The following is a 120059-nucleotide window of genomic DNA, read 5'->3' as shown; positions in this document are numbered from 1 at the left end:
CAACGGGCCGTCTTGGAGCAGGTGAGGCACCACAGGACTTTTTAACTCCCACTGTCTATACTTTTACGAAAAAATTCATAAAACTTTGTCAGCATGACCAGGAAGGATTCAGCATTCACACTCATAGCAGTGTAAGTTCAAAAACATAACAAAATTAATTTTGTTTTACATGTGAAAGTTCATCATTTTTTCACCTACTATTGGCTGCGTTTGTTGCTGTAGGTACACGTTTCTTCATAAGTAAGAGAGATTCTTCGATGAATTTTTCACAACATACAAACCATACTTACAGGTGTATGAAACTCTAGAAATTATTGAATTTATGAAAAAATGAAGGTGCCGTTACATTTTAAACTCCATGTTTAGAAAAAACTCAAATTTTATAGTTAATTATCTCAATTTTTATCACAGTTTTCAATAGATTTCTAAAATTCTAGTTTCATACACCTGTAAGTATGGTTTGTATGCTGTGCAAAATTCATCGAAGAATCTCCCTTACTTATGAAGCAAAGTGTACCTATAGCAACAAATGCAGCCAAAGGTAAGTGAAAAAAGGTCAAATTTCAAATGTAAAAAAAATATTTTCTTATATTTTTGAACTTCCACTGCTATGATTGTAAATCATGAATCCTTTCTGGTCATTTTGACATAATTTTATGAATTTATTCGTAAAAGTATAGACAGTGGAAATTAAAACGTCCTCTGGTGCCTCTCATGCTCCAAGTCATCCCGTTTGACGTCCTACCCCCCTTAATTTTTACTGTCGGTTGACTAAAGAGCGCGTTGGCTGTAACGCTAAAAGCTCACCCCCGCCCATATGGGGTGCGGGGGGATGAAAAAACAATAAAGAAATTAAAAACTTCCGTTAGTTGCAAGAGCTGTAGCGTAATCTAAATCGACCATTATGACGTTCCTGGAGGAAAATATGCCGCTCTCACAGAATCTTCACTGATTCAGGAAAAACTGCTCATCTGGGAACCAGCGTGCTTTTCACAGACAATAACTTGCAAATGGTGGATACTAGTGAACACGTGGGTTCCGTCTGCTAAGAGGCCCGTACACACGCACCAGTTTATCGGACGACCGACCGACCAATTTTGTGGCAGCCTAGGCGTATCCCGACCGACTGCACTCAGCAATTACAGCGCCCCCATGTTGTTGTGCGCTGTCTGTCTTAAGTTCGTTGTGTTTATATTCTACGAGAACCCGCTTGGTTTTACACAGAAACAAGCACTCGAGTTTGCGTTGGCTGTTTTAGAGGGGGGAAAAGGAAAAAAGCTGACAGGAAGCTGCGGGAAGAGAAGCGGCTAATGCAAAGAGAGGAATTCACTCTTTCTCTGTTACTTGAGAAGGCGGGAACAGAAGATTTCCGCAGTTATCTAAGAATGGATGAAACGTGTATTTTGGAGTTTCTGAATATTATCAAACAATTCTAAACGAAAGCTAACACTATCGTGAGGGTGGCTGTAAGGTGTGAGGAGAGACTGTTACCTACATTACAGTTTTTAGCCACTGGCAGGAGTTACAAGGACCTGAAATTCGGTGCAGTTAGAACCCAACAATTATTACCTTAAATGAAACACCTAAGGTGATTTATTGTTGCCTCAGGCAATACATGATGGTAAAGCAAAATACATGAAACGAAAGATATTCGTCCAAACTTTATTAATCTATTTTTATATCTAGCATAAAAATGCCTCCTTAAGTGTAAGAAACTCATTGAAAATTAGAATAACAAAGGCTAGATCGTGGTAGCGCGCATCCTCTAGGAAATACAATAAATGCGAGAGAAATGAAGAATCTAGCAACTGTTAGCACTGTGAAAAAACAATCCCACTCTTCGCTCGTCACAGTAGCAGGCTTGAATATAGGCTGGACTTTTCTTAGCAACTATATAAAGCAAGTACATTCGGTCGGAGAGCCGGTGGCGCTCTATAATAAAATAAACTGAGTAAAGGAGTTAACGATCTACTTGAATGGATGTCATGCGACGTAGGCACAGACCAAGCGCAATGAACAATGCCGAACAAAATGAAGAGAAGAAAAAAACAAAATAAATTAAAAAGTGGTTACGGTGTTGAACTGACAAAAGGGCGAGCTGTGTTCAAACCTTTCTGTGCCAATATATATATTCGCTCTTCGCTTTATTCTAATTTGCGCCTATGTCTTGGTGTAACGTCCGTTTGCAACAGCGAGGTATAACGAAGGGCAGGGACCTATAACCGCAGTTGATTCTGCACAACCATTCTGTTAGTAACCGAAATGAAGTGAATTTCGAGTGGGAAGCGCAAAAGGTTGATGACAAGACGACAAGTCAACCGAATCCTCCGCCGGAAAATACATCTGGTGTGTCATAGACGGCATTAGTGGAAATACGTGTGTCATATGATAGGAATGTCTTATCGATCCATCTAATCTGTACGCCTCTAATCTGTATGCCTCCTTTCCCGATTTAGGTGTTCGTATGAAAGTGAATGTGACCACTCCCAAGGAAATAATGAAAACGTAATAGTTTGTCGCATAAGCTGCAGTTTCACAGTCACACAGTTTCTCTGTGCTCTGTCAAAACAATCGTTGTGTCGTGGCCGGATGCGCTAGATTTCTTGGTTGAGGGAGGAGTCCAATCGAGATGGCCCCGCAGATGCTCGATAGCATTTAAATCCGGAGAGTTTGATGGCTAGGGGAGTACGGTGAACGCATCCTGGATTTCTTCGAACCACGCACACCTGGTATGAGCTGTTTGACACACTGCATATTCCTGCTGGTCGATGCGATCGTACCGAGTAAAAACAAACTGTGTGTGCATTGTAATGGAACTGCTCTTTGGGCATCCTTCGTCACCCCCTGAAGAGACTACAGACTACATTTTTATGCTTAATTAATTGTTTAATGTACAATGCTACAATGCACCTATACTAGTAATCAGTCCGTTTGAGTCAACTTACGAAAAATCTGAGTTTTGCAATTCTATTCTGCTCTCAATAACGAGTGTGTGAACATGCTAGAAATATTGTACTTTCGGCAGTTACTGAGTAATTTATGTAAACTTGCTACGCCGATGTGTACAAAGCGTATTTTGTAGCTTACAAATTTATTTTTTGCAAATAGGGAAGCTCTTTTTTGATAAAAATATTATTTGCATTCATACACATAATAGGAATGCTTTTCGTTTTTCCTTTCGACTTCTGGAAACTTTTAAATTACGTCGGAATTCTCAACGAAATTACGTCCGCGCCCACACAAAATTATAAAACAGTACTTTCGACGTTTTTCTATACATGTCAATTAATTTTGTTACACACTTTTAAATTATCATTTCTTAAAATCTGTCAATTCCGATTGTCACTGACTGTCGTAAATAGTATAAATACCAGCGGTTTGCGTAGAGCATAAGCTCCGCCACGCATCGACTCACTCTGCGGACGTGGCTGCGGCTAAGCACGAACAGAGAGGCGACGGTAGCGCCTCGGATGTACCTGATGGCTTCCCAGAGCGTGCTTCCCCTCGATTGCCAGCGTCAGACGCTGTAGCAGCCTCTGCAAAAGGCGGCGGTATCACCTGTTATGTGTCGAGCGACTTCCCCAGCGGTGTGCCACTCAAGCAGATGCTCCAAGCGCGGACGGGTCCAGGGAATCGTATGGACGTAAAGCAGTTCAGAAGCGGACTGTGTTGACGGCAATGACATCGTATGCAGTCGCTAGAACACTGGACTTGGGGACCGGCAGAAGGATCGCCCCAACCAAGAAGATGGTGCAGCGGACGGGACCACGATCTCGCTCGCTCTTGCACCTGTACAACAGTCTGACGTTGAGCTTGCTTCGCCAGTTGTTGCTCACAGCAGCGCAAATACACCATCTGCGCACACTACAAACGTGAGCGCTGACAACTCGCATATCGTAGAAGCAAACCTGGCCATTGTGATGGGAATCACTCCCGATACCAGGCCAACCGATGTAAAAAAATCCTCTCTTCCCAAACAGGCCATGAAGGCCCAACGGTAATGACATCCTCACTCAAAGGCGTCACTGGATGCGGATATGGAGAGGCATACTGCTCTCCCGGCCGTAAGTCAGTTTCCGAGACTGGAGCCGCTACTTCTCAATCAAGTAGCTCCTCAGTTTGCCTCACAAGGGATGTGTGCACCTAGTTTGCCAACAGCGCTCGGCAGACCGGATGGTCACCCATCCAAGTGCTAGCCCAGCCCGACAGCGCTTAACTTCGGTGATCTGACAGGAGTTGGTGTTACCACTGCGGCGAGGCCGTTGCAAACCGATGTAGACACGGGAACAAGCTCACGGAAGCGGCGTGCCGACGTGAGTGAGGTTTCCAAACCGACTAGACCCTCTGCTGCAACGTAGCAATACGTCCGGAAAAGGCACTAGGGCACAGCAAGCGCGATAAATGCCTAATGAAGACGGTTTTGTCACACCAAACTGCAAACATACCGTGAGGGCAGTAACACTTAACGCGCCAACGCAACAAGTGGAAACCGACAATCGCTTTTCTGGCCTAAATGACAGTGCCAATGTAGCTACAACCGACATGGATGTATCCGTGCCAGGAAAAAGATTACCACCTCCACCAACGGTAGTTATTAATAAAGCCTTACAGATCCCTCCAACTCAAAATCAAATCGGTCGTGCGAAGTAATTTCACCGTTCGTCTTACCGGATGCAATCTGTACACAGTTACAACGCTCTCCAAAGATGACTGCGAATCAGTGATGAAAACGGTCAGGGACGAAAAAACTACGTAGCTTTACGTACGCCTCAGAAACAGTGAAACTGAGTAAGGCAGTGTTTCGAAGCCAGATCACTATGTTTCGACGCACGCAATGTAAGCAAAATGAAGTCTCCTACGACCCACAAAGAACAGCTTCTGCTCTGCGTGGTGCTCCGGGACAACATCGCGAACAGGGAAGTGTTCCAAGTCGAGTTCGTCGCGAATATTTTAAGTAGAGGCGTAGAAATTGAGACGGAAGCACCTGAGGGTACAGGGCTTTAACTGCCAACGCCCGACCTCGTGGCTTGATTGCGCATAATGCCGACCCGCTGCCTTAAATGAGCGGGAAGCCACGCAAATAGTGAATGTCCCTTACCACGGACTGATAAACCTAAATATCGTAATTGCCCCTAAAAGCATGTTACCGCGGTTGCGCTGAACTTAGACGAGGCGGCGCATTCGCAAATGCCGCGGGAAAAGTCTGGTAAGGCAGTGTTCCCCAGGCGAGTCGTATTTCCCCTAGCGAAAGCGTAACTAGCGTCGGTGTTCAGTTCAAATGGCTCTGAGCACTATGGGACTTAACATCTATGGTCATCAGTCCCCTAGAACTGAGAACTACTTAAACCTAACTAACCAAAGGACAGCACACAACACCCAGCCATCACGAGGCAGAGAAAATCCCTGACGCCGCCGGAAATCGAACCCGGGAACCCGGGCGCGGGAAGCGAGAACGCTACCGCACGACCACGAGATGCGGGCCCACGTCGGTGTTCAGAATACAGATAGTATCCCTCATCCCAAGACAGTCAATCAGTGTTGGAAGTGGAGGTGGCCGTTCCAGGGCGCGGACCGAAAAGGGAACGCCCAGCGCCTTCCGTAGTTGCTTACGGGAGCGGACGGAAGAGAGAGCACTTTCCACAGCTGCCGCAATGACAGCACCGTGTTGTCCAAGATTTTCAGCAATCTGAGGCAAAGAGCACTGAAAACTCTTCTCCGGTCGGTCTCCTCGGGAAAATCACAAAAATGGCTCTGAGCACTATGGGACTTAACTGCTGGGGTCATCAGTCCCCTTGGAACTTAGAACTACTTAAACCTAACTAACCTAAGAACATCACACAAATCCATGCCCGAGGCAGGATTCGAACCTGCGACCGTAGCGGTCGCGAGGATCTAGACTGTAGCGCCTAGAACCGCAGGGCCATCCAGGCAGGCCGGAAAATCACAGAACTAAATACACCGATACGTGGTTTAACCGTGTGTGTTTCGAATGCCAATGGCATTCGTACATAGGGCGGCGAATTTTGTCAGTTCCTACGAGAAGAAGCAATAGATATCTGCTCGATGAGTGAAACACACCTCAAACCCGGAGTACATGTGGGGGCCGCTAAGTACTGCTGCTACCGCTATGATCGCGAAACGGTGGGAGGCGGCACTGGCGCCTATGTCAAAGCAAAACTGAGACACCATCTATTTCAGCTTCCTGAGCTCGAAGGTAGCTAAGCAGCAGGTGTCTCAGTCAGCACGTCGATGGGACAAGTCATGTTTATAGCAGCATATCGCCCACTTAAGGGGAACTTAATACCATGAGATGTCGATAAACTCCTCTCTGTGCACGGCAAAATAGTCATAGCGATGATCTGAATGCGAAAAATGCCGAGTGGTATTCGTGCATTACCTATCTCGGCGGACGTCGCCTCTTCCGCGTAGCTGAGGCACATGATGCGATAACATTGGGGAGTCACGACCGAGCTCTTTATCCACACCGTGGCCGTCCTAATGTCCTAGACATTGCGATTTTAAAACGCCCTGGATACCAGACATATGCATCCTCTAGGTGTGCATTTTCGTCGATCATGCGCCGGTTGTCTTTTACCTTGGCCTGGACGGAAATTCCCCAGTGAATGACCGACGGCATTACAGAACGTCGAGTGGGATCACTTTAAAGTGCACCTAGAAAGCACCCTTCCTCTCATTCATAACCCTGACGAAGCCGGTGTGGAGAAGGCACTCGTAATACTAATGCACCTCACGCTGCCAGCCGTTGATGCAACCACTCCCCAGCGACCTGAACAACAGCAAGATTTCTGCCAACAGATTCTTGCAAACGTATTGGAAATGATCACGGATAAAAACCGCATCTCTCGTGAATGGCAGTTGACAGTTTTGTGTTAGCTGAAGAGCCAACACCGTGTTACGAGTGGAGGCCGAAATGTACGCGTTATAGCTCACGCAGGCTGGCGTGAAGAGGGAAGAACTATACTGACGTGAGGTCTGGAACATGACAAGGAATGAGAATTCAGAAAGCGGACGTAATTAGTTTGATACTTAACTTTAATCCATCAATGATGAACGTCGCTCTTGACGGTGCAGACACGTGAAGGATGAGCGCCTCCTTTCGGATGAGCAGTTCAGTTTCCGGAGCAGGCACTAAACACAACAAGAGCTCCTTAGGTTGGTTGTACAGGCAATGGGAGTGCTGGACCGTAGAGAGTACCTCGAGGCGGTACTCCTCGACGTGTCCAAGGCGTTCGACAGTGCGTGGCATAGCGGCCTGCTGTACGAGCTCCTTGTAATGGGACTACCGGTGCCACACGTCCGCTCGCTGAAATGCTACCTAAGTGACGGTTTCAAATCCACAGCAAGACGAATGCGGGCGCGCTTGCGACAGGGGTCCGTTCTTGGCCCCCTGCTGTACACACTGTATATCTCTGATACGCCGAAAACTCCCAGAGTCGAGCTTCGATCTACGCAGACGACACGGCGCGCTTTGCGCGCAGTCTCAGTGCCCACATTATGAGGCGTCGTCTGCAAGAAGCCTGCGACAATCTTGATTCTTGGGCAGCCAAATGACGATTCAAGATGAATGTGGCTACAAGCCAAGCTCTTGTCATGACCAGGAAAAAGCTTCCTGCGGGTTTAGTACCGCTTCGTATCCTGGGAAGCCCCATCACATGGTCACGAACCGGGAAATACCTTGGTGTGAGCCTAGATGAACTGGGGGCCTCACATCCGCGAAGTAAGAGGAAAAGCATTGGGTAGCAGATACACGCTTTACTCAAAGCCAACAACGACGCTAACCACCCAGTGTGGATTAACACTATATCTGACACTTATTAGGCCAGTTATAGAGTACGCGTATGTGGTATGCTGCAGTCTTACCAACATCCACACTGAGAAACTACAGAAAGGGCAGAACAAATCTCTACGCCTTGCTCTGCACTTCCAAGATGCTCCCCCGCTAGGGAGCTTCACGAGCAGACTGGCGTTCCAATGAAACGACCGCGTCAAACAGACCGCCCGCCGATTCTATGAAGAGGCGCGGCGGTCTGAAAACCCATTAACAGCCAATGTGGGCAACCCGATACATTGTCGTCCGATCACAAGGTGGCCGAAACTACCGCGTGAATAAAGCACGGAATAAGAGTAATAGGTTCATAAGACAAGAATGACACCTAGGGAAGACACACCATAAAGAGTTGAATTAAAAAGATAAATGAACAGGGCAGTCAAGTAGGCAAGGCATTACCAGAGCGAAAACTACAAAGGAAACGAGATCAAGAGATCTCCTAAAGTCGAGTGAGTCTGAGTGTGCCAGCACGGAGAGCAGCTTGTTAATCAACAGCACAGGGGGTAGAACTTCGTTTAAATATTTCGCCGTCGTACATCTTGCGTGCGAATAAGCAAATTTATGCACAATATGTACCTATGACTTATTTAACACATTACACGATGCTTTTTGCACAGCAGCACAAAAGAAGAGCTCAGGAGTATTTGTAGCGAAGTTACACCTCAAGAATGAAGACCTACAAGTTATGTAGATTACACGAACATTTTAGTAACAATATTTCATGTCTAAATTAAGGAACATTTCTGAATTTCACAGTTCAATCAATTTGTTGAAGTAGTTGCGTCTCAGCTGGTGGAGAACTATTTTTTTAAATTATTGCGGTTCACGTTGTTACTGTGGCCGCGAAACTTTTGCCATATACTTTCAACTTTTGTAAGTCTCATCTGTTAATTATCACCAATTCGTACTATACATATCCCACACCACGGTGATTTCTTCGCCACCAGCAGATCCGTTTTAGCATCTACACTCCTGGAAATTGAAATAAGAACACCGTGAATTCATTGTCCCAGGAAGGGGAAACTTTATTGACACATTCCTGGGGTCAGATACATCACATGATCACACTGACGGAACCACAGGCACATAGACACAGGCAACAGAGCATGCACAATGTCGGCACTAGTACAGTGTATATCCACCTTTCGCAGCAATGCAGGCTCCTATTCTCCCATGGAGACGATCGTAGAGATGCTGGATGTAGTCCTGTGGAACGACTTGCCATGTCATTTCCACCTGGCGCCTCAGCTCGACCAGCGTTCGTGCTGGACGTGCAGACCGCGTGAGACAACGCTTCATCCAGTACCAAACATGCTCAATGGGGGACAGATCCGGAGATCTTGCTGGCCAGGGTAGTTGACTTACACCTTCTAGAGCACGTTGGGTGGCACGGGATACATGCGGACGTGCATTGTCCTGTTGGAACAGCAAGTTCCCTTGCCGGTCGAGGAATGGTAGAACGATGGGTTCGATGACGGTTTGGATGTACCTTGCACTATTCAGTGTCCCCTCGACGATCACCAGAGGTGTACGGCCAGTGTAGGAGATCGCTCCCCACACCATGATGCCGGGTGTTGGCCCTGTGTGCCTCGGTCGTATGCAGTCCTGATTGTGGCGTTCATCTGCACGGCGCCAAACACGCGTACGACCATCATTGGTACCAAGGCAGAAGCGACTCTCATCGCTGAAGACGACACGTCTCCATTCGTCCCTCCATTCACGCCTGTCGCGACACCACTGGAGGCGGGCTGCACGATGTTGGGGCGTGAGCGGAAGACGGCCTAACGGTGTGCGGGACCGTAGCCCAGCTTCATGGAGACGGTTGCGAATGGTCCTCGCCGATACCCCAGGAGCAACAGTGTACCTAATTTGCTGGGAAGTGGCGGTGCGGTCCCCTACGGCACTGCGTAGGATCCTACGGTCTTGGCGTGCATCCGTGCGTCGCTGCGGTCCGGTCTCAGGTCGACGGGCACGTGCACCTTCCGCCGACCACTGGCAACAACATCGATGTACTTTGGAGACCTCACGCCCCACGTGTTGAGCAATTCGGCGGTACGTCCACCCGGCCTCCCGCATGCCCACTATACGCCCTCGTTCAAAGTCCGTCAACTGCACATACGGTTCACGTCCACGCTGTCGCGGCATGCTACCAGTGTTAAAGACTGCGATGGAGCTCCGTATGCCACGGCAAACTGGCTGACAGTGACGGCGGCGGTGCACAAATGCTGCGCAGCTAGCGCCATTCGACGGCCAACACCGCGGTTCCTGGTGTGTCCGCTGTGCCGTGCGTGTGATCATTGCTTGTACAGCCCTCTCGCAGTGTCCGGAGCCAGTATGGTGGGTCTGACACATCGGTGTCAATGTGTTCTTTTTTCCATTTCCAGAAGTGTACATCTAAATCTGTATGGATACTCTGCAAATCACATGTGAGTGACTGACAGAGGGTTGATCGAACCACAATCGCAATAATTCTCAATTCTTCCACTCTAGAAGAGTGCGGGGAAAAAACGGACTTATATCTTTGCGTGCAAGCTCTGATTCCCTTATTTTATTATGATGGTCGTTTCTCCCTACTTTGGTCTGTGCCAACAAAATATTTTCGCATTCGGAGAAGGAAGTCGGTAATTGAAATTTCGTGAGAAGATCCCATGGCAACGAGAAACGCCTTTGTTTCAACGATGCCCACCCCAAACTCTGCATCATGTCCACGATACTCTCGCCTATTTCTCGACAGTACAAAATGTGCTAATCTTCTTTGAACTTCCTGGATGTACTCCTTTAATTCTACCTGGTACGGACCCAACACCGCGAAGCAGTACTCCAAAACAGAACAGACTAGCGTAGTGTAGGCAGTCTCTTTATCAGATTGTCATTGGCGAAGCTGTTGTCTTCGGTAAAGTATCGTCGCGTGGATGCAGAAGGACGTGAACAAAATTTTAAATTCCTATGCAGATTACGGATGCATGATCTACCAGCACACTGATCAAAATACGTGACACTGGTGGACAGACGGCAGTACAAGAGCCTACTCATCTGCCATGGAGTTATGCTTTCCTCCTGCATTAACGCCCTTCTCCTGGGAGTAACGGATATGGCTCTACACATTCACAGAACAATGTTGTGTGATGGTTATACTTTACCAACAACTGATAGAAGAATATCAAACGCTCTCTCAAATTGGGAACCACAGAAATACGAGAAAAAAGCACTTCCATGTTTACTAAAGGTACGAACACTGGGAATATCTATAAAATACAATACGCCGAAGAGAACTGCTTCTAATATTGCTATATAACTATAACGGTATCTATCACATTATTCGTGTATCATATGGCAATTGTTCCAGCAAACCGAGCGAGGTGGCGCAGTGGTTAGCACACTGGACTCGCATTCGGGAGGACGACGGTTCAATCCCGCGTCCGGCCATTGTGACTTAGGTTTTCTGTGATTTCCCTAAATCGCTCCAGGCAAATGCCGGGATGGTTCCTTTGAAAGGGCACGGCCGACTACCTTCCCCAATCCAATGAGACCGATGACCTCGCTGTTTGGTCTCTTCCCACAAAACAATCCAATAATCCAAATGTTCCAGCAAAGGAATAGGATATGCGCAGTTTTCACGTCTATCATGCCTGGAGGAAAACATGACAAGTTATAGTGAAATATTTATAGACGGGTCAAAAACTGGCACGGAAAATCACCCTGGAGGAGCTTTCGTCTGCCCACAGTATACGGAAGAAAGAGAGTTTTCAACGACCAGCTGATGCTTTCACATTTCTAACTGAAACATTCGCTGGTATGGAGACAGTAAAATAAACAATACTTCTCAAAATCTCAAAAACAGTAATAACTACCGTCTACCAAAGCTTTCTGAAATCAGTTAAAACTGGAACAAAAGAACGAGTAAATACATCCAGGACCTAGCAGATCGCTATTATCAAGTAAAGAAGACTTGTAAAATTATAGATAAATCTCATTTCGCCATTAAATACATTGATAAAGCAGATCGACTAGCCAGATATGCAATTAAGCAGCGAAAGGCACATGGATATGATACTCCTAGATACCGATTGTAGTCGGCCGTTGTGGCTGACTGGTTCTAGGCGCTTCAGTCCGGAACCACGCTGCTGCTACGGTCGCAGATTCGAATCCTGCCTCAGGTGAGGATGTGTGTGCTGTCCTTAGGTTAGTTAGGTTTAAGTAGTTCTAAGTTCTAGGGGACTGATGGCCTCAGATTTTAAGTCCCAAAGTGCTTCTGGATGTTTTTTTTTTGTTTTTTTTTTTTTTTAACGGCGATTGTCTCCTGAAAATTAGACAAGAAGCGGTTCCTCATGGCAGGAAGCGTAGAACGGAAGTCGAAATACAAGAGACAAAACCTATGTAAGAATACATCAATTCACAGCAAGACTCTCATAGTTTGTTTAGTCCAGAAAATCAAAGAAAATAATCCATTGTTAGAATGTTTCTCAGTCATGGAATTTCCCTTGCAAACATAAATAAAATCGTCTTTTTGAACACACACTACTGTCAATGTGATAGCAAAGAATATGGTGTAAGTCACATCTCATTTTGGTGAAAATTCTACAAGAGTCGGCTTTTTGAAGGATATCTCAAGACTTTAAATAAACTAATTAAAATAACAAAAATAACAAATAAATAAAATAATAAAAATTATTATAATTAAAATTACAATCAAAATACTGTAGAGTAACGAAATTTCGGGAATGCATTTGTCTAGGTAACATATGTAAGTGAGTGGTGGTGGTGGTTAGTGTTTAACGTCCTGTCGACAACGAGGTCATTAGAGACGGAGCGCAAGCTCGGGTTAGGGAAGGATTGGGAAGGAAATCGGCCATGCCCTTTCAAAGGAACCATCCCGGCATTTGCCTGAAACGATTTAGGGAAATCACGGAAAACCTAAATCAGGATGGCCGGAGACGGGATTGAACCGTCGTCCTCCCGAATGCGAGTCCAGTGTGCTAACTACTGCGCAACCTCGCTCGGTGTAAGTGAGTAACACTGCAAGATCTCAGGTTACAAGCGTGAGATAAGCAATTGCAAAAGTGAAATGCCCACTCATTAAAAACCGGTGTAACCGCTAAAATGTTGAATGCAACCATGTAAACGTGCTTGCACTGTGCTGTACAGGCGTCGAATGTCAGTTTGTGGGATGGAGTTCCATGCCTGTTACACTTGATGGGTCGGTAGAGGGACGGTTAATGCTGTTTCTGAATGACGCTGGAGTTGTCGTCCGATGATGTTCCATATGTGCTCGATTGGAAACAGATCTGGTGATCGAGCAGGCCAAAACAACATGTCGACACTCTGTAGAGCATATTGTGTTACAACATCGGCATGCGGGCGAGTGATATCCTGTTGAAAAACTCCAGGTGTAGGTCCAGTGTGTCCAGCACACACATAGGCTGGTTGCAGACCCTCAACTGACCTCCTCCTAACCAACACACGGCCATCAAGTGGCATCGAGGCAGAACCAGCTTTCATCGAAAATCACAACCGACATCGGCCCTTCCCTCCAATGAGCTCTCGCTTGATACCACTGAAGTCGCTAATGGCGGTGGTTTGGGGTCAGTGGAATGCATGCTACGGGTCGTCTGTCTCGGAGTTATCCTCGAAGTAACCGTTTTTTTTTTTTTTTTTTGAGCTCGTTGTGTCACTGTGGTGCCAACTGCCGCTTAAATTGCTGCTGTAGATGCAGTACAATGCGCCAGAGCCATACGTCGAACACGATGGTCTTCCCTGTTTGTAGCGCCACGTGGCCGTTCGGAGCCCTGTCTTCTTGTGACTGTATATCCTCGTGACCACCGCTGCCAGCAGTAATGTGCTCTGGCTGGATTCCCGCCAAGTCTTGCCGCAATATCGCAGAAGGAACACCCAGCTTCTGGTAGACCTATTCATCCAGCTTTTCGTAGACCTATTCACGACTGAGCCGTGGTAAAAAAATGGCTGTTTTGAAGAGCGCGCCGCAGCGTGCGGTGTGAAGCAGTTCCCCACCATTTCTGGCGGTTGCGCCGCTGTGGCAATCGCAGCTTTGGTGTCTCCCTCTGGTGGGAAAGGGGAAAGGTTGCCTGTTCACTTGCATTTAAGGGGCGCTGTGAGCTCGCCAGAGGGTCACGACGCAAGGAGTGACGCGGTCGCTGAGATGTGCAGCCGCGAGGACATACCTGCGCTTGCTAGCGACGCGAAGGGTGTGGCAAATCGCAGTGCGGCCGCGCTTGCGCCGTCGGCGGCCCCATCTGGCCCCCCCACTTATGACAACCAGTGCTATCGCTATGGATTTGATGGACACAGCTCAGGAAACTTTGAAGACAGCGCTGTCTGCTCGGCTCCCCCATTCTGAAGATGAGAGCTCCACCGCCCCTCAGCCACGCGGACGAAGCGGGAAACAGAAGAGGAGGGCAACAGCCGCGACGTCCGCTGTTCGCAGCTCGCCGATCGAGAAGAGGGCCAAGCAAGATTTCGCCCCTGCCGCTAATGGTTTTGTCCCGGCCCGGCGCACTGCAAGACGCATGCAGTCATCGACGACGCTTCCAACTGCCGTCGACAACTCATTCGACGCGCTCGCTGACGCGCCGGACCAGCTCCGGCGAGATCCTGCGCCGAAGAAAGACTCCCATATCCCGCCGGTGGTCCTCCAGTTTCGGCCACCCTATGGGGAACTGCAGAAGTTGTTGCGCAACAGGACAACGGCCGTGTATACTGTGAAGCCTGCCGGACGAGACCTGTACAGGGTCACACTCCGAACTGCTGACGACTATCGCCGGGTCACTCAGGAGGCGTCTGAGCGTGGTATCCCGTTCTATACCCACGCTTCCGCACCTGACAAAGTCTTGAAGATTGTCATCCGGGACCTCCCATTCAACATGGAAGCCGATCACCTGCACCGCGAACTCGCTGACCTGGGCTTCTACATACGGGCAGTCGTGAAGATGAAGTCGCCTAAATCACGCGATGATATGCCGCTCTTCCTGGTCGTCTGCTCCGACACCGTGGAAAACCGCAAACTCTACCAATTGACGCGGGTCGCCGACGTTCCGGTTCAGACCGAAGATCTTCGCTCCCGGAGAGGCCCTGCGCAGTGCTTTCGCTGCCAGGGGATCAATCACGTCGCGCGCCACTGCTCTATGCTGGACAGACGTATTAAATGCGCCGGCGCCCGCGCAGGAAGTGCGTGCCCCCGTCCGCCCACCGAGAAGCCGACATGTGCACTCTGTGGCGGTGCTCACGTGGCCAGCTATCGTGAGTGTGAGGTGTGGAAGCGTGCTATCGCTCGCCAACGTGGCCAAACACCAGCGCCGCGTCCGAAGAAGCCAGCAACGAGACGGCCCGGCGTCTCTTTCGCGGCGGTAACGTCAGGGGCGCCCTCCGCCGTCCCGGCTGCGTCGGCTGCTCCTGCTCCTGCCGCATCTGAGGCCGTGCCGACACCCGAGGCTCCTGCGCCTCCACCACAGCTGCTAGTGGCGGACCCGGGTACTGCCTCTGCCGGGACGTCGGCCGGACCGCGCCCCGCCAATCGCCGGCGCGGTGGTCGGGGCCCCGTGGGTACCCAGCGCTCAGCACCGTCAGTCGAGCAGCCCCAGGTGGACTCTCACAGTGAGTCAGCCACGCCTCCCCCTTCCAGCGACGGGGCCGCGCCGGCTGCCTCCACCACTGACCTGGCCAACCTCGTCGCGCAGCTCACTGCCTTGGTGACCAGTGCTACGAAGTTGATTGAAGTCCTGTCGCAGCAACTCACCGCTGCAGCTGCACCGTGGGCAGCGTTAGAGGGCTCATGGTCGTCGTGTGGAATCCCAACAGCGTCCGCACTCAAGTTGGCGAACTTCGCCAATTTCTTCGAGATGAAGCCGTCGACAGTCTGCCTTATCAAGGAAACCCACCTGAAGACAGGGGTTGATGCCAGGGCGGCCAACTACTCCAGCTATCGCACCGATCGCCTGACGGCGGGTGGTGGGACAGCCGTTTACTTCTGCAATGGCATTCGTCATCACCTGATACGACTTCCACCACAGGCAACCCTGGAGGCCACTGATGTCGTCGTTCACGCCTCGGCGGGCGCCATCACGTTCGTCGCTGCCTATCGACCGCCGTCTCGTCCACTGGACCCTGCTGACATCCATGCTCTGCTCTCCTCGAGGGGGCAGGTGTTCGTCGCCAGGGACTTCAGTAGTAAACATGTCTCTTGGAACTCCAGGATCACCAATGCCGCTGGCCGCTGCCTGCTCCGGGCAGCGGAACGTCACCATGCACTTGTGGTGGAGCCGTACGACCTGACAATCTTCCCTGCCCGTGGCCTCCCAGATATAATCGACATCGCGGTCGTCAAGGGCATCCCTCATCACATCACCGCCATGAGGAGGACGGCACTGTCTTCTGATCATGTCCCAGTGGTTTTTGATATCGACGCCCAGGCGAGGCATCTCTTGCTGGCATCGACTGGGGCAGGTTTCAAGCAGCCGTGACGGACTCGCTCGCCGCCGCGCCGCCCCCTGCGGAAGCTGGAGCGGACGCAGCACTTCTGCACTTTGCGGCAACCACGATCGACGCTGCCACTATAGCAACGCCGCCCCGACCTTGCACTCCTCCTGACTACTACCACCAGCTGCCGCCGGACATCCTTGCGGTCATCACTGAGAAGAACCGGGTCTACCGGGAGTGGCAGCGGACAAGAAATGCCGCCACCAAGCGCCTCCTCAACAGGATGCGGCGGGACATCCGGGCCGCCATTGACAACCATCGCAATCGCGACTGGAATAACAAGGTCGCCACCCTCTGTCTTGACGACGGCACGGCCTGGCAGACGGCGAAGCGTTTCCTACGCTGCACGCAACGTATCCCTCCACTGCTGGTCCACGGTCAGCCTGTCTGCGAACCAGCTGCAAAGGCTGATGCCTTCGCAGACGTCTTTGAGGCTGCGTTTACGCCGATCGAAGACCCGACCGACGCTGTCCACGACGACCTGGTTGCTGACCGGCTCCCACGCTACTTGGAGGCACACGACGACGATGACGTCATTGAAGAGACGACGGCGGAGGAGGTGTCGTCCGTCCTGCGTGCCCTGAACACCAGGAAAGTTGCGGACCCAGACGAAGTTTCCAACGCCATACTCCAGAAGTTGCCGCCGGTGGCTGTCACTCATCTCGCCGACGTCTTTAATGTAATCCTCCGGTCCTGCAGTTTCCCTCCGTCCTGGAAGCATGCAGAGATCGTGGCGATTCCGAAGATGGGGAAGGATCTGCGTCAGCCCGCGAACTACAGACCTATTAGTTTACTGCCGGCCGTCTCCAAGGTCTTTGAAAGGGTGTACATCAGGCGGCTGCAGCGCCACATTGACGGGAAGGCCTCCTGCCAGAAGAGCAGTTCGGATTTCGCAGGGGCCACTCGGCAGTTCACCAACTCTTATGGCTAGTGGAAGATGCGTTCGTCGCCCTCGAGCAGCGCGAGTTCTTCGGCGCGGTGTTCCTGGACGTGTCGCGTGCTTTCGACAGTGTGTGGCACTCTTGTTCAAACTTTTTGAAGTTGGGGTCCCGACGTCGCACGTCCGTCTCATCCATTCCTATCTTGCCGATAGGACCTTCCATGCGCGGGCCGCGCACGGCTTGTCCTCCGTCCGCCGCATCAACGCCGGTGTGCCACAGGGCTCGGTCTTGGGACCACACCTGTACTCGCTGTACACTTCTGATGCGCCGAAGATCGACCGTGTGCGGCTCGCCCTGTACGCGGATGACACGGCTCTATATACGAGGAGGCTCAATGCCGCCGTCATGCGCCGCCGTCTGCAGCTCGCCGTTTACACCCTGGCGGCCTGGGCCTTGAAGTGGCGTCTACAATTCAATGGGGCCAAGACGCTGTTCCTGATCGTCACCAGGCGACTCGTTCCTGCAGGTCTGCAACCGCTCACCGTCGGTGGCAGCCCTGTCCCGTGGCGTCCCACGGCGCATTACCTCGGCGTCACCATCGACCGCCGACTCACGTGGGTTCCGCACATCCGCGAAGTGAAGGCCAAAGTGCGGAACCGGCTCCGCATCCTGTACCCGGTGCTGAATACCGGCTCCCGACTACCACCGCGTCTGGGCATCACTCTCTACAAGGCGCTGCTCCGCCCTGTAATCCAATACGCCGCCGTCGTCTGGGGGAACGCCGGCGAAACGAACCTGAAGAAGCTGGAGACATTGCAGAATCGCATCCTTCGGCTGGCCTTGCACCTGCCTTACGATTTCCCCACCGCTCGTCTTCACGACATCGCGGAAGTACCTCTGCTCCGTGACCTCTTCCAGGCGACCGCCCGCACCTTTTACGAACGTGCTGGCCGGTGACACAACGCCCAAATCCGGACGCTGGGCCGCAAACTGCCGCGCAGCGTCACCACCCGCTGGCCACACCTGCTCGCTGCATAGCTAGCACTGCAGAACTGCGCTGAGTAGACACCCAAGAAGACAATCTACATGTGAAGACGCATTACATCGGCATGCATGGGAGGCAAAGCACTAACTGCTGCGAACTCCATCTCACGTCGGAGGACAAGTTATCTCCGTGCAGATCCACGCGAGGCGCCAGTCGGTCAGTCTGGGTCAGTCTCTCGTCCCCAGTTTGCTAGTCTGTCTCTCGTCCGCATCTGTTAGGCAGTTAGCGTCTGTCTGTCGTTCGGAGCGCTAGTAATTCTGTCGTTCGGATCAAACTTTAAGGCCACCAAATTAGAGTCTTTTCACTACACCAATAAGAGAACTCAGCGAGTGGTCGCCCGGCCGAGGCTTAGTTCCTGCATCTTAGTCTGCACGTTAGGCCACCAGTCTGATTGAGTTTTCTCAGGCCATTGGCGGTTGGATCGATCGGTCGGTCAGTCGCGCACTGAGACACATGATGACTGGTCCGTCTTGAGCGTCGGCGCATGAGAGGTCGCCACGTGAGTCCAGTGGGCCGCGGCATATAGCGATGGGTAGTGACTTCGCGGTAGACACGAGAGCAACAGGAGTCAACCAACGACATCAGTCTGGCCGGTGCGAGCTGCGACACCGCTAGACGGGAGATCGGCGCGCCTTCCTGCGTCCGTTGAAGCGACTGGCAGCGGACAGTTCGCGGGACGATTTGGGGGTGCTGCGCCAGGTCTTCTACAGAAATCGCAGTTTATTAGAAGTCAAGTGATTGGTGATATGTTGTTTGATTTACTCTTGTTAAATTCTACTTGTTTTCTTGATCAGGTTACCAGCCATTTTGCTTTGGGGTCGTCCCACCATTCTTCTCCGTTTGCCCAACCGCGGGAAGGTGGTTGTTTATGAATTGGGTGGTCCATTTTTCCCTTATGGAGTAGGGGCGGGTTAGAGCAACCTGCGGTTCAGGATGTTCGGTAATCTCCCCATCAATCTACCGAACGTTAGTAGCTGCCTCTGTCATGTTTATCGGATTTGCTGTGTAAACGAAGTTGTTGCTTGGAGTGTAACGGCCTAATACCTGAAATATGTTTTTATCTTTGGAAACTTTCATATTACTGCCTATGATCTTGAGAGGCGGTATCTGTGTATTGTAGAGCATCTTAACTATTGTTTGGCCAACCTTGTAGATTTTTATATAAGATTGCATTTCATGGGCTTTTATTTAAATGATCATTTTAGTATATAAAGTTGCCACCCTTACATGGTAAGACTTTTCTTAGAAGTTAAAATCAAGTTGCACCTTCGGTGGCAAGGTTAATATTTTAATTATTAGTGTTTTGTACCATCCCTCCTACGAGGGAGGGGGGGGGGGGGGGTTGCACAGTTTGTGTGCTTGTGTAAATTGTTAAAACACGTAGTTAAAAGTGATCTGGCGTGTTGCAGATTTGCAGCAGTGTAGTCTTTCAGAGGCTGTTGTGAGCGGTTGTAACTACGACCTCGTCAAAATGGAGCGACAAGGTTCTCTGCCCGAAAGCTCATACAGTCAAAACTTGTTTCTTTCTGCCTCTGAATAAATTGTAGCTCTGATATTTAGAGGGTGCTTTCTGATTATAATTTTAAATCTGTTTCTTTAAAAAATGCTATTAAAGTGAATAAAATTCCCATTTGTTAAAAGGAACTTGATTATGATTTCATCAGTTACTCCCTGGCAACTACTTCCATGCTTACATACTGTGATTATAGGGTGTTTCAAAAATGACCGGTATATTTGAAACGGCAATAAAAACTAAACGAGCAGCGATAGAAATACATCGTTTGTTGCAATATGCTTGGGACAACAGTACATTTTCAGGCGGACAAACTTTCGAAATTACAGTAGTTACAATTTTCAACAACAGATGGCGCTGCAAGTGATGTGAAAGATATAGAAGACAACGCAGTCTGTGGGTGCGCCATTCTGTACGTCGTCTTTCTGCTGTAAACGTGTGCTGTTCACAACGTGCAAGTGTGCTGTGGACAACATGGTTTATTCCTTAGAACAGAGGATTTTTCTGGTGTTGGAATTCCACCGCCTAGGACACAGTGTTGTTGCAACAAGACGAAGTTTTCAACGGAGGTTTAATGTAACCAAAGGACCGAAAAGCGATACAATAAAGGATCTGTTTGAAAAATTTCAACGGACTGGGAACGTGACGGATGAACGTGCTGGAAAGGTAGGGCGACCGCGTACGGCAACCACAGAGGGCAACGCGCAGCTAGTGCAGCAGGTGATCCAACAGCGGCCTCGGGTTTCCGTTCGCCGTGTTGCAGCTGCGGTCCAAATGACGCCAACGTCCACGTATCGTCTCATGCGCCAGAGTTTACACCTCTATCCATACAAAATTCAAACGCGGCAATCCCTCAGCGCCGCTACCATTGCTGCATGAGAGACATTCGCTAACGATATAATGCACAGGATTGATGACGGCGATATGCATGTGGGCAGCATTTGGTTTACTGACGAAGCTTATTTTTACCTGGATGGCTTCGTCAATAAACAGAACTGGCGCATATGGGGAACCGAAAAGCCCCATGTTGCAGTCCCATCGTCCCTGCATCCTCAAAAAGTACTGGTCTGGGCCGCCATTTCTTCCAAAGGAATCATTGGCCCATTTTTCAGATCCGAAACGATTACTGCATCACGCTATCTGGACATTCTTCGTGAATTTGTGGCGGTACAAACTGCCTTAGACGACACTGCGGACACCTCGTGGTTTATGCAAGATGGTGCCCGGCCACATCGCACGGCCGACGTCTTTAATTTCCTGAATGAATATTTCGATGATCGTGTGATTGCTTTGGGCTATCCGAGACATACAAGAGGCGGCGTGGATTGGCCTCCCTATTCGCCAGACATGAACCCCTGTGACTTCTTTCTGTGGGGACACTTGAAAGACCAGGTGTACCGCCAGAATCCAGAAACAATTGAACAGCTGAAGCAGTACATCTCATCTGCATGTGAAGCCATTCCGCCAGACACGTTGTCAAAGGTTTCGGGTAATTTCATTCAGATACTACGCCCTATTATTGCTACGCATGGTGGATATGTGGAAAATATCGTACTATAGAGTTTCCCAGACCGCTGCGCCATCTGTTGTTGACAATTGTAACTACTGTTATTTCGAAAGTTTGTCTGCTTGAAAATGTACTGTTGTCCCAAGCATATTGCAACAAACCGTGTATTTCTATGACTGCTCGTTTAGTTTGTATTGCCGTTCAAATATACCGGTCATTTTTGAAACACCCTGTATATGTGTTAATGTTCTTGATGAATCACTAATAAATAAAATAATTCTTCAAAATATTCTTTGAAAATAAATTACAGTTCAACGACCTTGTTCAAGCTCAGTAGGATGTTGATAATGGCGTCTTGACTAACATGCAACCTGAAAGGTAACTAACGGTCACGACGCTTACAGCATTTATTTGGGGCAAACCTGATTTTCATCCTCATTGCGCCGCTACTAGCGCCTCCGTTATGCATCTGGTGCGAAAACTGAATAGACATCATCTTTCAGGTGTAGAAACACGCCTGCCAACTTTCGTTTGTGTCACATAACTCTTTGGTGTTTCCGTCAGTGTATAAGTGGCGATCAAAAAGTTTCCGTTCGGAGGCTGCACAGACCGAAACCGGTATTCTAATCAGGCAAGATCGCCCTGAGCATTTAGGGAATCATGCCCCAGTCCCACCATGTTGAAGATACCCGTTGCTAAAACACCATCAGAGAAAGTCCGTAACTTCCTGCTGCACGTCCTCACCCGACAGTGATCGTCGACCCCTCACCGCCTTTTCTAAGTGACCGAAGGCGTGATACTTGCATGGGGGAGACATCGGGATTATTGGTCGGCTGCTCGAGTGTCGTCCAATTGAGCTGCGTGACCTCCCAGATCGACCGGCGTTTATGTTGAATCGTGAGCAGCGCAGTACTATTCCACAATGGTGCTTTTCGACAGGCATGCTGCCCAAATACATTCTTCATTCTCCGATGGATGTCTACGAGTCTCCGTCTTTCAGCAACGTGAAAAAGGATAACAGAAGTTTTGTTCTGTTTGGATGCATTTTGTAATAACATCCCCTTAGTTTAGGTCTTCGCATTTACCACATGCTTGCGGGAAGGACAAGAACGCCACACTAATCCCTTGCTTGCATGTAGTTGCTTATATACAGGCCTCTGAGTCGCACTATGTTACATTATGCTGCAGCAACGCCCTCAAACGGAAACTTTCCGATTGACCCAAAAAAAAAAAAAAAGAATGGCGTTTGTTGCATCAGAATACATCAATTACATGCCAAGAGATTGCAAAGCAGAAGTTCACACTTGAAACATGCGAAAAGCGCCACTATTGCACATCCGTAGATATGTGATCCCCACTTATCAATATTTGTGACAGGTAGCCCTATTATTATTTTCTATCCTTGCAGTCACATCGCTCTTCTGACCAACGTGGCATTCATGCTTCTATCTCAGGATGTGCAGTAGCGACGCATTTCGTTTATTTCAAGTGTGAACTTCGCTTTTCAGTTTCTCGAGGTGTAATTGACGTATTGCGGTGCTACAAACGCCTACATTCTTGGTAATTTTTCATGTTATTGATTGCATAAGAAATAACACGCGATGTCCATTTAAAATCATAAGTTTTTGTTGAAGGTAATATTTTTTAACGTTTTAGAATGTCTCATATTATTTACTTTTATGAGCTCTTGCCTTACATTCATTCCCGTGAAAGTTGTTTTTCAGTATCTGTTATTATTTCAGAGATATTTGCGCTGAAACTCTTAAGTGGGCCACCCTGTATATTCATCCTCTTGTGCTTTAACATACGTTTGTAATTTCGTTTTTGTAGTGTTGAAAGGTCTCTATTGGATTCCTTTCATGTTAATTTCTTAAATCTGATGTCATTTACGGTATACATTCCACTTCTGAATTTACTGTGGTGTTTCTGACTCCATCTGGGAGGAGACTGAGCAGTGGAACGTGTTACTTTTACACATAAAGAAGAACGATCTGTCACACTACTACACTTTGAAACACAGTTTATATGTAATTCATGTCACACAGTCTCATATGGAACCTACGTGCGCTTCTTTTTATATAGTGTATATGATATGACACTGTCATCCCCCTTCCCTTCTGTGTGAAAGGATGAATGAGCAATTGCATTTCTAGTTGCATGCTTGATGGTAGCAGACAAGCCTGTCTGCTAGAGAACAGTAGGACCAACGTCGGAACAGGTAGCTACGCATTCTAAATACAAAGAGGTTTCTATTCTTAGTATGGTCATGTCCGTCCGTTGTCATGTTGGTATAGGAAGCTGCCTCTCTGGTCACTTCCGTTTGTATCTGTGAAGCACCCTCGGTAGGGTCCCACGACAGTCTGTCTGCGGCGAGCGTCTGAAGTGGTAAGATCTCCTGCTAAGCGTATCTCTGCTAAGTCTGTAGGACAATCGATTTCTTAAGTCCAGCCTAACTGGAAATTTAATCACCTTTGTTTCAGGTTTAGATCTAAAATAGCTTATGTTATCTTAAATTGCAACGCAGTGTAATTCGAGTGTGAAGTTCAGAATATCTTCCAGTAGTTGCTTAGTCACGACTTTGTGAGCAAAGTGGAACCATGTTTTGATGATCCGTAACTCTAAGATCATCAATGTTAAATGCGAATGTGCGTGAGATTATAACGTCTCATCTTGACAATATTTTTCAACATAGCAACTTTTCTTTATGTTCAACCCACGTGATGTCTACTTTGTGAGACCAGTACCACGTGCTTATACAATTGTTTGACCCACCAGGTTAATAGTAAGACGATAGTAACCATTTCGATGCAATTTATTTTAATTCTCAAAATTATTGTGGAGTTACACTCTTTGTGTAAACCAAGTTGACCACATGAAGCATGTAGTGTAATCATCAAAGTAGCCCTCAGCTATTCTTTTCGAGAAGATTTCACAGACAATTAGTATGAATTTAGTATACCAGTGTGTGTCAATTTCATGACGTATAGGATTGTGCTATGACCGTAACTTCTTTGGGTGAAAATTGAATCGGTTGGTTGTGGTTAATTTCCTCTTGTATATCTTTCAACGTTCTTAGTGTGTTATTTTATGAATGCAGAACTGTATACAGTCTCCCAATCTTGGCTCCATATTTGATGTGTTCCATAAGATTGCGAACTCACATTTTCACAATCCTAAATAAGGCACCAGTTTAGTTATGAATCAAGTTTAATATGCTGAAACTTTAATGATACAATGGTCAATGTTAAAATAAATATCTAAATATAAACTGATTTATTTCTTTTTATTTAAATTCTGTTTTTGTATATATGACCGGTTGTCGTAAGATGACTATTAAAATATTATAATTAATGTTAGTCTGGTTGGCAATTTGGTAAACTAGAATGGATACCTGGTGAAACAGTAGCTCAGTAATGCAAGGATAACTTTCCCAGATAGCTCACAGTTTTTAACCCGCTTTTATTTTCGTGAATATCAGCACCACTTTCAGAACAACTTAATGCATCAACATAACAGTGCTGTAATCAACACAAACAAATGATGCTTAACACGTCTTTCAATGCGCACTATACGCACTGTAGATTGAATAGTTTGGCACGAGCCCCCACACGCTATGGCACGAAAAAATACATATATATGTATTTGTTACAGTCAACATTCACCTTAATTGAGTGGTCCAGAGATGTGGCTGGTCTCTATGTTTGGCTACGTTTCTCGTCATATGGTGCCAGTTCACACCTGTCGTAAACGCAATTTTCAAGCTGAAATGAAATATAAAAAACAATGCAGGCAGGTGTTGCGGGAAAATTTAAATATATTAAGTCACGTTGATTTACAATTTGAACAAGTAGTTTTTTTTCTATTTTTGCACGAATAGTCTTCAATATATTGACTAAACACATAAAATGCAGTCTGAGGGGCTTTTACGTAAGAGCGGCCGTTAATAACTGATGCTACAACACTTCACTATAAAATACATATGTCGCGATCACGGAACTCGACAGTCTGTTCACAGTTCACATAATGCACGGTTGTCTGCTGTCCTAAACCACCATATTGCGCTCAACTTGATCGTTTTCGTACGTCGCTACAAACACACTTGTCCCCGATCGTGGCTACCAACCCAATACTGTCCCCAGATGGGCGGCACGTCCGGCTCTTAGCGTCGCTCAAACTCAGCTCTCCTCAAAGATGTCCGCCCCATGCATCCTCGAAATAACTGCCTAGCTCAAAACAATGTTTGACAAAAAAAAATACAAATATTCTAAAATTAAACACATACGACACATTGAAAAATATGGATATTTTCCTGGCAATAACAATCTTAAGTCCAATTTTTTTGTATCTGCCACCGTTTTTTCGCAAATAATGTTCTTGTGCCCTGATTTTCCTTTCCCCGGATTGTTGAAACTAAACATAATTAAACAAATAAAATTACGTACTTAATTACTCACCTACCTCTTTGAACATTAGAATACTGCCGCTAGTTTTTTTATTACCAAAAACACAGTTTCTCTCAGTCGAATCCCCTATTCCGACCCCTCATTCAAAAAATAGCACATATTCTGCTAAATTGGCTATGATTGCTTGATGCAGTTCTACTAGCCGCATCCTTAAACACTTAGTTCATATTAATCGGCCAAAGCATTGCCGAGATGTTAACTTTTGAGCTTTCATAAATTTACAATTTTTAAGACAGCAGTAACTTTTAAACGTTGTCGTCCTGGAGGGAGTCGGTCACCGTGCAATTGGCTGACCTCTTCTCTGTCGTTCCCGACTGGCATGCCGGCGCTGACGTTGTGACAGAAAGAGGTGATTCGTAAATATTCAGCTTGAAGGAAGACAACTTCTCAACCAAGATTGCATTTGTAAAACCTGTATTTACGACGAACAGTTTCGCTAAAAAAAAGAGTTGCGCTGCCATAATTAATCTTTACAATGATCAGACGATAATAACTGTTTTACCGAAGTTGGTCATCGTCAATAATGGTTTTACAAGTGCAATCTTCGCTGAGAAGTTGTCTTCCTTCGAGTTGATTAAGGTAAAGCAGCTGGTTAACGTTCTTGATAACCACTGATATTTCATTAGGTGCACATCCTGTCGTTTTCAAGCCACAAATGAGATGCGAGATCGCTGTGCATGGCACCTGATGACAGGGACATTTTACAATAATTTCTCGTTTTCAGTAAACAAACTGACGTAATTACATGATTCGCTAAATCTGTAGAACAAATTTCTGACAGGTAGTTTTAAGGGGAAAGTGGGCAGGTGCATTTTGGCAGCTCTGCCGAAGGCACAGGAGCACCTCGGTACGGTTTTGGATGCAATAAGTTTCGTGTATCGCTTCTGAAGTTCATGACGCCTTTCCGAACGCGCTGACCCAGTTATACAAACAATGGAAATTTCAGAATTTCGTCGCCCGCCTCTTTGGCTGAATTTCTGTGAGCGCCCATATAGATGCTTAGTAGTGCGAAAGGTCTCATATTTTCTTTTCTTTTTTCAAGTTTGGGACATTTCATCAAACGCTACATGAATTTGCGTCTAGCGCACAGTGACATAATTGACTGCGTTTTTCCACCGCTGTTACTCCTCAGAATGAGATGTAACATTATATAACGTACAGTGATAATATTTTTTGAAAATACGTATGAAAAATTTTGAGTAACAACGTATGGAGGTACGAAGTGTTACATTACTCTTTCTGAACCCGAGCTCCCAATGGCAAATATATCAACGCCTTATGAGATGCTGTGGTGATATATGCTGAGCTATAGATAAAGCACGTAATAGCTTTCGTTTCACTGATAGGATGCTAGGAAATCGTGGCTCGTCTATGCAAGAGCGGGAGAGTCTAACATGGCTCAATATTCAATAGACATGTAAGGGCCACCTTTCACGGCGAAAACCACAAACATGCCTCTCCCTGTTGTGTATCGCTCTCTAGGGGCCTCCAGGATAAAAGTATAAGTGTGTAAAGTGTCTGCCCCACTCCTTTCGTGAAAGCAATGCAAAGAAACATTAATATTTGCTGAAATATAACGGACACTCCGCCATACACAAAACGGTCGAAGAATATTAGATACAGCGAAAGAATTTCGCAGATCGTTCAGAAATTTCTTCTGAGTACTCTGGCATAAGAGATCCGTGGTGTTCGGTAGTTGAGTTTTTAAACCACTGGTTGTAAGCCATCTCCTTCTCGAGGAATAGGTGGTGAGAACCTCTGCTCTGTTCGCAGGGTTCTGTGTTTATATGATGCTTCTTATTCGAGGAAACCGTACGACGCGTACCAGGAAAGCAGACGTGCAGTCAGAAGTGACTCATTTCACAGTTACACATTTCCTCTTCCTGTAAGCTGTCAAGCGAAAAGGTCTGGGTTACTCACTAATGTTGGTTACAGTTGATATGGGGCCGCATTAAAGCAATAAAAATGTGCCTACCGCTGAATTGAGCGCAACATCTCATGGGGATACAGCGCAGCACCGTGTAGCAAACGATTAATATTTGTGTGAGCTCTAGATAACGTAGATATTGCTTATCTAGAATAGCGACCTAGTCGGTATCGAACCGTAGAACTGATTATATTGACACAAGAGGTGCCGTGTAAAGTTATCGGTCTCGGTCGCGTAATGATGGCACTGTGCCCGGCTCTGATGAGGGTTATACGGCTCGAATCGAGAAAAAGAAAGAGTTTCCCATTTTATTTTCGGTTGTCGAGGTAGGAAAATTGTCAGAGCAATATCAGTTAACAGTGTATGAAACATCGTCTTATATTTTAATAAAGGTCCCTGCGGCGTCGTGCAATCTGAGGCTACGACAAATATTGACATTAACACATCCATCAGTACGTGTGGAGGAGTCAAATGAAAACTGAACGCCCACCTAACGGGAGCATGGAATGGTTCCATTCAAAAATAATCACCGTACGCGTTAAGACAAGTATCCCTCTGGGAGACGAGAGGACCAATTCCCGCTTCAGAATGCTGTCGGTCGCTGAAGGATCCACAACCACACCCACTCTTGCACTTCCTCGTGCGACTATAACCGACGTCAAAGCATGTATTTCTTCAGGTCGCCAAAGATGTGAAAATCACACCGTAAAAGGTCCGGGCTGTCCGGTGGAAGTACCAGTGTTGTCCAATGAAGTCGCTTCGGCGGATTGTCAGTGTGGAGACGGGTGTTGTATAACAGGACGGTTCCGTCCAACAGCGTTTGTAGGCGCTTTGATTTTATGGTGCGTTGCAGTTCCCGCTAAGGGTTTTAATAGCGCTGCGCCTTTATTGTGGTTCCATGATCGAGGAATTCAACAAGCTGAGGGCCCCTGCAGTTAAAGAAGAAAGTCATCATGACCTAACCGGGTCTTGTGTGGACAGCTTGGGATTTCTTCAGTGTTGAATACTGTCTTTCGGGAACTTCATTTTTTTTTCTTTTTTTGTGAACGACCCACTGTCCCTATCGTCAGACGATACAGAGAACGTCGTTTTCTGAACAGACCACGCACCTCTCAGTAAGTAGATGTTTCATTGTACAAGTAACTGCGTTCTGGAAAAAAATAGAAGCTGTGGGCCAATCAACCAGGAAAAAGAGAAATAGTCAAAGTTCAATGGCGGCTGATTTTAGCCATCTAAGATGCGCACAGACTTGTCCAAATTTCCACTTTACGTTAATATGCATGGTTGGCTGTTTGCGATAAAAAAAAAAAAAAAACTCGCAAATTATTACTAAGTTCTGAGGCTTTGGTAACTATAGAATCACTCATCATAATACTGTAGTTGAGTTTTCTACGGAGGGCCTCTTTTACTGCACGCTGAACGCGTCTACTGCATATCGTATTTGCCATGTTTTATGTAGCTTTAATAGAGAGGGAGTGAAAGCAGGTAGACGGGTGAGGTGGAGAGCGTAGAGGAAAGAGCCCCTCCCCTCGCCCCCTTCCCTGTCAAGAAAGTCTGTGAACTCTGTCACTGGCCATCCAAAAAATGTTTGACCTTGCTAGTAGATTTGAATGTATGAATTGTGTCATTGTTCAGCGATTATGGTCTTAGACTTCCATTTTTTATGCACAGCTCCACCTACAATGGGGAAAATTCAAGCCCAACCTGAATGCAGACATCACACCCACATTAAAAGCAAAACTCATTCAAGGAAATCTTACCGTTGGCTACGTTTTAAGAGAATAAAACGAAACGTGTATCATAACGTAAATATCAAATACACATTTCATTACTTGCATTCACAATTTGGCCGACATCATCGCAGAAGTACGAGGGTCACCCCGAAAAAAATGCACACTATCTTTGTAAAAATACAGTTTTCATTCTGCATGTGTGAAAGTTTTACAGTGTGTAGATACATCCTTCCCACTTGTTTTCAAACTTAGTTCAACCCATTCCCGTGAGTGGCGCCGTCTCAGCATGTCTTCAAGATGGCTGCTACACTTGACGTTCGTCAGAAGCAACGTGGTGTTATAGAATTCCTGTACTGTGAAAACGAGACAGTGAGAAACATCCACTAGAGGCTGAAAAAAGGTGTATTCTTTACAGACGAATGGAAAAACTGGTAGATGCGGACCTCGGGGAGGATCAGTTTGGATTCCGTAGAAATGTTGGAACACGTGAGGCAATACTGACCTTACGACTTATCTTAGAAGAAAGATTAAGAAAAGGCAAACCTACATTTCTAGCATTTGTAGACTTGCAGAAAGCTTTTGACAATGTTGACTGGAATACTCTCTTTAAAATTCTGAAGGTGGCAAGGGTAAAATACAGGGAGCGAAAGGCTATTTACAATTTGTACAGAAACCAGATGGCAGTCATAAGAGTCGAGTGGCATGAAAGGGAAGCAGTGGTTGGGAAAGGAGTGAGACAGGGTTGTAGCTTCTCCCCAATGTTATTCAGTCTGTATATTGAGGAAGCAGTGAAGGAACTTTGAGCTTTGCCGATGACATTGTAATTCTGTCAGAGACAGCAAAGGACCTGGAAGAGCAGTTGAACGGAATGGACAGTGTCTTGAGAGGAGGATATAAGATGAACATCAACAAAAGCAAAACGAGGATAGTGGAATGTAGTCCAATTAAGTCGGGTGATGCTGAGGGAATTAGATTAGGAAATGAGACAAAGTAGTACAGGAGCTTTGCTATTTAGGAAGTAAAATAACTGATGATGGTCGAAGTAAAGAGGATATAAAATGTAGACTGGCAATGGCAAGGAAAGTGTTTCTGAAGAAGAGAAATTTGTTAACATCGAGTATAGATTTAAGTGTTAGGAAGACATTTATGAAAGTATTTGTATGGAGTGTAGCCATATATGGAAGTGAAACATGGACGATAAATAGTTTAGACAAGAAGAGAATAGAAGCTTTCGAAATGTGGTGCTACAGAAGAATGCTGAAGATAAGGTGGATAGATCACGTAACTAATGAGGAGGTATTGAATAGGATTGGGGAGAAGAGAAGTTTGTGTCACAACTTGACTAGAAGAAGGCATCTGTTGGTAGGACATGTTTTGAGGCATCAAGGGATCACAAATTTAGCATTGGAGGGCAGCGTGGAGGGTAAAAATCGTAGAGGGAGACCAAGAGATGAATACACTAAGCAGATTCAGAAGGATGTAGGTTTCAGTAGGTACTGGGAGATGAAGAAGCTTGCACAGGACAGAGTAGCATGGAGAGCTGCATCAAACCAGTCTCAGGACTGAAGACCACAACAACAACAACATGTATATTTTACACACAACTATATGGCTAGGGACCTTGCTCGTTGTGAGCGGACACAAGGAGAACTGGCTGTTGTCCATAAACACCAGGAAGCTGTGTTGGCTACTGTCGACATGCTTCTGGCTAATGCTCAATGTTGTGGTGACATCAGGCTGCTAAGGACGAGACCTGCGACATCGTTGGTGGCGTTGGAATCCCTGCTGGCCTGGGTGCCGCTGCTTCTTCTGATGCACAACATCTGACCGGTCCGTCCTCACTCGAGAGTGTGTGGCAGACAGTAGTGGGTTGAGGTACCACAGGGCGGCCGGCCGGGGTGGCCGAGCGGTTCTAAGCGCTTCAGTCTGGAACTGCGCGCCCGCTACAGTCGTAGGTTCGAATCCTGCCCTGGGCATGGATGTGTGTGATGTCCTTAGGTTAGTTAGGTTTAAGTAGTTCTAAGTTCTTGGGGACTGATGACCTCAGATGATAAGTCCCATAGTGCTCAGAGCCATTTGAACCATTTATCACAGGGCGGAAGGCGAAGGAGGGAGCAGATCGCGCGGCTGGCTTCCTACGCCTCAGCAACAGGTACGAGGTGGTGCCCAGGGTGCCTCTTCTGTATCTTTGCGCCACTGTGCCGATCGTTTCGGTACTCAGTAGCACCGAACGGTCTAGTACTCGATTTCAGTCCCTGCGTTATTCAGTATGCATTTCGGTAGCGATACCGTTCGGGTCTAGAGAACCGAAGTGCTGTTGTCGGCTCGTGACGCACAAGCCAATCAAAAGCAAGCGGCCGCAAGTCCGCGCATTGCGCACTGCAGCGCGCACAGCGCCACGAACACAAAGCGGGCAGCAGGCGACACAGGCGCGCTATTCTTCCAAGTACCGAAAATTGCGTTTACGTTGCCGAAACACAACATGTCGCATTCCATCGAGCTCACAAGCCTCCACCTTCATCGGCCTTGCCTCCTCCTTAACAGTATCAGGCGCAGTATATCCATTTCCATGATTCTCATAAAATTTTTTACTGTTTCTCTGCCCACATGTTTCCATGCATGCATAATAACGATAGCGTATTTGACTGTATTCTGTGCATTCACACTGACATCGTTTTTTGGATTTTATGTTTCGGAAAATGAGTTAGGAATAGTGTGTAGTATCACATTGTACTAATACACATATAAAAACATCCGAAAATTGATTATGAGAGTTTCAAAGAATAAGAAGATAAACAGAATGTCGTTATAACACGCTCCTAGAGATCCAAATGATTAAGTAGCCCACTTTCCTATATGATGCGTCAACGATTTGGGTCTTAAAAACAAAATTGAAAGTTCGTCGAAGTTTATAACATGCATCTCATGAATGAAAATGTTTCGTACATGGTGCCACAGTCTAAAAATATTACGGCAGAGATCTTTCATCTCTGTGTGCTACTGTGGTTGAGGATTCGATCGCAGATTAACACTTGTGACAAGCAGGACTACGAAGGTGACTGCTGTTAGTTACATTCCCAGTAATTTAAGTTGCGCTCTTAGATTCCTGTCTAACCGCATACTCGGAAATGGCTACATATTCAGAAAAAAATGATGAATTATTTCTGACAGGAAAAAATATAAATGTCACTGTCGGTTGTTTCACTCACAGCAATACCATCTCCAACGATTTCATATTTTGTATTTTAAACACACAGAAATACGAAATCATTACTGAGGAAGTGCGCTCTTACATGTAACTAATAATGAACATAGCAGAAAAATCTTAACTTACACGAATAACAATGTCTCAGAGGAAATAAATTTTTGCGTCCACCCGTGCGCTAACCCTTAAACCAACGTATCACATTTGCGCGCGCTAACCACTTTTTTTTATGAGGGAACTCGGAGCACCACGAGATTGCGCTGTCTTCCAGACTTTTTTGTTGTTTTCTCTTTTTGTGCTTTTTATTTGTTTTTTATTTTGTTTGTTTTTTTAATTTTTTAATTGTAAATTATTTTCCCTGCCAACGTTTTTTTTATATATGGAAAAAGGCGTCTTTTAGTTACGACAAACAAAATTAGAAAATTACATCTGTAGCAACAACAGAAACAAGAGTTCCTTCTAAACTATTAAATAGAATTCGAAACTAAAAGTGTGATGATAGATAATAAAGGAAGAAAAATGTAACCAAATCCCGCACGCCATTCCATGTGCATGATCCATCTGCGTACAGATTCCAAGTTCCAAATCGGTACAACATTTCGCAGCGTGTGGTGCCCCAGGTCGGCGGTCATCCTCTGCCCGGTACTCCCCAACTGAGAGGGAGGTTATCGAAGACACTGCGCAAATAGTTCGCAAATAGTTGTCGGTATTGGGGTGTACAGTCAACTGTGCTATGACTGTCCTGGAGAAATTGCCAGTATTCAAGCACCATCTTCTCATCATCTCGAATGAGGAAGTATATGGACATGCCTTTAAACCATGTGAGAGCGTGAGTCTTCGCAGGTGGGAAATAAGTATCCTCTGGACAAAGGAGGAGCCGTGGTTCAATTGTGTGATGCGCGATACGTAGGTAGCAGGCGAGGATCTTCTGCAGTAGCAGCCATACCTCTAACGCCGATCCACATGTTAAACGGTGTTCGTCAGTATCTACGAGGTGGCAACGTGGGCAAAGGGGGGAATCCGTCATCCCAACAGCGTGCAGCCTTTGTCGTGTTACAACCTTCCCGTTCACCACCTGGTACCACGCGGCTCGTACCCGTGTGGGGAGAAACGGCTTCTGGGCCGCTCTCCACACTGCAGGCCACAGGGTCGTAGGGCTCTTCCTCTCAATCACATTCCGAGGGATGGACCTTAGCAGCAGTCGGTAAACGTCTCTCGCCTTGGGAGTGCGTTGGGAAGGTCTGGTGAAACGTCCCCTTAGAAAAATTATACAAGACTGTGCTTAAACAGACACACAATATTTTTTTTAGCGCAACGCAATCTGACTTTCAGTAATCCCTACAAGAGAATGGCCCTGACTAACATTAACCTATATATTTCACAAATCACTTACCTCACAAAAATCCTTCGTTACTCGAACTACTGGAATACAGCGAGCGCCACTACTGCCAGCTAACTAAAAGATTCAAACTACGGAAGTCACTAACTACTGATAGGCACAGTTAGCAAGTGAAAGATTTTGATAGAGAACAAACAATGTATTTACCTTAATAGTCATAATATATATATATCAGTTCATGACACCAATTCTTACAATTTTCAAAACTCCGCCATCTCTCTCCCCACCTCCACCACTGCTGGCAGCTCACCTCCAACTGCGCAACGGTACGCGCTGTTAGCATCCAGCTGCCGCTGCCCAACACTACAGTGGCAGACAACAATGCAAACCAGCCACAGACTGCACACGGCACAGCCAGTGATTTTCACACAGAGCGCTACGTGGCGGCGGCATTACCAATAAAAAACCTAAACAGCCTACTTACACTGGGTGCACGTAACTATTCTCAAGAATAAATGCCGAGAGGTGCGAGAGTGAGGGTGTAATGTGCGCAACCGTGACAGGTGGCAGAAGAGACGCCGGCAGCAATTCCTCTAACAGACGTCCCGTAAGGGAAGCATCTTTGTGGGTTCACAATTTCAAAAAATGGCTCTGAGCACTATGGGACTCAACATCTTAGGTCATAAGTCCCCTAGAACTTAGAACTAATTAAACCTAACTAACCTAAGGACATCACACACCCATGCCCGAGGCAGGATTCGAACCTGCGACAGTAGCAGCCCCGCGGTTCCATACTGCAGCGCCAGAACAGCACGGCCACCGCGGCCGGCTCCACAATTTCATCATTGTGCACAAGTATAACGCTGTAGCTCTCGCTCGTACATCTATAAGTCCCAGTCCGCCATCACGTGGAGGGAGGGTGAGTGTTTCGTAGCAGACTTTGAATAGGTGTCCGGAGGTAAGGTAATATCCAAATGCTGCTTGCAGTCCGCGTGCCATCGCTGTCGATATCGGTAGGACCTGGGCCATGTGTATCATCTTAGTCACCACGTGAAGGTTGAGGTATTCCACACGCTGTAGGAGGTCCATCCATCGAAGTAAGTTCCGGCAAACTTCTGTGCATAATGCCTGTAGTAATCGTGCATAGTTGATGGCAGCCGTGCGGCGCACATCCCGTGTAAATGTTATGCCCAAGAACCGGATCTTGTTAACTAGTGGGAGTGGGGCTAAAGCGTCCTCCTGTAGACCTCTCCCAATGGGCATCGCTGCCGACTTGCCCACATTCATGAGGCTGCCCGCTGCCAGTCCATAGCGATTGATCCATTGTATCACCGAGCGTACCTCGTCACGAGATCGGACAAGTAATAGGCCATCTGCATATATCCTGCAGTGAAATATGAGATCCCTCAATGACACGCCCGAGAGCCTGTTTTTCAACCCTCCGACAAGTGGTTCGAGTGCGATCGCGTAAAGGATCATGGAGAGTGGGCATCCTTGGCGAACTGACCGTCGGATCGGAAAGGGACCCGCAATCCGTACATTCACCAGTACACGGGATGCAGCTCCGCGGAAAAGGCGCTGAAAGATGTCGAGAAAGTCAGGTGGGAAGCCCATGCGGGCCATAACGGACAAAAGGAACTTGTGATGAATTCTGTCGAAGGCGTGGTAGAAATCAATGGAGATCAGGGCAGCTCGAAGGCGACAGGATGTGGCGATGGATATTAAATCCCTGCATTCGCTGGTTGCCGTTTGCATGTTGGTCTCTCCGCCTTGTGTCGTTTGGTCTATTGAGAGTAGTAGGGGCAGAACCTTCTTTATGCGGCTGGCGAGTAGTCGGGAGTAGATTTTATAGTCGGAGTTGAACATTGTAATTGGCCTGTAGTCCTTGACTGTCCGACCTCTGGAAGGCTTGTGTATCGGTATAAGGAGACCTTCCACGAATGCAGGTGACACGTGGGAACCGGGGGTCATCAGTTCTTGGTACATGGTGATCCATCGGGGCATCATTAGATCGCGGAAAGTACGATAAAACTCGAGCGGCAGTCCGTCTGGCCCGGGCGATTTGTTGAGTGCTTCCTTGCTAAGCGCGTCCTCGATGTCGTCCAGTGTATGTCCAGCTAACAGCGTCGCCGCTGCTGCATTGTCGAGTGTGTGCGACACGTGATGCAGCATGTCGTGCCCATCCGCTTCCTCTGTATTCACCTCGTCGTAAAACCGGCGATAGTGATCTGCAAAGGCTTCTGTAACCGCCGCCTGAGTCATTACGACCCTACCACCTGGCAATACTAGGTCCGTGATCAGCTGCTGTCGGCGTCGGCGGCTGTCGAGCACGATATGATGCATAGACGGGTTTTCCCCTTCCGCTCGGTCTTCACGTCGCGATCGCACTAGGACTCCCTCCAAACGTTTCCTCGTAAGAGACAATATTTTACCTTCAATTCGGCGGCTTTCCATTTGTCGGTTTGGAGATGGTGGTTGGCTGTCGAGTTTGCGAAGCATCGTGTAATAAAAGTCCAATGTGTGACGATTCCAAGCTGCGATATCTTTTCCGAATTGTGTTAGAACACGCCGAAATACTGGTTTAGCACATTCCACCTGTAAGTAGGCTGTTTAGGTTTTCTTATTGGTAACGCCGCTTAGCGCTCGGTATGAAAAATCGCTGGCTGTGCTGTGCGCAGTCTGTGTTTAGTTTGCATTGTTGTCTGCCATTGTAGTGTTGAGCAGCGGCAGCTGGATGCTAACAGCGCGTAGCGTTGCGCAGTTGGAGGTGAGCCGCCAGCAGTGGTGGACGTGGGGAGAGAGATGGCGGAGTTTTGAAATTTGTAAGAATTGGTGTCATGAACTGCTATATATATTATGACTAGTGAGGTAAATACATTGTTTGTTCTCTATTAAAATCTTTCATTTGCTAACTATGCCTATCAGTAGTTAGTGCCTTCAGTAGTTTGAATCTTTTATTTAGCTGGCAGTAGTGGCGCTCGCTGTATTGCAGTAGCTTGAGTAACGAAGATTTTTGTGAGGTAAGTGATTTGTGAAACGTATAGCTTAATGCTAGTCAGGGCCATTCTTTCGTAGGGACAATCTCCTTTGTAGTTGAAGTCTTTCATTGTTGTACAGTAAAACAGTTGTGGCATGCATGTAGATTTGCAACAAGTATTTCGCAGCTGCGCTTGCAATTAACTAGATATTATTTTCAGTGCTATGTTAATGTGTTCTCTTATTTTTGCTCTTCAAATTGTGTTTTTTTCTGTGTTGTCGTGTGAAATATTGTGACAATAATGGCGTGTGAAAAACGTAATACTAGGCTCCAAAGTAAACTGAGAAATGACAGTGAAGACGAAAGCAGTGTGTTAGCGCCACCATGTAATGAATTAACTAATGTTCAAAGTAGTAATTTGGTAATTTTGCATAGGGAAATGGAGCGGGTTGCAAATAATGGTGTAGGCAGTGAAACAATTAGTGAACAGGGAAGCATTATCGATCGATCGGTTGGCAACAGCTCGCCTCAGGATTCCGAAATGACAGGACACAATATTGCAAATACTGTAGATTCAGGCTTTGCGTTCTCACCGTTTTCTCAAATAAGTCAAGACACATTTTCTGTTTTTCAAACTGCGAATATTGCCGGTGCAAATGCATTGCCGAATAGGACTAAGGAACATGTTTCAGACACCAGTGCATTGTTATTACAATTAATGCAACAAATGGTACAAAAGCTTCAAAAGTTAGACACAATGGAACAAAATCTTCAAAAGTTAGACACAATGGAACAAAATCTTCAAAAGTTAGACACAACGCTTGAACAAAATCAGAAACAAATGGGACAGAATCTTCAAAAGTTAGACATAATGGAACAAAATCTTCGGAAGTTAGACACCACACTTGAACAAACACGTGAAGATTTAACTACTGAGTTACATAACATTGAATCGAAATGTCAAAAAATCTGTAATGACGTAAAAACACAAATTTGTGAGCATTTCCAACCCATTTTTTCGCTGCATGAAAATGCATTACAGAATCACGAAGCAGCCATAAAAGAATTGCAAACTATTTTCGTGAAAATCACGACACCTTGCAAGCTAAAATGGACTCAGTTGCATCCACCGATTCGGTTACGCAACTTGAAAGAACTCAGGAAAACTTAAAGGACACAGTAGATTCGATTTCAACACAAATGGACACTCTGAAACTTGGTTGAGAAAAACACACTGAGGAAATGTGTTCACTATCGGAGAAAGTAGCCGAACTTTCGGATCAGTTCACTAATTTATCTACGAAGGTAGATGATAATCTGAATGACACAAAACCGGTAGTCTCTAATGACACAGAAGAGTACGAACAAATTAGGAAATTCAAACAAAGTCTGAATCAAATTAGTACGCAACACCAAAGAGAAATCCGGGAAGTACAAGATCAGCTGTCACAGGTAATACAACAATTACGTATTTCAGAGGACACTCGCGCTCCAATACGGGAAGAGGGACATAGAAATACGGAACAGCCACAAAATAATAACACAGGGCACTTCGAAAATTATGAAAGAAATTGGCAAGGTGCACCGAATTTTGAGATGGAACCGCCGATACGACGTAACAATGACCGATATGCTACCCGCCGACACGATGATTTTGACTATAAGCTGTTCATTACTACACGTAAATTCAAAACATTTAAGAATTCTGGCAACGACATTCATCCACAAGCGTGGCTCCATCAATTCTCTCATTGTTTTCCTCCTAACTGGTCATTAGAGCACAGATTAGAATTTATGTGTGGCTACTTAGAGAATGAACCAGCTGTAAGAATGCGATCGGTCATTCTCGATTGTCACAGTGAAGGAGAATTTTATCATGCCTTCCTCTCAGCATATTGGTCTCAAGCCACATAAGACCGAGTAAAACATGGCATCATTATGATGAAACATTTCGAACAATCTGAATTTTCCAGTCTTGTGAAATATTTTGAAGACATGTTACATAAGAATCAATATCTTTCAAACCCATACAGCCCCACAGAACTCATCCACATTTGCTTAATGAAATTGCCTGAACATTTACGGCATATTATTTTGGCAGGCCGTTGAAAAGACGACATTGAAGCTTTTCAGGGACTCTTACAAGAATTAGAAATTGACACTGACAATCGCGGAACGCGAAAACAGAAGCACAATAATTACAGGTCATATCCGTCGCAATTCCGCGATGAAAGAAATAACAACTGGACACGACAAGGCATTTCCCTCAACACAAATCGTGACCAAAACAGACACCACCCGTATGACAACCGTTGGCAGAGTAATAGTTACAGAGAAAGACCGCATTTCCATGAAATTGACTATTACAGAGACAACCATAGAAGCAGACAAAATGGTAACCAGAACTATTATTATCAAGGGAGACAGAATAATTTCAGACGCAACAGTTCAGCGCGCAGTTACGATACCGGGAGAAATTCTCCACCACATGACCGACAAACAAGAAACTATGTAAACTACCGACAAAACGACAGACCTGAATTGCATCAGAACTGGCGGGATTCAAACAGAGCAGGGCCCTCTCGGCAAGGTGAATTTGTAGAAGTTAGGTCTCCTAATCCCAATAACGACGCCCGCCAACAAAGAGACAGACAATGACCCGCACCGCAGGCAGCCACGTGCGCCGGCTGGCTCAGAGAAAGATAACATAGACGCTAACCTTGAGAAAAATTCCAGTATTCTTTACCGACGTATTCCGCATGATAATTGCATTCAAGTTCAAACTCTGAGTACTATAAAGCGTAAAAGGTTTACACCACATTTCACATGTAAAACCGTTTATTGAAATGTAATCTGCTTTTTAACTTTGTCTTTGCCATAAAACATTTCACTTCACATTTCTAGTATGCTTTGTCACACTGAGAAACTGTTAACATGCAACAATGTTTTGAAGTTAACTATACAGTCTAGAACCTACGGAACATATTTAGACAGTATTTACGAGTGCATTTTTATAGTGAACAGACATCACTGTGTTATTTCGTGTGTACATTCTTGCTTGTTAGTTGCACGATTACGTAACGACTATAAGGCTCACATGCTTAGAACATTTACCAGTATTGCTAATGAGATTTTAATGCAACATTTTGGTTTACTTGAAAATACATTCTGGATTTAAAGTACTTTCTGTGAGATACCAGATGATACAGTGGTTAGTTTATGTGACAGCTACACGATTTTATCATGACGCTACTAATGAGGGACAATTTACAATGTTGCTTTTGCAGTTTATCTGTTTTATATCTGCACAGTTTTTCTGGATTTTTCTGGAAAGTAAAACATGTTTTAGTAGTAACTTTTGTGGTATAGCTACAAGGAGACAGTCTTTTCCCTAGCACAACAATACGTTACAGCACAGTACTGTCTTCATCACGGCAATAAGCGTAATAACTAAGATATCTATACGCAAAGCATTTCAATTTCGTTTATCATGAGGTACGTACATTGACTTCTGCAGAACTTAGCTTTCGGAGGACGATAACTACGACACTTCCACTGAGATTGTCTTACAGTAAGACGCACATTTAGCGCTACAGGACACGCATTAAGCTATTTATTTTTCAACATATTTGAATTACAAAGAAAGTTTTCCGTGATACATTTCATTCCATTGCTGTAATCTGTAACACCTGAGGATATAATTACATTAATCCTCAGGGAGGTACACGCTTACTTTGTGTACTATGTGTATGGCAAGCACAAGGAGCCCTAGCTAATATGGTATTTGCTTATACAACTTTACACATTGGTACCATATTTCTCTAACACAGAATTACACAGCTATCTGATCATTTAACTGAGAGAGACAAACATTTTTTTATACTACGTCAGTGACAGATGTTTAAGTAATTACGCGGTTGGATAACTTCACACTTATGAAATTATGTTTACCTGTACTTTGTGAACTGTTCATATTTTTTTGGAACCATTGTGATACTATGAGAGCTTTGAATGACATATTTGGTATGGGATCACGATTTTTAAAGTACGTTTGAGGTAGATGACACTTTTGACATGAGCAGAGAATTTTTTTAGGTTTTGAAATTATTGGAGGAAGCTACGACGACTTTGAGATTTGGCTGAGGTTTTATGATGTTATGATGACGATGTGTATTTCGCTGTTGCGGTATGTTTATGATCAATAAGCTATTGCTATATGAGGAATTTGATTATGCTATGTATTTATTATGATGAAATATTGAAGTGTCGACGAATATATATATGTGTAATAAGGTAAGAAATAATGAGTAGTGGTTAGGGACTCTGATTTGTGAAAAAGGATGTTGGAAACCGAGAATCGTACTTTAAGAGTTATGAAATGAGTGTATATGTGTGAATGTATCACTATGTTGGCGAAAATTATTTGGACTCTATTCTATTTAAAGGATTTTGTTTCTACATATTTGTAACGCAAATCCTTGACCTGTGAATTTTTTTTATATGAGACTGCCACTGTAGCGGAAACTGGTGTCGTAAATATTTCGATAAGACAGTTAAGTGACAACCTGCATGTAATGCGTCGTGGGCACCCAGCTGTGCGACAACCACCTGACAAAAGAAAGCCATTAGTGTGTGCCTTTCAGAGGCACAGGTGGAGAAAAAAAAAAAGAGGTCATTATCCTCGCTATTGAGATTCCTTTGTAGAAAGCATCGCAAATACTACACGCCCAGACTTGAAAACATATGATTACACTGTGGAGCTCTTAATTTATGACATTTACTAAAATGCCTAATGAAACGACGAGAAACATTTCATGGCTATTGTCCTGCTAGTTGAGAGAAATGCCATGTGGCTTGCTTTATGCATTTATTTACTCATTTTGTTTAATATCTAGTTTCTAACTGCACTGAAGCATTGGTTAAAATAAATTTTATGGATGTACTAATATAAATATTTTATGCCTACAGATCCAGTAAATAATAACTTTATGATGTACTTAAAAAAAACGAAGTAGCACAAAAAGACATTTCCCTTCACAGAAATTGCATACAGAATTGTCTTTTCAAGTACATGGTAATATTTGTTTACAATAAATTTTTGTGGTGCACCACTTTAATTGCATAGACATTAAGATGTGAATAGACATTGTCCTTATCTGCATTGTTGTCTTTAGTGTAACATTTTTCCTGATTGAGCTTTGCCATGTTTAGGTATAAGTTATAGCACTTGCTGCAGCTGTTTGCCATTCATAGTGCTACTGAATGCCACTTTGTGTTACTATGTTAAGCCAATTTTATTACTGATTTATTTTTCTTGTTTGCTGCGCATTGCCTTATATTAGTTGTAATATTGCTGCCTTTTTTTTGCCAATTTCCATTTTTTAACATTGCTGTTTGTGTAAATTGTTTTGTGCTGCTGCATTGCCTCATCCCTTAGTTAAGCATCTGAGCTCAGTAGATTTAAGTTAGCTTAAGAGGGGGTAGCCTATATAAGAGAATGATTTGCGATGGATTGGAAGAAATGCATTGAGAAGTTATACGAAAACAGTACAGAAATCAGGTATAGATAGGACTTTTTGGAAATAATGAAGAACGAAGGGAGATCTCCGAGAAGTAAAGGAAGTTTTGTTTGCAAAATACTGCAGTAAAACAAACCCTGTCCTTTCCTTGTGTTATCCCACTATGTGTTTGTGTACCCATGTGTATTTATGTTCTTCCTGTCTTTATATGTTCATCTGATAAGACTTATGTTGTAGAATTTCCTAATATTCAGCTACATTCACTATGATGAGGAATACTGTTATCCTCAAATATAATTTGCATTAATAACATGTTATTTACTTTGTAAAGATGTTTAGACATTATTTATTCTATTTTGTTCTAATGCTCATGTGTGAAGTTGATGTTTCAAAAGTTATTCTGATCTTTTATGTATGTACTTATAATTTTTGTAACACTGATGTATTTGCTATTTCGATTCTTTTGTAAAGCCTGTCCTACTGCAAATGTTATCTGTATTGTTATGTTCTTTAAAGATGTATTTTGTACCTTTGTTATTGCGTTCTCATGTTATAAAATTGTAATTGACACCAGTTCATCAAATTAAGTAACTTGTAAATTACATTTCACTGCACACATTTCTGTTGGTCATAGTATATGGACAATATGTGAGAAGTAGGGACTGATAGTGTTTGCATGTGTGTTAATAATTCAGTAAGGGACTGGATAACAGCATTGCTGGTTGTAAGGACATTTCAAAAACAATTTTTGTGAGTGCACAATTGGTGGTTATGGACTTGCTATATTATCCGCAAGACTCTTCAATGGTGATTGTGCACCTGCACAGTCAAACAGATGGCTGCTGGCCATCTCTACAAGGACTACAGTGGGTCTACACCTTTGATGACCCACCAATACCATCATTTCTACAAGGACTGCAATGGGTCTGCACCTCTGGTGGCCCACCAATAGTAATCTCTACGAGGACTACAATGGGTCTGCTCTGTGATGACCTACCTACCGATAGTCTTCAACGTCGACTGACTCTGCTGTGGCCCATTACCTGTCTGCATGTCAAGAGTCAGCACAGTCTTTCCGTTGGAAGGACAACACTACTTCTTCAAACTGCTTAGAAATCCACTACTTCCAAGTGCAATTTCTTTTATTGCTCAGACTCTGAGAAAAACACTGCAGTTTTACTGTGATGAACGATCAGGACTGTCTTTATGGACTGTGAGAAAATTTTAGCTTTTGACCAACATTGTATCAATAAGTGTGTGCATTTGATATCTTTGTTATTGTAATTATGAAAAAATTTTTCAAATCTGTATTGGCCACTGCCCAAAACAATTTGTAATTTTTTTGTGGGGAGTATGGGGGCTATGTAAGTAGGCTGTTTAGGTTTTCTTATTGGTAACGCCGCTTAGCGCTCGGTATGAAAAATCGCTGGCTGTGCTGTGCGCAGTCTGTGTTAAGTTTGCATTGTTGTCTGCCATTGTAGTGTTGAGCAGCGGCAGCTGGACGCTAACAGCGCGTAGCGTTGCGCAGTTGGAGGTGAGCCGCCAGCAGTGGTGGACGTGGGGAGAGAGATGGCGGAGTTTTGAAATTTGTAAGAATTGGTGTCATGAACTGCTATATATATTATGACTAGTGAGGTAAATACATTGTTTGTTCTCTATTAAAATCTTTCATTTGCTAACTATGCCTATCAGCAGTTAGTGCCTTCAGTAGTTTGAATCTTTTATTTAGCTGGCAGTAGTGGCGCTCGCTGTATTGCAGTAGCTTGAGTAACGAAGATTTTTGTGAGGTAAGTGATTTGTGAAACGTATAGCTTAATGCTAGTCAGGGCCATTCTTTCGTAGGGACTTTTGGAAGTCAGATTGCGTTGCGCTAAAAATAATTGTGTGTCAGTTTAAGCACAGTCTTGTATAATTTTTCAAAGGGGACGTTTCACAGCCACCATGCTAGAGTCGAAGGGTATCGGGGAAGACGACGTTCGCAATCCAGCCATGTGTTGGCGATAATCTGACGGCGTTCCGGGGCTTGAAGATGTGCCACATTCAGCATCCAGGGTCCTCGGCTGCTGTTGTACAGTGAGTGTGCATATGAAAGCGCTATGATCGGAGAAGGCAAGCGGCCAACGTTCGGCGTCCATTACTCCCGGCGCTAGAGCTCGTGAGACATAAATGCGGTCTAGGCGACTGACTGAGTGACTAGTAAGGTATGTCGGCCCGGGACAGTCACCATGCACTGTCTCCCACGTGTCGGTGAGAAGCAGATCTCGAACCAGGAGCCAAAGTTCTTGACAAGTCGAGAAGTGTGGGATTTGGTCTTTGGGATGGAGCACACAGTTAAAGTCGCCGCCGAAGATATATTGACCGAAGCGGCTGATAAAGAGGGGGGCGATATCCTCCGAGTAGAACAGTGATCGTTCACGGCGTTGGTCAGTTCCAGATGGAGCGTAAATGTTAATGATGTGCGTGCCCAGTGCTGCCAGCTCCCTTCCTGACGAAAGGTAAGAGGTAAGTCACCTCTTCGATGGCGATTCCGTCGCGCACTAGTATTGCCGTACCGCTGCCATTCCGGTCCGCCGGTGACACATATGTCACATAACCGTAGAAAACGGGGAGGACGCTATATACACACCTTGCAACAGGGCAATGTCAACATCCGAAGAACGAAGCATCTCACTCAGTAACTGGATCTTCACTGCCGTTCGTATCGTGTTGAGGTTAAGCGTGGCGATACGATAAGCCTGTTGCCGAACCGCAGGTGTGAAGTTATCCATTAAGACTGGAATTACCTATGACGCTTCTGACTGTATTGACACCTCCGCATCCCCCCAAACCTCACCTGTAGTCCTTTCTAGAGAGCCGGCGCCAATCGCGTGGGGCCTGTTGGCGAAACTCGCGTGGTTCCGCCGTCGTCGTGGTCATCCGCCCACGTTGGGGAACTCAAAGCAAGATCGGCATCCCTAGCTTCCTCAGGACATGGCATGGGTGCTTGCACTCCAGAAGGTGGTGGGCAGCATCTGTCCTGCATATCGGCATCCGATTTTGCCATTGTAGATATATGTGGTTTGGCCTCAGTTCCGTTCGGTGATGCCACACTGCAGCAAATGGCGGCTGCCTCTGTGGTAGCGTCGCCATTCAAGGTGGAGTCGTCGTCCTCTGGAGGCTGTGTCGCATCCCGTTCGGAAGTTTGCTCTATGCCTCCGCTTCCGTCGCTTCGGAGAGCGTTGCTTCTTGGTGTGTCCTTCTGTGTCAAGACGATGGCAAAGATACACGACGTTCTGGCACAAAGGCAGCCGTAAGTATAATTAGCGAGTCTATGGCGACGCTATAATCATGTATGTTGTTATCAGTCGACGGGGGCGGCGGCATCGGAGTTGAATCCGTAGTTTGTGGAACGGGTGTGTCATCATCGCCCTGTATTGGAGGATAGAGCCGCGACCCAACAGTGGATGTCGGCTGTCATGGTGAAGTGGTATCTGTCGTGAGGGCTGCTGCATAGGTCACGGGAAGCAGCGTCGGCTGCGATGGCGGGTCCGCGTCAGCCGGCGGCAGTTGAGTGATTCGACGTTGGATACATTCTGATCTCAGGTGTCCCTCCTTCCCACAACCAGAGCAGGTCTTCGGTTGCCCATCGTAGATGACGATGACACGGCAGCCACCGATATTCAGATATGAAGGTACGTGTCTTTTAAGTTCTATTCGGACCTGGCGGACTCCGTTCAGCACAGGATATGTCTGGAATTGCGTCCATTTTTCCGCAATACGACTATGCACCGTGCCGCAAGGGGCGCAGCACTGTCACGGTAGTTCGAAAGGAAGTTCGAAAAGTCTGATCGAGCGAAGTCCCATCCCAGAATAATCGACGTGCACAGTCCCCACATTACCATCAGCATGGCAGAAACGGAGGCCCTGTTTCGTGTCCCGAAGGATCCGTTCACATGTTGCGTCGTTTATGATCTTGACATATCGATACTAGTCACAATGGACAAGAGAATGTCGGTCGCCGGAATTTTAACTTCTTCTCGTAGAAATCGTTCGACCGAGTGCTTTGGGCCGTGCAAATTCGTTGAGGAACGTCAATTTGAGCGTCGATTTTCTGTATTGGTGCGCCATAGTGATCTATATGCTAAGTACGGCACGCGCGAAACGGCCGAGTACGATGTAAACAACACGAGCGCTCGCTCCGCGGCAGGAACACAAACAGCGGGTCTTCACCGCAGCATAGCCAAAGGCCAACTACCACTTGGCCACACCAAACAATTGACTCACAGTAGTCAATACTTGTAGTATTGTGTAGAGTTACATAGGCTGACTTCGTTGCCAAAAGGTGCTGCGTAAGTCATAAATGCGTGATAGTTTGAAAGGTTTCCTATACCAGGCTTCACATAATTGATTTCCATTGTTACTTGAAAGTTTTAAACACGTTTCGATGATTACTAACTAATCCATTTGTGGGAAAAAGTACACAAAGCCACTAGTAACGTCAGTTCACGTTCATGTAATATACGTAATCAGAGCCGATGTCTTGATATTTAATGATTTTCAATCTCTTATTTGCGTAAAAATAACACGTATTTTGAGAGAATATTAACTGAAAACTTTTTTAATGTAATCATTCACAGTACCGACCTAACCTAACCATATTTCTAAGAAAGGAAAATAGTCTATTACGAACTCACTTTCCAACCGGATGCCTCCTCCGGTGATTCTTTAGTAACACAATCACTAAATCCAAAGCTAAAACCGCTAAATATGTTTAAAATAACAAATTATAAGTGTACATATACCACAGCTCACTGATCAACAGGACCAGACCAAAATCCAAAACCTCTCAGTACAGTTGTCGTAAAATCGGTGGGAGGACCGTTCGGTAACAAGTCTCAGAAGCTTACTGAAAAGGATAATTCGATAAAGAACCGAAAATGACGTCACTACCGAGACTAACCTGCTACACCGATCGGTATGAACGATACAGAATAGGGCCCCAGTGTTGACGATAACTCTGAGCCAGCACGGGACGCGTCTCCTGTTGGACAAGCGGCCGATTTTCCTGCTCAGTCCGGACACGTGCAGATGGTGAGTATGCATGTCATTAGGAGCTCCAGTGTTAGGAGGGTGATGGAGTCCCTCGGGGATATAGCAGCAACGGTGGGAATGAATATCAGTGTGCACCAACCGTGACGTGGAGGAGGTTCAAAAATGGTTCAAATGGCTATGCAACTTAACATCTATGGTCATCAGTCCCCTAGAACTTAGAACTACTTAAACCTTACTAACCTAAGGACGTCACACAACACCCAGTCATCACGAGGCAGAGAAAATCCCTGACCCCGCCGGGAATCGAACCCGGGAACCCAGGCGCGGGAAGCGGGAACGCTACCGTGGAGGAGGTCCTGCCAGTGGTTATCGAGCACGCTGGGTGCAACCAGCTGTATATAGTGGCGAATGACGCCTGCCGCTTGGGTTCTGGGGGCATCCTCGGCTCCATTCGGTGGATGGCTGATTTGGTCAACGCAACTGGTGTATTGCATGCGGAGTGCAGGCTAAGCTATGTATTTGTAACACCGTGCGCGGGGTTGATTGCGATCCTCTGGTTTGGAGCATTGTGGAATGTCTAAACCAGAGGCTCAGACGACTCAGCGACGGTATCGGGTGTGAATTTCTCGACCTTCACTTTCGGATGCAGAATTGTAGGGTTCACCTTAGCAGGCCACGGGTACACTACACGCAGGACACGACTACTAGGGTAGCGGAGTACGTGTGGCGCGCACATAGGACTTTTTCAGTTTAGAGAAACCGTTCTTGGGATCAAAGACGGTTGGCCTGATAAATAAGTCACAGTGTCCTCAGAGAATGTTCGTCGTTGCAGATCAGTCATAGGAAAGATTAATATGTTCTTAGTAAACTGCAGGAGCATCCAAGGAAAGATGTCAGAGTTTGTACCGCTTACTGGAGGTTATAACGGACGCGCACTATACGAGATTGGAATAACAGAGAACTGTGAAGGTGGTTCGATAATCCCTCTGCTAGGCACTTAAATGTGATTTGCAGAGTATCCATGTAGATGTAGATGTAGATGTAGATTGCATTATGAGCAAGAAGTTGGTTGAAACCGGACGTTAATAACAACGAAATCCTAAGTTCAGTTTAGATACTTTATTGTAAGGATAGGTTAGTCGCCAATGGTGACGGTGTGCTTATTGCAGTAAAGAATTCGATAAAATCTAGTGACGTTATCATGGATTCCGATTGTGAATTAATCTGGGTGAAGTTAAGTACCAAAGATCGGTCAAGAATGGTAATCGGGTGCTTTTACAGACCTCCTGGATCAGGAATTCTAGTGGTAATCGCTTCAGACAGAACTTGAAGCACATCGTTAATAATTTCCTGAAACTGCCGCTGAAATAGGGGGTGACTGCAACTTGCCAGGTATGCATTGGGTGTGTCATGCTATCAAAACTCGTGACAGAGACAGAGATTCGCGTGATATTGTCCTAGTTGTCTTGTCCGAAACTTGCTTTGAGTAAATAGTTAGAGTACCAACTCGTGAGGGTAACGTCTTAGATCTCCTGGCAACAAACAGGCTTGAACGTAAGGAATCAATTAACATAGAGGAAGGTATCAGTGATCATAAGGCCGTGATAGAACCTATGGCAACAGAGCTTGCAAAAATGTTAAGAAAGGTAGGAAGATCATATTCACACCTCAGTCGTCAATAATAACCAGTAGTGATTGAGCCTATGATTCGGTGTCAAATGCAAAACCATTTTCAATTTTTCGAGTCCTGAATAAGTTGGCTTAATTATACACTAATGAGCCAAAGCACTATGACCACCTACTCAGCAGCGTGCTTGTCCGTCTTTGGGACGAAATACGTCACTGATTCTGTGTAGTAGGGATACGATAGTTTGTTGCTAGGTTTGTGAGCGTATGTGGCGTTAGATGTCTATGCGCAGGTTATGTGATTCGCGTAAATAACGGGTCGCTGATTTGCGTGCGCGTCGATGGCACTCGATAGCGACCCAGATGGGTTCCATAGGATTTACATCAGGCGAATTTGGTCGCCGAGACATCAACGTCACTTCACTATAGTACTCCTCAAACCACTGTAGCACGGTTCTAGCTTCGAGACACGGACAATTATCCTGCTGAAAGATGAGCTCAGCGTCGTGGAAGACATCAAGCATAAGCGGATGCTGGTGGTTCACGGTTGTCGGCATGTCTTCGTTTACTACCACAGGTCCCATGCAAGCGCAGTAGAATGTGTGCCGTCGAGTAATACTGCTCCCATCAGCTTGCGTCCGTGGCGCGCTGCACGTTTTGAGCCCCCGTTCTCCTCGATGAAGGCGTATGAAGAGACGGGCATTGACCTACTGTAGCAAAAATGTGATTCACCCGAAGAGCCGACACGTTTCCATTGATCGACGATCGAATCCCGATGGTCCCGCGCCCACTGCAATCGTAATTGGCGATATCGTTGGGTCAACATGAGAACACGTAGGGGCGCAGGTACGATGAAGAATGCGCTCCGAAACTTTTGTGCTTGGACCAGCATTGTGCTCTTTCGGCAGAGATGCCAAAGGTCACCATCTATCCTACTTTACAGAGAAGACAAGCATCCGAACCGCTCGTTCTGTGAAGAGTCGTGGACGTCCAATCAATTAGCGCCTACCGGCAGTTTCATTGTCCTTCTACCTGTTTCCGTGGATGCTCACGACAGTAGCAAGTGAACATTCTATCAGATTCCCCGTTTTCGCGATACTCGTCCACATGGCCTGCATAATAATGATCTGCCCTTTGTCAAAGACCATTACTCAGAGGATTTCCCCATTTGCAACCCATATCTTCTCCAGGGTGATCGTCACTGCTCCGCTTACATTCTTTTGTCAACACGTCACACTCCCGCAACGCTAGCAGGCAGCCATCTAACGACGCGGTGGGCAGTGTTCATATTGTTTTAGCTTATCAGCGTACAGGGAATGGAGCAGTCAAATATATTGTTCATTCGCGTGATTTATTAATTGAAGACAACCCTTATCAATTTTTTTTCATTTTCGTGATTTCAACGCAGTCTTGCAGCCCGAGACTCACTGTTTGTTCTAATCAGATGTGGCAGCGACGACTCTTGTCCTGAGTCATTGCAGCTCAAAAATGAGATGGTTCTACAAAAATACTTTCTGACAAAAACAGCCTTTGTCATTAAACTAGGACTATTTTTGTGTGATAGCAAGCGACAATGCAACATGAGTGTCCATTGTCGCCTTCCAGCACGTGTTGGATTGTTTCAGTCTGCTCTTTGGCAAATGACGGTTCAGGGTCTGTGATTCTGTAAAGAATTCCGAAGACAGTTTTCAGTGGCCTAAAAAGGAAAAACGTCAGGGAGGAAAAGAAATAAAGAAGAAGATGTTGGACGGCGAGAAGCGCATAAATTAAGTCGGCAAAAGTATTCCCGCCAAAAGGCACAATGAAGCAACCTGTTTATTGTGTCAGTAATTGAAAAGTAAGCAGTATCTGGAGGGAGATCTACTTCTGACAGCAGACGGAAGGGCTGCTCAGAATAAAAATTTTGTCATTATGTAATTTCTGTGTATGCCAGTGCACAGCCTGAAAATGTTCAACATAATAACTTACATCTTTCCCATGACAGGTAATTCTTTTTTGCCCAATGAACAAAATTTCTCCTTAATTTTACGTAAGAAACAGAATCAGGTTGTTGAAGTACCTGATGATTGGGACATAGTCATTATCTCTTTCCAAAAACATACAGCACCTTTCCGCATCTGCAAACTAGACCAGTCAATGATCTTCAGCATGAAAGAAGCTGTTGACTCCTACTTCAGACCATCTACGAAAAAAGTAATTAACCTGAAAGTGATAAGGATGTCTCAAATTGAGGCGTCCATGAGCTACATTTTTGTGCGCGACTGTTATACAGGACCTTGGCATGCGGTTGCACTTCGTAATAATGTGTAATAATGTGCAGCTTCCACGTGAGTTAACTTTCAGTTAGATTTACAACAATGTACTCAAGATTAAGAAGCCAAAGGTTCAAGACACCAAGGTGCTTTTTCCTTATTTGACGAGTAACAGCCAAAACTTTTTCAAAACACTGATTGCGTTTGGAACTTGGATATGACTGAATCTGACGACAGTAGCGGAGAGGACCAGTGAACGTTCATTTGATCAGTTCTGTGTATCTTTAATATAGCTCAATATTTTCTTCTCTAAAAGTTAGTATATTAAGATGTTTAAAAAGTATAATTAATTCGCCTGAAGAGTCACTCCTTTATACTCCCATGTACATTCTCTGACAAAAACAGCCTATGTCACTGAGGACTGTAATTGAAAAAATTATAATATTACTAGCCACACTGAAAGGTAAGTTAGTACAGTGTCGTAAATGTGATTTTGATATTCGCAAGAAGCCATATAAAAACCATAATTGACGCCAAGACGGTTTACAACTATTTAGAATGTTTTTTTTCGCTCTCCTGAAAAACGTAAATTCTTCACAGGAGTCGTTTTCGTTATGAAGTCTTCAGTAACAAATATATAATATGGTTCATCATCAGTTTATACCAATAATCTCGTAGAATCTGATCAGTATGAACTATCTTTCGTTTTACTATACTTTTCTACAAGGAATTGTCGATTCTGCAATACATAAAGGTCATCTTTTTTTATATACGCAAAGCTAAAAAAATATACTCTGGTAGGGTAACGTCTGCCGACTTTCGTTGTAATATATAAAGCTGCTAAAGTGACAGACAAGGTATCGGAACATCTCGGATTCGATCCCCGATTTTTGTCTGTCACTTTCCATTTCTGTCCCCTGAGGAAGATTTGTTGGTGTGAAAAATACCAATTTGGACAGTGATTCGGGATACACATTAAATTATAGATCCCACTACAACTGATGGGTTACGGCCTTGCCGCAGTGGATACAGCGGTTCCCGCGAGATCACCGAAGATAAGCGCTGTCGGGCGTGGTCGGCGCTGGGATAGGTGATCATCCAGGCCGCCATGCCCTGTTGCCATTTTTCGGGGTGCACTCAGCCTCGTGATGCCACTTGAGGAGCTACTCGACCGAATAGTAGCGGCTTCGGTCAAGAATACAGTCATTATGACCGTGAGAGCGGTTTGCTCACCCCACGCCCCTCCTATCCGCATCCTCCTCGGAGGATGACACGGCGGTCGGATGGTCACGGTAGGTCACTCGTGGCCTTAAGACGGAGTGCACTACAACTGACAGAGTAAGTCACTTCAGAGTTAGAGGAAGGCAGCGGCATACCGCCTGCAGTTCCGCCATGTCTGCTAAAGAACTCTGCTTTTCAAACCAACCTTCGGGTTGATGACTGTTTCACTTTGTTATCTGATGACTTTGGCCTCTGCTTGAAATGGACAGTGTTCCACCATCAACACTTTGATCAAACACTATCAAACTGAAACTCCAGTATTTCAAAGTCTGTGGCATATTTATGCAGTGCAGAAAAAGCCATTCCTACAAATGAAAAATAACATCAATGCGGGATGGCTGTTGGCTATGTCTAACGATGGTAGGACTTTGCAGGTGGAAATCGCAACAAAACGTGCCCAGAGGACGTGCACATGCCGCTTATAGTCATCGTTTGTTTTCTGAGAGACATGGGAACATCATACCGACAGGTCACACTGACAGCTGGCTGGAATGTGATGGCTACAGACTAAGTGTTGAGTAGACGGCCCCAGAACAAGAATGTAGTGAGAAGAGTAGGCACGGATATTTCCAGAAGGACTACACCACGGAAATAAAGCAGGATTGTTCGGCTGGTTTTGACGAATAGACGGATGACAACAGATGAAATCAGGTAAGAGGTTACAAACAGAGTGCTATCACGAGGCCGGCAGCGGTGCACGAGCGGTTCTAGGCGCTTCAGTCCGGAACCGCGCGACTGCTACGGTCGCAGGTTCGAATTCTCTTGGGCATGGATGTGTGTGCTGTCTTTAGGTTAGTTACGTTTAATTAGTTCTAAATTCTAGGTGACTGATGACCTCAGAAGTTAAGTCCCATAGTGCTCAGAGCCATATGAACCATTTTTTTGCCATCACGAACAGTCGGCAGCAGTCGGAATTGCCATCCGCCGTTTAACGCTGACATCATACCACGGACAACAGAGACTTCCTCCACGTAGGGGCAGAGTCAACTGGGCCGTTGAGTGACATCTTGAGGTGTTCAGCGATGGGCCTCGCTTCTGTTTGTAGCGGCTAGGTCAACGCCACAGTGTCCATAGACGACCTGTGAAAACGTCACTAAAAGCAGCGATCCTCGAAACCCGCACTTCTCCAACATCTGGATCACGGAATTGCCAGCTCTTTGGTATGACAACAAGACTGATACCATAATTGTTCAATGGAGGTTGAACCACGCCCCCCCCCCCCCCCCCCCGCCCCCATAACATGTGGCAAGAACGGCAAACCCTCTCGTCATACCCTTCATTACCCTGGTACCAAATGGCCTATTCCAGCTGCATATTGAATGGCTCCACATTGGAATTCACACAAAAAACACCTTAATCCTTTGAGTGCCAGTGATTTCTGTCTGAAATCGCCACTTTTTAAATTTTGTACAAGCGCCTTTAGCATGAAGTCGGCAATGCTGTTGCAAGATAGAGACATGACCACCATTTGTATCTGAATGCAAAACCTGGAGAACCACTTTGAAAATGGGCGCAGGATTTAGGGTTAAAGCTTAAACCATCCAAAGCTCAAGAGGTACTGGTTGGTCATTCTAGGCTCATTAACCCGAAATATCTAAATCCCTACCATACTTAACCCTAAATGGGACAAATATCGACCTTTCTCCTTCGGCAAAGACTCTGGGTGTTATACTAGATGAAAATCTAAATTGGACAGAGCACGTAATTACATTGCGCAAGAAGGCATCAGCATCTCTCGATGCCCTATAAAAATATAAAAAGCTGTCTCTTCTTGACCTGAAAAAGGAATTTGTAGAAACACTAACAATTATTGTTTACAGCGGTATTATCCAGCAAGACCTTTCTCATGAAAGCTCACGGCGCCTGGACTGATTATGAATACTTATGTTCGTTATGTTTGTGTCGTTCGACTCTTTGATCATACGATTTCCATGTCTTCTGTCTTCTGTACTGCCTTGTCAACAAACACTGTGCCTCACATCTCTCCCCGAGCACGGGATTCCGGGTTCGATTCCCGGCGGGATCAGGGATTTTCACCAGCCTTGAGATGAGTGGGTGTTTATGTTGTCCTCATTATTTCATCATCAGTCATGAAAGTGGCGCCCCACAAACCGAACATCATCAGTATCATTACTACTACTGCTATCACTGTTAGTGGGAGGAGTGCAGTGTTACAGGTACTGCCAATATCAACTTTAGTAGATAATTCTAGTATTATTTACTCACAGTGCTGCTCAAGACACTCAGGTCATTTTAATAATATTTGTCATTTTAAAATTGTTATCTCTTAGGGAACTATGGTGTAGAAAAACTACTGTATGTGTGAAACCCTGGTCCGAGGTAATATCAGGTTAAATAAATAAATAAATATAGTGGTACACTAAGGTACTTCTACGGATGAAGTGCACCGTCGCAGTTACTTACAGCGTTCAAAGCAATAGTCGGGGTAGGAATTGTGCTGCTTCATTGCAGGAGATGCGACTTGCGGTTTTTTCCCTACAGTGGCCATACTGAGGAGACAGAGAAAGCAAGTATCTCTAAGTTCTTGTAACGTAAATTTGAATTTACACTACTGTTGAAATGAAGGCACTGCCGCAGTATGTGGTTTTGATATAAAATTTATTAAATTTTTGGCCCGTTTTTGGTTGTTATTTAGGACTATAACTTTCTTTCGATGTTATAAGTTCACAGAGGTTTTGAGATGTTAGATTTTGTCTAGGAAAAATGCGAATTTACTTTCAAATACTGTATGTCCCAGTGGTTGCAAAGTGAAACCACCTCCTTAAAACAATTCATTGTTTACTTTTCATCAATTTCTTCTTGTATTCGTTGCTTACTCTGATAATATTGTTTAATTTTGTGAACAGTTCCGAAGTGGAACCACCTCCTTAAAACGACTGAGAGTTAACTTTTTACCAATTTCAACAATATTGAAATTATAAATTTTTTCATTTTGTTGAGATTTGAACGGTTGAGGTATGTATGGACTTCCCAGCCCGCTCTTCTGACATCTCACCCACACACTATGTTTGGGACGCGATAGGAAAACGTATGGTTTCATACGAGTCCCAACCAGCACTATTCATGAACCCTCACAGCATGAGTTTCAAGCATGTTAATAAATTCCTCAAGGTGATATTCCGAAGCAGTTCGCTTACGTACGACAGTCCCATTGGGAATCTGATGCTGATAATGGAAATCATTTCCGACTGGAATGAAAGTATTGGATCGTTATATGATTAACATCTCGACAAAGTCTGAGAGATATCATTCTGGTGCTTCGTGCTACGACACGCTCCATTTCCGTCAGTGTCGGCCGCCCACTAAGAATATACTGTTCCGTGTTCTGACCTCGGTGTAGTAGGAAGTTTTCAATCCAGTCGTACATCCGTTCGGATATTCCGCAAGCACGAATTTTGTTTGCGAGACGACAATGCGAAACTGTATCACAGACTTCCTGGAAGTCACGAAACTTGCCAACAATCTGAGTTCCGCAAAACTAGGTTTCACACAATCGGAGCTTGCGGAAATCATGTTGTTCCTACGTCCAGCTCTTTGATCTGCATAAAAGTCTCCATAAATTTTCTATAATTGTGCAACAAATTTACACACAACTAACATAAACTTAGAAAACATCGTTCCTGTCGAACACAACCAGATGCTTACTCACACGTAGTGTTGAATGCTATTGACAAGGGATTTCAAATTGATTCCGTATTTCTAGATTTCCAGAAGGCTTCTCACACTGTACCTCACAAGCGGCTTGCAGTATTGTTCAGTTATGCGACTGGATTAGTGGTTTCCTGTCCGAGAGGTGGCAGTTCGTAGTAATCGACGGAAAGTCACCAAAAGTGATTTCTGGCGTCCCTCTAGTTAGTGTTATAGGCCCTTTGCTGTTCCTTAGCAATACAAACGATTTAGGAGACCATCTGAGCAGCTGTATTAGGTTGTTTGCATATGATTCTGTTGTTCATCGCCTAGTAAAGTCATCAAAAGATCCAAAAAAAATTACAAAACCATTTGGATGTGATATCTGTATGGTGCAAAAATTGACAACTGACCCGAAATAATGAAAAGTGAGAGGTCATCCACATGATTGCTAAAAAGAAACCGTTAAACTTTGGTTACACGATAAATAAATCAAATCTAAAGGCCGTAAATTCAACTAAATACCTAGGTACTACAATTACGAACTTAAACCGAAAAGAACACGTGGAAAATGTTGTGGGAAGGCGAACCTGAGACTGCGATCTGTTAACAGAACACTTAGAAGATGCAACGTATGTACCAGACTGCCTTCACTACACTTGACCGTCCTCCTTTGGAGTACTGCTACGCGGTGTGTGATCCTTACCTGATAGGATTAATGGAGTATATGAAGAAAGTTCAACGAAGAGCACCACGTTTTGTGTTATCGAAAAACAGGAGAGAGAGTGTCACGGACATCATACAGGATTTAGGGTGAACATCATTAAAATAAAGGCGTTTCTCGTTGCATTGGGATCTTCTCACGAAATTTCAATCACCAACATTATCCTCCGTGTGTGAAAATATTTTGGTGGCGCCGAACTACCTAGGGAGAAACGATCATTATAATAAAATAAGGAAAATCTCAGCTGGATCAGAAAGATTTAAGTGTTTGTTTTTTCCTCTAGCTGTTCGAGAGTGGAGTGGTAGAGAAATCGTTAGGTCGTTCGATGAACTCTCTGCCAGGCACTTACGTATGATTTGCAGACTATCCACGTAGATGAAGATTTAGGTGTAGATGGCAGTAGGTCTAGGTCTATCCTTCCACCATCTGCTTAAAAGTATCCAGATACCGATTAGTGAATATTACACTACTGGCCATTAAAATTGCTACACCAAGAAGAAATGCAGATGATAAACTGGTATTCATTGGACAAATATATTATACTAGAACTGACATGTGATTACATTTTCATGCAATTTGGGTGCATAGATCCTGAGAAATCAGTAGCCAGAACCACCACCTATGGCCTTAATAACGGCCTTGATACGCTTGGTCATTGAGTCAGACCTTGGATGGCGTGTACAGGTACAGCTGCCCATGCAGCTTCAACACGATACCACAGTTCTTCAAGAGTAGTGACTGGCGAATTGTGACGAGGCAGTTGCTCGGCCACCATTGACCAGACGTTTTCAATTGGTGAGAGATCTGGAGAATGTGCTGGCCAGGGCAGCAGTCGAACATTTTCTGTATACGGGAAGGACCGTACAGGACCTGCAACATGCGGTCGTGCATTATCCTCCTGAAATATAGGGTTTCGCAGGGATCGAATAAAGGGTAGAGCCACGGGTCGTAACTCATCTGAAATGTAACGTCCACTGTTCAAAGTGCCGTCAGTGCGAAGAATAGGTGACCGAGACGTGTAACCAATGGCACCCCTTAACATCAAGCCGGGTGATACGCCATTATGGCGATGACGAATACATGCTTCCAATGTGCGTTCACCGCGATGTCGGCAAACACGGATGCGACCATCATGATGCTGTAAACAGAACCTGCATTCATCCATTCGTTCACCCAGTTCGTAGCTGAGTACACCATCGCAGGCGCTCTTGTCTGTTATGCAGCGACAAGGGTAACCGCAGCCATGGTCTCCGAGCTGATAGTCCATGCTGCTGCAAACGTCGTCGAACTGTTCGTGCAGATGGTTATTGTCTTGCAAACGTCCCCAGCTGTTGACTCAGGGATCAAGACGTGGCTGCACGATCCGTTACAGCCATGCGGATAACATGCCTTTCATCTCGACTGCTACTGATATGAGGCCGTTGGGATCCAGCACGGCGTTCCGTATTACCTTCCTGAACCCACCGATTCCATATTCTACTAAAAGTCATTGGATCTCGACCAACGCGAGCAGCAATGTCGCGATACGATAAACCGCAATCGCGATGTTCTACAATCCGACCTTTATCAAAGTCGGAAACGTGATGGTACGCATTTCTCCTCCTTACACGAGGCATCACAACAACGTTCCACCAGGCAACGCTGGTCAACTGCTGTTTGTGTATGAGGAATCGGTTCGAAACTTTCCTCATGTCAGCACGTTGTAGGTGTCGCCACCGGCGCCAACCTTGTGTGAATGCTCTGAAAAGCTAATCATTTGCATATCGCAGCACCTTCTTCCTGTCGGTTTAATTTCGCGTCTGTAGCACGTCATCTTCGTGGTGCAGCAATTTTATTGGCCAGTAGTAGCTTTATGATGACTTGAACTCCGCGGAGGACAATTTCAATGAGGCTTCTGAATGTCTGTGCAGGAGCCAATTCTTCCATAAGAGCCGAAGCCAGTGAAGTAGTGAAGTTGTACAGTATGGCCTGGAGCGAAGTCCTCGTTCTGACTCATCTCAAACGTATTCTATTGGGTTCAGGTCGGGCCTCTGGGAAGACCACTCCATTTCAGGATGCAGTCATCGTCTCAGAACAAATCCTCTATTGGACGCAGTTCACAATGCTGTAAAATCTTTCCGCATCTAATGTTTTCTTAAGGCCTGGTTCTCACTGGAAATGATCAAAAATTTGATTTTTATTGCACTTTTTTTAAAGGTACGTGCGTCCAGAATGTTGGGACGAAAAGAGTTTCTAATCCGTGCGCTACAAGAGTCTCTAAAGCCCAGTGCTCGAAGCAGTGTCACGGCCGCCGTGGGATGCTCTCAGCCGCAGACGCACGGCTCATGTACAAAACGCACGTTCACAAAATGATTTATATTGCACAATGCATGCAAACATATTCACCCAAAAAAGCTGACGAACAACGTGTGCAGGCTGCCGAAGGCAGCATATCCAGCTCAGTCACATCGCCTTTTCTCGCCAATGGGAACGAGACAACTGTTCTCCAGAAACAGTTCGCCGCGCGGGTTTAGCCGAGCGGTGTGGGGCGTTACAGTCATGGACTGTGCGGCTGGTCCCGCCGGAGGTTAGAGTCCTCCCTCGGGCATGTGTGTGTGTGTGTGTGTGTGTGTGTTTGTCCTTAGGATAATTTAGGTTCAGTAGTGTATCAGCTTAGGGACTGATGACATTAGCAGTTAAGTCCCATAGGATTTCACACACATTTGAACATCTTTTGAAACAGAATGAAATTTTCACTCTACAACTTCCTGGCAGATTAAAACTGTGTGGCGGACCGAGACTCGAACTCGGGACTGTTGCCTTTCGCGGGCAAGTGCTCTACCAACTGAGCTACCCAAGCTACCCGTGCTTGGGTAGCTCAGTTGGTAGAGCACTTGCCCGCGAAAGGCAACGGTCCCGAGTTCGAGTCTCGGTCCGGCACACAGCTTTAATCTGCCAGGAAGTCTCACTTTTGAAACAGTTCGAGTTAGAGGAATAGTTGATATACTGTCGTAGAGTTGCAGACGAAACGTCAGTAACGAAAGCACTTTTCTTTGCTCAAATTTTGGTGAAAATTGGTCTGCACTTATTTTTCTGTACGCCGTATTGGATTGGCCATTTTGAAGTTTGAAAATCGAGCTTCCGATATGTGTTCAGCGACATCAAATATATATGATAACATAGTTTTTATGCAAATTGAACTAGTAATACGTATAAAAGTTTTCCCCGAGCTTTAAACAGGTTTTCCTCGAGAGATGATTTTTCAAAACTGTGTGCAGTATGAAAAAAAAAAAAAACGGTTCAATCTATTAACTTCTACCCTTGACCTCCGAGAAGTAAAGACTTTTCTTCGAAGCTTAGGTATAATATACGAAAATTCTCAATATTAACTATTTTTTGTAAAGCCATAAAGAGTGAATCAACCCCCCAAAACTGGAACTCAAAGTTCGAGTTAGCGCCATATCGTTAAATTTAGGCTTTTTCATTGTTATTAGGTATAAGCTCCCCTAAATGTATTGTAGTACGACTGATGTCATGCATTTTTTATTTCACATAACTCCCGAAGGGGTACACTGCACGCAGTCTTCGTACTTCCTTACTCGCAGGCCCTTTGACCAAACCATAATTACGTGCACCGCTTTGATTTTGTATTGAAAATCTGAAGTTCAATGTATGATCAATCATGAAACTTCCTGGCAGATTAAACCTGTGAGCCTGACCAAGTTTCAAACTCGGGACCTTTGCCTTTCCCGGGAAAGTGCTATACCGTCTGAGCTACCCAAGCACGACTCACGCCCCGTCCTCACAGCCTTACTTCCGCCAGTACCTCGTCTCCTACCTTCCAAACTTCACAGCAGCTCTGCTGCTACCCTTGCGGATCTAGCACTCCTGGAAGAAAGGATATTGCAGAGACATGGCTTTGCCACAGCCTGGGGGATGTTTCCAGAGTGAAATTTTCACTGTGCAGCGGAGTATGCGCCGATATGAAACTTCCTGCCAAACCAAGACTCGAACTCGGGACCTTTACCTTTTACGGGCAAGTGCTCTACCATCGGAGCCACCCAACCATGACTTATGCCTCGTTCTCAGAGCCTTACTTCCTCGTCTTCTACCTTCCAAACTTCACAGAGGTTCTCCTGGGAAACTTTGTGTAGCAAACCCACGTCTTCGCAGTATCTTTTCTTCCAGGATTGTTAGTTATGCAAGAAGAATTCAATTGTGTCTGTTGGATTTGTTAGTCAGGTGGCATCCAGTGATTATCCACGTGTGCAGCACTGACCTCTCCTGACCGCCCCAGCCTGCTGTTACTGCTTTGATGACAACACAATACTCCCCGCCTTGTTTTACACTGACCGATCTGCCTCTCGGGACGTCTAGTGTTCAGTTGCTAATTGCGTAGTGGTGTCCCAATACTTTTGATCAGATAGTGTGGTACGGAACGTTATTTCATGTAATACAGCTTCCCGCTTCACCACTTAGACTCATAGCAAACAAAAAATATCCACGAAAAGAATTATTTCAGCTGAGACTAGCCGATATGAGTTAGAGCAGCCTTGGAAATGCGGCCTTGCAAAGGTGTCTGAGAAAATAGCTATTTAGGGTTTGAGACTGGAGTGTCGGCAACATCTGTTCACAGGGCTGTGCCAAAGCCATACTGAAACCATAGGAGTAGCGATGGTGTGTTGATTGTCCAATTCACTTACTGTTGACCGACGTCCGTATTGCAACTGTTTATTACGGAGAGTTTCATCCCGTAATGCTCATTTTTTTCTGGCGAAGCATGGCTGCATACGGAAGGGACAAGTGAATTCACAGAATAAAATATGTTGGGGTGCTGAAAATTCTCACGATGTATATAATTAGCCTACTTGTGATCTGGTAACAGGAGTTTTGATTCCAGTTAGTTTAACACGAATATCTGGACCGATCATTTTCGAGCAAAGCATAACTTCTAACACGTATGTAAACAATATACAACCTGCAAGAACGACTCACTTGCATTAACCTTCAGAAATGTCTCAATTTAGCGAGTGAGTCCGCAGAGATTTGTATAAGAGGTGTATAGTACGATTGGCCGCGCATTTCAATCCGACTTTTGTGGAGATTAAGACAACGATTCTTTGGACGATCTTGGCGAGTCGTCGTGTAGGATTCTCTCTACTGGTTTTGCCAAGAAGCTCTCATAGTTTATCTTTCTCGCAGAAGCAGTATCACCGACGTCAGGTTCTAGGCAAATAGTAGTTCCACCTCCTGGGAAGCTATATTATTCGAAATAAGATTTAAAATTAATGCCACTGTGATATAAACTAAACGCCATAAAATTAATAATGATAATTTAACTGAAAACTAACAATATCCTACGACCAAAGCCTTACGACAGAATTAGATCGGCGAATGGCGACTTTGGCGCCGAGCTTGAACCTCGTGCTTACACCCATGGTAATTCACAGCCGTTCGTACATTGATGTTAACTGAAACAGTATTCTTTTATTTATTAAGATGATGGATTTTCGGTGTTTTAGTAGTCTTGTAAGAAACTACTTATGACCTATAGGCTTCTCCTAAAATCCGCATTGAAAAAAGCGACTTTTATTAGGAAATATTTACACTCCTGGAAATGGAAAAAAGAACACATTGACACCGGTGTGTCAGACCCACCATACTTGCTCCGGACACTGCGAGAGGGCTGTACAAGCAATGATCACACGCACGGCACAGCGGACACACCAGGAACCGCGGTGTTGGCCGTCGAATGGCGCTAGCTGCGCAGCGTTTGTGCACCGCCGCCATCAGTGTCAGCCAGTTTGCCGTGGCATACGGAGCTCCATCACAGTCTTTAACACTGGTAGCATGCCGCGACAGCGTGGACGTGAACCGTATGTGCAGTTAACGGACTTTGAGCGAGGGCGTATAGTGGGCATGCGGGAGGCCGGGTGGACGTACCGCCGAATTGCTCAACACGTGGGGCATGAGGTCTCCACAGTACATCGATGTTGCCGCCAGTGGTCGGCGGAAGGTGCACGTGCCCGTCGACCTGGGACCGGACCGCAGCGACGCACGGATGCACGCCAAGACCGTAGGATCCTACGCAGTGCCGTAGGGGACCGCACCGCCACTTCCCAGGAAATTAGGGACACTGTTGCTCCTGGGGTATCGGCGAGGACCATTCGCAACCGTCTCCATGAAGCTGGGCTACGGTCCCGCACACCGTTATGCCGTCTTCCGCTCACGCCCCAACATCGTGCAGCCCGCCTCCAGTGGTGTCGCGACAGGCGTGAATGGAGGGACGAATGGAGACGTGTCGTCTTCAGCGATGAGAGTCGCTTCTGCCTTGGTGCCAATGATGGTCGTATGCGTGTTTGGCGCCGTGCAGGTGAGCGCCACAATCAGGACTGCATACGACCGAGGCACACAAGGCCAACACCCGGCATCATGGTGTGGGGAGCGATCTCCTACACTGGCCGTACACCTCTGGTGATCGTCGAGGGGACACTGAATAGTGCACGGTACATCCAAACCGTCATCGAACCCATTGTTCTACCATTCCTAGACCGACAAGGGAACTTGCTGTTCCAACAGGACAATGCACGTCCGCATGTATCCCGTGCCACCCAACGTCCTCTAGAAGGTGTAAGTCTACTACCCTGGCCAGCAAGATCTCCGGATCTGTCCCCCATTGAGCATGTTTGGGACTGGATGAAGCGTCGTCTCACGCGGTCTGCACGTCCAGCACGAACGCTGGTCCAACTGAGGCGCCAGGTGGAAATGGCATGGCAAGCCGTTCCACAGGACTACATCCAGCATCTCTACGATCGTCTCCATGGGAGAATAGCAGCCTGCATTGCTGCGAAAGGTGGATATACACTGTACTAGTGCCGACATTGTGCATGCTCTATTGCCTGTGTCTATGGGCCTGTGGTTCTGTCAGTGTGATCATGTGATGTATCTGACCCCAGGAATGTGTCAATAAAGTTTCCCCTTCCTGGGACAATGAATTCACGGTATTCTTATTTCAATTTCCAGGAGTGTATTACGAAAGAACACTCCCGTCGCGCCAGAATAACTGTGCTTTCCCTACGTACCTTGCTCCTAACTTAACACACGTTCTCATGTCTAGCCACAGAACCTCACACCACCGTCCACTGGCCTTGCCATGTGATCCACCGCGTCCTTCAGCCAGTGTACCGAGCGAGGTGGCGCAGTGGTTAGCACACTGGACTCGCATTAGGGAGGACGACGGTTCAATTCCGTCTCCGGCCATCCTGATTTAGGTTTTCCGTGATTTCCCTAAATCTTTTTCAGGCAAATGCCGGGATGGTTCCTTTGAAAGGGCACGGCCGATTTCCTTCCCAATCCTTCCCTAACCCGAGCTTGCGCTCCGTCTCTAATGACCTCGTTGTCGACGGGACGTTAAACACTAACCACCACCACCACCACCACCACCATCAGCCAGTGTGGGAACTGAAATCTTGTTACTCCCCACTGTGTGCGTTCTGCAGTACCGCTTTACTCGTTGAATGTTATGTGATATATTGTAAAATAAGGAAGTAAACAGAAGACGTGCCTTATAAAATTAAATGTGGCTTGAACAGAAGGCGTACCTCACAAGCCTCTGTTCGGAAAACTAACAGCTAACGAAGTGGTGTTGGGTTATTTCATGCTGCACACAGCAACAGCACTCACCAGTAACACGTCTATGGTAGCATTACGAGATGTTTTTGATGGTAGAATAGTTGACTGGTCTCTTCGTTCCCCAGACCTAAAGCCTTGTGATCATTACCTTTAGGGGATGTTAAAAGATAATGTCTATGGAGAAACTCATCAAACGCTCGAAGAGCTAAAAGAAGTATTCGGCTTATGATTTCAACAATTTCGGTATATGAAGTTTGGTGAGTATTTCACAGCGTGTTCAGGGGGCGTCAGTCTGCTCATGGCGCGGAGAAGCATCACTCTGAGCACCTGCTTCAACAAAGGCAAACTTCCGTTAGAGTCGTTGAGTCACAGTATGGGCACCAATCAGGAAACGCGGGCCGAGTCGTTATGCAGATACCGAGGGAGCATCCGCTACACATACATATCGTGAGAACTGGGAGCCGGTGGTTCCGTTGTTCGCGAAACAACCAATAGAAGCTGCTACATGATGCTGATCCAGCCCATACGGATGCATCTCAATCGTATTTTTTCTGGTCAATGGATCAGACGAGGGGGGTCCAGTTGCGTGGACTGCTCCGTCACCGGATATCAATCCGTGCGATTTCTGGTTATGAGACCATTTCAAAAGCATCGCGTATGCAGAGCCCATTCAAGATATGGAGACGCTGAAGCAGCGTATTCATGCTGTCTTTGACACGGTTCGAATGCAGCCTGGTTGATGTGAACCTGTGAGACAGAACATGCTACGGCGGGTACACACGTGCTTTGAGGTACATGCAAACCATTTTCAACACGCACTGTGGCTGTGGCTGCATGGTACTGTGCGTATTAGGGCGCAGTCTGTCGCAAAGAGTGGTTGAATAAATAGTCTCTAGCATGGAAACCATGCATTTCCGGACATAACTTCATTAGACCTTTTCTGTTCCGTATCCTCTGATCAATCAGTTCCTAGAGTTTGTACACGGTGGAAAAAATCACCCTGTACTATGCGGGTGTTTTTCGTCGTTAGCGTGTGACTGCCTTATCGCGTTTAAGAAAACCCTAAATGGAAGGTTATGGACACATCTTACAAGATTGCGTACTGCGTACAACAGAAGAACAAATCGGAGACTATGATTGTATCAGCATGACCCCGTCGTAAAGCAGGTGCTGGTTTGTTGACAATAACGTCCGTGGAATAGACTGGCCTGCCAGACCTGAACCCAGTGGAACAGCTTTGGGATGAGTTAGAGCGGTGGCCCTCAAACAGCAGTGGGCGGCCAGCTTGCGACCAAAATCAAGTATTTGTGCGGTCCGCGGTTCACAGCCTGTTTAACAATAATGTGCATCTAGCAGCTAACAGCTGAATCAAATAACGCCTGTTAACAATAAGGATTTCTTAACTGTGTAGTTTTCTTGCTCAGCAACACACACAAATACTTACAGAGACAGTAATAATTTAAGATGTGCTTTACTTTAATTGACGTCGGTGAATTCGGACCTGTGCTGTGTAAAGCTGGCTGCTTACATGAGGGCCAGAGGAGTAAGTAGTAGGGCTGTTGATAAAATATCGCTATATCGATATTTCCCCAGAAAATGTAGATCCATATTGGCGATATCATCTTCACCAATATATCGATATGTCGATATCAAAACCGCAGTATCGAGTGCCGATGTATTTATTGTATATTATTTTTTCGGTTAATATTTGAAATTGTTCTTTTGAAATAGTAGCAGAACATAATTTTACTTTCACTGTGTGAAAGTAAAAGCTTTCACCACATCCAGTGTTTCTCATTGACTGTATGGAGGTGGCACAAAAGATGATGTCATATTGCACGGTGGGGGGAGGCGGGGGTTGGTGGGGGGGAGTGCGTGTGAATGGAATAACTAGATTTCCGATATGAAGAAGTAGCACACCAGTTGCATTAAAAGATTATTTTTAACGCAACTAGTGTGTTATTTTTTTTCACATCGGCATTCTTCAAAAACAATTGCTGAAAATGATGAAAAAATCTAAATGACAAGATTGGTCTTTACGGGGAGTGGAGACGTGTGAGGGAAAACGCTGATGTAATCGGCGCTCGACGCTGCCAACGGAAACTGCAACCTTTTGTTTCACCGCGCAATTTTCCTACATCGGCGTGAAAAAAAAAGGCTTATTTCGGCATGTAGCCAATGACAGATTACGAAAATAAGGTTTTAACAGTTAACATCTGCACAGACCCCCATTACTGACATACAAATTTTCAAATTAACTGTTTTTGTTTCAATTGTTTTTCTAAGGGGGATATGCAGGCTGCTGGCATGTTGATGTACAGAATATCTAACAATAAATCAACACTTAAATGTACAGCTCTGCAACCGGCAGCATATTTATTATGTGCAGCCAATATTTTTATAGGCCAGTGTGTCCATATATTCTCCTTCTCTACATCGATATATATTGCCGACATATTAGGGGCCGATAATAATAATTTTTTAAATATCGATATATCAGATTCTCGGTATTTTTAAAAATATCAACAATCCTTGTGAGTAGCGCGACCACTACGGGATTTGAGGATATGAGAGGGGGGATGTCTCTTTGTCTGTCTTCCATCTCTAAGAACCCTCGAGTGGGTGCGGCTAGTGTTGATCATCTGCTACGGTATAAATTTTGACACGTAAGCGACGTGGATTGGTAAATGTTCATCTCTTCGACCCTCTCAACTCACGATTGCAGACTGAACTACCATTGGAGATTACTACACGCACAGCTGACGACCAGTCTACATGCAGATGTATAAAAATAACAACAAAACGAGAACGAACCACCACCAGTGTGGGAGCGCTGATAGAGGGCACTCAGTTTCCATTATCCGCTACTGTACTTGTGGTACTATCATAAAGCTCTATACGTTATGTTTTCGGAAAGGTAACTGCACCAGAGAGGAAGTTCTAATGTCACACTTGATAGTGGAAGAATGGATCAAGAAAACTTAGACTCCTTGATAGGATATGTCTGCCTAGAAAAATCATTCGACTACATAAAGAAGTGCAGTAGCAGTATGTTTGAAATCCTCAGAAAAATTACGTATAAGTCGTAGATAAAGATGGGTAATATACAACATCTACAAGAACCTAAGGGGGTACAAGAGGAAACACCATAAGGCGAGGCTGCAGTCTTTCTTACCTACTGTTCAAACAGCAAATTGAAGAAGCAATGACAGAAATAAACAGGTTCAAGAAAGTAATGATAAAATTCATTGAGGATGTTGGTGATTCCTGTCAAAGTGAAGAAGAATTACAAGACATATTGAATGAATGAGTAATCCACTGAGAACAGATTATGGAATGAGAGTGAGCCGAAGACAGACGAAAGTATTGTGTAGGAGCAGAAATTATAGTAGGAACAAAGTTAGTATCAAACCTCAGACTGTGAAAATTGGTCTGAGAAAGTACATCTGAAGCACAACACTGTATGGTAGTGAAGACTCCTCATTTGCGGTTTCCCCACATTTCTGAAGCATGAAGAAGAGGAATGTTTCGATATGTGGTGTTAGACAGGAATTCTGAAAATGAAGTGAGAAACAAGGAGGTTTTCCGCTGATTCATCGAGAAAAGGATTATATTGAAAACACTAACTAGAAGACATTATGATAGGATATGTGCCAAAGCGATAGTTACCACATCCCATAGTTCCAGACGCAGCTGTAGATGGGGAAGACTGCAGAGAAATACGCAAAACATGAATATGTCCAACAAATAATTGAAAACATTGAGTTTCTTGTTCTGAGCTGAAGGGATTAGCGCAAGAGAGCCGTGATGGGCTGCGTCGAGCCTGTCAGGAGACTATGACTCACAGTACATAAATCATTCGTTCATCAGGGCTACGTGCAGAGATGTCACAGTGCGAAGTCACATCCGCAAGTCTTACATCACACGGGACGTGTTGACGTCGTATTCCATGGTATCACAAAGCAGCCTTCCTTATCAGCTCTGCTGTATCAGCTGGGGCATGCTTAACTTCAAGCAAGTACTCCTCTTCGATGCTTCCTGTTTGCTTGTTCAGGAAGCTCACGTGTAAGTGTATACATGCAAGGCTATAGTCTTAATAGTCTGCACAGACGACGTGCGTGCAGCAGTCGGTTGCGTGAAGTCTAGCGGGCAGGTGGTGGGGGTGCTTTGTTTTACAATATTGCAGTGCCTGTGTTGTTTTGAATTACGATTCAAAGTCCCTTTGGACACGCATGAATGTCCAAAGGAACAGGCACCGCGGTTAATCAGCCGTTATGAAATACATTAAATGTGTTAGAAATTGCAAATGTGGACAACCATGAGCTTTAGAATGGAACGACGACAATGACAATTTGTGCCCGACCGGGACTCAAACCCGGATTTCCTACTTATCTCGAGCGGCCGCCTTACCATTTGGCTATCCGTGGACAACTCAAAGCCAGACACAAACTTCCATGCATTGTCAACCATGCGTCTACGACGTTCGCAATAAGCGGGAAAATCTGGGTTCGAGTCCCGGTCCGGCATAAATTTTCTTTGTCATCATTCCATTCGACAGCGGACGGTAGTCCATAATTACCATCACATTTAATGACTTTCTTTAGTTCCTACTGCGTTACGGGTGGTACAGCAATTGTTAGCAGCTTCTTGCACCCATACTCTTACAGTCATTACAGCTGCAGCGCCATTAAGGCGCTATGTGGCAAACGTCAAATTGGCATAAAGCTTATAAAGTGGTTGGATATGTACGAGGGGGGACCCAAAAGTAACCGGAATCGTAATGCTGCACATCGAGTACTTGTAGTAGCAGGTTGCGCCCCCCAGAGGGTTGTAGCAGCAGCTCTGCTGAGTCATTCTGCCAAGTGGCGTCTCAGTGAGACGTTGTTTGGCAGTTCTTTGAGTGTGCGTACAGTACAGACGTGACACGAGGAAATTGCTGGTTCTTACGAACAACGTGCGGCAGTGAAGTTTTGTTTCTTGCTCGGCAAGAACGCAACAGAAACTGCTGCGATGATTAAGTCAGCATAGAAAGACCATGCTCTTAGTAAAACGCAAGTGTACGAATGATTTTCTCGGTTTAAAAAGGGAGAATTGGTGGTTGAAGACCTTCAGCTGCTCGAAGCGAAGACAACATCGAGAAAATCCGTGATTTCGTCAGTGAATATCGACACAAGACAATCGACCAACTCGAGAACTTGTCCGGGTTATCCTAGAGCTCAATTCAGCGCATCTTGACCATAGATTTGTGGATGCAAAGGGTGGCAGCAAAATTCGTTCCGAATCTTCTTATCGGAGATCGAAGGGATCATTGCGTTCAAGCCTGTCTCGAAATGAAGGACGCGTTCAAAGATGATCAACATTATTTCAACAAAATGATTATAGGTGATGAGTCATGGTGCTATGGGTACGATCCAGAAAGTAAACAACAGTCATCGCAATGGAAGTCACCTGGCTCACCTCGACCTAAAAAAGCTCGACAAGTAAAATCTCATGTGAAAACTATGTTAATCTGTTTTTTTATTATTATTATTATTTACATCAAAGGGATCGCGCACTCTGAATTTGTCCCTGACAACCAGACAGTAAACTAACAATTCTATTTGGAGGTTATGAAATGGCTTCGCAGAAGTTTGTCGCAAAAACGTCCGGCTTTGTGGGATTCTGTCATGCGGTTCCTGCATCACGACAACGCTCCCGCGCACACGGCTCTCAGCGTTCGCCAGTTTTTGTCTTCAACGAAGACGACTACATTCACCCACGCGCTCTATTCGCCGGATTTAGCACACTCGGACTTCTTCCTATTCCCGAGGATAAAAAGAGACTTGAGAGGGAAGTGTTTTGCGGGTGTGGAAGACGTAAAACGCAATGTCATGAAAGTGCTAGCAGGAATGAAAGAGGACGAATTTAGAAGGTGCTTAGAACACTGGAATGAACGTTTGGACAAGTGTATTGATGCTAATGGAGAGTATTTCGAAGGAGATTAGGGTTGTATTTGAAAACAATAAAGTACATGCTTTCTAGAAAGGAATTCCGGTTGTTTTTTGGTCCCCCCTCGTATATGATTACTGCAACTATGTCAAGCGATCTAAGTTGTGGGTTCACAATCTGCTCAGAAGTATCCGGACACTCCTATGTAATGTGGAATTGACCGCTAAATGTCACGAGAGGTGAAGTCACCAGTATAAAAGGGGATGGGGAGTATCGTGTTGTCAGTAAACAAGCAGTAACAGCAGAATGGGTCGGCCAGGAGTGCACAGAGACTTGGAACGTGGACTGGTCAACGGGTGTCACTTTAGTAACATATCCATCAGGGACGTTTCAACTATTCTAAACCCTCTCAAGTCTCCTGTCTCTGATGTGACTGTGAACAGGAAACGCGAAATAAAAACCACTGCTAAAGCAACACCAAACAGACCTCGTACACTGGCGGACAGGGACCATCGAGCACTGTGGAGGGTCGTTATAAGAACCGCATGAAATCAGCGGAAGGAACCACTCGTGGGTTCCAAAGTGCTGCAAGCAGTCCAACTAACAGAAGGACAGTGCGTAGGGAGGCAAGGAGAACAAACTTTTCTGCAGTCGTTGATAACCGAAGTTTGAGGAAGTGTAAGGAGTGATGCCAGTGGATAGTGGATGACACTGGACACGAATGATATGGAGCGATGAATCGTAGTATATGCTGTGACAATACGAGAGAAGGAACTGGGTTCGGCGAATGCCTGCAGAGCCAACGTGCCATCATGTGTAGTGTCAACAGTGGAATATGGAGGGGGTGTTGTTGTAAGGGTGACTGAGGTAAGGCTGTCTGCGTGCTGGCTAGGTTCTCTGTCGAAGATGGGAGATATGGACAGGAGGAGCGGAGGGTTCTGCTGGAGGCACAACTCTTTATCAGTTCTTTACTTACTCATTCAGGTCAAACATTCTTCTGATAGTCCTCCCCCATCGTAGCTGCAGGTGTTGACGTATGGTGGGCGGCTTTGCACGTGCTTCTCGGGAGACAGAGCGCTGCGCCGGCGTCTCCGGTATGCGAGGCGAGCTGAGACGGCAGGATGCGTCCGCGCTGCGGTCACGGGAGACCAGCAGGCCGTCGGCACACGGCCCGTGCTGTCGAACGTTAAAGTTGAGCGTGCCGAGTGCGACTTGAGCATTCGGTACGTGAGCCCCAACGTGGTATACGCGATCGCAACGCACTCCAGGTGCAGTTCAGGGGTGTTTCTAGTTCGTAAATCACACTATTTTCTCAACGGCCGCGCTTAAAATTCCCACGTCAGCTCTATTAAAACGCACATTTCCTCGATCGTCCACGAAAAAGAAAGTACCATGGTCAATCAATAAGGACACAGGCTTACAAAAGTTCCATTACAAACAGCGTGGTACAAATTTGGAATACTTCTCTGCATAAGATAAACATTACCGGTATTTCAGCATTCCCACATTTTAGTAAAACCCCAATGTCAGTCTTACTTGATCACTGTTCCTGCCCAGTAGCAGAATCTTTGCAACATGTGAATTACGATGTGTCAAAGAAAAAGGAGCAAAATATCTTTACACAAGTAGCGCAAACTGTCCTGTTGATCAAGCCAATCGAACAAAGTCACCCCTCAGAAAAAGGCGAACTTACATTTACATAACATCAAATATCATAGCATATACTTACATTAAACTAATAATATAAAGTATCAGAACATAATAAAAACACGAATGTTAAGAAAAAAAATTGGAAGTGTTAGGCCGCGAACCACCGCCCCAACAACATGTCCTTGAGGTTTCAAACGCTACTCATTACGCTTTTTTTATATATCTCTCATTTTGATCTATATTGGTCGATGAATTTGTTCGTGGTGGACGTCCGATGGCAGCCGTTCAGGTTCTTTGTTGATCCTGTCACTTACTTTTTTTTTATTGCAGAGGGTAGCTAACACTCCTTTTTTTTTCTTTGTACCCTCTCACCAAGCACGCTGAGCTACCGTGCCTGCACGCGAAACCAACAATCCCCTCCTTGTGCGTAACCATATCTGTTACCCCTTGCTAAATACGTTGATGTAGATAATTATGTTACTAATTGAAATTTAATTACAAAAAATTGTACCAAGAACAATGCGTTTTGGGTGGATCTTCAGTGTGTCACTGCCTTCAAATAGCCTACTCTCATAATACGCAAGTTACAATAATTCCTTTGCCACTAATATGATGTTTCACATTATTTTATTGGAACGAATCACACAACTAACAACGGGTTTTCCAGTGATTCTCAATTTGTTGGTGCTCAGAAACAGCATATATACATATAGGCTTGAAATGAAAGCCAATATGGCGCCTCACAACTCTGTACTGAAGGGAAACGGCGTGCGTGTGACGTAGGTGGCGTTGTGCCATCTCATTGGTCAACTCTGAGACGCACGCTCAGAATATCTGACATGCCAGATATTGCTCTCTACGTTCGGAAACACTCCCAGACGTGCTATTCCACGCTGTGACGTCAGAAACTCGGCACGCTCAGCGCTCAGCGTTCGGATGCACGGTCCGTGTGCCGACGGCTTATTGCGTAAGGTCGCGGCGTAGAACTGGAAGTGGCACGGGGATGGCGGTGCCGGCAGGCGGCGTCTGGCCGACGGCGTGGAGCAGGGGCGGGTGGATGGCGCGGTGCTGCATTCCCGGGCTGGGCAGACGGTCCTGTGGCGTCTGAGTTCACAGCGAGGATTGCCTGCTGACTCACGGCAGGCGCCGGGTGTGGCCCTGTCGTGCCCGAGTGTGACGTACTCGGCCGGTCCAGCGTTTAAATGCTGAATTCGAAAAGGGCTGTGTTCGTGGACCACTGCGAACCATCTGGGACAGGGCAATGACAGGGGTGCGGCATAATCGTCGATGACAGAGAAGTCAATCGAGCCGGAGCGGCTTCTCAAAGGCTGGACCCAGGAGGTTGACGCCCGGGGCGGTGTCACGGAAGTCTTGCTACTGATGAGGGGTGCTGATCAAGCAGGAGCGGCCGATATCCGCCTCTTGTCGCTTGATCTTGGTGCTCGTGGTCCAGCGACACGGGAGCATATCGCGCCGTTCAGAGACCAGCATGCGCTGTCTGGTTGCTGCCTCGTTTCAGTTCTGGGCCCTGACAGTTCTCCTCTACTTTTGTCCCGTTGACGGCATCGGGGTAGAGGGTGGTTTTTTTTTTTTTTTTTTTGTTAGTAAGTGATCGCCTTTAAGAAAACGCCAAATGCGTAAAGATATGAACACATTTTATAGCATTGTGTACTCCGTACAGTAGAGGGTCGGTTTGGAGACAATGGTCGATTGTCTGTTGTCATAAAGCAGCATATGTGAAACAATGGTTTGTGAAAAATACTCAGTATTGTAGAATCCTCACAAGGGAACCTCCCCATCGCACCCCGCTCAGATTTGGTTATCAGTTGGCACAGTGGATAGGCTTTGAAATTCTGAACACAGATCAATCGAGAAAACAGGAAGATGTTGTGTGAAACTATGAAAAAAATAAGCAAAATATACAAACTGAGTAGTCCACGGGCAATATAGGCAACATCAAGGAGAGAGTAAGATCAGGACGCCGTGGCCCCGTGGTTAGCGTGAGCAGATTCGGAATGAGAGGTCCTTGGTTCAAGTCTTCCCTCGAGTGATAAGTTTAATCTTTTATTTTCAGACAATTACTATCTACCCGTCCGTCCGATGCGATCACTTTTTTTGGGAGTGCTATCACTTCCACAAGAAAATCTAAATCGGGCAAGGTAGAAGAATCTCTTTACCCATTCGCCAAGTGTCCAAGTTAGGTGGGTCGACAAGATATTCCTGTCATGTGACGCACATGCCGTCACCAGTGTCGTATTGAATATATCAGACATGTTTTCCTGTGGAGGAATCGGCTGACCTGTGACCTTGCGATCAAATGTTTTCGGTTCCCATTGGAGAGGCACGTCCTTTCGTCTACTAATCGCACGGTTTTGCGGTGCGGTCGCAAAACACAGACACTAAACTTATTACAGTGGACAGAGACGTCAATGAACGAACGGATAGGTCATAACTTTGCGAAAATAAACTTTTCACTCTAGGGAAGACTTGAACCAAGGACTTCTCGTTCCGCAGCTGCTCACGCTAACCACGGGACCACGACGCTCCTGAGCTCACACAATCCTTGATGTTGCCTATCTTGCGCATGGACTACTCAGTTTGTATATTTTGCTTACTTTTTTTATAGTTCCACACAACTTCTTCCTGTTTTCTCGATTGATCTGTGTTCAGTTTCTCAAGGCCTATCCACTGTGCCAACTTATAACTAAATCTGAGGGGGGTGCGATGGGGAGGTTCCCTTGTCAGCATAATGTCGTTTATTGAAACTGAACTACACTTCTCGAACAATCACTATATACACACAAACAAAACAAATAATATGCAGACTACCATTCATCAAGAGCGTCAATGAGGTCCGTCGGAGCTGGTCCTAGCTCGGCGAGGGACTGGCTGTACTGCTGCTGCGCTGGCCTTATAAAGCCGGCGGAGGTCGGCGGAGTACTCCAACTTTGCCTATATCTGTGAGGCGACCTCTGCAGAAAAAGATTCGCATTAGTCTCTAGAGTCTAGCAAGTTCTGTTTGTTTTGAACAATTGGTTTCCTCTTGGTTGCGCCTGCAAGTGCTTGTGTATGTTATATGGTGCACAGGGGTGTCTTGAATGTAGTCTGCCTGGCAGAGGAAGTCTGTGGCAGACGTAACAGTTTGTCGACATTAACACCCCTGAAGTGGACTGGCCTGCCCAAATTCCTAATCTGAACATAATGTAACTGTTCCGGCCTAACGTCAAGCGCCGGCACGACGGCTAAGAATGTTAGAGCAGTGAGGGATGAGAGATGACGTCAGCCAATAGTGAGCCGACCGACCCCCCTCTAGGACGACAACGACACAGTAGCGCCATCTACAAGCATAGGTCATAAGCGCTGCGCCGACTAGCCGCGGCCCAGTTGAAGTCTAGCCCATCTACGAGCTCTACGGCAGTGACTTAGAAACTATATTCTTTCGCTTGTTTTAGGCATTTTCTATACTGGTGAATACTGATGAGACTTCTTATTTGTCTGGCGCCATTTGCTTGCCACTCATCATTGTAAATGCTCAAAGTTCAGTATTGTCAATTATTTTCTGTAATAAACTTCACTAATACGTTTAGCTTGAATTGTTGTCTAGCGATCCGAGAAAGCAGATTTCCTAGGCACCTTATATTAGACGAGTGGGCAGGACAGACACTACAGGAACACCTGTGGCATGAGTCAGAACGTCGACTTCACTCGAGATCACAGCGTCCATCACTACCTTCCCTGGTTTCGATTCTTAACGAAGAATGGGCTGCCGTTCCTCCACAGGCATTCAGAAACCTCATTGAAAGCGTCCAGAGTTCAAGCAGTCATAAAGGTAAAGGGTGGACACAGGCCATATTAACTTTCGCTAACAGGCGCCCGGACCCTTTTGATCAGATAGTGCACAAAAAAATATTACACAGTTGGCTGCTGGAATAGAAATTTCATTTGAATGTTGATTGTCGGTGAGAAGACAGAACTATACCTTGTGTGACAAGGAGAAACGTCCACAAGTAAGTTTTTAATATCTGGATCGTGGTCTATTGAAACACCAGTCTTTAATTCCATGAAATTCCTGCTTGCTTTAGTCATTCGAATATTGAATCGATGTCTTCTGGACTGCCATTCATAGCACCATGCAGTATCCCAAAGGCATCACACGATTTCTGCCTGAGAAGACAGAAGCATTCGCTCATGAGTGTAGGAGCGTACAACTAACTTAGGTACTTTGAGTCAGAAATTGAGCTTGTTTGCAGCAAGACCCGTATCTTCATGTACATCTATACTCTGCAAACCACCATAAGGTGCATGACAGATGTTACGTCCCATTATACCAGTTATTAGGGTTCCTTCCTGTTCCATTCACGTCTGAAGCGTGGGAAGAATGATTGTTTGAATGCCTCTGTGCATGCAGTAATTATTCTAATCTTATCCTCACGATCCCTGTGTGAGCGATACGTAGGGGGTTGCAGTATGTCCCTAAAGTAATCATCTAAACCCTGTTCTTCAAACTTTGTTAATAGACTTCCTCGGGATATCTTACGTCTGTCTTCAAGAGTCTGCCAGTTCATTTCCTTCAGTATCTCTACGACACTTTCCCGCGGATTAAACAAACCTGTGACCATTCGTGCTGCTCTTCTCTGTATACGTTCAGCACCCTTGTTAGTTTGGTACGGGTCCTCACCCTTGAGCAATATTCTAGAATCAGTCACATCAGTGATTTGTAAGCAATCTCTTTTGTAGACTGATTGCACTTCCCCAGTATCCTACCAATAAACCAAAGTCTACCAACTGATTTGCCCACGACTGTACCTATGTGATCATTCCACTCAAGTATTTGTGTGAGTTGGCCGAATTCAAGAGTGACTCATTGATATTATTGTCATAGGATACTACCTTTATTTTTGTTTTGTGAAGAGCACAAGTTTTTTCCCGTCCATTTAGAACAAGTTGCCAATCTCTGCAAATCTTATCAAGATCTGACTGAATATTTATACAGCCTCTCTGAGATAGTGCTTCATTAAATATAAATGCATCATCTGTAAAAAGCCTCATTTTGCTATTAATATTGTCTGGGAGGTTATTAATGCGGTTGCATCTGCCTCTTCCACTGCTTGTAGGTCCCCTGGCTGCAGAGGACCATCCCCCTGTTCCGAGGGAGCATCGTTGTTGCCGGTAACTAGCGCAGGCTTACGACAACTCACTTCACCTGGTTCTAGCTCTTTGAGTGGCAAGACGGCCCATGTCTGCGTTTTTCTCTTGCGTTGTTATGATAGTCGTGCATGTGGTGTTGGAAATTATTCTGCCACAACTTTCTTTGTGTTGCTTCTCGATCTTCTGTCGCAACCACTAACAGTGCAGTGATTGGTAGGATAACTCCTTACCCAAGCTTTTCTTTAAAGAGCGTCGTCAACGTTGTTCAGGATCTGCCATTCTGTCGCGCAACACGGTATTTCTTTGATTCCGAGTCTTCCGTGCCGATTCAGTTGCTGACGAGAAGTATCAGGAACAACGGTATACAGTGGAAATCCCCAGACAGTACGTTCTGCTATACATTCTTCACCACAGGCAGACTCGGAGGTCTGTCTTCTACCAATTCGGTGCCCGTAGGCGGCATGGGGCCCATGGCCAGTCAAGAAGTGTGTCAGGCCTCTTGAGGGATTCGGGTGCTTCATTCACAGTGTCTGTCCGCAGCTCGTGGCCTAATGGCTAGAGTTGCTACCTCTGGATCATGGCGTCCCGGGTTCGATTTCCGGCTTGGTTGGGGATTTTCTCTGCCCGGGGACGGGTGTTTGTGTTGTTCTCAGCATTCCAGCATCATTCGTGAAAAGTGGCTAGATTGTACTGTGTACAGATTAGGAATCTGCTGCTTGGATATCATTCCATCATTTCTGCCATAGGTGGAGGATCCGACTGTGAATTTGCTGCTTGCCTGTGGCCCATATTGCTATTAAATTCAGCGCTTCATGATACTGTTCTTTCAAAAATTCAAATGGCTCTGAGCACTATGGGACTCAACTGCTGTGGTCATCAGTCCCCTAGAACTTAGAACTAATTAAACCTAACTAACCTAAGGACATCACACACATCCATGCCCGAGGCAGGATTCGAACCTGCGACCGTAGCAGTCGTGCGGTTCCGGACTGAGCGCCTGAACCGCTAGACCACCGCGGCCGGCATACTGTTCTTTCTTCTGCAAGTGTCTCGACGCTTTTTCCTCCATCTGGATGTCGAGTGAACGTATTCCAAGTAGTACTTGCTGAAAGCTCCCGTTAACGGAAGAAGTATTCCACGTCGCATCCTGTAACTGTTCGCGCTGGTGTTATGAGCCTAAGTCTGTACTCGCACAGTATCCCATGATCGCAATTAAGATAGCGTTATGGTATGTTCTAACTGTTTGCATTGGCAGCCTATAATCGTAACTGGCGAAACAAATAATTTTGTTTATCATGCTCCCGACTCTCTTACTCAGTTATCCAATACATGCATTACAATTTGGACACTCGTCCAAGAAGATGACTAAGCATCCGGCGATGGACTTTCTCTGTATGGACCTGTGGCTTAACTTCCTGTTAGGGCCCCTTAAAATACTCCCTTTTAAAAAAAAGTAAGCGTTCATTTCAGGCACCACAGACAATTTGACTTCCTGGCACCACCAACGTAACTGTTGAACGACTGTGTTACATCCATCTCCCAAGTTGTTTCTGGTGTTTTCCTTCACAAGGATCATCGGGTCGTCTGCATGCCCCACTACTCATACGACCTCTCATTATCCTGCAGTTTCTCTAATACTGGCTCGAATACTAAATCCCAGTACATAGGCCCGCTTATGGATCCCTGTAGGCAGCCTTCTGAATTATTATTTTTTTAAGGGTCTCTTCGGGCACGGCAGTGTTACTTGTAGCTTCTTTGTTTTCACAATAGTTTTTAAAGTAGTTGTACAAAGCTTGTGGACAGTCCAAGTCGCTCAAGCTATCAAAAAGTGACGGCCACCGTAAGTGTCGAATGTCCCAGCGATGTCCACTGTTACGTACTTATGGAGACCGTTTTTCACAAGTCTTGTAGTCTCATTTACAGTGTCTTCTGTTGACTTCCAGCATGTGAAACCACCTATAGTCCACCGCATAGCAACTTCTGCAGAAGTTTCACTAATGTATTGAGAAGGTAAATCGATCTGTGGGTCTTTGAAGGTGGGGGACCCTTATCTTCACCTTTTTTCAAGATAATCACACTTCTTTTCTCCCGCGCATCTGGGACTTTTCCCCACAATAAACAGGTGCTATAGAATTGGTACACACTTGTCCAATGCGACAACATCTGGAGCACCAGGGACTGCTGTTTCGATAAGGAACTTTTCGCCACCATCTCTCCACCCCTTGCCGTACAAATATTGGGTGTGAAAATTTTCTCCACCAGCACTATTCGAGCCGGCCTGCCCCGGGTCGAGTGCCACCACACAAGGGTGCGTTAACCATCCTTTTCTTATTATGAAATTATGTGGAACTAACATCACTGACAGAGAAAAAATATAAATGCTGGGTAAAAAAAATAAGAAGAAAAGAAAAAATAAATAAAATCCGCGCAATCTACGACGCGCTCTCCCATCCACGGAGGTCGGAGGTAGAATTGATCATAGGCGGCTTAAACTGCGACTCCGCCCGGGGGGGAGGGGGTGGGGGGGGGGGGTGGAGGTGCCCTCAGCTCCAGGCAGCCCCCCCCCCCTCCTTCCTACAACTTAATAGAGGTCTAACAAACACCCCTCGAAGATAGCAAATAATGTTCGGTAACGTGCCGTGTTTTCGAGAGCAGCATGGGCTGTTCGTAAACAGGTCCAGAAGTCGAGGCGGGATTTAGGTCCCTCACGAAAGAAATAAGAGACCACCCACCCCTTGACCCACGTATTTGCTTGAAATTTGACAGCAGGAAAATGTTTGTCCTCCGGGTATAGAAACATTCGCGGTTCGATTGTGCCTGGTGGCACTCGGACACAGCAGGCAGTGATTTGCTGCACGAAGCGCCAGACATCTTGCAAAGAGGCGCATGTCAGATGGTGGTCATCAGTATCGAGTTGCTGGTAAAGGAGACAAAGAGGGGAATCTGACAAGTCAATGTTGTGCAGTCGATGTTTCGTGGCAAATTTCCTGTTGACTATGTGATACCACAGTGTCTGGACATCCACAAGGAGGAAGGGCTGGTGGATGGCAGTCCACTCTATGGGCCACTGGATGGAGGAATGTTTGGTCTCCATCACATTCTGGGGAACACTGCACAATAGTAGGCTGGAAAAATCCTCAGTCCTGGGAGGGCACGTATCTGGGAGACTGGTATGTGTATAACTGTAGTCAACGAAAAAGGTCGAAATGTGAGACAAATTAGTCACGATGTGGGCCACAGACACCGATGGTGAAGTGGAAATGGGCAAGAGGACCTCAAGCAAGCTGCGTGTTAGAAATGTGTCCCAGCCGGTCCACTGTCTTCTCATTGTACTCACATACAGGGCCGCAGCTCACATACAGATATTGATGAACCCGAGTCCACCTTCCCATGATGGCAGGATAAGTGACTCATAACGGACTTTAACATGGAGCCAGCCATGAGATAATAGCCAAAGGCCGCCTGAAGGTTGTGACCAGTCGCTATCAGCAGAGGGAGAACTTGAGCGATCTGGACCAATTTTGATGCCACATAACGATTAAGAAACTCAACACGATGAAGTGTGTCCTGGCCAGCGGCAGCCCCACAGCGTATGATCAATTCTAGGACTGCTCGGATCTCAGAGCTGGTGCGAATGAGGAGGAGGAGGTCATCAGCATGTGCCCGACAGCGAAAATCGTGTTGGCGAAGGCTGAGGCAGGAGAGCCCAATGATGGGCTCTAGAGCAATGGCATACAAGAGGGTAGAGTTGGGGCACCCTTGCCGTATGGAACATCAGATGGGTTTTGGCACTGCTAAATGTCCATTGAGAGGGACTTGTGAAATCTTATAATTGGTACTGAGTAGGGTGAATGATCTGTAACTCATGATCATCGAACCACAGGGTGGTTTGTAGACCAGAACGATGATGCCCTCAACAAACGCAGGTGGGATTGCTTGGTCAGATGTCATCAGTTCTTGGTACACAGTCGTCAACTGTGGTGCCATGAGGTCCCGGAAGGCACGGTAGAATTCAGTTGGTAAGCCGTCAATGCCAGACGATCTGTTGACTGCACCTTTGTTGATTGCGTTGTAGACTGTCAAAGTACCCGCTTCCGTGTGGGGGAAGGTGTATGTGATGTAATGCAAAATGGAGTCATCTGCTTCAGTATGAGCATCTTCTTCCCTATAAGTACGATGGCAGTGTTCAACGAATGAGTGAACGATGTCATTCTGATTCGTCATCTGCAGGCCATGAGGCGTGGTCAAGGTGTTGATGATCTGCAGACGACGCCGTCGTTCGTTGGACACTATATGATGCATGGACGGAATTTTCAAACCAGGATGATTGTGGCACCATATCTGCATCACCACCTCCTGCAATTTCCGGAGTGCCAGTGCCAATATCTTCGCCTTAGTTCTTTGCCTTGCCAACTGATTGTCTTGGGTTGATGGCTGAGTGTCCAGATCTTAGAGAATTACATAGTAAAAGTCAACAGTGTTGTGATGCCAGTCGGCCGAATCCTTCACATATCTCATCAGTGTCCTCCAGATCGCTGGTCTGGCGCAGTCCATCCACCATGTCAACGTCGAGCGGTAGAGGGTAAGGCATCTTCGCAGGCTGTCCATGTCTCAGTGACTTGCTGATGACAAGTCAGGTAATGCAGATGAGAAGTATTTAGTTTCCATGGCGCAGAGCTGCAGCATACAGACTGTGGCGGAAGGAGGACCATGGAGATGTAAGCACAATTGTTGGCAAAGGCCAGTGGCCAGCATTTGGCGCTCCGTGCTGCCGATCTAAGAGTTTGTCAGGCATGTACTCTGTCTAAACGGCTTGCTGAGTGATTGGTAAGAAAGGTATGGCCGGAACAGTCACCTTCTTGGACTTCCCAGATATCATGAGGCAGGAGGTCCTGCTGCACTATACGTCATTCCTGAAAAGTAGTATAGTGTGGAACCTGATCTTTGGGGTGCAGAATATAGTTAAAAATCACCTCCTAGTAGGCAGTGGTCGTATCTCCCTAAAAATGGGGGGGGGGGGACTTCCTCTGAATTAAACAGGGCCCGTTCATGTCGTTGGTCGATGCCTGAAGGAGTGTAGACATTAGTGAAGCGTGTCCCCATGACCGTGAGTGCCATGCCCCAAGCTGATGGAAGGAAGGTGATGTGGGTGACAGAAATTCCGTGGCGGACACAGATGACCAGTCCACAGCCCACTGGATCACTTGAGGAGGCGTGGGCAGTATAGCCATTAATATCAGGGAGACTTCCCGCAGACGGGCGAAATCAGCATCAGACTCCCAGAACATCTCTTGCATGAGGTGGATTTTCACCCTGGAATGGATGTTGTTGGTGTTGATGGTTGCTATCCGGTAGGCCTGGTGGTGGACTGCCGGAGGCTGTTTCACTCTGGCGTCGGTGCAAGGGCGTGAGCGTCGCAGTGGAACGTTATCCAGCTCTCCCGCAGGGGATTCTGGGGAGAGTATGATTAGTGGATCGGCCCCGACAGTGCAGGGTTCGTAATGGGTCCTGCTCCTCGACCTCCTCCTCGTGGCACGCTGTGGAGGCGGGCATGAGTGTATTGTCCATTTTGTCTTCAGAAGATGACACGGTGTAGTTTCGGCAGTGCTATATCCTTTAAATAGTTCCGAATGCAGCGTTGGGGACACGGGCACAGGCACTCTGGTGGATGTCTCCACGCTCACAACGCATTTGTCGGCAGTAGCGGATTCAGGGGTGTGTTGCGGATCGACAGCGGCGACGTCCTCGACTTGCAACGTCTCCTCTTGGCCAGAAACTGTGTGGCACCTTCTCTTGCGACGTTTCAGAGAACGTTGTTTCCTTATACGATCTTCCGTGTCCGACAACAGAAGGGAGTTATGTCACTCTGGCAGGAAGGCTGCTGTAGGGAGAATCAGCGAGTCGATCTCCATCATGTTGCCGAGGGTTGGGTCAGCGGCCAGTCGCATCGGCACTGTCGGACGGTCGATGGCCGGCCGAGGCGGCGGGCCGTCCAATGGACACTCTGTTGGGGTATGGTCGGGCGTTCGGATGGCAATCCGAGGTGGTAGGAGATGTGTAGGTCACCGATATCATAGTAGGTTGTGACGAGGGTGGTCCTTCGGCAGCTGGAATTTGCGTAATACGCCATTGTAGGCATTCAGATCTTAGGTGGCCTTCTTTGCTGTACTTGGAACAGGTCCATGGATGGCTGATCGGTAAGTAGGATGGAACGTGGCTTTGGAGATCAATGGTGACCTGTCGGACGCCGTTTAGGACAGGGTATGTCAGAAACTGTGTCCTCTTCTGCGCAGTATGGCTATGGACTGCGCCGTATGGTCGGAGTTCTGTGACGACTTCCTCTGCAGGAAGTTCGAATGGCAATTAGAAAATGCGTATCGTATGCATACCTAAGCCTGCGTGGTCGACAGCTACCATCCCCACATTGCCATCAGCGTGACAGAAGTGGAGCCCCTGTTTATCTCACGTAGGATGCGTTCGCATGCCGCGTCGTTAATGATTTTAACATAGAACGTGCTGCTCATGATTCGACAAATGTATTCTGATAATATCGGTCGCTGGGATCTTCACTTCCTCTCGCAGAAAACGTTCAGCCTCAAGTGCTTTGGGTCTGGCATACTATCGTTGCAGAAAGTAATTCGGAGCGTAGATTTACGGTAACGGTTTGACATGAATCGTAGACGGTAAGGCGGCACTTAAGCAGCGGCCGTCAGAATGTAAACAAGGCGAGCTCGCACTCCGCACACGGAAAACACGTCCGCTCTGTTACCCTGCTGAAGGCAGATTGCCGGCTACGGAGGCTTCTCTCGCCATTTTAAATTACTCCAGACAAAGGCCGCTAAGGTGCCTTTGCAAAGGCGCACCTCATGTCCAGCTTCGTCCTCGTCCAATTCTAGCTATTGCTCCGTCTCCAATAGCTATAACACTAGGTTTTGGACCTTAATCTTCTTGCTTGGAGAAGAGAAACTATGAAAGGCCAATATCTCAGCTGTAAAAGTTTTCTTAGCTAAAAGACAGAGCAGAGAGGTTATTCTACAAGCCTACTCACCTGAAGTATCCGCATTGATCCACTAAAAATTGATCAGTTTATAATACCAAAAACGTTTTCGGAATTCACTTCAAATTATCAAGAATGTCTGACTGTACTGATTGTCTAATAACTTTATGAGTGAGCTGTGGTGGTTCAACAGAGTAGGCGTAACTCGCAGGAGAAAGTTTTAGATACGTCTAGGTCTACTCTTCAAGTCACCTTACGGTACTCGACGTGTAACCCAAAGCTTTTAATGTAGGTTTTCCCTATGACTCATCAGTACCGGCCCTTTACGACATATGTGGGGGCTCAAGCTAACCACTGATAGAATATAAAAAATTAACACATTTGTAATATTGCTTAGGTGCACTTAGCTCCAGCGGTCCATCCACTCTTTACTGTATGATACGACTTAATCTTATGAAATGGAAACATAATTTACCGATAGAACTAGCTTAATGAAAAAGATACTGGACTAAAATTCGCATCGACAGCAATTTATCGGCCCATTCAGGCATCCAGATTTACATGTGCGCAATTTCCCTAAACCCCTCAAGGTAAATGTGGAGTGGACCAAACAGCGAGGTCATCGGCCCCATCGGATTAGCGAAGGATGGGGAAGGACGTCAGCTGTGCCCTTTCAATGAAACCATCCAGGCAATTGCCTGAAGCAATTTAGGGAAATCACGGAAAACCAAAATCAGGATGGCCGGAAGTGGGTTTGAACCACCGTCCTCCCAAATGGGAGTCCAGTGTGCTAACGACTGTACCATCTCTCTCGGTGCATGACAAATCCCATAGAACATTTATGGGACATAATCGAGAGGTCTGTTCGTGCACAAAATCTTGCACAGGCAATAACTTACAAGGTATTACTATTTGTATCAATTGTGTGGTCCTAGGAGATGTGAACTAATCTGAACATCGGTTTCTGGGGCAGTAGACGTTTGTAAAGATCCTAAAATCTTCACTAACTGAAACATATTCATGTGAACATAATATATCGTAAATAATTGTAATTCTCTTTTGTTAATAATCGTCTGAATATTTTTGTAAGTAAATTTTACTTCACAAATTGTTTAAGATTAAACGTTACATTTCAGTTAGTAGCAGTTGTCACTAAGGAATTATAATTTTCAAACAGTTGTGGAAAAATTTAAATTTAGAAATTCCTCGACAAAAGCATTTTAACTGAACATTTTGACTGACATAATGGACAAATGTGCAAACTTCTGCGGAATCAAAAGGAATGCCCATGAGTGAGAGGAATGACAGTGTTATTTGCATAACAGGATGTGACGATGTAATACAGAGTGCATGAGGACTAGTACTTGTCATTGATGGAGATGCAATGAATGTCTCTACTGTTACACAACAGTGGAAAAAGAGCACATTATCTTGAAACACTGAACTGACTTGACAGTAGCACAAGAAGAGTTAGTAAAGGTGCAGTAAGAACTAATAGGGTGAGAGCAGAAGACTAGATTACAGTGAAGCTTTCCAAACCAGTGGCATGTTTCAGGAGACATTGCAAGTATGATGGCTTGAGTCTAGTTGTTTTGAATAGTTTAAATGCTTTGGAGACAGGACAAAAGCAGTCAGATAACCCAAGAAGTTTACAGACAGTATAGGGCACAAAGCTTAAGCTAAGAGTGTGAAGAAAAGTTTTAAGAGGACTAAGGAGATCTTTCAGCTGGCTAATAGTTGTTGGAGAGGAATGTCACGACTGGTGCAGAACCCTTTGGCAAATGATTATCGCGATTATCCAGTAACCAATGTTTTCAAGCCAAGTGCAGAGGGCTCTGTGATATCACCTGCGAGTTATGCTTTTTGGTGAAGAATTTTGGCAGGTTTGGACTGTAACCTTAAATATGCAGTTGAGGCTAATATCAACATCATTGCTGGATATGTTCTTCACAGCATAGTGGTGTGCGTGTAAGAGGATTACCATGTAGTATATTCTGCACAAACAGGGAAGGAGACATCAGTGCACTATCTGTTCATTGCTTATCCAGGTATTCTCAGAAAATTATCGCTGTAGCTTTTAAATGTAATACTTGTCACATTTGCTTTATGCCAGCCATCATGAACACTACAGTGGATAAGCACCCTCACCATACCTCAACTAACATGAAAACTAATTTCAAATGTTCTAGATGCACCCCAAAGTGCACCCAAGAAGTAGATGCAGTTGTAGTGTCATGCTGTACACTGCTCCTTGCCATTGCACATCAGTCCACTACCCACCTTTTTATGTGCACTCCACTGTAGTTTGAAGATCATGTAACTCTTTGAATGATATGATAAGCCCTGGATGAAATTCTCCATGGAACATGTTACTGCATGGCCCAGAAGCAAAGCATGTTTGCACATAAATGTGTTTGATGTATCCCCGTCACTAGTTCACATGGCTTGTATCTGAGTACTTCAGTGAAGAGGTCATTTGCATGGCTAATTGTAAGAAGCAGTTATATTAGTCCTATACTAGTGATAACTAATGTGTTTCCTGTGTGTTTTCCAGGATAAATTCATCTAAAACACAGAGTTGGGCCAAAACATTACGATAAGTGCCCACCACAAGGTTAAATGACTCCTGGTAGTATTTTGGGCATATGACACAGTAAGGAAAGAATGTAGGCAGAAGAGAGATGAATAGGCAGTCATTATAGTGAAGACACAGGCTGCAGATGCAGAAATCCATTTATGTAAGCAGTTTTGACAAAGGGCATGTTGTTGTGGTGCTGCGGCTTGAAACAAGAATATCTGAAACGGTGAAGCTGGCCAGCTGTTTGTGTACTACTGTCATGAGCACCTATGGGAAGTGGTTGAAGAATGGTGGAATAATGCATAGGCCATATGGTACTGGACATCCGCATTCTCATCACAAAATGTAAAGCTTGGAGGATCCCCCCCGTGTAATACAGGTTAGGCAGTGATATGTGGCAAATTGGACATCAGAGTATCATGCTGGTATCGGCACAAGTGTTTGAGAGTACATCGCTCAAAGGCCAATGTTGAACATGGAGCTCCACATCACGTAATCCCTACATGTTCCTGTGTTGACCCAATGACATTGTCAGTTACAATTGCAGAGGGCACAGCATAACTGAGTTTTCACCATGGATCTGTAGAAATATGTCACCTGGGCAAATGAATCACATTTCCCATTACATCAGGTCAATGGTTGGGTCCTTACATGCCATCCAGGCAAACATCTGCATGAAATCTGCACCATCCCACTGATGTGGGCCAGTGAGGGCAGAATTATGCTATGGGGTAAAATGGTATCTGTTGTGGTAACTGAAGGCATCATGGCAGCACTGAACTATGTGAACAGTATTGCCAACCATCTGCATTGCTTCATGCTTGAAGTCTCCCCCTACGGTGATGGGTATTCCATATCTTCATATATGGCCATGACCAAGAGTAGTTGGTGATAAGTAAAGAAACTGATCAGACTAGCTGAGGCCCCAGTGTCTAATTGAAACTTCATCCAACACTCAGTTGTCTCCAAGACTGTTTCAATACATTGTGGCTGTAGGCTTGCTGATACACTTGTGGACTCAATTGAGAACAATTTGATATTCCATATCTGGGGCACCATATCTAACATACCTGAATTGATTATTCATCTTTTGCTGCCTCATTTCCTATAACCTTGAATAACTCGGCTGTTATTAAGTGAATCGACTGATATTCATCACAAAACATACACAGTACTGTAGTACATTTTTATTTTATGAAGCTCAAACTTTTAAGAGTCAGGATTCACAATATTTAAACGAGATAGGTTGGATGCACATACAAAAAAATAGTCTCACATTTTGCAGGTGGCAAATTATGTCACAATCCCATGTTGCATATCCATACTTCTTGTGCTGGCGTAAGCTGTCGCTAGCACACCGGTCAGCAAAAATGAGGAGCAAAGATGGATAAGTATGTGCAGGATTGAGCACGCCTATCATGAGAGATGCCAGAGACACACCAACAAGCAACACGCCGCCAACGCTCTCTCAACAGCATGTATTTAAGCTGTACCTGCTAGCCATAGGGCCTTGTTGACTCAATCTACTCACTATTCCAGTTTGGCATCTGTCAGTTCATGACAGAGCAGGCTCAGTTCATTTCACAGGCTACAACTGTACATGGTGACCATATTAGTGATGATTGCGAGACTTAAGTTTGTAATAGCAAGATTACTATTATTGTCTGCAAGATTATTACACATCAGTTCATATTTACATAATGCTCACATAAAATATAATGCTCAAGGCCATCAACAATGAACAACACTTTTTGCTTACCTTAACAAAGCTAATAAAATGATGCAGACACTTAAGTAAAGCTTCTCCGGTCATCCATCTACTATCTTGTTCTATACCTAGAGTTTCCACAGGTGCTCTTTCAATTAATTCCTCTTTCCAGTTTTCCTTGGGGCAGATTAGAGCTGGATTTTACTCATACCATTGTAATAAGCAACCCTCTTTCAGCACTTGTAAGTGCCCCCATTTGTTTTTTCTCACATTATAAATTTATGAAGGCAAAATTACTTCTTTATTGATCCGGAGAAGTAGCTTGTGTTTCCTTAAAGGTAAGTTGGGATTACATGACCAAAACCCTTTCAGCCAATCCCAACCAGCCATTTTCTTCTCCTTATGAAATCTGTGAGTACATTATTTTGTTCTAAAACTTGGTAAGCTTGTTTCATTAGGTTGGTACTTGTCATATCAAACAGATAAGACTCAAGCAGCATGACTGACTATTTCCTGCTCTAATCCCTGGTCAAATATGGATTGAAATCTGCCAAATCCTTTCTGAACATCGATAATTTGTTTGTTTTGATTTGTTGTGTGCCTTCTTAAAGTTCATCAAATTGTCTTGCTTCTCTTAACAAGTCCATTAACTACATTTTACTTCACTTTGATTTGTTTTAGGGCACAAAAACAACTAGGGTCATACACAATTTTACTGCATTGACAGCACATTGTGTGGCTTCTTTATTCTGTCATGTAACCTTTCTGATGCATATCCCACCTAGCTGCAAAAAAAAGTGCTTTTGATGAGAATGGAATGCCAGTCTTAAGTTGTTATGGTATCAGTAATGCAACTGAAATGCACTCATATGTATTACTAGTAATATAACATGTGCACTTTAAGATTCAGAACATCAGATATATGTCACGAAGCAGTATTGTATGGTATAGTTGGCTGGTTACATTTGTTTTCCTTAAGAGTTGACCTATTTTGTTACTTTACAACATGCAACATCAGGATGTGTCCTTTAGTGAAATGCATCTCTTGGAGAAATGGTGCACTCCATGGAATAGAGATGTCAGTGACATCACCAGTATCTGGATAGTCTTAAGTGTTAATTTTGTATCCGTCACTCAAGAGAGATGAATGTCAGTTAATATCAAATTAAATTGTACCAATAACAGTTTGTTTTCAGAAAGCGCTATATGAGGTGTTCAATTATTGTAACAAATTAGCCTCTACATAATTTATTGGAAGTTTAAGATTTGTGAAAGATCTTTTCAGCTTCCAGCACAGAAGGAGTTGCAAAAAGAGATGAAATCTATATCAGCAAAGACATACATTTTTATTTCGACTTCGCAGTTCAAATGTAGAAGGTCAGAATTATTAATTAACAGTGACCAGAAATTTATTCAAGAGTATAGTACACTACAGAGCATACAAATCACCTCATCTTGGTGACCTAGTGCAGAACCAGAACATTTTTAGAGGAAAGACAATCAGAATTTGATGAGAAGAGGAAATTAACACTTTTCCATTAGAAGAATTCTTCCATTAGAAGAATTCTCACTAAACAGATAGCTGTTGTCCTTAGCAATGGTGGTCAATTGCTGAGGCACTTCACAGCACTGCAACTTATGAATTTTCAAAAGATGTCAATGAACAATCATTAAATCTGTCAACTACAGTTACATCAAAACACAAGCCAATTAGTCCACGAGTCAGAAAATATTCATCAGTAACATTGGAGGGCTTCAGTTGTATTGTTAATTTCACAATAACTTCACAAAAGCCATCACAGTTTACAGTAATGACTCATCACCCTACAACATTGGTTCCTACTGTGCCCCAGTCTCCAGTCATGCAGTTCATTGTTTTGGTCCTGCTCTCCATTGGCATCACAGTGTCTGTGTTGAGCACTGCAAGAAATTTGGTGAGCTGTATTCTGTGTGAGATGAAGCAAGTTGAGTACACAATTTCATCTGCTATGTTTTTTGACCTTCCAAGATTTGTTAACTTTTTTCCTTAATTCTCATGATGACTATATAATAGGGTATCTAGTACCCAGTGCCTGCATAGTAATTTCAGGCTCATAAATAAACTTAGTCGCATTGAATTTCATTGTTCATTAGATACTAGTAGCCAATACAGCTGCAGTGATCTAATTAGTTAATTCAGAAACTTTATTGATTATGAAATATTGTTGATTGAAATGATTCATACAGCATGATCTGGCATATTTAGTGAGAGGTACGAAACATATTTTAGAATTTTAATGCCTGTCATTTGAAAGTATGTACCTCCAACTTTTCCATAAGGTATCAAAAATTATCTGAAACCAATTATCTTCCAAATTTGTATTGCATACAGTTTGCTTTCTTCACTCATGGGTTTAATTCATGATTTCTGTGACAGTAATTACTAATCAATTCTGAATGAGAACTTATTAGAGGAACGCAATGATTATTGACCCCTATGAACAATGACTAGTTAGCAGGGCAGTGTTGATGGATTTATTGATTATTCTTGTGCACTATTTTAATTACTTTGTGTTCCTTAAAAATGTTTGAGGACAGTGATATCGTGAACTGGTACGTTAAATTTTTGCCGTATGTGAATGGTTTTGAACCACTGGACTGTACCATGTGATTACTCTGCTAGGACAATTTAACAATCTATGGGCTAGTGTAGTAGCTAACAATATGCTTTTCTTTAATTCAAAATGTATATGAGATCAGAAATTGGCCATATTAGTGAATACTTTTCACCAAGTGTGTAATTAAAGTGTTTCAAATCTACACTCCTGGAAATGGAAAAAAGAACACATTGACACCGGTGTGTCAGACCCACCATACTTGCTCCGGACACTGCGAGAGGGCTGTACAAGCAATGATCACACGCACGGCACAGCAGACACACCAGGAACCGCGGTGTTGGCCGTCGAATGGCGCTAGCTGCGCAGCATTTGTGCACCGCCGCCGTCAGTGTCAGCCAGCTTGCCGTGGCATACAGAGCTCCATCGCAGTCTTTAACACTGGTAGCATGCCGCGACAGCGTGGACGTGAACCGTATATGCAGTTGACGGACTTTGAGCGAGGACGTATAGTGGGCATGTGGGAGGCCGGGTGGACGTACCGCCGAATTGCTCAACACGTGGGGCGTGAGGTCTCCACAGTACATCGATGTTGTCGCCAGTGGTCGACGTAAGGTGCACGTGACCGTCGACCTGGGACCGGACCGCAGCTACGCACGGATGCACGCCAAGACAGTAGGATCCTACGCAGTGCCGTAGGGGACCGCACCGCCACTTCCCAGCAAATTAGGGACACTGTTGCTCCTGGGGTATCGGCGAGGACCATTCGCAACCGTCTCCATGAAGCTGGGCTACGGTCCCGCACATCGTTAGGCCGTCTTCCGCTCACGCCCCAACATCGTGCAGCCCGCCTCCAGTGGTATCGCGACAGGCGTGAATGGAGGGACGAATGGAGACGTGTCATCTTCAGCGATGAGAGTCGCTTCTGCCTTGGTGCCAATGATGGTCGTATGCGTGTTTGGCGCCATGCAGGTGAGCGCCACAATCAGGACTGCATACGACCGAGGCACACAGGGCCAACACCCGGCATCATGGTGTGGGGAGTGATCTCCTACACTGGCCGTACACCTCTGGTGATCGTCGAGGGGACACTGAATAGTGCACGGTACATCCAAACCGTCATCGAACCCATCGTTCTACCATTCCTAGACCGGCAAGGGAACTTGCTGTTCCAACAGGACAATGCACGTGCGCATGTATCCCGTGCTACCCAACGTGCTCTAGAAGGTGTAAGTCAACTACCCTGGCCAGCAAGATCTCCGGAACTGTCCCCCATTGAGCATGTTTGGGACTGGATGAAGCGTCGTCTCACGCGGTCTGCACGTCCAGCACGGATGCTGGTCCAACTGAGGCGCCAGGTGGAAATGGCATGGCAAGCCGTTCCACAGGACTACATCCAGCATCTCTACGATCGTCTCCATTGGAGAATAGCAGTCCGCATTGCTGCGAAAGGTGGATATACACTGTACTAGTGCCGACATTGTGCATGCTCTGTTGCCTGTGTCTATTTGCCTGTGGTTCTGTCAGTGTGATCATGTGATGTATCTGACCCCAGGAATGTGTCAATAAAGTTTCCCCTTCCTGGGACAACGAATTCACGGTGTTCTTATTTCAATTTCCAGGAGTGTACCTGTTGTATTGTTCACATTATTGCTATAGACTATTAGTAAAACTAACATCTTTCAGCTAGTTTTGGAACTGAGAAGAACAGAAGAAGCTTATGCAGAAGGAAGCAGGTTTGTTCCCAGTCCTTACTGAAGTATCTTTGTGTTTGTGTTGTGGGGTAAAATGCAAGAGTTTTGACAACCAAAGTGTGTGGGTATAGAGTACCTGTTGTGGCAGGCACTGTTTCAGTAGTAAGCTAAGTTTTTTCATAAACATCTTTTCATAGTTATTGTATACCTGTGGTTATGAGAGGCATGGAGGCAAATGTACCAGAGTGCTTTAAAACGTTTGGTGATCAATTAAGTACTGATATAAAGAAGCTAGGTGCTAGAATAGACATAGCTGCAAAATCAAATGCAGATTTTAAAAAGAAGTTAACTGCCACAATAGAAGGCCAAGGGAATGAATTAACCAGTAGAACAAAAGTACTAAAGCTGAACCAGCTATTTCTGGAATACAAACAACAAATACCAAAGTTGAGCAACACAACACGATGTTTTGTAAGGGGAAACAGGAGATTAACAATAAAATATCTAAGCTACAAATGATACTCTGCACTTTAACAGATGAGTTAAATGTTACATCCAGGATGGAATAATGACATTATTATTAAAAGGATAGATTGCTACTCAATGTACAGTGGAGAAGTTGAGTCACAGACAGAACAAAAAGAAGACTGCTAACCAAGTACTTTCAGAATGAGATTTTCACTCTGCTGCAGAGCATGTGCTGATATGAAACTTCCTGGCAGATTAAAACTGTGTGCCAGACCGAGACTAGAACTTGGGATCTTTGCACTTTGTGGGCAAGTGCTCTACCAACTGAGCTACCCAAGCCCAACTCACGACCCATCCTCACAGCTTAAATTCTGTCAGTACCTCACCTCCTACCTTCCAAACTCCACAGAAGCTCTTCTGCAAACCTTGTAGAACTAGCAGTCCAGGCTGTAGCTAAGCCAAGTCTACACAATATCCTTCATTCCAGTACATGACAGTGGTCATATGTGTTCATCTCGTGTATTCACATTTTGTTTGTGTACCTCAGTCATCATCCAACCCCACAAACAAACATAATGGTGCAAGGTCTGGCAATCCTGGTGATCAGTTAATTGTACCATCATGACCAATGCAACAATTAGCAGGAGTGCTGTTGAGATGTCGCCTTCAATATCTGATAAAATGTGGAGAGGCTCTATCATGCCAAAAGCACATTGCAGTCTGCATGGCAAAAGGAAAATTCTCAAGGTGTTCAACAGATGAGTTTTCCAACAAATCCAAGTAATTCTGTCCCATAACTCACTCATCTAAAATGACTGGACCTATCAACATGCTACTGATCATGTTGTATCAAACACCGATAGAAAAATGAACTTTTAAGTTGGTTTCCGCTTTAGTGCATGGATTTTCCTGTGATACCTAATGATTATTATGTGTGTTATTGATCCCATTCGAAGTAAACATGGCTTCATCAGTGAATAGTATTAATGGAAGCAAATGACAATTGATAATTTAACCAGTGACAAAATTCAAGTCATGTAGAACACACAGTGGACACACAGTATGTAAAATAAGTAAATGTTTTCTACGTGTAATCATCACCATATATATTTCAGTGGAACATTTGATATGTACAAAAAGTGGCTGTAGGACTATGTTTCACCATTTCAACAGGATGTTGCTGTCCCTGCACAAGTTGTGAACAACACATTCAGAAGAAAAACAGAAACTTGAAAGAACATGTGTTTCACACAATGTGCTGAAAACTCTGGTGAACACTCTAAGATCAGTAGGTCAACATGCCAGAAGGTGCCAATGTATTTTTCAACAGCAGGAGGAGCACTACCATTGCAGGTGCTGTAAACATACACCATATGTGCATATTGTTAATTAGTGTAGATGTGTGGAATTTTAGTCAACACATGTACAAGCACAGTTGACTGGTGCTTCTCTCTGATAGTCTCAGTCCCCCATACTGCTTCACTCATACCATACTGTGGATAACTTCAAGAGCAGAAGGCTAGTTTAATAGCTGAAAGACATCCTGAGAAAAAAGGTTGAAAGCAATGAGGTAGGTTTGGTGGGAATAAAACATTGAAGAGGTTGAATAGGTAAGACATGTATATGTGCACCACTAGCCCAAGAACAAATGTACATCAAATAAGTTTCATCATGAAAACCATTTGGAATAGGTCATATATCCATATGAAGTTCTTGCTTTAAAGGTGCATTCTTGTCATATTCCTGAATACAGACCATTCCTTCTGCGGCACCATGTATATAGGGTCATTATCACTGTGGAAAATTAAATGGTTGTGCAGAGGGTATCTTTCTGTGAAACAAGGTGTATCTTGAGAGTTACTAGAGAAATAGGATAATTTGTTAATCTTTACATATGCTAAGTTAATGGCTGAATAATAAAGATGCAAGTGCTTGAGCTTCGTATACTATACTTCATGCATGGGACAAAAAGTAATTAATAATATAATACCAAACAAAAAAAGGTTGTTAACTGTTCAAAATATGTGACTTCTGGTTTGGTGGCAGTCCCATAAACACTAAAACTATTACTCAACTCTCTAAGCTCTACTGTATCTCCTAGTTGTCTGATGACGAATCTTGCCAAACAACAATGTACATTTTGTCTCTTACAACCACACAGGACAATATGCATGTCTAGCCTTTTGTGCTTTGTAGGATTTCATATACTCTTCCTAGGAAATAGTAATCTGGTTTGCTAAAAGTTTTTTATAGGGGAATTTCTGTCTTTTTTACTTGAAATTTTGAGATTGATGGTTGGGGTTTATACAAATTTTTAGGGCAGGTTATATTGGTTAAGAGTATGTAGGGAAGCTTCTGACTTACAGTATTGTCAAAGAGATAAAACACAAGTAATTTCTAGGAAAAGTTAAAGAATGATAGAAATAGTAAATAAGACTGTTATTAATTTGATGTTACACTAGACATAAAAGAGTCAGTTACTGATTATGAACAGTGAGAGTACTGGAATAAAGAAAAGAGAAGTGTCTTTTTTATCAGGCACCTTTTACGGCTAAGACTACATCTACAAAGGATTAAAAATAAGGTAAAATGCTTGGAGAATTCATACTCATAATAAATGAATGATTAATTTGTAACAGTGTGCATGTAATATTGATCATACAAACACTAGGTTGAGTAACTTCAGCCTACTCTTCATCACTACTATATTATGATCTGAGTCTATATCTGCTCCTGGGTATGCCTCACAATTCAGTATCTGATTTCGGAATCTCTGTCTGACCATGATGTAATCTAATTGAAATCTTCCAGTATCTCCCAGCCTTTTCCAAGTATACCTCCTCCTCTTGTGATTCTTGAACAGGGTATTCGCTATTACTAGCTGAAAATTGTTACAGAACTCAATTAGTCTTTCTCCTCTTTCATTCCTTGTCCCAAGCCCATATTCTCCTGTAACCTTTTCTTCTACTCCTTCCTCTACAACTGCATTCCAGTCACCCATGACTATTAGATTTTCGTCCCCCTTCACATACTGCATTACCCTTTCAATATCCTCATACACTTTCTCTATCTGTTCATCTTCAGCTTGCGACGTCGGCATGTATACCTGAACTATCGTTGTCGGTGTTGGTCTGCTGTCGATTCTGATTAGAACAACCCGGTCACTGAACTGTTCACAGTAACACACCCTCTGCCCTATCTTCCTATTCATAACGAATCCTACACCTGTTATACCATTTTCAGCTGCTGTTGATTTTACCCGATACTCATCTGACCAGAAATCCTTGTCTTCCTTCCGCTTCACTTCACTGACCCCTACTATATCTAGATTGAGCCTTTGCCTTTCCTTTTTCAGATTTTCTAGTTTCCCTACTGTGTTCAAGCTTCTGACATTCCACGTCCCAACTCGTAGAACATTATCCTTTCGTTGATTATTCAATCTTTTTCTCATGGTAACCTCCCCCTTGGCAGTCCCCTCCCGGAGATCCGAATGGGGGACTATTCCGGAATCTTTTGCCAATGGAGAGATCATCATGACACTTCTTCAACTACAGGCCACATGTCCTGTGGATACACGTTACATGTCTTTAATGCAGTGGTTTCCACTGCCTTCTGTATCCTCATGTCGTTGATCATTGCTGATTCTTCCGCCTTTAGGGGCAATTTCGCACCCCTAGGACAAGAGAGTGCCCTGAACCTCTATCCGCTCCTCCGAATGAGGCTGACTTCTTATGCCGGAAGTCTTCGGCTGCCAATGCTGATTATCAAAATTTAGGCAGTGGCGGGGATTGAACCCGGGACCGAAGATGTTTTGATTATAAACCAAAGACACTAACCCTAGACCACGAGTTGAACTAACTAATAATGTTACATGGTATGTTCTGGCACTGAAGTAGTGTACACAATTGTTATAAGAAGTCATACAAGTTCAAACCACCACTACTTGGGATGTTAGTTTTTGTAACTCCATTGCAAGTAACACTTAAACACCAGTCTTGGCTTGAATGCATTGACTGAGCCATCAGCAATTGTTTTCACTTTGTAGACCCATTTGTTGGGAATGGCCCTCCTTCCATGTGCTAGTGTTGCTGCCTCTGGATCATGGGGTCCCGTGTTCAATTTCTGAACAGGTTGGAGAATGTGAGGCAGATGTATTTATACGATTGACACTAACAATGTAATTTGGAATATTAAGTGAAAATTGTAAAACTGATGTAATATTTAAAAATGTGACTAAGAATAAAATTCAAGAAATACACTCCTGGAAATTGACATAAGAACACACTGAATTCATTGTCCCAGGAAGGGTAAACTTTATTGACACATTCCTGGGGTCAGATACATCACATGATCACACTGACAGAACCACAGGCACATAGACACAGGCAACAGAGCATGCACAATGTCGGCACTAGTACAGTGTATATCCACCTTTCGCAGCAATGCAGGCTGCTATTCTCCCATGGAGACGATCGTAGAGATGCTGGATGTAGTCCTGTGGAATGACTTGCCATGCCATTTCCACCTGGCGCCTCAGTTGGACCAGCGTTCGTGCTGGACGTGCAGACCGCGTGAGACGACGCTTCATCCAGTCCCAAACATGCTCAATGGGGGACAGATCCGGAGATCTTGCTGGCCAGGGTAGTTGACTTACACCTTCTAGAGCATGTTGGGTGGCACGGGATACATGCGAACGTGCATTGTCCTGTTGGAACAGCAAGTTCCCTTGCCGGTCTGGGAATGGTAGAACGATGGGTTCGATGACGGTTTGGATGTACCGTGCACTATTCAGTGTCCCCTCGATGATCACCAGAGGTGTACGGCCAGTATAGGAGATCGCTCCCCACACCATGATGCCGGGTGTTGGCCCTGTGTGCCTCAGTCGAATGCAGTCCCGACTGTGGCGCTCACCTGCACGGCGCCAAACACGCATACGACCATCATTGGCACCAAGGCAGAAGCGACTCTCATCGCTGAAGACGACACGTCTCCATTCGTCCCTCCATTCACGCCTGTCGCGACACCACTGGTGGCAGGCTACACGATGTTGGGGCGTGAGCGGAAGACGGCCTAACGGTGTGTGGGACCGTAGCCCAGCTTCATGAAGACGGTTGCGAATGGTCCTCGCCGATACCCCAGGAGCAACAGTGTCCCTAATTTACTGGGAAGTGGCGGTGCGGTCCCCTACGGCACTGCGTAGGATCCTACAGTCTTGGCGTGCATCCGTGCGTAGCTGCGGTCCGGTCCCAGGTCGACGGGCACGTGCACCTTCCGCCGACCGCTGGCGACAACATCGATGTACTGTGGAGACCTCACACCCCACGTGTTGAGTAATTTGGCGGTACGTCCACCCGGCCTCCCGCATGCCCACTATATGCCCTCGCTCAAAGTCCGTCAACTGCACATACGGTTCACGTCCACGCTGTCACGGCATGCTACCAGTGTTAAAGACTGCGATGGAACTCCGTATGCCACGGCAAACTGGCTGACACTGACGGCGGCGGTGCACAAATGCTGCGCAGCTAGCGCTATTCGACGGCCAACACCGCGGTTCCTGGTGTGTCCGCTGTGCCGTGTGTGTGATCATTGCTTGTACAGCCCTCTCGCAGTGTCCGGAGCAAGTATGGTGGGTCTGACACACCGGTGTCAATGTGTTCTTTTTCCCATTTCCAGGAGTGTATATAGGCAAATCTTCATCAGTTATTTAGTCATCAGGAACCCATGATGTTAAATCAAAATTTCAGCCGCAGAAATATACCCCTAGATGCAAGACTGGTGCCAATAACAAGAGTCAATGAAAATAAGTAAAAAGTTTTTCTTTTCTGTATCTTGTGCCTCATGAAGCTTTTGAAACTAATGAAGATACTAAGAAAAATTTAATAGTGATGTGAGCGAGGATAAGATTACAGGGTCCTATGTTTTATTTTCTTGAAGAGATTTTCTTTTCACAGTCCTTGGCTTTCTTCCAGAAATTATCCTAAAAAGACGTCATGGTTTAACTATGTGTTTCTGGAGACATGATGAGATATGCATCACATAATCACTATACTTTTGTGGAGCTCTGAGATTTAATTGATCATTCATATACTGTAAGCACCTCACCCGTGTTCCTCCTGAGGGTCTTTATCTACATTCAAGAAACTGTCATGTTTATCACTGTCAGTAACAGACTGGTCCTCAGTCTGTGGTGCTGGATCCTGATTATTAAAAACATTCACTGAAAAAATTGAACCTTTCTTGCTCTTTAGTGGCCTGTCCAAAAAGATGACATCTCATGATCTAATAAGTATTCCCTCCTCTTCGCAATAAATTATATAACCTTAATTGTGATCATATCCAATAAGAATTCCTTTCATTCCGTCTGATCCATCTTCTTTCTCTATTGTTTTAGAATATGAACATATCAAGTGAAGTCTACCACCTGCAAATATTTCAGTCTTGGATTCTTGTCACACCACAGTCCACATGGAGTTGCTCCTGTAATATTGGAAAGCCCTTTTTGGTTTAGGGTGTTAGTTGCAGTGTTCACAATCTCTGCCCAAAAATTTTGTGGACTATTTCGATATGGATGCATTATGGCTAGGGCAGTTTCCGCAACTGTACGATTCTCTCTTTCATGCATCCATTCCATTACAGAATGTATGACATTGTGAGCTGCTGAATTATACCTCCTTTCTGAATAATTTACTTTTTTTGCATGTTATCAAATTCTTTTCCATTGCTACTCAGAAGTTCCTTGATGGTTCTGCTTCAGCTATGAAAAGATTTAACTTTTCTGCAGCTCCATATTTTTCTCTAATGAAATATGCTGCCCTAAATTTTCTATAATTACCTTTGAAAAGAACAAAATACCAATATCCCAACAGTGAATTGTGAGACAGATCAGTGTGAATAAGTTCACCTGGTTGTGCTCTACTGTTCCTGAAACCAAATGGTAAACAATGGGTCTTGCCATAAATACAGCCTTCACGACAGTTCACTGTTGATTTCCAACTTCACATTTAGGTAACTGGACTCCAAATGGTGCTTGTTCTGGTGTCCAAAACTTTCATGATGATGCTTAAAAAATAGTCCCTGTTAGTGACATTGACATCAATGAGGCAGCTAGGTTTCACATGTCTCACAGTCAGTGGTCACTTGATCAGTCTTGAGATAACAATTTTCTGTAGTTGCTGTGAATTTGCTTTCTTGATGTTTAATCTGTGCTGTAAGGACAGAGAATAGATTCTTATAAATCTGGGGTACATAACATACATCTGCCAAAGTAATTCTGTGCAATTTTCCTCGAACTGCTGCATCAATGTTTTTTGCACTTTTTCTTATTGCTTCAATTATGTCACCATTAGCTGTAATTATCAAATGTTCCGTTGAAAAGGCTGAAAAGTCTTGCAACAATTTCTATCATTTGTAACATGACTTGTTATGCTGTTGTCTATGTACGAGTCATCACTTCTGCGTTCAGAGTTCATCGCAGAGAATGTAACAGCTAGAGGTATCATATTTGTGTTTGTGTTAGCTGGTTTCCAAGGTTTGTCATCAGCTGCCCACTATCTGAATACTGAAATTGTATTAATTTCTGTCTTGTTTCTCTCCCTTGGCTTTGTACTCATCATATACAGGAGATATTGAGCCACAACTGGGAGTTCTTCCAGGAGGATATCCTATGTTCCTGTAAACCCCTGGCCTCAACCATCGCTAGTCCCTTAAAGACACCTACCAGTCCCCTTCCCCGCTCCCACTCCAACACTAAACAGCCTTCATTCCACCAACACAACCACTAGTCTTTTTCCCTTCTCTATTGCTCTACTTTTCTGGTACCCCTCTTCCTCCCCCCCCCCCCCCCCAATACTCAATCCACCCAACTGCATCTAGCAGCCCTACCCCTACTGTGTCCCCATCATGTCCCACCACACCCCAATGTGCTCGCAGAAGTGGCACTACACTCTCCCCCACTCCTATCTTAGTGTCCTTCCCCTCCCCACCTAGCCTCCTTACCCCCACCAGATTTCTTCTCCCATCAGGCACAGTTGCAGTCCTCAGTCTGGCTTCAGTGTGCAGAGATAGTGGTCATGTGCATGTGAGTTGTGTTTCTCTAAACTTGTATATGTTTCCTACTTCATAAGAAAGTCTTATAAATGAAAGCTTAAATGTATAACAGTCTTTCTGTTGTGCCTTTCTATGACTCAGTATCACCTCTATGTAGTGAGTAGCAATCTATCCTTTTCATAACTGTCATTATTACATCTGGGAATTTTCATTGTCTGATTTCTCCTCTGATTTCTCCATTGGATTTATCCACTGAGATGACTGTCTTGATGAATCTGTAGCGAGGTCCTATTGTTTACTAAAATCATCCTCCTTTGTCCTCGGAGCTTTCTCATATGCACACAATTGATTTGTCCGATTTTCAGTTGTTCTGTCATTAACATCCACATAGATTTGAATGAAGAATAGTATTCTGGTAGAGTACCTTATTTTTACAAAGCAAAAACAAATCAGCCATTTCTGAATTATTTGTGATATCTTTAGACATTTCCCATTTCAGTTTACTTCACAGATTTTTCAGGTTTGAAATAAGAGTCACAATATCATCTTCATGGAACTTTTTGTAACTAATGAATTGCAAATATTGTAAACTTTGTCATCAGAGACACGATACACTATTTTGAGTAAGCGTATCCACACTTTGCAAGCTTCATTCATAAACATTATTTTGTACAAAGTTTCATCTGACATTTTTCTAGTTAAAGAAAGTAAAGTGTTGCTGTCTGCTTTATTGAAAAATTCTAATCCATTTTTGTAGATTTTCCTTTGTTCAATGGTTGCACTTTCTGAAAGTATGTAAGGTTTTGCTCACCTGCCTTCCACAAGATCAAGTGCACCAGAAATTGCCTGCAGACAAACACTTATCAGTATTTTTTATTTAGAAGTATTCTAGTTCATTTTGCCTGCCAGCAGTCCTACACCGATCATTCTCATTGAATCCATGATTGGTTGCATGGAGTCAATAACATCAAAGGAATCAGCTTCTTGGAGATAATTTTAGAAACTTATACCACAGAGTTTTGTTCTTATTTTCCTGCAAGTGTTCTCTTAACATGCTCCTGGACTCATAAGCTGCTGAGATTTTGTGAAAAATGTACATCTGCACACTTGAAGAAAACACATGCTTTATTACCTGACATGATGCACAGGACTGCTGCACAGAAACTATACACATCCATTATACCAACCACTGAATATGAAAAAACAGGCTTCAGTTATTACATAACATCAAAGATGTAATATACAACAACTTTTTTTTTGTAATGGTCTCCTACATCTTCTCTACAAAGTGTTATCAACTAAAATAAAAAATAAATAAAAATAATGCTATCAGGAATGGAACAAGAACAAGTGGATGGTTCTGCATTGCTCTTTTCCAAGTAGATCAGAAAATTCTACTTTGTGTACAAAGTGTTACGGCATAATGGCATCTCCCTTGATTGGATGAAATTTTGCCTTTGTAACAGAAAGCGGAGGGTTGCACTGACAGAGCATGTTGCAGGCACGAAAATTTTTGATCATTTGCCCAATAACATAAAATGTCTGAGAGGTAGAAAAGAAAGTTTAAATCCAACCTAAAATAATTTCTCCTGGACCACTCCCTCTTTGGTATCATGACAAAATAACTAGTTTTTAAGTGAAGTTGCATGAGTAGTACTAAAAATAACATGTTCAGTAATGTTAACACCAGTCACATATGCATGTCCTGTGAACTGACTTGTTCCATATTATTTTGACAGAAGAATTACTCAATTGATCTATGAAACAGGCACCTAACCAACTCACTTACTTCCCTGTCAAACTACTCTTTCTTTCTTTACTGGTTTTTCAATGTGCAGACTGAATCACATGGATATAGGCTACAACACTTTTATCACTCACTTCTCACTGACTACTTCTTTTTCCATTTACTCCAAATCTTAGTGCTGCAGATTTATCTCTGGTGTGCTGTATTTTCTTCCCGATAACATCAGACTTTAAAATGGTGTGCTGTAGTGAGTGCTGTCATTTTTTCCTCTCAAATCTACATGTAGGTTTCTCTTTCTTCAGCACAGCTTCTACGGTTATTCACAGGTTTAGTACTACTATGCATGTTCCTACATTTCTCTGGTACCCAACCTGATGTCCCTCCACATTGGGTTCCACCACTCATTTCCTCCTCCTGCAAATAATTCATGTTATTAATTTACAACTATGACTTATTAAACTGATGATTTGGTAAAACTCTCAACTATCAGCACCTGTATAGTTTGGTGCTGGGATTATTATATTTGTTATGAAATCTGAGGTCATTTCACCTCCCCTTACTGCACACCAAGAGGAACAGCTTTTTATGGAGATTCTCCTCCCAATGTTGAGGAATGTCCTGTCACCTACTTCATGTACCATCTTTCAACTTTATCTTTCATTGTTTATTTTGTAAATAATGCACACAGAATCATGTTACCCATCTCATCTTCACCTACTTCTCTAATCATGTCATCCAAATTCTTTTCTTCATATATATCCCTTCCGTAGATTCTTTCCTACATTAGTAGTGGCTTGCCATCTAAGCTGCTGACACTCATACAAGCACTTTTGTTTTCTTCAGTGATTTCCATAATTTTTCTGTAGGTGGCATTTCTACAAACATACCTGCTTCTACAGATTTGGATTTCCCGTCTAGTCATTCCTGCTTTGCCACTTTACACTTCCTTCCAACTGTATTGTATTTAGCATTTGTGTTCCATTTGCCTGTTTCATTTACAGCATTTGTACACTGTCTCCTTCCATCAAGCAAGTGTAGTGTCTACTTATCATACAAGGATTTGCATTAGAGATCATATTGTGCAGCAATCATCAGACACAATTTCACATACCTGAATTGACTCTTGACTCACAGATTACTAACTTCATGTTGGGTACAGTTGTGCTTCCATGAAGCAAAAGGTGCACTCAGCTTTAACTATTAGAAACTGTCCTCAGAATGGGTGAAAATAAAATGTGAGGCACCACGAAGGTTGATACTGAATCCACTCTTGTTCTTAATCTACATAAATGGTCTTCCAATGACTTTAAAATGTGGTTGAAAAACACAAATGTTTGCTGATGACACAAGCATATGAATCAAGGTTCTAAAACCAGTCTTAGCAGATACATCTCAGATTGTAGCTGAATGGACTTATAAGTTGTTCGTAGCTAACAGTTTAAATACAGGAATACAAGGTCTGTTCAAAAAATTCCAGAACTATGTCCAAAAAATTATTCTATCCTTATTTTACTTACTTGCATGGTTTCTATCAAAATAATCTTCTCCATAATAGATACACCCCTCCCAGTTTCAGAAGCAGTCTTGGTGCGCCTCTTGCTGGATCACACAAGGTGCCAGCTGCATATTTTCTTTTACCTCATTGCAAATCTTCATCTTTTCAATGGGGTTTCCAATGGGGGTTTTGGAAATACAAAAAAGTCCACAGGGGCCAGGTCTGGAGAGTACAGAGGATGAGGCAGCACACAGATTTCGTTTTTTGTGCAACATTCACACACCCACAGGGATGAATGTGAGGCAACATTAGTGTGGTGCAAGAGCCATGAACTGTCTCATCACATTTCAAGCTCTTCCCTTCCTACATTTTCTCACAGGCATTGCAACACACCCTGATAGCACCATCAATTAACAGTTTGCCCCTGCAACACAAATTCATGATGAACTAATCCTTCAAGGTCAAAGAAAACAATCAGTATGGCTTTGACATCTGACCTAATCTGATGAGCTACTTTTGGTCTTGGAGAACCTTTTTCAACCCATTGTGAAGACTGAATGTTGGTTTCAATATCAAAACTGTACACCCACGTCTCTTCACCAGCTTTGATTCTCGTAAGGAACACCTTGTTCTATTTGTGCAATAAAAAGCTTTTCACAGATTGTGAGACGAAGGTCTTTCTGGCCTTGACTCATGAGCCATGGGACAAACTTGTCAGCAACATGATGAATTCCAAGATGGAGCGTCAGAATTTTACAACATGATACAACTGAAATGTTACATTCTTCTACAATCTCTCAGACAATTTGTCTTTGATTGGCTTGCACAATTTCATTGATTTTCCTGACATGAGCATCACTGGCAGACGTTGAAGGGCGTCCTAAACAGGAGGTCATCTTTAACTTCTGTCTGGCCATTTTTAAACCACATAAACCATTTGTAACACTGAGTGTGGCTTCAGCACGCATCAACATATATGCTTCCTGCATCATTTGGTGTGTCTCTGTAGAGGTTTTATTGAGTTTCACGCAAAACTTAACACAGATGCATTGCTCCTCTAACTCTGCCATCTTGAAATTCACAAACTGTGTGAAACAATGTTCCACTTAATACAGCACTGAACAATAACTAATGGGCAACAACAATGAAGCTACTGGCAGTTACACATCAAACATAGGTGTGTGCAGGGATACCAGCCACATTTTGCTCCAACACACCATTGGCACCAAATTATGAATTTCTCACATTTTTTGAACACCCCTCATACATTGCTAGGACAGAAAAGTGGGACACACAATGGATACTGGCTAATACTAAGTGCACAAAGAACTATTTGGCATGAAATTTCAAAACTATTTTGCCTTTCACCATGAATCTTGCTGCATACTAAAATCCTTTGTGAGCCACTAACAACTTTAATAATGGGTAATAAAAGTCATGGGCATCACTATTCTTCTCAAATTTTGATGGATTATTTCCAACAAAATTTCATTGGTTAATATATGAATTGTGATGGTGCAGTTAAAAATGCCTAACTCCCAGAAGAGCTGCGTACATGATAATTGCAAGTGAACATCACATATTCATCTTACTACTTGCTTTTGTGTAATCAGTACTTTCTTTCTCTGAAATGAGTTACCTCAGAAAATTATACCATAAGACATTATTAACTGGAAATATGCAATATATACCAGGAGATTGGTTCATTTGTATGCAAGACTATAAATTATATGAAGAACGAAAGTAGCTCAACTTAACTGTTTGAGCTGTTCAGTAACATGGTTCTTCAATTTCTATTTTTTATCAATACATACAACCAAAAACTGTTAGCATTCTGCCTTCTTTAGTGACTCCACATAATGTGTTACATCAGTTGTCAGTATAACTATTTGTTGTACAGAACTGAATATAGTGTGTTTTCTCAAAATTACGGAAGTGTCTATTCTCAGAAAACCACATAATTATTTGAAACACATGCTTAACAATCTCTTCTCTTGCTTTCTCTCTAGTTGGTTTATCATAACACTAGTATAATCTGCAAAAAGTATCAACTGAGCAATTATGTTTGTTGAATGTTAAGTGGAAGATCATTCACATCTACACTGCCCAGTCACATTGATGTCTGCTCTGGCAGCTGTGAGACCAGTGTGGGTGGATCCCAACTGAATGGTCCTGGGTTCAGTTACCAGCAAGGTCAGGAATTTTCTCCACTCGGGGACTGAATGTCCTGTAGTGCTCATCATAATTTCGTCATCACCAACATGCAAGTTGCATAAATGACATCTACTATAAAGACTTGCACTCAGTGTCAAAGCCAGCACACTTCAGAGAGAGAGTCACATTAATTCAACCACCTGTCAAATGCCAAAATAACCAAGTTTTGCAGTGTGGACCACTGCAAGACATGCAGGAAGAGAATCAATGAGGATCTGAAAGGTACCAACAGGGATGAGGAACCATGCAGACTCCAGTGCTATTGCCAGTTGCACTTTGTTTCTCTATTGAGAATCCATGGTGCAAACACTCGAACTGAAGTGGTCCAACAGATTCTTGACTAAGTTTAAATTTGTGGAGTTTGGTGGCCAGTACAGTATGGTAAACTCATCCTGGTGCTCTTTGAACCACACATGTACATTGTAAGCTGTGTGACATGTTACATAGTTCTGCTGGTAGATGTTATCATACTGAGATAAACAAATTGCATGCATGGGGGGACACGATTCCTAAGGATAGATGCACCCATGTGTTTATCCACAGTGCCTTCCAGAATGGTGAGATCACCCAGGTAATGCCATGGAAACATTCCCCAGATCATAATGTTCACTCTTGGTTTGCTTTCAGTTGTTTCACACTACGCACATGTATGATAAGAGGATAAAAAATGGTTCATCTGGAAGGCCATCTATGACCGCTCAGTGGACATCCATTTGAGTATTTGTGAACAAATTCCAATATTTGTCACTGATGAACAGCAGTCAGCATGAGTGCATGAACTAGACACGTACTGCAGAGGCCCGCACACAGCAATATTCGGTTAACGGTTGTTGAAGAGACACTGCTGATAGCCTCACGGATCAAGCCGGTGGTCAGTTGCTCGACAGATGCACGTCTATTCGCCCACACAGATCTCTGCAGCTGTCATTCAGTCTGTCATCTATGGCCCCTGGTGCATCACAGTTGCCTTGGTGCCAGTTTTGGATAGTGCCATTTTGCCATCCATAGTATATTTTAACCATGGTGGCACATGAAAGACTTGCAGTTTTGGAAATGCTTCCACCCTTAGCCCTGAAAGCCAATGATTGTGCCCTTTTGGACATCAGATAAACTGCTCCATTTCCACATTATAGTGACTGCACTGTTTTCCGTATCACCCTGACTTGCTTTATATAACTTCCACTACTGGTGCTGCTACCTGACATCTGTTAGTGATTATTGCTTGTTGACACTGAACACAAGCAGTGGTCACATTAACGTGACTGGACCACGTAGAAGGAATAGGAGTAGATGCAAAGTTAAATCTTGAGGGACTTTCTTCAAGATTTCTCCCCACTCTAAAAATTTCTCTCCTTTCAACATTGTTTGAGCTATTCATCACAACTTTTTTTGCATTCTGTTTTTTAAAGTATGATTCCCAGTTGTATGCAAATCCATCTGTTCCATAAAAATTTCTGTAAGAGAGTAAGATGATCTATGCAATCAAATGCTATAAAAAATACAAACTGTCAATATTTTATTATTTAAGGCTTGTAATATTTGCTTAATTAACGTATATACAGTGCTTCCAGCTCAACCACCCTTCTGGAAACCAAACTGTGATGTGCCACGTAAATGCTTTCTACATAAACTTGAGATTGCTCTTGAATACAATACTTTTTCGAATATTTTGCAAAAATGTCAGTAAGGCAATTGGACAAATATCTATTTAAACTTTTCTTTTCAACTTTCTTATAACAAGGTTTAACAATTGCATATTTTAATCCATTTGGAAAAATTCTCTGTGCCAGTTCTGTCAACACCATAGGAGCTGTTATTTTTCAGAATTTTTCTAATGATAGTCAGAATCCATTCTCTTCAGGCAGTGAATAAAAATAAGCAGTTTTTATTCTGTCAAAAATTTTCTAGCCTGAAATAGTTACTGTAGTGTCTCACACAAACACCACCACCTACTTTTATGATGATCCTTTGTGGGTATGCAAGTCAAATTTCGTGGCTGCAGCTTTGTTAGTTTTGCCACTAGGATGCATTGTATATTGTAGCGTAAGAAAAATGGTGAATATCGAGAGAATCAAGATTCATGCTGTGATTGAATATCTTCATTTGAAGGGAATGGCTCCTAAGGTAATTGTAGAAGATATGCAGAATACACTTAAGGACAGTGCTCCATCTTATGCAACAGTGTAAAACTGGGTGTCCAACTTCAAACCTGGAAGAATGAGTGAGGAAGATGCGCCAAGGAGCAGACAGTATGTCACTGTTTCCATTGACTAAATAATGTCTACAATTCAGAATACGATTTTGCAGGATCATCGAACACCATTGCAGCACATTGAAACCACATTTGGAATCTCCCATGGGCATGCTCATGATGCTGTCCTGAATATTTTGGGAATGTGGAAAGTTTCATCTTGGTGGGCCCCGAAAGACTTGAGTGCATATCAGAGAGGGGAGAAGTTGTGCAGTGTTGTGAAGAAATTGTCCACCAAGTTGAAGTGAATAAAGATAGCTTTCTTGCAAGGTGACAGTGGATGAAACATGTGTTCACCACTTTGATCCCGAGACAAAAAAACAGCCACAACAATGGAAGCATCCTTAATTCCCCAGCCCAGATAAATTCTGGGTGCAAAAATCACCTGGTAAGATGATGGCATCAGTCTTCGAGGATACAGAATGGGTAATTATGGTGAATTAGTTGCAAAAGGGCATAACTATCAATGCATCATACTACTGCACCCTCCTGCACCATTTGAGGGAAGAGATAAGGAAAAAAGGTGCGGAAAATTGGTGCAGAGCTCTTTTGCATCAGGCCAATGCACCGGCTCACAAAGCCCTCGCAACACTGGAAAAACTGCATGACTGCGGGTTCAAATTGTTATGTCAACCAACATGTTCTCCAGGCTTGGCTCCATCAGACTTTTTTCTTTTCCCAAACCAAAAAAAAGTCATCAAAGGATGATGATTTGACAATGATGATGCTGTGAATGCTTGGTTAGGCTCTATATCAAAGACCTTTTATTTGAATTGTTTGCAGAAGTTATCTGAGCATGCCTGGAAGTGTATTAGTGTATACAAGTATTGCACTGAAAAATAAATTGGTATTATGAAATTTATGTCATTCTTTATTTGTTAGGCTAGAAACTTTTCAACCCCCTTATGCGTATATTATGTCGAATGTTTCTTTTTGTATAAACACATTCAACATAAATATTTTTACTTATTATTTGTTGATTCTTGGACAATGTTATCCAATTGTTTAAAGGAATTCCATCATGATTAAGCTCCCATTTGAGGACATGGAGCTGCTCTGTCCAAAATTTGGTGTATCCGCGACGGAAGTCCTGCAGTCTGCAAATCTTATCTGAAATTTAAAAAAGTAAATAAATAAAAAATAAATAAAAACAATTTTCTTGATGTATAGGATATCACATATAGAATAATAGCACAGATTTTTGAAACGAAGGCATAGTTTTGTCATGGATGTTTGGTCCTATCTTTTTCAATAATAAATGAACAAATTAAAGTAAAAAATAGTGTATTACTCCTTTCATAAAGATACCTTTATCAGTGTGTTCACAATCCAATCCATCAGCTTGAAATACACTGTATCTCAGGCTGATGGAATGGATTGCAGGCACACTAGTGCTGGACTTCTGTCATGGACACACCATGTTTTTAACATAACCATGTTAGCTCCTCTGATGCACAGATTAATGATGATTGAATTTCTTTAAGAAGTCTGAAAATTTTGTCCAAGAATCAATAAAAAGGTGCATAAATATTTACCTTGATTGCTTCATTAGTTCTGGCTGAGAAGACTGGACCCTTAATTTTGGTGATGGGTATTGGTGCTATTTGTAGTTGCTTAAGTTTTATGGAATTATATTTTTAATATATTCTTTTGCTTCTTCAACTGAAGCATGTACTCCTGTTTTTGCTCCTACACTTAGAAAGTGATTGTTAAAAATATTTGCAACTTGGGAAATATCAATCACATCATTGTCATTTAGTTTAAATGCTGTGGTAGTTTGAACTTTACAATTACCCTATCTCCCATTTCACAGTATTCCATATAGTTTCAATCTTATTACCTGTATCTTTAATTTCTGTCAGGATGTGCAAACTTTGGACATTTTAATATATCTTCTTAAAATATTCCAGTATTTTTTGTCGAATGCAGGTAATGTCAGATATTGAGTTATTTTGCCCTCTATATAAGTTTCCCTTTTACTTTTACACAGGATTTTAATACCTTTAGCTATCTGTGACTTACTTGGCTTTTTAATGGACTATTTTGAAAACTTTTTAAGAAAGCTACTTTCAAACATTTACACAAATTTGGTATGAAATATGCTGAAATTCACATTAGCATCTCTTTCTATGTATGCCTCACCACATACCATCTCTTTTAACTTATTCTTAAACTATTGCAGCCTGTAGTTATCAACAAGCCCAACTGCTTTGTATGATAAAGCCACAGAGCTACAAGGTGCTACATTGTTTAATTCCATTTATTGAGCATCATGATCAGATAGATAACTAACAAATGGGTGTACATCAACTGTTTCAGCTTGAGCACTTTCTATAAAAATGTTATCAATCAGGCTCTGACTAACTGAAATCAAACTGAAACAGCTAAATAATCATTCCATTTTATTTGTCCCACCACAATCTTAAGAAATCTACATTGACATATTCACAAACTACTAGCTGTTTCTTCTTATTTGACATATAGCTCAATAATGCATCTGGATTTCTCATAAATGACAGAGATTTTCGAAAGGGGATCTGTAGACTGCTACAAGAGAAGCAGTCTGCAGTAACAGTTCACTAATACATGCTTCTAGGTTCTGATCTACACAAAAACTGCTTTTTTCAGTATTTTAGGACTAAAGGAGACCACTCACAGAAAACAAAAGTGTGGTGTTGTTGAGAGGCACACACAAAAGAAGAAAAACTTGCTATCTTTTAGAATTATACTTCAATGAGCTATAGTAAAATACACACACACACACACACACACACACACACACACACACACACACACATGAATACACATGCCTACACCCCTCCATGGTGTCAGAGGAAGGTGGGAGGCAGAGAGAGGGACTGGGGGCAGGTGGCTAGTGGCTTGGAAACAGGCAGTAAAGAATGAGGAAGGGAGAGGTGATGTATGCGAGTTGACACAATTGCAGTGACATGGGGACATGAATTGGGAGGGGCTGCAGGACAGAGGAAGAAGGAACTGTTGGATGAAAAGTGCGGGGGGGGGGGGGGGGGGAGGCAATGGGTTAGAGGCCAGGATGATTACAGGAGCGGAGAATGTGGTGTAAGGATAACTGCCACCTATGCAGTTCAAAGAAGCTGGTGGGAGAGGGAAGGATCCAGATGCCTCAAGTTGAAAAGTAGCCATTGACACTGAGCATGTTGAGCTCAGGTGCATATTGTACTTCTGCATTGTCAACATTGTTATTGTCAACAGTTTGAACAGTTTGGCGATGGCCATTTCTCCTAGTGGACAGCTGATTGTTAGCCATACCTGCATAAAAGGCTGTGCAGTGCTTGCAGCGGAGTTGATATATGACATAGCTGCTTTCACAGGTGGCCTGGTCTCTGATGGGGTACGAGAAGCCTGTGACAGAACTGGTGTGGGAGATGCTCGGTGGATGGACTGGCCATGTCTTGCACTTTGGTGTGCCACAGGCATATGATTCCTGTGGCCTATACCACAAAACAGCATTGGTACTGTTAGTCTAATGGGCACCATGTAGTGATAGAGTGAGTGAGTGAGTGTGTGTGTGTGTGTGTGTGTGTGTGTGTGTGTGTGTGTGTGTGTGTGTGTGTTTTACTCTAGCTTGTCAAAGGATAATTCTGAAAGCTAGAAAGGTTTACTTCTTTTGTGTATGCCTAACGACAACCCAACACTTCTGCTTTTTGGTGAGTGGTCTCCTTTAATCTTAAAGTATTTACAGTTTACAAGGATGTTCCTACAACATTTGTTTCAATATTTGTGACTGTGTGTCCAACTTTTACAGATATAGCATCTCCTCTTTTTTTCCCATGTTCACTATATGCAAAAATGATGCTTGTCTACAATCCATTTCATTTGACTTCTCTGTCCCTGTGATTACTTGGTTTTCAGAGAAGCACAGAACATTTATCACTTCACAATTTTCCACATCAACTAGGCATAAACAAGGACACCTAGCTTGTTGATCACCCCCCATCCCCCACTCCGCCCCACCCCAATGTTCTGATGAAACAAACTAATTTTAGTTTCCTGGAAAGCGTTACTTATCTTATGGTCTTGTTCCATTCTAAAAGTTTTGTCAAAAGCAATTAACTCAGTTTTTTGTTTATATTGCTGACAGCTATGTTATCCCAGGTCATGGTGTTGCAAAATCCCACAAAACCCACACAAGTGTGAGCTGTTGCTGCTAATGTTTCCTCCAAATCACCTTTAAAATGCTATACTCTTTAAGTTGCAAGCCAGGCTGTTTTCTGTTCTTCCTACTATAAGTAGCACATCTCTTTCATCAATGTCACTGCACAAATCCCTATGTTCTCTATCACCTGGCTAAGCGTAGCACTAGGTTTGATAATGCTTCTGATCTGGTGTTCTACAACTAGCTTTTACAGTAGGATTTGGGCACTGGGTTTCACAATGCTTCTGACCTGGTATTCTACATCTAGCTTTTACTGTAGCATTTGGTCTACACCCCTCTCAGGTGTAACGGTACCGAATTACGCAACCATTATGGCACCTCACCTGAACCTCTCGATACCAGTAATATTCTACTGTTTTTCTGTTAACTACTTAACATATTTCTGAGACAACATTCAGATTTGATTTCATTTGTGATACATCGATATGTTTATATTGCAATGATATTATTCTTATGTGTATTCTTTCTTTTATCACTATGATCTTTGACGTACTTGTAACTCTGATTTTTGGGCGTGTAAGCGATTGTTAGTTAGTTGTTAACTAGCTAGAGAGTCAGAGCTTGAAAAAGTAAAGTCTTGGACAACATGTTGGAAAGACGCGTATTGTAGTCCGCTTATAAAATGTGAATTTTAACAGTGACTGTGAGGAAGATGTTTTCAAGTATGTTTTGTATTGTGAAGTGATGTTTTGTGTTTACGTGATATTGCAATTAAAAAGAAGTGTAACTTAAATTCAGAGTGCTGATTATGTTTTTTACATCACCATTGTCCAGCAAAAGTGTAATCTTGAAGAATGTTTTGTGAAACGCGTCTACAAAACTTTTGAATATAGCAGAATAAAACCCAGGCCTCTTTGCATCCGAGCTTGGAATCATAACCACCTAGATTTTAAATGATTGAGCCCTGATTTTACGATGAGACCAGTGTGGGAAACACAAAAAGATGAGTGCCTAGTTTTTTTTTTATTATTACTTGAAATGACTTTAGTAACTGTGCTCTAATAACACCTGCCACATAATATGACTGATGTTGTCTGAAAATGCAGTATTTAGCAGCATGAGCAACTCCACAATCATTAAAATTTTGACCTTTGTTGTGGTAGGGTTGTTAGACAGGACAGCTACTTAGCAGCAAGACTCACTTCTTTCTACTTGACTATTCTACCAACCTAACCTTAATGTTATTCCTGAGTCTTCTGCACTTCCTTGAAAACTGGTTGAGGCTCTTCTCCTATTTCAGGTAACAAGTCAAATTTGATTGTTAAGTAGAGTCTGAAATGTTATTTCTGAGATTTCTCCTTTAGCTTATTCCTCATTACCTTTCTCCAGATCCAACTGCCCTGTTTCCCCTTCAACTTGTCTAATTCAAAATACATCATTTTTAATTCTGCCTGATGGGCAAAAATCTTTCTTCCCTGTTCCTTCTCAACTGCATAAAATGTACAATTCCATATGAAGAACCTCATGTTTCTTTACTGGTCTTCCCACTACAATCTTCCTAGTGAAACAATGATCCAAGGTCCTCACATGTCTCTCCTGTACTAACTAACCTTTGGCAACTTCCACAATTATCACACACAGTGCTACTTTTACAGCTAAGTACAAACCACTAACACATACTTAAACTGTAATGAAGTAAGAACAAGTGAAAATTTATCTTCCAATGAGTTGTGCAGCTAACTGCCATAAGTGGATAGATGTAAACATAAGAATGTAAACACCACACAGATATTCACTGAACATGAGTTTTAGATTGCAGAAGACACAAAATGAATAAAACTAAAATAGTGTGATATTTATAACAACTATGTTAAATAGACACTATCCAGAAATAATGAAAAAGCACTGTGATGAGTCCAAAACAACACACTGGATTCCAGACTGGTGGTGCTGATGACAGAGTGCTTACGGCATTTAACCAGCCACCATGAGTGTCAACTGAATTACCATTAATCTCCTTCGTCATTCTAATGACCTCCTGCACACCCACTGTCTAAATGCTTCTGAAAACTCATAAACTAAACGCCATTATGCCCCATTGCAGCTTGTTACTGTATTCACACTGAAAGAATTCAACTCTTGTCAGTCAACACACCAACCAATTGCACATAGCTTAGCCTCTCATATCAGATACAAACCACTTCCTCTACTAACTACCAACCATCCCCAATTCATTACTACATCCCCTTTTCTACACTGTTGATGCTACCTCCCAATACTTTTAGTTAATGAGTCGTGTCTCTTCCAATGCAGGTGTTCTTTTGTGTGAGCCAGCTATTTGCTAACAGCCAATGGCTCCAGCCAGGGATTCTCACCACCATGCAGACAATGAAATATTACATGCGCTATTGTAAAATTAAATGCAACATTTGCCAAATACAAGCAGAACAAAATGTTAAACAATATTTTCATATGTCAATCACTGAAGCAGTATGAATTTCAGTTTTATATTTGTCGTGATTTCAGAGATAAGAAATTCGGGAATTGTTTCATGGCCGCCGTCATTGGACACTGTTCCACCTGCTCCACCCACCTCAGCATCCAGCTCTGGGATGTTGTAGGCGACATCAAACCAAATATTTTCCCCCAATGTCATTTTCTTTTATGAAGAGTATTTCAACCGGTAGAGGAAGATTTCTCTGGCCGCAAATTAATTAAACCAACAAACACTTTTCCTTTTTTTGTGACCAAAAGGCAACACATTAACATAACCCAATTTCAATTCAGTAGATTCTCAAAAATCCCTCCATTGACAAGTACACAAAGGTTACACTGCCGGATCTTGTTCTGTCTGACATGTGCAAAGACCCGGTCTCATGCAGACGTTGGTACACAGCAGCAAAAGGTCGTATGATGCAGGATACGGCAATTAGGATATTGTTGTTGATAAACCCGCTGTGCAGCACGTCCTTTGTGGTGCGCCACGTAGAACGCACCAACCATATCAGTGAATCGCTCCATTAGTAAACAGAGACAATGCACCACTACACTGGTGGATGGCAGTTGCCTCCACTGGTTTAAATAATCCTCATAGCAAAATATGACGTTAGGAAAAAATATTTGTTTTGATGTCCCCTACAACCTCCCAGAGTTTGTCGGTTTAAATACTTTTCACCCTGTATGTAGCGCTACATAGGCATGTTTTGCAGGCACAAAAATACTGGTGTCAGTAAATAAATAAAAAATGGCGGAAGACGAGATTTTTTTCCCTCCACCCCGTTTCGACCACTGCATTTTCATACATTATCCAATGAAGTAAAAACAAATTCCGTATTGTTCATCTTCGATTTTAGCAGCATTTCAATGTACTATGAAAATCTGACTGGCAAGACTGTTTGGGATGTTTGTCACAATGGCCCACTCTACATTCCGAATTTTTTCCTACCTGTGAGGAGACAGAGTTGCTATTAGGAACTTTAATGAATTGTGAATCACATGCAGTATTCTCTTCGCCATAAGAACAATATGAATATCAACATTCTGCCATGTATTCTTTCGTGTTTGCTGCTATCTCATTTAAATCCTGTCTGCCTAGCAAACTACAATACTTGAGTGAGACAATAGCACATGCGGAAGAATATACATATTACGTCATGTTTATATTCGTATTACTCTTATGCATAATAATGATACAGTCAGAAATGAAGCATGGCAATTGACTAGATTTTTAAATATAAGATGACCCTAATTTCTGTGCAGAATGTAATGTACTAAAGCGGTGTCTGCAAAGACTTTCAAACGCAGGAAAATTTTCGCTAAACTCTCGTTCAGAACATCTTCTCTCATATGCAGTCTATTATTTGGTTCTTGTTGATCATTATGAAAGAAAGCAGCAGTGTAAGTAACAACAAATAGCAGTCTCATGTCATTGTCTCACTAATGAGACAATTCCTCTCTCTCTCTCTCTCTCTCTCTCTCTCTCTCTCTCTCTCTCTCTCTCTCTCCCCCCCCCCTTTTTTTAAATTATAGGCGGCAGTAGCGTGCACAAAAGCAAGCCATGCCACAAGTGGCGACAGGCCCTAACCACTCATTATCAGAATGCGACAAACAATGCATGACACAGTACAGTAATGCATTTTCAGCTTAGAGTGACGTAAACACCTATAACTGAGAACGGCACTTATCAGATCAAAGAAAAATAAGCAATCAATTCAAACCAGACGAAGCACGTGAAAAAGGAAGGGTACCCCTATAAATACAGATAGAGTGCCTGATGCATAGCAATGACTACCTGTAAAGCTTAACTACTAAGCTTACGACTTGAACCAAACTACTGTCGCTGTATCATCATTCATTCGACCTAAATTGTTTCCCATATTGCAGAGAACCAAATTTGTTTCGGTTTGGAGGCGTGAACTAAAACTTTTCTCTTCCCTTGAATTTCAAGCATCAAATTTCAGGTGTGGCTTAGATTCGGGAAATTTTTTTTTCCCTTGATTTCGAGTCTCATTTTTCAGGTGAAGCTTAGATTCGAGTGCAGCTTAGATTCGAGTAAATACAGTAAATACTGTTGTGCAAAGAACGTCTGAAATAATCTACAGAGAGCACAAACAACTTGACACAAAATTAAAACAGTTATTAAAATACAAGATTGCCTAATAAATGCAGTAATGCTGCTACTTGGGCACTGCTGACACACTGCTCGGTGGCAGAAGGAGACTACACGTTTTTACACTATTCAGGTACTAAAACGCAATGCTACAACTCTCAAATACTATAAGATGCCCAAAATTTATGAATTAAACAATGTAAGTACCCAGTTGATGTAGAACGGGTTGATACGATCCCTACACATATCGAATCAGTTGCCAGCATAACTGAAAGCGCAAATAATGTCAGCACTCTAACCATCAATGCCAAATTACCCTATGCACTATCACCACCTACACCATCCCAGTAACAGGCAAAGCACATACTATCAATGAGAGAGCCACACGTCTGTGCCAACTGTTATGTCAGCCTTTTACTTTGACATGACTATAACCAAGTTAACAGTTAGAATGAATGGGCGTAGGCAGAGAGTGTATATTGGCAACACAGAATATCCTGTTGCAGAACATGCTCTACAGCATGACAGTCATGATCTCGATTCTTCTGCAGATAACGGGTTCTTAGAATTCCACAGGTGGGAACTAGCATTACAACACATCCTTGGTTTACACCACCTACTTCATCTTAATTTATGTTATTCTTCTGTCTTGGAATATCTTCTCAATAACTATTCCTTTCTCCACTTCACATCTATTTTCTGACCTGTCTATTTTTTCCCTACCCCCCCCCCCCCCAACTCTACCATATACAGTGGACTTAGCTTTCCACTCTTATTAACCCATACACTATGTTTTGTCAGTAATCTCTGTTTGTGTATTACTCTGTCTTCCACATTTAAGCTCTCAGGTTTTCAAATCTTGCCCAATGCACTCTCCAACAATCATTCTTCCCTTCTCATCCCATATCACCTAATCCAGAGTTCCAGATGACTTCCCAAACTCTCCCCATTTCCTTCACCTTACAAGTGCTTCTCCTTCACCCTCTCCCTTCCCCTTCAACACTTCTACCGAAAGGAGGAGCCATTAGCTATAAAAGCTTGCAAATTTCATTATCTTTATATGTGTGTTCTCCTGACACTGAGGGGTGAGTGGTTTTCTTATCTATCCAATTACATTATACCTCATTTTCTTTGTTATAGTCCATGGTAGGACTAGGAATGCTCGTACTACAAGGTGCAGAAAGGGAATCTAAAAAAAAAAAGTTTAGCTATATGCACTGTGCAGAAAGGTCATACACATATCCACTGGAACATGATTTTGCTCGCAGTTGATTATCATGAAAAAGGCAGAATTGACATTGCCGTTCCCTTCCTGCAAAACAGTTAATGTTGGTTTTTATTGTCATTGGTTTGAATTTATGTATGTAATCTCCGATTTTTCCCTGTTGTTCCCATTGTCTGAAACATAATGTTAAATTTATGAAAATATCATTCAGTGAAGAGGCATCAGTGTGTGGCATAAGCAATTAACAGATGTATTGATTACATTCAGCAAAATAATAAAGAGAAAGATGCGCATCATCTAATATTGTTCTGTGACACATGTCCTGGACAAAATAGATATTCAAACACTGGTTTCTTTTCTGCTTAATATGGTTGATAACTATACACTGAAAACTATGACCCATTATTTCTATGCTCAAGGCCATTTATTTCCGTCTAGTGACAGTGACTTGGGGCTATTAAATGGCTCAGCAGGAAGAATGGCAGAATATATAGGCTATCAATGCAATACTGGCCTAACCCAAAAAAATTTGGAAAAAATGAGATATTCACACAGAACATCACTTTACACCCTAGCATTACATCTTACAATTGCTGGACACCATGGACAATGTAGCAGCATCAGGTGTTGTTTATGCACCGTAAGAAATCAGGGCGCAACAGTGGCCTATGCCACATTGCACCATGTATGCATAGTGAGTATGCCAGTAGGACAGCGTACCATACATCATACAGCATGTGATGGCTGGCAGAGGACACAGCTGCAGTATGGACACTCAGTATTGTGGTTGACACATCACATCAGTGGACGGGCGCGGGCGCGCGCGGGTGTGTGTGTGTGTGTGTGTGTGTGTGTGTGTGTGTGAGGGGGGGGGGGGGGGGGGGGGCGCGCTACAGAGCAAAACGTACAGTAGCCCTGGTGACGATGCGAAGCCTCATTGCGAGCTAAGGA

At 44.1% G+C, this 120059-nt stretch overlaps 1 protein-coding gene across 1 annotated transcript; it reads left to right on the top strand.

Moving 5' to 3' along the window:
* Positions 1-14136: 14136 nt before the first annotated feature.
* Positions 14137-73408, top strand: LOC126273219 (uncharacterized). The gene is made up of 3 exons (XM_049976763.1): positions 14137-14653; positions 15029-15674; positions 73219-73408. Exons 1-3 carry the CDS (start codon positions 14137-14139, stop codon positions 73406-73408), a joined length of 1353 nt encoding a protein of 450 aa, XP_049832720.1.
* Positions 73409-120059: the final 46651 nt, after the last annotated feature.

The sequence above is a fragment of the Schistocerca gregaria genome, chromosome 5 (assembly GCF_023897955.1).
Source record: "Schistocerca gregaria isolate iqSchGreg1 chromosome 5, iqSchGreg1.2, whole genome shotgun sequence".
Taxonomy (NCBI): Eukaryota; Metazoa; Arthropoda; class Insecta; order Orthoptera; family Acrididae; genus Schistocerca; species Schistocerca gregaria.
This window is presented reverse-complemented; position numbering and strand designations above follow the sequence as displayed.

What these genes read in the sequence shown, in the direction of transcription:
- LOC126273219 (XM_049976763.1), top strand. Translation starts at nt 14,137, where the DNA reads ATGGATTTGATGGACACAGCTCAGGAAACTTTGAAGACAGCGCTGTCT. An exon ending in TCAGGAGGCGTCTGAGCGTG is followed by an intron (nt 14,654 to 15,028) that starts GTATCCCGTTCT and finishes GCGCCCGCGCAG; the next exon opens with GAAGTGCGTGCCCCCGTCCG. An exon ending in CCAACAGCGTCCGCACTCAA is followed by an intron (nt 15,675 to 73,218) that starts GTTGGCGAACTT and finishes CGGTGCCGGCAG; the next exon opens with GCGGCGTCTGGCCGACGGCG.